General features: G+C 40.3%; 5 protein-coding genes across 15 annotated transcripts; 4 read left to right on the forward strand and 1 right to left on the reverse strand.

The window, feature by feature from the left end:
• Positions 1-13,546: 13,546 nt before the first annotated feature.
• On the reverse strand, positions 13,547-15,605 carry fam43a (family with sequence similarity 43 member A). 2 transcript variants are annotated; one of them, XM_042416983.1, is made up of 2 exons: positions 15,516-15,605; positions 13,547-15,404 (listed from the first exon to the last, which is right to left on the reverse strand). In XM_042416983.1, the coding sequence occupies exon 2, from the start codon at positions 15,376-15,378 to the stop codon at positions 14,338-14,340; it is 1,041 nt and encodes a 346-aa protein (XP_042272917.1). In that variant the 5' UTR covers positions 15,379-15,404; positions 15,516-15,605; the 3' UTR covers positions 13,547-14,337. The 2 variants fall into 2 exon arrangements, with proteins under 2 accessions (XP_042272917.1, XP_042272915.1); XM_042416981.1 differs by having other exon boundaries at positions 13,547-15,407; positions 15,516-15,604.
• A 1,457-nt stretch (positions 15,606-17,062) lies between these two features.
• On the forward strand, positions 17,063-23,249 carry lsg1 (large 60S subunit nuclear export GTPase 1). Of its 2 annotated transcripts, none has more exons than XM_042416750.1 (14): positions 17,063-17,423; positions 17,965-18,091; positions 18,450-18,570; positions 18,656-18,742; positions 18,830-18,916; positions 19,008-19,068; positions 19,222-19,398; positions 19,627-19,989; positions 20,220-20,321; positions 20,430-20,573; positions 21,028-21,151; positions 21,345-21,424; positions 22,299-22,469; positions 22,612-23,249. In XM_042416750.1, exons 1-14 carry the CDS (start codon positions 17,325-17,327, stop codon positions 22,789-22,791), a joined length of 1,923 nt encoding a protein of 640 aa, XP_042272684.1. In that variant the 5' UTR covers positions 17,063-17,324; the 3' UTR covers positions 22,792-23,249. The 2 variants fall into 2 exon arrangements, with proteins under 2 accessions (XP_042272684.1, XP_042272685.1); XM_042416751.1 differs by lacking the exon at positions 17,063-17,423 and adding an exon at positions 17,698-17,796.
• Positions 23,250-24,437: 1,188 nt separating this feature from the next.
• Positions 24,438-32,598, forward strand: tmem44 (transmembrane protein 44). Of its 4 annotated transcripts, none has more exons than XM_042415590.1 (11): positions 24,438-24,657; positions 24,928-24,994; positions 25,078-25,204; positions 25,282-25,372; positions 25,607-25,764; positions 26,062-26,148; positions 26,279-26,449; positions 26,943-27,089; positions 27,447-27,512; positions 27,640-27,780; positions 30,764-31,031. In XM_042415590.1, exons 3-11 carry the CDS (start codon positions 25,127-25,129, stop codon positions 30,980-30,982), a joined length of 1,158 nt encoding a protein of 385 aa, XP_042271524.1. In that variant the 5' UTR covers positions 24,438-24,657; positions 24,928-24,994; positions 25,078-25,126; the 3' UTR covers positions 30,983-31,031. The 4 variants fall into 4 exon arrangements, with proteins under 4 accessions (XP_042271524.1, XP_042271522.1, XP_042271521.1 ...); XM_042415588.1 differs by lacking the exon at positions 24,438-24,657 and adding an exon at positions 32,339-32,598 and having other exon boundaries at positions 24,664-24,994; positions 30,764-30,824; XM_042415587.1 differs by lacking the exon at positions 24,438-24,657 and having other exon boundaries at positions 24,664-24,994; positions 30,764-30,824; positions 30,905-31,031.
• A 3,084-nt stretch (positions 32,599-35,682) lies between these two features.
• Positions 35,683-75,343, forward strand: atp13a3 (ATPase 13A3). 2 transcript variants are annotated; one of them, XM_042416494.1, is made up of 34 exons: positions 35,683-36,412; positions 43,761-43,841; positions 49,387-49,473; positions 49,566-49,739; positions 52,295-52,525; positions 53,017-53,087; positions 53,388-53,471; positions 53,958-54,027; positions 54,919-55,053; positions 56,107-56,179; positions 56,906-57,037; positions 57,188-57,370; positions 57,844-58,001; positions 58,817-59,005; positions 59,409-59,470; positions 60,151-60,301; positions 60,437-60,556; positions 60,793-60,810; positions 61,291-61,444; positions 62,100-62,220; positions 62,551-62,675; positions 63,774-63,934; positions 64,839-64,967; positions 65,109-65,188; positions 65,429-65,471; positions 65,575-65,684; positions 65,902-65,998; positions 66,117-66,189; positions 66,318-66,495; positions 66,679-66,857; positions 66,957-67,045; positions 67,276-67,356; positions 68,157-68,249; positions 70,005-75,343. In XM_042416494.1, exons 3-34 carry the CDS (start codon positions 49,423-49,425, stop codon positions 70,200-70,202), a joined length of 3,813 nt encoding a protein of 1,270 aa, XP_042272428.1. In that variant the 5' UTR covers positions 35,683-36,412; positions 43,761-43,841; positions 49,387-49,422; the 3' UTR covers positions 70,203-75,343. The 2 variants fall into 2 exon arrangements, with proteins under 2 accessions (XP_042272428.1, XP_042272430.1); XM_042416496.1 differs by lacking the exon at positions 35,683-36,412 and adding an exon at positions 36,439-36,580.
• Positions 75,344-77,578: 2,235 nt separating this feature from the next.
• On the forward strand, positions 77,579-115,783 carry opa1 (OPA1 mitochondrial dynamin like GTPase). Of its 5 annotated transcripts, none has more exons than XM_042416731.1 (31): positions 77,579-77,777; positions 79,027-79,351; positions 79,808-79,904; positions 80,052-80,159; positions 81,675-81,728; positions 83,601-83,683; positions 85,668-85,826; positions 87,643-87,696; positions 87,844-87,948; positions 88,265-88,351; positions 88,606-88,719; positions 88,849-88,929; positions 89,034-89,108; positions 89,230-89,301; positions 89,651-89,750; positions 89,984-90,114; positions 90,608-90,680; positions 90,951-91,023; positions 91,109-91,224; positions 93,350-93,414; positions 93,578-93,654; positions 94,690-94,855; positions 95,275-95,427; positions 95,646-95,754; positions 96,192-96,271; positions 96,370-96,510; positions 96,646-96,762; positions 96,875-96,968; positions 97,519-97,629; positions 113,341-113,414; positions 113,559-115,783. In XM_042416731.1, exons 1-30 carry the CDS (start codon positions 77,749-77,751, stop codon positions 113,403-113,405), a joined length of 3,114 nt encoding a protein of 1,037 aa, XP_042272665.1. In that variant the 5' UTR covers positions 77,579-77,748; the 3' UTR covers positions 113,406-113,414; positions 113,559-115,783. The 5 variants fall into 5 exon arrangements, with proteins under 5 accessions (XP_042272665.1, XP_042272666.1, XP_042272668.1 ...); XM_042416732.1 differs by having other exon boundaries at positions 85,671-85,826; XM_042416734.1 differs by lacking the exon at positions 85,668-85,826.
• The last annotated feature ends 25,475 nt before the right edge of the window (positions 115,784-141,258 follow it).

Consider the following 141,258-nt stretch of genomic DNA (forward strand, 5'->3'; position numbering starts at 1 on the left):
AAGGATTTCAGTTTCTCATGCTCTCACTTTCTCATCCCTCCTTGCCATAACTGTCATACCACACTGTAGCCATGCCATGGTGTGCCATGCTATACATGCTTTTGTAGCTCTTGTGTACAGTAGCAAATATTGTCTGTGGCTTGATGTATTGTTCTGCTCATATGTTTATATTCTTACTTTCTTTCATCAAACAGATAGAATCCTCACTGTTTCCTAGTCAATTATTCTTAGTCAGCATAGTTACTGCTAATGCGGATGGAATATGTGACACAACTGCAGTGTCATACTGAAAGCTTTCCAGTGGAAAACCACAGGTCAGAAAGACTTTTATTGTGAAGCAGCTACAGGAAATGCAGCTGCAGTTGTCACAGATGGTGGCGCCAACTGCTATCCTTTGCTAAAAATTGGACTACATAGCAAAACAGGAACATTTTCTGCTTTTATCTGTCAGCAGATAGAGGCGTGTTTGGAACTGCCCCTTTTACATGGTTAAAGGTGCCATGTGGAGTTTTCTTGTAAACAAACAAAAGTTATGTTCACATTCACTACTTCTCACCAAAACTCACTGCGTGTATCCTTGTGATCTAAAAAAATGTTTTGAATCCGTTTCCTCCCTCATAAAACATGAACAAAACTTAACAAAAAGTATTTTAAATCATGCATTATTTACATCTGTGTTCACTAGCTTGCAGTCTTTTTCTCTGCCTTTGGCACATTGCAACCACCTGTAGATCAGTGGAGTAATGTGAAACAATTGATAGGACTTTGTACCCTGTCACCCATGTCTTCGTGCTTGTGCATGAGGAAAACAGAACGGGGACCAACTCATAAAAAAAACTAAAGGTCAGAAACTCCACAGGGAACCTTTAAGTGAAGAGCTGTAGGCAACAGGTGATTAATGAAGTTAAGCCAACCACCACCAAACGTCCAGTGCATCACTGAGGTACGCCTTTTCCCATGCTGTCGTGTTTTCTGTTCACTGTTGTTCACTGCAGGGCTTACAACAGTTATTGCAACTGTAACTTCCCCTTTTACTGTATATCAAGTATGCACACAAATGTGAATACTTAATACTAATACATTTTACACACTGCATGAGTAGTTTATTTTGTGCTTCTGAGTTTGTGTGACTGTAAAAAGTCACACAAAGAGTTTCGTGTTTTTGCTGTATTTTTTTTGTTTTACATGGTTAATGCAGGTTGTTCATAAATTTGGTTTTGCTAGATTATTTCGGGAAAGCAAGCTAAAAAAAAAACATACACGCTCACACTAAGCTATGTCCCTTTCACCCTTGGGTTGTGAACTATGTAGACACATATACTCACACACACACATACAAAGTACAATCCCATTTAATCACATGAATCCTGACTGGGAGCATTCCTGTCGCACAAAGTTAGTACGATTTGCTTATTAGAGCAAACAATGGTATCTGTCAATTTCATTTTCATAAGCTGAAAGATTACAGAGCGATGTGCTGATCCTCTGTATCCAGTCCAGCGCACTGCAATTCTTCTCCTTTCCCACGGCTGACAGGCACCTTGTTGTATGTGAATTTAGCAACCTGATTTGTCAGATAGTTACAAACCCACAGATCTTCCCCATCAAGCAGAGCTGAACATGCTTTATTGACTGCTACATAAACTATTTTGATGCACGTGTACTGCTGAAAGACTATAATAGCATGCGGTTAGTATAAAGCCACAGAGGACGATTGTTGGTATTGTTTACAGGTACTTTGCTCTCAGCTGGCCCCCATGTGGTGTCATTATTCACATTAAAGAACACCCTCTCAGATATTATTGCTATAGTATTACAGAGCAGTCTCTGTTCAGACTTCCATTTTAATAACCTGATACACCTGAAAGACTGCATTGTTGTCATTCAGAATTATATGTTGATTCAGCGTAGTGAACCCAATGACTATACCTGAGAAATGATTAATGACACACATCTGCACAAATGTGCACAAAGTGTAAGCCGTGCTCATATACTGTACAAGTGGTGAGGCACACAAAAACATACACAAGTGCTCATACAATTTATTGACAAAAATCAGACAAAAATCCTTTTATCTGTGGTATAAAGCACGCATACTTGCAAAATATTCCATCCATTTTACTCAGAAACCTTAAAAACCACACAAGTCACACACACATACAGTATGAAAAATCACACATGCACACACAAATAAGCCAGTTACACCGCTCACTTGCATTTAGAAAATATTCATGAATATGAAAAGCCATATTTATGAGTGGACGTTTGCCGCAGGGCCGGATTACTGTTGCATTGTTTTTATGAAAATCCTGTAGATGCACCTGCATTGTATTTACTTGCTTTTGTGTGTCTTCAAAAGTATGTTCATGTGCATGAAAAGGATTTTGTGAGCTTGTTTGTGCAGTGTGTCTAATTTGGTTTGTGTGTGTGTGTGTATGTGTGTGTTTCCAGGTGGAGGAAAGAGGGGGCAGTTTGCAGCAGGGGACCGGAGAATGAAATGAAGGAAACGGGAAGGAAATGACGAAGGCTTGCTATGTGAAACCGCAAAACCACACTCTCCCTTTGTCGTCCTGTATGGAAACTTGGACACACACACACACACACACACAGCCTGTTGTTGTTGTGACTGTGATGAAAACTATGGTACACAGGATCTGAGACACAGGATAAACACTGAACTTGGAGAATAGAAAGAGACAGAGGACGGAGAGAAAGGGGGGAGGAAAAAAAGTTAGATTGTACATTAAAAAGACAACCTGACTACAGAGGAAATTATCCTAAAAATTTAGAAATCCAGAAATCTCATAACAGCTGATAACTTCAATAATTTTTCCTTTTAATTTGCGCCAGCAATCATTTTTGTCAGAGTCAGCGTCCTATTTTTCAAACGGCTCTCATCTCTTTTTGGAATTAAGCTATTGAAAGAGACGTTTTTGAGTGGGAGCAGGAAAATCACGAACAAATAAAACGATTATTGTACATTTGACGGCTTAGCCAAACAAGCCAAACAAAGCATTTATGCACATTTATTTAAGAGTGAGACAGTATAGGACGCCAGTTCTTCCAGGCTGATAACCCACAGGGGCGACACAAACACCACTGTCGCAACCACAACACGACAGAATCAAACAGGACAATATGGAGGATATTTCCTGCTGTTTGTTTTAACCATCCTAGAGTACCATATCAGCATGTCCACCACATCAGAGCAGTTCATACATTACCAGCTAAAATATAAATCACAAAAAAATCCATTGATTTAAGAATATTTCCCCTTGGCCTTAACATTCAGGTGCTCTGGGGCAAACATGATTCATCTGCAAAGACCGACACAAAAACAAGAAAGGAATGTCAAAGGAAGGTCAGAGGCCACTGCAAGAATGCCATTGGCATGTTTGTTATCACATATTTGCACACAAATGCGCATAACTCAGTGTATGTGTAAGCACACATACACACACTTTTAAGGCTCTGAAGAAATCTGGGCTTGTTTTTGAACAATCTCATCTTTCTGCTCAGTAATGTTGTTTTGATTTAGGTTGTCTCTTCTGTGAAAAATTGCCTCCAGAATGAGTTTTCTTCATTCCTGTAACAGAGAAAAACAATGTTTCCACCTTGGCCTTATTAGCATTTCATATTTGATACAGAGGTGACATCTTGTTTTAGTTTTAGTTTGTGTGTGTGTGTGTGTGTGTGTGTGTGTGTGTGTGTGTGTGTGTGTGTGTGTGTGTGTGTGTGTGTGATATCAGAATTGCATTTGTCTCTCATTTTCTGTGGGCTATGTGCTGTGTTGGAATTCACTTGTATCCTGTGCTTGACCAGCATGCATGTTTGCTTTTATGTCTTCTTGAGTCAGTTTTCGTGTGTGTGTGTGTGTGTGTGTGTGTGTGTGTGTATGTTAGGACGAAATTACATGTTTGGGTGTGGCATAATTCAGATGCAATACACTACATTCTGTGGTAAATTGGTAGTACATTTTGTAGCATGTGAGTATTTGATATTTGGCACCAAATAAAAACCCAAGTCTGATAAACTAAAGGCAACTCAGGGAATTTTGAATGTATACATAGATATAAACTAACTCAGTCGGAGAGAGATTCCCAATGATATCTGCTGGGTTTCATTTCGAATTCTGCAACATAAATCTCATAATCTGATCTGTTCATATAAAGACAAATCTGCTCTCTGCCACTGGTTGATATAACACAACCCCACCCATTTCATCAAAATTTGCTGGTCTAAGCATACAGTATAAGGTAGCTCTTTCACAGGAAAAATCCCCTGGCACAGGAAGTGATGTGTTTTATGTTCTTGGCAGGATCAGCAGGGAGATAAAATGAGGAAAAGGTTTGTGGTTGGCATGAGTTGTGATAGCAACCCAGACTAAACTCAAACTTCAGTGAAGAAACATGCAAACTGCAGTAATTAAAATCAATGTTAAGCTGCAAACACAAAATCTCAAATCTCTCTCATGCACTGCCACTTTAACGTCCACTTTCAGGTAAGCCAGGCAACAAAGTGGGCATAGCAACAGCCAAGGGCGCTGAACATTTCCTAGATGGCTCATGAGACCTGGTGACATGCTAATTCCATGGATACAGCAATGTAGGGGTGGGGGGTAGGGGGAGTGAGATTACAGTCTAGCGGTGGAAGTCCAGCAAGGTTGCTCTGTTGTTTCCTGGAGCTCATGGCCTGTGTCTTAAGAGGCTTTAAGAAGCTTGGAAGAGATGAGCTGCCATCTGGCTAAATCCCAAACAGCCAGCCACACATGGTTGGGAAAATGTTGACACCGCTGATGTGGTGTGGTGTGGTGCAGCACAGAGCTGCTGGTGACTTGATTTTCTACCTCTATATGTATATATATACACCACATCAGCAGTGTCAACATGTTATATATATATATAGATAGATAGATAGATAGATAGATAGATAGATATAGATATATAGATAGATAGATAGATAGATAGATAGATAGATAGATAGATAGATAAAGTAATATAGATGTAACACTTTAAGAATTTTGAAAACCCAGTCACCTGAGTTATTAAAATTTGAATAAACTCACTGACACTGTGTGAAGTAATTATTGTTCAGTCAGCTCTAGACTATGATAATTAACTGTTAATTTTGCTGTGCAGCCTTGCCCTCTTCCAACAATAGAAGAACAAACAAAATAATAGTTTGAAGATTAAAATAGTTATTTAGCATCAGAGTTCACTGGTCTTTTGAGGAAGTATTACATGCCTTAGGGCAGGTGCAAGCTGAAACGGCTGAAAACTTGATCACAGTGACACACTCTTTAATAAATTTCTCTCCGTCACTAAACTTTCCTGCTCTGTTATGTTTATAACTAAGACAAAAGTGACTGTTCCCATCACAGGTGTCACCATAAATATTCAGCAGGTGCAGTCCACCATAATGTTTCTATCTTGCATCGTCCATTTTTTGTACCTCAGCAGTGGTTTGGTTTTGCAGCATGACTGCGGTTGTTTACAGTTTCACAAACCACATCTGTGTCAAGTAAGCTACAGTACAATCCCTGCAGGGAGGGAACATGCTGGCACGCAGCCTTCACCCTACCAGTCCGCTCAGGTCTGTTGAAGGCCTTCACTGTTTACAAGGTTTACTCTATCTATCTCTGTTTAAGCCCTTTCATCAGTGTTTAGATATGGAAATGACAGCTCTCCTGTTTTAAATATTTATATATGTAGTTAAGTTGCCACCACACTGTCAGTTGTTGTCCTGTCAGTCAGTCATGCAGCCTGTGAGTCACATATCTTCTTTCTCATTGATTTTATGGCTTGATATTTTGTGATGTGACATGACTGACATGATGATCAGTCTTTAAAATCAACATCACAGACTAGACTACAGTAAAATGTGGTGTAAACACTATCAGCTGAGATTCATGTACCTACAGCAACTTCTGTTGTTTTGATTTTATTGTGAATCTAAGGAGTGGTTCTTAGACAGAGTGGCAACAGATAAACATTGTTGGGATTTCAATGAACAAAAGGTCCTGTTTTGTTTACATTCCCCTTGCAGGGAGACACATGCTTTTGGACTGTCTGCCTAGAGCGGAGATACACAGAGCTGAATGGTGCTTTGCTCTCTTCATGCGGTTTCTTCTGATGTTCAGTTCTCAGACCTCCTGATCAAGGGAACATGGTGGAGAGGTCAATCATGGGTATCAAGAACCTCAACCATGTGAGCTGGTGACGTTAAACAATCAGGGAAAAAGGCGAGGTTAGCATTTTCCTTTCTCAGGAATCATTGGGAAAGTGCCTGTGAGCAAGGCATTCAGCTCCCAGCTGCTCTGAAGACTGTGTGTATGCAGCTCAAATGTGCTTGATAGACTGAAAAAAAGCAAATCTTCTCTCAAACCCTCTTAAGGAAACATGACGTGCAAATGTTTGTCAGATAAATAGGAAATTATACACCTAGAAGATATTTTATCCAGTACCAGAACTATAATGCGTTTTATAAAGTATTGCATTCTGCATAATGTGCAGGTAGAGAAGTTATCCTCACTGACATAAATGAGGTGGACAACATATCATAAATGCAATATAATTCAACAGCAGCACAAACTGCAGCCCCTAAAACTGCCAAAAACCTCTTTACATGTAGGATTTATTGCAGACCTGTTGTGTTAGACTGCATTAGTTTTAGCTAGGTGTACCTAATAAACTGGTAACTGAGTGAAATTTCATATATACTGTATTGACAACTTACCTGACACAATGTATTGTCCTGAAGTGATAAACTATACTAATTTGATGTCAAAAACAGCCTAAAACAGCCTACTTAGTACACTACATATTTTCCTCACAAATTAAGGATAAAACCCCTAATATTTCTGTAAATAATATAATAATAATATATATAATAATAATATTACTTTTGTCATGAGAAAACTTTAAAACTTTGAGTTTTGTGACTTTCATGTTTCCACTGAAAGATTACATGATCTACTGCAGGCTAAGAAATTTGTGGGAATTGTGCTAAAACTAGAAACAAAGACATCTTTATCAGCTCCTAACATTTTGTTTTTTTCACCTAACATTGACTACTTCTGTTTCATGTGTACAGTCTGTAAAAGTATATTGTTTATGAGGCGTAGCAGCAGTAAAATAGCATCATGTCATTTCTTTTATGACACCATTATCTTCTCATCCTGTCCACTCTGAAGATTTCAACAGACAAAAGTGCAACATGTGTAAATGGGGGGAAAAACTACATTTTCCACAAGTTCAGAGGTGACTGCACCCAAACGGCCAGGCCATATATCGATTAGCTTTGAGCTGGGCTGTCAAGAGGACACCTATCCATGCATGTCAACTGATGACATGCTGGCAAAATGCAATGAATCAAATACCCGTTCAGTGAACGCAGAGACCCTGATCCTTTCTCACAGCAACAGTCTGTCGATACCAGGCGGCAGCATGTCTGTACACAATGCCCTCCATAGAATTGATCTAAATACAGTGGTCAGGACGTGTCTATCAGTGACAAGGTCTGTCTGGTACAGGTCATGCGGTCAGTGGAAAATTCAGATTTGATTATGTTAGTCTAATCAATGCCTCTGAGCTCTTGGAGTCTCTGTAAATATGTCACTGTGGTCAAGCCCAGAAGACTTTCACTGATATATGTGTAGCTCAAAACACAAACACACCCAGCACAAAGTGCAGCTTTTAGAGCATGTCATGTGTTGAAACAACAGCCATTCATAAAGTGCAAAGTAGATATGTGTGACTAAGGAATTTTTATAGTGTGATCCTTCACAGTTCTAGGTTACGGTTTTCTCATTGGGGATATATTTGTATTTTGCTCCTCAGATATAGTACTGGTGCTCCAAGCCTTCCTGTCAGCAGATAAAAGCACCTACAAACACTCACAGGTACAAACAGAAACATGTGCATCCCATGGGACGAGCTTGAGAAGTAACATGTTGGACTTGCATCTGTTTCCTCTCTGTATTTGAAAAAGGAAAATTACACATGTGGATTTCATCATAGTTTCCTCACATTTGGACAAGTCTGAAAAGTAGGCCATGCTATCTGGTGAATAAAGTTGCTCAAAACCTACTCTCACTTTGCTCTTGCTGCTGAACAAAAAAAGCAAAGAAAAGCATTATGGGAGCATGAATGCGCCTCAGGACTCCCTCCTACACAGAACTTGCTGATGGATATCTCATTAAAAACACTAAAAAGCCTCATGATGGGATCTCATTTTGGATTCTGCATTCTCCTCAGACAGCCTGTCTGTCTGAGGGTCACCCCATGATTTTCTCTCTCTCCTCTGTTATTATTCCATTTCCTCCCTGTGAACGGAAAGCCCGAAATAACCCTGCTGAAATCTATGGTTCTCCGGGGGCAAAGCTTTTGTGTAGGAGCAAGTGGAAAACAAGAGCAGCGGTGGCTGAATGGGACACTGCGAGATCTAGAGTTTCACAGCCTCATGGGGCTCGCTCCATAGACACAGACACGGCTCATTACACGAGCAGACTGTATGGAGACCATCTGAGAAGTGTCGTGTGAGACACTCAGCATGTATGATTCACGGGGGAAATTGTAGGCTGGACTCTTGTCTGAGGCTAAATGATGGCTGAGTACACAGTGATGAAATATTCTGTAACTACCTGCAATTGTGTATATGGTGAACTGACAGGTTATGATCCTAGCTCAGGGTATCTCCTGATTTTAAGCCACGCCAGAGGTGGTCCAGACTGAAATATTTCACTAACTTAAGTAATGAACATGGCAAACATACTTTCTAAACATGCTGATGTTAGCATTTAGCACAAAGCACCACTGTAATACAGCTTCACAAATACGCTAGCATGCTGTAGACAAGAAGCAACTGTCATGACTTGAGACTGAAGCCAATATATCTTAAAGTGCAATGCCACCGATAGCTGCTAGATGCTGGCTCCAAGCGTCAACTTCTCTCTAGAAATATTAAGTCAACAATTTTTTTCATTATGGTTGCAAACACTCAGTTCAGGCCCTCTCATGTGGGCTGGTGGTCATTTTGGAAATTATTGCTCTGTTAATAAGATTTGAAGACTTATAGTAGCTTTGATGTCTGGGTGTTGATTGACAGCTATGATCACCAGTTCACTCACCTGCTGCCCTCCTGGGCTCCGGGACTCACACTGAGTCGGACTATTATTGCAATATTTCAGTAAGTTTAATGTTACTTGATTATGATACCTGCCCTGTTAGCACAATTCAGCTAAAGTACCTGATGTTAGCCCAAGTGTGCACCACTCAGTGTTCCCAGTAAGCCAGCATTCGCTTCTGTCCAAGGTAGCGGGGCGTGTTTCCAAAGTGTGATAGGAAACAAGCCCGCGCTCCTTATTTGGAAAGTCTTGGCTCTAAACAGAACAGAGGACACCAACCACAAGCAGCAACTCTGGGCTTCAAACCGGATCCAATGCAAACCAATTGGTAATGTCACACCTCGCTATGACCATCTTTGCACACAGTCCATGCTGTAAACTCTTATTCTTGTTTTCACGATGAAGTTATTTTTTCATCCAAGTGGTTCATTTTAGGTTACATAACCCAATTTGTCAGCCACCGGTGCATAAAATCACTAGCGTCTATGTGGATGTGTCACAGACACAGTGCTTTTAATGGATGCACATTCTCAATAATTAATTACAGCAAGTCTGTCTTTGCCTGCTGAGTTATCTTTTCTCCACTTCAGCCAGAGTAGCACTTTAGAGGATGCAGCACACAAAATGTTTTTTGAAACAGGTGTGCATGAAAAGTCGTGCTAAAAGTCAGAGTGCATCTGCGTGCATAGACGTGCACACACAAATCCTGGAGGACAGCTGTCAGATTCAAACTAATGAGAGTTGAGGCTGGCACCATAATGGATTTCTCTCTGTCTCTCACTGTCTATCTGTCTCAGTCTCTGTCTTGCACACTCACAGCGCCCTGGTAATGTCATAGGTGGACCCTGACACTGACACTGTCTGACACTGTCTGCCTGTGAAGCACAGGATCGAAACACATCTTCTCCAAAATAAAAAAAAAGGCCAACAAAGTTCACCCCGAGTTTGCCTGCAGGGTCTGCTCCACCTCTGATTCTAAGCTGTGTGTAAAATGACCCTCAACACTCGTTTTTTTTAATTGAAGAGTGTGTTAATTACACACTTTCACAACACTAATAGTAGCATCAAATTCAGCTCCTCCACACCTGCCCCCACTTGTGAGGTACTGTCTACATAAAGCATATAATTATGATCCGAGGGCATGCTGGGACTTGTTGCTCTCTGCTACTATTCTTAGAAATTGGTTTATGTTTCCACAGTAAAGAGAAGGTCACTGTCCCTCTGTGATCTGATTGAACCCTTATGACATCTCCAGTGCTGCTGGTGTAATCAGATCCAGGCACATTAACAGCTCTGGTGCTTTCCCAGCTCTCCTCATGCATTACAGATGAACAGATTTTGTTGCGTGATTTTAAAATGAAGCTGTGTGCATGTCTGGCACTGGCGATGATCTGGTACAGCAATGGCCCACGGTGCCGTTCCACTTACAGATAATTAGGAACTTCTGCTCTTCTACTTCTGTGTCAAGCCAGGCTCTGACCGCCAGGTTCATTCTTTTTATTCAAAAATGTTTCCTTTTTTATGGCTGAGCATATTAAAGATTCTGATCAGAGCAATTCTCTCAGTGAATTATATTGTGATAGAGTTTTTTATGTGTTGACAAGGTGTCATTGCAGAAAACAATAAGTGGCAGGTATCCAGAATACTTATTGAACCCTGTGGTAGTAATATAAAGCAAATTGTTGCTTTATACTTTATACACACAACAGCAGCAGAGCTAAATAATTGATCAACAACTATTTATTTCAATGATTTGCTGCTTTTCTTTGTAATATATAATGGTAAATGTAATATTTGGGGTGTTTTTGATGGTTGTTTGGACAAGAAATCAGCTTGGGCAATCACCTTAGGAATATTTTCACAGTTTATATGTATTGTATGGGCCAAAAGGCTCAATGAAGGAATAATTGGCAGATTATAAAAAATAATCATTAGTTGCAGCCTTAAACAGCAGGTTTGTCATCATCTCAGTTCACATGTTGGGATGTTCTAAGAGTTGAGGCTCCAACTATGAGCCACAACATCCTTATTTTGAGTCCAGCTGAGGGCCTTTGTTGCCTGGAGCTCACCATCTCTCTCTCGCCTCATTTCCTGTCATTTCACTACTGTTGACTTGATAATAAAGGTATAAAATGCCCATAAAATTGCTCTTTTAAGTTAGTTCAGACAATGTATGTTTTGATACCTTTAAACTTTTGAAACCCTGAAAAGACACTTCTTTTTTTTTTTTTAAATGCATGATTATCTGTCACAGAAAAAAATTGCTTTCTTCTGTCCTGAATAACAATTTAGTTATAAAGATGGGTAGGCATTAAAAACCAACTGCAACATACTCCACTTCTTTGATTGACACTGAATGTGTAGCCTCTTTCCCTGTGACTCATACATGGATTACAGTAGGTTAAGCAAACATTTGTTCAAGGGAAATGCGAACGCGACGTGTGAATGTCAAAACGCCTCTTTTCATTCTCTCTTATCAATCAGGAACTCCACTCTCTTCCTTGGCAGCTTGAAACGTGTTCTACAACCGCTTGTTGTCAACAAACACCATCAAACCTTTAATTGTATGAATAGGCTGGCTGCACATGTGTCTGATATCCAGGAAAGCCTGGGAGATTGTGAGAACACGATTGCTTTTGCAGCGGTGGGACACAAGAGAGGCCACATGAGAATGTAGGTCAGGGAGAAAGATTCGACTAAAAATTGGAACAGCAGACAAATGGCCTGTTCCTCTCTTTATGTTTGTGTGTTAGGAGCACTGGCTATCTGTGTCACTAATTACATTAAGCTGGGCACATGTTGATGATGTCATACTGTCTTCACAGTAAGTAAGAGTGGCTTCTGTGAGGCTGCAGCTGTTGTAGGCAGGCCATCAAACTGCATGAGGAAGAGAAACTAAAAGTGTGATTTTTTTGCGCTCTGTTGCTATTTCAACTCACATGCACAATTTCCACATACCGTAGGAAGACACAAATATAGCAACAATCTCAATTTAGCATGTCTGTACGCCTCTTGAAAGCACATCAATTCATAATGAGCCGCTGTGAAGCCTTTCATAGGACCAACCACCGGCTGAAATACATTAACCTTCTGTCTCTGAATCCATGGTGGGATTTTTTTGTTTTTGTTTTCAGTGAATACCTCAGCATGGCCGATGGGATCGTGTCAGCTGGTGAACACACAGTCTGTCCAGATAAGAATCCCCATATCCACCTCCTCTGGGTAGCCTGTTTTCTCCCTCCTCATGTCTTATTCAGCCCTGTATGTGTGCAGCATTGGTTCTAGTGGTGTTAGTGAGAATACGCCCGGCTCTGGAGGAGCATCTCTGCATGCTGTAGGGCTCCAGGGTACAGCCCTGGCAGACAGGCGCGCAGAGCTAATGGCTTAATGCATCAATATCTGTGTGTTTGAGTTGTTACTGTTATTTCAGTCTGGGGCCAAATGAACGGCAACTGGAACTGTGTGGCGTTTTGTGTAGGCCTGTGTCTGTCTGTGAAAAGGAAGTGACAAAGACAGTGACAGTGACATGTCTTCCGCATTTAGAGCAATGTGAGAAGTGGTGTCACTGTTGCCAAGTCACATCCCTCACTGACCACAGGCCACATGTGCTGGAATGAGAAGTGATTGTGACTGTCTCCTTGCCGATGCAGTATATATCAGATATTAAGCGTAATGTACTGGCATTTAAAAGAAGGAACTAATCTAATCTTTTATCAAGGTCAAATTCATTTATGAACTGATAATTTCCGATAAGTTGAACTGCACAAAGGAAGTATATCCAATTCATTTTGTCAAACTAGACACATAACACTACTAATTAATGGGGCAAACATATACCTGCTGGTTATAATATATGATTTCAGACTCATACTAATACATTGTAGATTTACAGTACTTCTTTTAACTCTTAAGATATTTTCTGTAGCTTACAATCAAAGGAGGACAGACGTAATAGCAAATAAAAAGCCATCAGTATCTTATTAAGGGAGCTCTGGCGCTTCTGCTTCCTTGTCATTAAGAGCCATGTGATGTTCTAACTGCTTGCGCTTGTGGTGACGTCCTCCTGTGTGGCCTTCCTTCCCCTGAGGCCAGCAAGAATGAATGAGCCTTCAGTACCCTAACTAAATAAGTTCAACTACAGCCTGTTCCCTAGAAGCAATTTGGTGAAAGGACATAAGCATCCGTCCAAGACTACTGAATGAAATGCATATTTAAAAGCAGCATAGATACTACAGTGATAACACTGATAATGCTTATAGCCTACAGTTGTAAAATGTAGTCTCTGTCTGTGACTTTTTTCTCAGTAGTGTAAATGACCTCAATTTGAGAAAGGTAAGTCCCTGCTCATACTGAAGGAAGACATGGCCTACTTGTTTTCCAACACAAATATACACATACATAATGAACTATGACACATTCATATGACTTCCTTTTTTTTTATTGATAATGAGGTTCCTGTGAGGTTCACATAACAAACCACATTTTTTATTCTTTAAAAAATAACATATTTATACTTAAAACATCTTACTTTACATCTTAATACATAAAGGTGTTGTTTCTTTTGCACAGCAAAGATATGACATTTATGTTTCAGACAACATACCAACAGACATTATGTACATGGTAATCAACATAATACTTGAATGAATTCCACAACAGTGCAAAAAATAAAATAATTGAACAGGCTGTCACAAAAGCGCCCTGACATGAACATTAAAGGGTGCCTGATTAGGCCCATTGAACCACTTATGAAAAAAAACGAGACGTGCTTTAAAAACAGAGTGTTTTTTTTTTATCATGATGGACATTTTTCAACAGAAAAATGCCATTTTCACGAGAGAAAAAAAGGTAGGTAAACAAGCTTGAGGCTACAACAAATCCTCTTAAATAAAAGAGATGGAATTAGTGCTGTGCGTCCTAAGGCGCACTGGGGTTTTGTCGGTTCAACCAGCCATCTCTCAAATGGGCATGCACTTGTTTTCCAATTTTTTTATGGGTGTATACAATCCTAAAATATAATTCTGTAGCTAACTTGTGCTGGTTATTGTCCCAGAATCTTTGAGGATCTTTTCTGGATCCTTCAAATTAGTCATGGAGGCACAAATCAGAAAAACACTCCAGCACAAGGTTGACGAAAGAGGAAATGTTTTTTTCTGGAGACATCATAGCTCAACAAAACAATGAGTCAGAGGAGCACAGAAATGCCTAATTATTCAGGCAATTTCCTGCACCTTCACCTCTTCAAACCCATTAGTGAGCAGAGGGGGCTCCTGGTTGCTCTCTATGGAGGATTCACTCCCCGTGCTCTCTCCAGAGAGAAGTCTGGTGACTCTGAGGTCAGCTTTCAGTGTCTGCACATCGTTTCCTATGCTCATCTCCCCCAAGTCATTAATAATCTGAGTCAACTCCTGTTTACCATTATTAACACAATCATCGTCCGTGTCCAGAATGTCCTCACATTCGAAGTGCATCGCTTTCTCCTCCTCCTCCTCCCCGACCAAGTCCTCCGTGATGGAGCCCAGCTTGGGCGCGCTCCGGCTGCGCTCCACCGGGGGTTTGTAGTAACACTGTCCGTTCAGGAGCTTCCTGAGGGGAACCAACGGGATGGTTTGTTCCCCTATTAGCTGTTGCTGTTGGTGTCTGGCATCGTCCCTCCGTTTTAGTCTTTTGAACTCAGCCAGGGCTGTTGCTGAGGTCTGGTACAGCAGCAGTGCCATGGCCTTTGCCTTCTCCGGCTTGGACACCAGCACTGCGTGGCAGCGCAGCATCACGGCCTTGTGCTTCATCTCGTGCCTGTAAATCCAAGCGAAAATCTTGGGTAGCCTCGGGTCCGCGACGCAGTAAGTTATCCGGTGCAGCAAGTACAAGTGTCCCGGCCGCCTGGCCTTATCGTCCACATGCACCATCCGGATCCCCTGCGAGCTGACCGTCAGCCTCATCTTGGTGCCGTTCTTGCCCATTTCGCTCTTTCCCCAGATCTTGCTCACCGCCACGTCCGTGCAGCCGTCACCTTTGGACTGGATGGTGGTGGCATTCCCCAGGTAAAGCACCGTGTATGTAGGGTCCTCGCTGGTGATCTTCACCTTTTTCCTCTTTGACTTGAACATGCTGCCCACCCTGTTGAGTGCGCTCTCGGGGCAGGACTTCGCGAAGGAGGTGAGCGCAGAATAGTTGAGACTCACCGCATAGCCCTTCTGCTTGGACTGCTTATCTTCCTCTATCAGGTCAAACTTATTCTTCTTCCAAGGCAGCATTTTATCGCTGTCAACAGGAACAAAGTCTACTGAGAGAGAAAGAAAAAAAACTTTTTATTACTACTAAATTCTACAAGTGTTTACTGTCAGGTCATTTATGAGCTACTCTATGAGAACTGAACGCAAAGACACCGTACTTCATCTGTGCATCCTCTGGAGTGCTCTTGTCCATTGTGGTGTCCCACAGCCTGAATCTTTGTAGTACAGATTACAGTCTACTGTGGGGGGAACGAACCTCGAGGTTTATATACTGGGAAAAACCATTTCAGTGTGACTGTAGGGGGGACTGAACCAAATGAAAATAGTCGTATACATTTGGGTTGACTGCGTTCATTAATACAAAACTCTCACGTTTGCTTGCTTGTTTTCAAATGACTGCAGCATCATTTTGAACATATGTAAGATTAATTATTTGGAAATAAATTAAAGTACAGACACAAACACTGAATTATTAGTTTAATGCAACAATTACACAGTAACATTTAATAACATCATACAGTTTCTTACAAAAGATGACTGGAATGTTATTACATTTTATATTTTACATACAGAAATAATTTTAAAATCTTACTACACAAGCAGTTACTTTCTGTGAGGATATTACAGCCAGGTTATCATATCTTATCAATGACATGAAGATATTAAGTTTTTATTTTCATTATAAAGTCACTGCTGAGCCCAAGTAGACAACATTTCTATATTAAAATATCCATGATTTTTCTTAAGCATCAATAGGCTGCCACATTCCTACCACAAACCAAAATCATGTTGTCTTTGTTAAATGTGTTCACTTTGTTTCTCACAGTTTTTTAAGTTACATTTGACAAAAGTAATCTTCCCTTTAATGTGTTACTAAAGAATTTTTTCGAAATTAGAAGCGTGGCGTGCTGTCATGGAATTAAATCAACATCAGCAGTCACATCTTAAGGCCGCACAGACTTCCAGGAAGATTTTTTCATCTTAACTTTTGCTATTTTCTTGCCATGTTATGTTATATGTTTTAATGTTATAGCACTTTGAGATTCGCGGTGAATGAGAAGTCCAGTACAAAATAAATGCATTTTTGTTGTTGTTGTTGTTGATGATGATGACGATGATGTTATAGTTATTGTTATTGTTATTGTTATTGTTATTGTTATTGTTATTGTTATTGTTATCATCATCATCATCATCATCATCATCATCATCATTATCATCATCATCATTATTATTAGCCTACTTATAGAATGTTCGCGGGACAACGTGTGGTCTGAATTAAATGCGTTTGTCTTTCGAGAAATAGGGAGTACGGACTACAGAATATAGTAGTCAGACTATGTCAATTCATCATATTCATGAATGTGGGGTGAGGATAGCAGGGTAACCCTCATGTTGCTTTATGCTGCCATCTTTTGGTTCACATCAGAAGTGCGTTTTGTGATCGTGGAGAAAGAGTTACTTGTTACTTTGCGCAATATGAAGCTTTAATTTATTATGTATAATCTATTAGCAATAAATTAATGAGAAGTGTATTTATACGTGGCCTATTTTATTAATGACTGTAAAATGCGTTACCCCTGCGGAACTAATGTTGGTATAGTCCCATTTTCTTCAGGGCACATTTGACAGCTGGACAAATAAGTGGACTGTTCCATAGCTGCGTTACTGAATTTGTTTATAACAAACGAGTTATCACCCCAAGACTTTCAAGGATGAAGTATTTTTATATTTAATATACGAAATAACTATTTAAATGAAATGTGTTCAGAGTCGCTGAGGCGTAACTGTCGGAATACGTCACTGACTTGGTTTGTTCCACTTCCGCTTCTTACGACAACAACGTAACGTAGTGCCATGGATACTTAGTGCACATGGGTCACAGTTGTTGCTGACATTTCTCGCATTTGCAGTTTTCAGTTTGATATTTCTACGGTGTTTTGTGTGAAGCGACAACAACAGAAGTTAGTATGGGTAAGAAGAAGGCAGGCGGAGGGGGCGGACTGGGCAGAGCTCTGATAAAGGAGAGACTCCAGGCTGGCCGAGGCAACAAGAGGGGCGACTCCTGGGTATGACATGGCAACAACTAATAATGTCGTAGAAGTGATTATATCTCGCTAAATGATGACATTTTATAAAGTCTAATTTGTTGTGGCAATGTTTGAGATACGAAACGACTCCTTCATTACTTGTAGGATCCGGCAAAGTTCAGTGTTTTACATGTCAGTTACTGTCGCCAAACTTCATTAGAAACATGTTATTTTTTGTTTTTTTGCTTACGTAACGTAAGAAAGTACATTAAGTAATACCTTGGGTAAATTCGCCATGGAGACACATGCTCCAGGAGTTTGTTTTTTTTCATATTGTTGGCTTTTTAGAATCGGATCATTGGACTTCCTACGGTCCTATTATCCACGTGTGTTTTGATGCAAGGCACTTATGGTAATACAATCACTTAAAAGCTATGTGGGTGGAACACACTACAATTACAGTGTGTACTCATGATTGACACTTTGTCTTCTGGAGATGCACACTTTGTAGTAGTCACTGCACACTAATGTGGTATGTGATTAGTTTAGACCTAATTTGACTTTTGTTTTACACTTACAGCTCCACACCAGCGAGCTGAGTGATGGCTATGACTGGGGACGGCTGAACCTGCAGTCAGTGACAGAACAGAGTTCCATGGACGACTTTCTGGCCACTGCTGAATTGGCAGGAACAGAGTTTGTAGCTGGTAGGTGATACTTAATTTAATTCTTGTTTAATACTTGGGTTGTGCTTACTTAACTCAGGAGTTGCAGGCAGTGTGTTGTATGCACGGGTCTATCTACTCTGCTTCCTAGGAATGAAACTCATGCCTGTAATGTAATTATCTGTCTGGGTCACAGTGTGTTGTTCCATTCCTGCTTAAAGGAATATAATCAATTCTTATAAGTAAAGAATTAAGTTGGTAAGTAAGTTATAAATATGTTTGAATTTGGGCATCGGCTTTTGAGAGTCTTTGAATACCTTTTTGTTGTTGTTGTTGTTGTTGTGTTACTGCATCTTTTTCATCTGTAATTACTGCTCTCTGTTTCTTTTTTTTTTCTCAGAGAAACTCAACATCAGGTTTGTGCCAGCAGAAGCTAGAGCAGGCATATTAACAGCTGAGGAGAAAAACAGGCTAAAAAGGCTGCATGAAGACAACAAGCATTTCCTCAAAATTCCTCGACGGTAAATTGAACAGATTTAGTTAATTTACTGACATATAAGTATATTTTGCATTTTTAGATGTTGTTATGTCTCTGCTTGTTTTCAGCCCCCACTGGGATGAAAGCACCAGTCCAGAGGCTCTTCAGCAGGCAGAAAAAGACAACTTCCTGGAGTGGAGACGAGAGCTTGCACAGTGTGTAATATTCTGTGTCCATATAGTTTATTGTACACCCATTTTGGATTATCTGTGTCAGTAATCTATTAAGTGTTACTTTTAAAGGCTTGAAGAAGAACAGAAGTTAATTCTCACACCATTTGAGAGGAATCTTGAGTTCTGGAGACAGCTGTGGAGAGTCATTGAGAGGAGGTAGATACTGCTGCCTGTTCATACATGTGTTTAATGAGGAATGTCTTCTTCTTATGTGATGCTTAAAGTAAAACTGTTTGTTTTCTTGTAGCGACGTCGTTGTTCAAATTGTCGATGCCAGAAATCCTTTGCTGTTCAGATGTCCTGACCTGGTAAGAACATTTATTTTTAATGGTTGCAGAGTTGGTTCAGTGGGGAATGCAGCGTGTGTTACCGCTTATAACTAGCAGAAATACTGAAGTCAAGGTGAGCTTCACTTCTGTTCTGTTTATTAAAGTTCTTTTTTCCCCGTTGTGTGCTGCAAGGAGTTGTATGTAAAGGAGGTGTCGGAGAATAAGGTCAACATCCTGCTGGTGAACAAGGCCGACCTGCTGACCAGGGAGCAGAGGCGAGCCTGGGCCAAACACTTTGAGAAAGAGGGGCTAAGGGCAGTTTTCTGGTCTGCGCTGGCTGAAAGCAATAGACTGGATGCAGAGGAAAAGGTGAGACGGTGGAGCTTTAATGATGAGCTGTATATAAAAACGTCATAATTATGATAATAATATAATAATAATGCATTTGCATTCCGAGGAGCAGATAACTGTGTGGACTCACATTGTAATTTCAAAGGGGTTTCGGGATGCTTATGAATAGTCACGCTCTTCAACATCCTCAGACTTACTGTTGCCTTTAAACACAGTATTTAAAGCGGTAAACTTCTCTTCCCATAGGGCATGGAAGTGGAGGATCCAGAGTGTGGAGAGAGTGACCCAGAAGAGATGGAGCAGCCAGACAATGAGGACTTGAGCCAAAAGGGGGCAGATGGAGAGGAGAAGGAGGAAGAAGAAGAAGAAGAAGAGGGAGAGGATAGTGGTACAGAGGAAGAGGAGCAGGAAGAGATAACCGTAGATGAGGAGGAGTGGTTTACCTGCTCAGAAGATGAGGGGGGAGAAGAGAAAGGGACTGTTGGTTCATCTAATGAATCCTCCTTCCACAACTCCAGTCGGCTGCTGCACAAGGATGAGTTGCTGGCGATGTTTAAGGCGGTTCACAGTGGACCCAGGTGTAAAGAAGACCAACTGACAGTGGGGCTGGTGGGTAAAAATGTATTGCTTACTTGCTGTGTGTGTACAGTAGTCATATATACGAATGCTTTATCCAGGAATGCTGCTGTTCTCACCATAGCTGTGACGAAAAGCTTTCTGAATGGTGCGGAACGTAGCGTCTTAAATGTAAAATATACTCTGTTCTCACATTGTTCTGACAGAAAAAAAGCCTCGACATAAACTAAACTATCCTTTTTCATCATGTGTGGACACAACAGGTCGGGTATCCTAACGTGGGGAAGAGTTCCACCATCAACACTATTCTACGGAACAAGAAAGTGTCTGTTTCAGCCACTCCTGGACACACTAAGCACTTTCAGGTACAGGACGGCTCTCCTAAACTCTCCACGTGAATTCAAGTCATGCTTTCCATCAGCAGAAAGACAAATGTGTGATTGATTTTTGCCTTTTCTTTTCATGTATCTCAGACTCTGTATGTGGAGCCAGGCCTGTGCCTTTGCGACTGCCCCGGGCTGGTCATGCCTTCCTTTGTTTCTACCAAAGCTGAGATGATCTGCTCTGGGATCCTGCCCATTGACCAGATGAGAGACCACGTACCAGCAGCCTCTCTGATATCCTTTATATGTCAATTAAAAATGTTTTGCTTGCATTTTGCAGGTTCTTTACATTATTAATTAAATTGTAACTTTGTAATAGCTTCCTTTTTTTTAAGGAAAAACTGCTAATCACCTTTAAAGGTGCTTTGTGACATTAATAAGTCATTATTGAATACATTTTGAGAAAGTGGATTAAGTGTGTTTATAGGAAATGTGGTCCTAAGTTTAAAAACACAAGATATAAGTCTTTGTCTGGAATATGGGGTGTTTTAATGAACACCTTACCTTATCAATCCTGACAGAGGTCTATTTTATTTTACAGTAATTATACCAAACATCCAAAATTAATTTGAAATGGATATGTTGATGTTTTTACCCAGAATTTAAAATTTTTACACCATAAAGCTCACAGTTACCAGGTTTAAGTTTTGGATGGTGATCGCAGTTAAGCCCTTAACAGATTTTTCAAGTATGTCAAACAATCCCTCGGGACGTATTAGAAGGCACCTACGGCATCAACATCATCCGACCACGAGAGGACGAAGACCCCGACAGGCCCCCCACCTCTGAGGAGCTGCTGATGGCTTACGGATGTGAGACTATCAGACATTGATAGTTTTTCTACAAAAAATAAATAAAATAAAAAGATTTACTTGCAAGTGTGCAACTTTCATTGGCTTTTATTTGGTATTTGGACCATCTCTTGTTTCTCTGTGTTTGTAAAGCTCCGTGCTTTTAGATACAAGCTGTATAGAGTTTATCATCTTGTGTTTTCCTGTTTTTCAGATATGAGAGGCTTTATGACGTCACACGGCCAGCCTGATCAGCCCCGATCTGCCCGATACATCCTTAAGGACTATGTCAATGTAAGTTGCACACATGGGTCAGATTTGAAAAAAGTTGTTCTTGTTTACTTTTGTACAGTAGGTAGGTAATGTTGGAATGAATTTGAGGGACTTTGCACTGAGTACCAAAATGTTTAAGCAAGCCACTAAAAGTCAGTTTACAAATACTGATCTGTGACCCCAAGCAGGATAACCGAATGCAAATTACAATAATCTACTGGTGTTGCATTAAGTTCACCTGCAAGATGGCATGGCATTGCAGCTGGATGTACCACACTAGTCTGCTGTACATTTAAATTTGTGTACTATCCAAAAGTACAGGACCTTAGAGAGTGAATGAAGAGAGGGAGTGACGGTAGTGAGAACAAAGCAGCGAATTAGAGAAATAACGTGTTATTTTCTGATTATTTCATGGTGGTTATGTTCTAAAGAAGAAGTAAATAACCACCAAACACTCAAAAGATACTGTTGAGACAGATGCTCTCAGTTTCCTCTTAATACCTCCTTCTCATTCATTCATTATATCCAACTCATGCAGCAGTAAATACAAAGAACTGGACAAATCTGTGTTGTTTTTTTCTCTTAATACTGCATTTCAAGCACCGTCGTCTTTTTTTATTACCTCATGGGTTTAATATTCATGATCTACCTGGTTCCTCATATGTGGTTGAAATGAAAACAGGATTGCACAGCAGTGACTTTTAGTTCCAAGTTTAGTTCCTGAGATTAGTTCCTCTGGTTCCAAAATACCCGGGACTTTTGGTTGAAACAGGGCTTATTAGAAACGTTTTTGATTTGGGCAGTTGTTCCTATAAAATCAGTTGTAACCCCAAACATTTGCATCCTGAATAGAACATCCTATCCCTAACTGCCTAATAATGTTGACTCCTTACAGGGCAAGCTTCTGTTCTGCCATCCTCCTCCACATATAAATGTTAAAGACTTCCAGCCACAGCACAGCAAGTTCCAGAAAACAGACTCGGACAACTGTGACGTCTCCTCGTCAACAAACAAACAGAAAATCAAGAGAATCGAAAATGTGGTTGACAAGAACTTCTTCCATCAGGTACAACAAACCCACTGTCTTGTTACTAGCAAGGAAAATGCTTGAATAGTATGTCATCACATTAAATCTTGTTTTCCTATTTTCGAGAGGCTTTTTATTGTGATATTGAATGCTTGAGTTTTGATGGGATCTCTGTCTTTAGGAGAATGTGAGAGCACTCTCTAAGGGGGTGCAGTCTGTCATGGGCTACAAACCAGGCAGTGGACCAGTCAGCCTAGAAAAAGCTGGATCAGAGATGGTGGCGGGCAAACCCTGGAAAAAACATGGCAACAGGAACAAGAAGGAGAAAGTACGCCGGCTTAACAAGCATCTGGACGCCTGATGATAATCTGAAATCTAAGCACTTTCAATTACAGATCATTTCAACTGGAGTGGAAAAACCCTGAAGTACAGTTCACATGTGATTCCAAAGGAATAAAGGCTGAGCAGTACCTGTACGTAGACGTAGGCCCCTTAATCCTGTGAGTCCAGAAAGGTCATATTTTGATATTAACCAGTGAAGTGCATAATCTGTAATGGACTGCTCTGGTTCGAAAATCATATTGGTGCAATGCATTCCATCAACTGGATCACCAGTTGTACCTCAGATCTCACAGGACTGTTCGGTAATGAAATCGACATCCAGAGGGTTTGAATTTTATAAGACATTGAAAAGGAGATTTTCAATACAGTTTGCTGAAGTTTTCATTAAACAGGTAGAATACTGTTTGTTGGAAACAGCCTTCACTCAGATATGATTTATGTAACTAAGATTGGTTATCAAATAAAACTGAAAACTTACCATGTGTCACTTGTTTATTACATTTCCACTAGGATATTACTGAGTAATCTTCAGGGTGAAATGTTGGAAATATTGTTTCCTTAAAAGCTATGATTACTATGAGCATGAAACACACAGTAATCAATGTTTTTGATATTAACGTATACGTTTGCAATTTTTGAAGTCTGTCTTAAAACAGGTCAGATGCCCAAATGAACATTGAAACAGTCCCGCTCATCCTTTAAATGAAATGAAAGATGTGAAAGACTTGCTCATAGTGTTGAAATTATTGAAACCAGAGCAGTGCCTGTTTGGAACAGGCTGATTGCTTGGTCTCCAGCTGCTGCTTCAATGCATAGAAAAGTTAATACAGTTGATGTGAGGTGTGAGTGAGTATATATACTTTCAACATGAAAGAAACTAACATTCTGTTATGCACAGATGTTATAAGCAATAAGTGCTCTAATAGTACATAAAAATATTTTCTCATTCCAGGTAGCCTAAAATAAGGGATTGATTTAAAAATAAAATGTGCATGCTATAATAAAGTGGATCGACCATTTTGGGCTCTTAGATCGTTCTTATTTTCTGTGCCTTCAGTTCATATTTGAGTAGGTATGTTTGCGGGTGACCTACGCTCAACCATGTATCTGAACGCCTCCTGTGTAGCCACTTACTGCTGATTTGCTATTAATATTAAACGCATCTCGTGTCTAAATTGCACCAAATTCGACTCTGCACTCCCTTCGTTCCCCTGCAATGCACCCGCCAAGTGTGGAGTCGATGGGATGAATGGTTCAAGAGATACGCGAAGGACACACAGACATACTGACATGCAGAGATTCCATCCTTTAATAGATAGATAAATGTATTTTTAATGTTTCCACTAAATGAAGCAAAAAATAACTAAAACTGGTATATTTACTTAAGAATTCACCAAAACTAAAGCAATTAGATGTGCAACAGTCTAGATAAGATAGAGTGCCTAGATATCTTATATCTTATAGATTTTATGAGTGCTGTCCTATTGCTGACTTTTGTTTCGACCTCTGTTATTGAGAATTGAACACTCAGAAAACGATATTGGAGTTGAGCATGTTATTTTATTCATTCAGAGGTATAAACCTGGTTGCCCAATACTGCAAGGCTGAAGTCAGAGGAAAATTTCCCTCCGTCAGGACCACCTTCATAGGCCTCATCCTGCAGAGGATTCAGCTCTTAAAAGGGACACAGCTCCTCGCAGGTGTTTCAGAACACTGGATGCGTGCAAATGATTATCAAAGCCACTTGTACACAGGTGGATCACCAACTACAGAGTACAAGAGAACTTTAATTTATATTCATCTTTTTAAGATAGGGTGTAATAGTGTCAAACATGGGCTGGATAATTTCCCACAACATATTCCTGTAGTCCAACATTTATCACAGGTGAGCCCCTCCCTAAATGTGCAGCCACCTCTTCCATTGAATTCAAGTACCTTTGACGCGCAAGTTTGCACGTCGGCTGCATGGCTTGATAGGCGCGGTATGGCTTGTTTTGCTTTGTCGCAACTCGGAATGTGAACTTTTTTGCAATTAATATGGGGGTACGTACATTGGCGTTGGAGGGCCAGACAGGAGAAAGTCCCAACCCCTCTTTCTCCAGTTTGTTTGATTTTTGCGTCGATTCAGTCACCACCTGTTTCTCCCACGACGCAGGCAAACTGTGCGTTCCCATCGGTCTCTTCTCTTTATCTGCTCTGCTTTTACTGCTGTCAAGTCTTCTGTAAGTAGTTTTTTTCATACAGCATTTGCTCCAGTAATTTACTGAAGACTTTCTGGCATTAATCCTGTGATAACTGTTTCAAGGCTCGTGTGTCAGAGGTGCAAATGTCGGAGAGAACATCCGGGAGAGATCATGACTTCCCTCTACTGCTTCTTGGGTAACCTGTGTGCTACCACCGGGGCAGTTATGTCCAAACAACTGCATATTCTGGTAATCTAGTTTAGATCATGGTGTGTTTCATCTTTTGCATTCAATATAATAACTTATTTCTGCTCCCTCCTCTGTAGATTTTAATGGGGGCTTTTGCTGCTGCTGTGGATGCTGTTAATTGTATTTCTTGCTGCTTCCCGGTGTTTCTCTGTTGGAACTCAAAGACAGGTAAGTTTAGAGCAATGCCATGAAAAAGAATAATGCAAAAATTATAATCTCCCAGACAATCATAGATATTGTAAAATACAAAATGTAGCTTATGCATTTTAGGTTTTATTGTAGCAGCCAAACCGTTTAGGCAAAACAGTAAAGAGACAAGCTCTACAGATAACCAAGCAAATGAACTGGGGATGTGTCACAACTAAATGTTTCTAACTATAACCATGAGGTGCTCTCCCTCAGAGAGGAGGCTGAGGGTCATAAGGAGGCGGAGGAGACAGCACCTCCTTGCAGTGTGTGTGCTGATGGTGCTAGCAGGAGGCTTCCTGAAATCCAGAGTCAACCACAACCCGGCAGACAATCCCCTCAGAGGGAGAAGATTGCTGCACTTCTCCCTGCAAGTAAGCAAGCACACATCACCACTGTGGCCGGTAAAATGGATTTACGTTAGAGCACTTTGGTTGCACTTTGCATAAATGCTTGTACTTACAGTTATTAAATAGTACATATGGTTCATTTAACTGTGTGTCCATGGACTTCGGCCTTGCTTTTAAATACTCAGTTGTTAAAATATTTCACATCAGTTTCTGCAAATGTGGATGAATATTCATGTGCTTAAATCCAGCATGTTTAGGCTAAATATCCTAACGGCTTGTTGTATCTAACATTATAACACCTGAAATATGTTCTTTTAACAGGACAACACTGAAATCCTGGGTTACATCCTTGGCCTGCTGTCCTTTGTCATCACCTGTACCTCCAGGTTTCCTGCACTCCACAGAGCTGTAAGTGATGGGATACAGTACGGTTGACTTGATGTCACTTAAAATCGTGTTCTTATTGCTTTTACAAAATTTGCTTCCAGTGATAAATCACTTTTAAGGAAATGGCATTTGCTTTTATTTTTCCCTGTAGCACAGAGGACGGATGCTGACAAGGGCCCATGTGTTCTCTGGGGTGCTGTGCTCACTGGCTGGTGCCCTGTACGCTACTGCCATACTCTTCTACGACACTCAGCTTGAGTTTCTTCTGACAGTTATGCCGTGGCTGCTGTCAGCAATATGCTGTGTCACCCTGGACCCTCTTGTATCCTTTTATTGACACATATCAGATTCAGAGGTTTAGTTTTCAAATCCATAGTAGCACTCCTGCCACAGAACTGGAGGTGGCCCCTTGGAGCACTTGTAACTCTATATTGATTCATCTTATGAAAGCTTTTATATGTTCTAGACACAAAGTTGGTTTTTCTTCCTGAGAAAAAAATCCTTCTTTCATAGAAGAAGGAGCAGCAGCAGCAATAGCCACTGTGGCTGAATAGAGAAGGAAAGAGTACCTCTTTCAGAAATCCAAAGACTATCAACAAAAAATACAAAAAAGGCCATCACAAGCCCACACAGTTCGACCTTTTGGAAAAGCAGTGCAGAAAAACACATCGAGCACAGAGCAAATTTCTACTAAAATCAAGGCTAGAGTGCAGCGCAATTAGATTAAAATGATCTCTTGAATTGCCTGAATGTATGTGATTCATCCACCTTTTAAACCAGCTGTAACGTGCTGACCTTTGACCTGGAATTGTCAGATTCTAGTCATCTATTGGTGCAAGAGGGGAACCAGGGAGCAACCTATGAGGTTTTCTCCAGACACAGAGAGCCTCTTAGGTGGCTCCACTGAGGAGAAAGCTGTCGTGAAGAGAAAACAGCAAGTTCATTCACCAGAACAAACAAAGGTAATTCTTCATACTTAATGTTTTAGGTCCTATTTGTTTTCTTAAACCCTAGAAATTGTACCTTGATTGTAACATCTATTGCACAAACAACAGATTACCACTTTAATTTCATGGTGTTAATTAAGAGACCTTGATCTCAGTGAGACTTCCTGAATAAAGAAAGGACTAATTAACTAGCTGATTGCTTTATGTTTAACATTGACAACATAGGGATTAAAAAAGTAGGCAATAGGCAGGCATTGGTCTGCAAAATTTGAGTCATGTTCATAAAATGAAAGCCATGGTCTCTTTCTATTTTCAATCTCATCATTGTGGTTTGAGTTTGAACATTTTACTATTCAGCCTTTTTCTTCAAAGACAAAAAACATCCCGATGACTGAGATGGGCCGTTATATGGATGTCAGTACTCACCCTGCAAGAAAAGTAAGCAAAGTTGTTTCAGACTTCTTTGAATAATGACAATGAAAACTGGATATTTTTTCTTCCTGAGTCAACGGTTTCTCTTGCAGTTTAATATCTAAAGTAGAGACCATCATGTTCTTGTTGACAGATCAGCCCGAAGGAGGTGACAGTGTCCACAGAGGAGGTGAATGACCAGCCTCTGAACAGGACAGTGCGAGCGATCAGAGTCGACAGTTTCTGCTCTTCAGATACATCTTATGACTCTTCGCTAGTCAGTTCTGATCTAGAGGTGAGTGGGACTAATTAAGTATTGTGTTAATAAAATGTAAAGAAGTCTTTTACCTCTGTCGGTGATCACAAGGAGCAGTATGACATTTTCCTACAAAATGGAGATGAGTAAGCTAACCAATCGGGGGAGTTTCTGAACAACTGCAAAGAAAATGTTGAGTCATTTGCTGTTATCACCAACCCATTCAACCCCTCCTAAATTAAATAAAGCTGAAATATCAGAACAGCAGTATTGACCTCAGTTTTTAGTTTCTGTTCTGAAATGTAAAAGGGTGAAAACTTGTTTGGACAGTGTCCTTTCATCTAGTTATCTAAAAATGTGTTGTTCGTTAGACAGATAGCCACTAGGTGGTGATAGCATGTTGACATAATGGGTGGCGCATGACAACTGTAAAAGTATGAATGAATGTAACTGGGATTTTTCACTGCGGTTAACTTGTGTTGTGTCACCTCATGTGAACTTCTGTGATTACTTTTAAATTTATTGAGTTTAATGCCTCTTATATTGGCTTATGTAATGGGTTTTCCCCTTCACAACACAGTACTGAAGTTCATCAAGAGGTGAGAGTTGAGAGCCTCAATTATGCTGTCTGATGAATGTTTGAGTAAATGTTTTTACCATGTGGCTTTGTTTTTCTGAGTGTAATAAACTGCAGTAAAATTGGATGCCTTGCAGTCTGACAGAGTTGGATTCCGTCCCTTCTTGATGAGAGTACAAGTTTGGAAACGGCTGCTTGAAATTGTGGTTGTGTATGGTACTGACAGAAGTATGCCTCCAAACTTTTGTTTCAGTGCCACTGAAGTTTCATGTCTGTATCACCACCCCTACTTTAAGAGTTGAAACAGAAATCTTCCTCTTCCTGTGTTTAATCCAAATCCACCAAGAGTATCTCCAAATCTATATAGTGTAATGTTAATGTTATAATTCTGCAAATGAAAATCCGACACTCTGCGACTCAGAAGAACTTGTAAGAAGAAGTAACAGTGGGCGCAGTGTGCTGTTGCAAACCAAGCTTTGTGCCTTCCACATGTGACTCTGGGGGAAGTAAAGTCAGACAGTCGTCAGAGGTTCTTGTGAGAAGACAACAGTCAGCAAGTTCTTTTAGGATTGATGAGTCGAAATCTACAGAGAGCACTGTGTGTGTGTGTGTGTGTGTGTCTGTGCATGTGATTCTGTGGGTAAAAGTTTATGGAGGGAATGTTTGTGAGAAGCAAGAGTAGCAGGGTTTGTATTTTAACTGCTGATTATAGGCTAAGTAAAGTGTAATGTGGCTTTATTCTGCAGTTGTGCCCAGCATTATATTTTGGCTACATAGCTAAACTAGTCTTGGTTTTCAGAGGATGGTACACATGGACATAATTTCTCCTTGAGTTTCCAACGAGAATTACAATTCAAGCTTTTTTCCTTCTCTGGCTATGATGCTCACAGCCGCAAGAGAAACTCCCTTACTGGGTTGCTGTAGGACGCCAAGTTATGGAGGATGTCATTTAATTAGAAACAAAGGCAAACAGTGTGAGTGCAAACAATTGCAGCTTGATACTGTTTACCAAACAGGAAAAAGCAAAGGACGTGAATGCCCTTACCAAAGTTAACGTTAGAAAAGAAAGAAGGCTTCAAGTGATTCTTCAATATGTACTTTGTGTAATTGATGTTTGTGGTAAAGCTCACAGCTTTATTTGGCTGTGGGACAATTCTTCCTTTTCAGCTACATCTAACTCAAACTCTCAGTGGTCAGTAGTGTTCTGTCAGGCTCTCACACCACAGGATCATCAAAATATTCAATGTTAATTATCTTTTTTGACTATTAGTCCTGAGCAAATCTCTAGTCTGTAGTCTTTTGCTGAAAAGAGAAGGTAAATTGTTAGATTAGTCCCTCCTTCTCTTGCACTCTTTCCACTCGCTAGTTAAAAATAACAGAAGCTGTTTACTTGGTGATATAATGGATAGATATTTACATACCACTTGGCCCAGTGTCTAATGTTTAATCTATAATATGCAGCACTCTAGTAGTCAGGGAAAACTGTCACTGTCACATTTTTCCCTCTACATTAAACCCAGAAGTTAACCAACTGTAAAATGATTCAAAGTAAGCGGAGGACAGAAGAGATCACAGTGCTAGTGAACAATTTTAGATGTACTTGCATAAAACATGAATTTAAATTCTGGCTGCTTCATATGTTATCACCATAATGGCTGATGATGAAAAACCACACAACATTTTGAGTGTGCTGCCTGCTTACACTGAGCAGCCAGCAGCTTGGATTGTCTATTGTACTGTGTTTCTTGCTCATTTCTGCTGAGTGCTAGTTCCTCATTGAGGTGGAGGTAAGGGGTGGGAGAGGACGGAGGGGTGGAATTGTTTGAGATTTGCTTCGTGGCCCAATTGTTCTGCTGTAAAGAATCTTTGATTAAAGACCAAAACTGGGCTGGGCCTGTCTGCTTAGGAAGTAGTGCAAAAAAAATGTCTGCCTTGTCTATAGGGGGCTGCGTGCTACCCTCTGCTATTTTGGGAGATGTTTATGGTCTCCTGTGTGATGCCTGCTGGCCAGGGGTTTAACTCTGAGCTTGAGGCATTTAGCTGATCAAATACAACATGTGTCATCAGAGCAGTAAAATAAACATTAATACCAGGATCTCAAACATTACAAACAAACCTGCATTAAAGAAGAAAAGGGTTTGAGTCACAGAAATTGAAATGAAATATCATTTTGTTCCAAAAGTGATTAAGTATGATTGACAAGTGCTAGATAATGATATCCTCTTCACAGAAGTGATTTTTGAAACTCCCTTTTAAAAAAACAATTATTTGAACAAGTAAACTAACTTCTTGAACAAATGACTTTCAACATTGTGAGAGACAAGCATGTGGCTCCTCCACATTGGTTTCTTCTAGTGAATATGAATAGATCATTAGTTGAATAAGGTGGTTCTGTTTGTCCTTTGATTCTCCATGTGATATCCTGACCTGTCCTTATTTTTCCAGTGGGATTTTGAAGTGGGAAATGCACAGTGGAGCGAACCAAAAGCAAAGCAACAGGAGGGAGGTGAGTTTCCCCTGCAAGAATGGCCAAGAAACCCCAAACCCTTTAACATCTGCACCTGTGCCATGTCTGGACTCCCACAGAACTCTGTAACCAGAAAAGAAGAGAGAGAGAGTGGCTCTGCTGCAAACCCGAATGATAAAGAAACCTCAATTAAATGATGTCATCTGGTGCATTAATTTGAATGGTAATAAAAACTGCAAACACTGACCTGTTATCTGTCATGTTTTACTGCACTGTTTTACAGTTTAGCATGTGTGTGATGTACTTTGACATCACCCTAACTGGCCAGTGTTGGTAAAATTATGGTGAAAATTACAGGGCTTTTGGTTGTTAATACTGAATGTTGTGTTGTAGATGCAGTGTGTAGCTTTGCCTCTGACTTGAAACCTACTGGTTTACAAAACACCTCCCCTAATAAAACAATATTGCTCCCCTGCTGCCTTGCAAGGTTATTGGGTCATATCCTGTATTTTGCCAGTCGACCTGCGTTATCAGGGCTGTACTGGGAAAATGGGCCGGCAGCACAGATAAGCACCAGACTAGACGGCCGGGGCTCCTCCGTCCTCTCAATCATCCCTCAACCCTCTGTCCGTCTGCCCACTCCAGGGCTTTAGACGATCATGCCGGAGCAACAGACCAGCAAATTTTTAACTAAAGGAACTTCCTGAGGTCTGATAGTGGAACAATACACAGATTAGAGCAAAGTTATGAAGCACATTTTACTCCTCCCTGTTACATTTCCTCAAGTCACATCTCTGTCTGAGACAAATGACTGGGAAACAAGTAATGAAGTGTAACAAAGCTATTGCTGATACCAGCAGTTGTAATTAAGGTAACTTAACACCTTGCTCAGCCCGTAAATATGGTCTGATAGGTTGTGTTGGAAGATAATTCAATATCACCATTTATTAATTGTCAGCAAAATCCTATTGTGATGTAATCTTATTTTATTGAGCCACCTACTTCTGCTGTCCAAATTGATGTTTTTGAACAAGCAGTGATTAAAAACTTGATTGGTTATGATAAAACTTTATGTCCTTCTATTTAGCATTTATAAGAATAAATAAATATACAAGCATTTAATAAATGGTTTGTAACAGACTATAATGTAGTTAGAAGCAGATATAAGGAAAATTTTACATGTTTATGAATGTACAGTATTCGCCAGCAATTATATCTTTTATGAAAAAATTTTATGTGATCACAACTGAATTTTACTGCCATTCATTATCTGTCATTGTTCAACACATTTTTGACACAAATTTGGTCTCATGTATTGTATAATACTGGAATACACCTCATTGCTTTGAACATCAGTATGATTATTTCTGTGGTTTCATGATACATATAAGAAAATAAGAAAATATCCATATTTCAATTGTCAGTATCCATATTGTGATATTTCACTGTGTCATATCACCGACCCTACCAATAGGGCACTCAATTTTGAAATCTTTAATGTCAGTGCTTCATATATCTTTATTTATGTAATTGTTTTATCTTTGATTCCTTAGGGATATGATAATATGCGGTGCTTCCTGCTGCTTATTCCTATCTGATGTTGCTGATGGGTAGAGATGAACTGTATCCCATGTGTGCATCATGTTAAAGAGGTTCGAAATCTGAGATGCGATTACATATATAGTGCTATTTAACTGGAGCTCATGTTATTATTATGGCATTATTTTTCTGTTTGGTTGTTGTACACCTGAGAAAAGTCACTGCTTTTCATCTGTATTTCCTATCAGATACAATAAACCAAAGAAAAAAATCACATGTTCGTTCTCAATTGACGTATTCTGGTGTCATGATGAATGCTGAGCTAGCATTGCTCCATCACTGGGCCTCATCCCTGTCCCTTGTGAGACTGGGCCAAAAGAAAACAAACTGTGTGTCCCCCATAAAAAGGTGGAATTCTGTTTGCAGAAGTGAAGAGGAGCACGGATTAGGACATCTGAAGCAGCAGTGGGGAATGGGCCTTTCTGTTTTTCTTGGCCTGTACGTCACTGATCGCTCCACTGCAGATGACATGGAAGATGCTGGATGATTTGAGCCTGCAGGACATTTTGTTCACCTTGCAAACTGGCCAGAAAGGGAGGAGGGAAAGGTGGATTTGTTCAGGAGTAACACAAAATCATGAATACTTGCCAGTGAGTGAGTGAGGAATAAATCAGAAACTGAATGTTGATAAATGAGCACCGAGTAGTTACTAAGTAACTCTGAATAAAGGATTATATAATAGATGAACATATAGTCTTATAATAGAGTTGCCTGAGAACTTTGTTGAGTGGCAGTCAACTGATTTGACACATAAAGATCAGTTTTCTTGTCACATACAGTACTAAAATGTCTACTGTGAACTTTTTAAAGTTCAAAAAAAGAGTTCTGATAATGTCTCTACTTGGAGATGAGACTTTAAATTTCTTACAGAAAGTCTGCATTACAAATTGGGCACATGGATTTGAAACTCTGCAAGTGGCAGGTAAGGGTCTAACAAAATATGCTTTTGATTTCATTATGGGAAATATAGGATACAGGATCTCTGCCTCTGCTGCTTCGATTTTGACTGTTCTCTGTTTGATGTGGTTCTTGCAAGACCCTCAGCTGTATGGAAGGGCAACCAACTCCTGCTCTCTGTGCATTACATATCCAGTCACGTCCAAGATCAGCAGACTGTTACATAACAGCCTCATTATTTGCTCTGCCTGGCCTTGGGTTCTTTTTGTGTGAATTAATTTTTTGTAATTTGTTTAAACACAAATTTATTTAGGAATATGCATGTGAGCACAATATTTACTAAAATAAAACTTAAACTAGATTTTGACACAGGGCTCCTCTACAAGACAGGGCCACACGATAACCAACCAAAGATAACTAAAAATCAACTAAGTGGCAATGAACGTGGGGCTTTTGGGGCCCCTGGGAGTCTGGGGCCACATTTGTTCCCTACTTTCCCTGGCTGGTAATCCAGCTTTGATAATGACCATATTCTTAATCAGTTTTTCTTGTTTGACTCTGGAGTCAAGAGCTAAATCACAACAAACCAACAAAAATTATCCTTATGATGAACTATTTGTTGTAGAGTTGCAACAATCAGTCGATTAATCAATTAGTCAATTGACAGAAAATTAATTGACAACTATTTTGATAATGGATTAATTTAAAAATGTGAATATTTTGTAGTCCTCTGTGATAGTAAACTGAATATCTTTGGGTTGCAGACTGTTGGTCAGGACAAAACAAGACATTTCAGGTTGCATCGTACACTCTGACAATGACAATGATTGAATTATTCCCATATACACCAAAAAAACAATCAATTAATAGAGAAAATAACAGACAGAGTAATCAGTAATGTAAATAATCATTAGTTGCAGCCCTAATTTGTTGTAGCTGCGTCATACTGAGCTACGCTGGTCGTGATTATTATTTTATTTTATTACGTTTTGAATAGTTTTTAACTCACATTATCTACATAGGTTTTGTGGTGGTAGTTCACGCTCTGTGAAGCACATGTGCTATATCGCCTAGATAAAGTTTTACTTGCTTTGCATGGTTGCTATGATGCATCATGACTTTGTCATTACCTTACCATTACTTCCCATTTTTGCGGTAATTATTCTAAGTTGTGACACATGAGAGGGACTGAGCTCCCCTTAAAGGAAAGATAATTCTAATCTTTCCTTTAAGGTGACTGGGTGAGCTTTTTCTTTAAAAGCAGTTTTATTGAAACAAGTATATAACAAGTGTACAGCACCTTGTGTATACAACAGGAGTGTACCATCACAAACAAGCCAGAGGGACTAAAGGTTGAAATTTAAAAAAAAAAGTTAAATAAATATCCTGTAAAGCTTACAATGTTTATATGTTTTAACAGCTTTTTTGTTTGTACATTCAGATACTGAATGTGTTGTTTGATATGGACAGTTGATATGGACTTTTTGCTTAATAATTTGGATTTGTGAATATAAAATGTACTAAATAGTAGGCGAATTAATTAAATAGAACAGCAAACAAGGATTCCTGTTATATTCAGTGAATCCAAACAATATATTTTCCCAAAGTAATAAAAAGTGAAGATAGATATGACCAGCAATAAATCGTGACAACTTACTTCACTGATGTTTTGTATGTTGGCAAGACCAGAGTAAATGTAGCAGTGTTTCTCTGAGCTCCCCACAAAAGATACAACTTAGATCAGTATCTTTCTTAAGTTTCTGCAAATAATGATTGACTGGGCGAGCTTCTGTTTTTCTTTTAAACTATTTACACAGTGGAACAGTCAACAGCTTTACCGACAACAGTAACAAGGTAATGTATGCTCAAGGTAGTGCACAGATCATAAGACATCATTAAAGAAATAAAAAGAAAAAGCAAACATAAACCAAATTAAATTAAATCAATTACAAGTCAAATTCATTACATAAGACTGTAGTTTTCACAGCTTTAGAGTCTGTGCAGTATTTCAGTGTGTCCAGGTAGGATTTTAAGTAGGAGGAGGAGTAGAAGACACTGAGGTGGGGTTTCGGTTTTGCAAATTTGCTGGCATGTCTGGATTTTTTGTAATAAAGAAATAAGATTAATAACATACATTTTCTTGACAGACATTTCATCTGCATAGCTTCAATTTTGAGTTTGAGTTGAGTATCTAATTTTCTATTTAAAAAAAGATTAAATGAAACCAAAAAAGTCTGACTAAAGGTACAGTCCCCCCAAAAAAGATGAGTTGTTGTTTCATCTGTGTGGTGACAGAAGGAACAAAGAGGGTCAATATTCAGTGTATATTTTACAATAACTGACTGGAGACACATGTGCAATATTTTCAGAGACACCTCTCACACCTTATTTGAAACAAACAAATTCCTGTACAGATTATTACCAACAAATACGGAAGCAGGTTTACTAATTATGCCCCTCTGAAATTTTCTCTTATACATTTATTATTAGTTTAAAAACTAATAATAAATGTATAACGAAAAAAATATACTCAGATCAGAATTCCCTTTACATAAATCTGGTGGAGTAGTTAGATGGATGACAGCATCAAATGAGTACAAGAATGTTATATTCTAATAGGAATTCATTATAAGTAAACCTTTAACCCTCCTTGTTAAACAATTGACCGACAAGTAGTATGCCATTATCTACCCATTCCCTTAAAAACAATGACTCGCGTTTAAAACATATATCTTGATTATTCCAAATGTAGTATTTGTGAGGGGAACGATTATTATGTTTAAATACCAAGAGACCAGCATCAGAGTAACTGTTTACGAAAATTGGAGCGTTTTTACAAGAAAACGAGTGCGCGAGCTATTCACCTTGCGTGGCGGTCCGGTAACGTCACAGCGCGTCACTTCCTGCCGTCAGACAGCCAGTTCAGGCCAGTTCACTACGTGTTGTAGTACTCAGTCTGTCCCGCTGAGCTGTCAACACACAGCAGCCCTTACTCTGCGTGTCCGTTGCGACAACATTTTTCTATTCAACTTAGTCCATTTTCTTCTTCAACGACGTTTTCCTTCAGATAACAGCTGCTTTCATCTCACCATGACTCGGAGGTGATCTTCAGAGTGTCCGGGTGGTTCTGGGTGAGTCTGTTATTCAGAAACATGTTGCGGTGTCTTCACTGCTGTCATCGTCACACATGTCAGTTGGTAGGGCTAGCAGGGCTAAAAGCTAAAGCGGTAACGTTAGCTGCTGCTGTTGCCGCTGCTGCTCCTGCTTGTGTGGACGTCAGCTTTCATCATTTCACGCAGGTGAGAGGCAGGGAAACCAGTCAGTGTTACCGGTGAAATGGGAATTCACTTCCACATTGTCTGAAAAAGAAAGTACAGAGGAAGACACATGGATATTGTTAATAAGCTGGTAACTGAGTAGCGGGCTAACAATGAAGCTTGGCTAATGTTAGCCAACTAGCCCGATGAATCCTCTTCCTGGCTGTCTGGGGTTTATAGCTATGATTAATTTGTCAGTAGTTTGGCGTTAAACGTTTCTTAGTTTTATCAAGGATATAGTCACGTTAGCTAGTGACAGGTTAACCTAGATGAAACCAAGGAAACCCGTAAACCAAAACCACATCCTGTTACAATGTACACCTTTTTACTACATGGCAGCTAATAATAACACATATTGTAACATTGATTCTTTGGTCCCTAAATGTCGATTTGAGTTACTTTTCATATAGTGTTGGCAGTCATTTTATTACAATAAAGAATAACTCTGTTTAGGCTGTTTGATCAACACCTGTCACTCTGGTGTGATTAATAACAAGCAAGGATGTACTGTACACATGTCGAGCCAACCAGCTTAATTAAATCATCAATAACCTTGGGATTGCTTAATTTCATCACACACACCCATTAGCTGTCATAACTTTAATGTGTGAGAACGTTCAATTGAAAATATGTAAAACAAATTGTGCCTATAAACATGCTCAACCTCTCTTTACTTCTTTGAGTCATTGTTTTATCCAATTATATCACAGGTCTTTTGATTGTTTTATAATTATTGTGTAGCCTCAGATTAATAAATTGTATGCACGAATTAACAGTAAAGAAACAATCTGTTATCTCATGAAGCAATGTCAAAGATAAAACAGCATCCTGTTTGGCAGCCCGAGGCACATCTACATCTAGTATGAAATGCAAATGGCCCCTTTACACTGTCCACGACTTGACAATGGTTTTTTATGGCTGCATCATACAGAGGATGTGTGCACCTTGCAGCTAAAGATAGCCAGCAAAGGTTAAACAAGAAGTGCTGAAACACAGCGTAGTATCAGAAGTGTATGAAAAAGTCATTGTTGCTACCTTCTGATAGTTTGCAGTAGCTCCTTGTTGTCCTAAGTCTCTTGGTGGACTCCCTCACTAGTGACCGTCTTACATAAAAACTGAATTTTTTGTGGGCAGTCTGCCCAAGGCTGACTTATATTTCCATTTTGCCTTGCTATTATTGTTATGATTGGCCTTACTGTACTGAAATTTAGAGCCTTGAAAAATGTTTTGTATCATTCTGCTAATTGTTACTTTACTATTACTTCACTGTAGATTTGTTTGGACTATTGTTTTGTCTTCATTATGTAGTTTTTGCCTGATTATTGATTTACCAGCAGTGTGACCTTCTAGACACAAGTGTTTTTAATCTAAAACTAAAATAAATCTAGATTTACTTTCACTTAGACAGTTAATAATCTTGATCTAGAGTGGCTACGCTTGCATTGCCTGTGGCTACATGCTGTCAGCGTGGATGTCATTAATTGAGACTGCTGCCGGCTGCTGTTTATTTATTAGTGCTGCTGGCGCTGCATGACTGGCATACCCAGACTACAAAAGGTTTCAGTAAACAAAGGATCAGAAAGAGATTGGGCTTTGTATAGCCAGCACTGATCAATTTAAAAATGCCCTGATCTAGTTCAAGTTTATTTGTGTTGCACAAACACTGATCATGCAGACCAGCTCAGAGCTAATTTATTCTTTGTCTATTCACTTTTCAGTTTATATATTAACAGAGACAGTGGACTGGCTGGTACGTGTCTGTCTCCGCTGCCACAGTAAGACTTAGGAGATAATTAGTTTATGTGGATTTAATGAAAATGCGACCTTTGAGTTGAGAAGAACAATATCCACACACAGAGTGTTGTTGTTCCCACAGGACATAGGAATAAAAACTACCTACTGAACCTATAGACCAGTTCAGCCTTTAACTACACAGTGAATGATTCATTAGTGATATGCAGACTTGTTTTATGCAGACTGGGATGAGCTGGACCCACTGCTTGGAGGAAATATGTCTGATGAATTCTGTATCTCTAAATAGACTTGTTGTTTTAATATCATTTATCAGGGTAAAATAGGAGTCATTTTTGAGCAAGATTGAACAACATTTGTGATATCCTCAGCTCAAGCCGTGCACGCACAGCAGTCAGAGACATGCCCTACTGGTGAGACAACAAGAACTCATGTTTCAGACTATTCTCTTTTCAAAAGCTTCACAGTAAAAACTAAAACTGAAATGAGTATTCAACTGACTTATCTGTTGACAGGAAATGTATCTATAAAAACTCTGGTAGTCCTTTTAGTTGTCTAATTCACTTTCTTTGTTGGTTTGTTTACTCTTTATGTCTTTATGTACCCATGGTGATAGCAGAAAGAACCTGGGGCTGATCGTTGTAGATAAAATTCACACATTCACTACATGTAGAGTGTGAGATTGTGTGATTTGAATGTCTGCTTATTAAGTAAGCACTTCACTAGGCACAAAGGAAATAAATAGACCAGAAAAAAAGGTTAAAAAAAGATGTGGTTGGTTATTGACGTAAGACCCACTACATGTCTTACATTAGTGTGCACTGATGCATTTTCAGAAACTGAACATTGTTCATTTTCTAACTTTGACTATAAGTTTTAGCTTAACAAGATGTGCTTTTTGGTTACCAGTTTTCCTTTAGAGGTGTTACTCTGCCTCAATCATATGGCAGTAGATAAATATGCTACTTAGTTTGAGTGGCTCCTTCTTCACTTGGAATTAAGTCTACTAATAAGAGATTAGCCTGAACGTTTTAAGATTTGTGCCCATATGCTGGCTACTTCGTTCAGTAAGGCCAGGTAGCACAGGCATACAGTCTAAATGTATGTGTTGGTTTTGCTGTATACTTGTCTATGGATTAGGTTTGACAATTTGACTTGGGTAAGCTACTGGATGAGTTCTTTAATTGTTAAAAAAAAAACAACCTTGTTGCAGCTTATTATATATGTGATCATGTGGATTCCCAGAATCGAGGAATTGAGCCTGCTCTTTTCACCTTTGAACTTCTTTGTGAGAGGGTTTGAGGTTCTGTCCAAACTGGAGATTTGGAAGCGGTTTAGTCTCAAGTTAAGAAGTGAGGCGCCAATATTCCACAGGTCTTTGAGCCAACGCCTCAAGACTTTTCACAGGTGAGCTTAAGGACAGCGGCCTGCGATGGAAGGCCTGCCAGTGTTGATTCAGAGTTGAGATGAGAAATATCCTGACATGGTAAAAGTCCTCTCAACAGCCCAGCACTGTTAGATGTGGGAGCTCCAGAGCAGCATGATAGAGAAACCGATCTTTCTATTGCTGGCCTAGTGGTTTGCCTCTAACAAGCCCAGGATAAACCAGCAGCCTTTTTTCAATAGAAGTGAGATGAAACATTAGGAATAAAAATAGAAACAATTGTGAAATTTAACAGACTGATGTAAACCTGAGGACTGAGTTGTTTGTTTACATGAATACATCAGATAACGCAGAGTTTATTATGGACTAGAATTTCCCTGCTTTTTTTAAGTTGTGTAGTCCAGCGACTCTGGTACCTGTTCATTTTAGAATTAATTTTAAAATTTTACTTTTTAAGGTTTTGCATAGGTTGTTCCCTAAAAATGTAACTTAACTCCTTATGAACCTGCATGCAGTCTGAGTCTACAGACTAATGTCTGATGATGTCACCTGTAGTGACCTGTTGTGCCCTTAGTCTCGTAGTGATTCATTTTGAGGTTGCACAACTGGATAAGATGCTGTGTAGAAAAAAAAAACGTCAGCTGAAAATCTGACCCTTATGCTTTGTGGACATATTAAATTCTTATGAATCACAAAAAGCCTCAAAAGTACACTTTGTCTTTGAAATTACTTGGAAGACTTCCATTTGCTCTATTAGCTTGTATCATGATATCGCAGTATCCCACCATTTGTCAGGCACTAGCATCCCAAAGATCGTCCTTGTCTGACTGCATCTCAAGACTGAGTGGGGCAAGATGGGAACATAAACCTCTCAGGGGCCTGTTTGATTGAGACCCAGCAGTGAGGACACAGTTTGAGTTATATTTATTTCCTGTACGCATTTGTCATACCGGGATTTTAAGATTGCAATCAATTTCAGCTGATTTACATCTTTCATCTGAGTGTTCCCTAATACACAGATGAGATTTTCGACTTAATTTTGCTTATGAAAGACACTGTTGTATAATCTGTTACATCCACATAGAAATATTATTTCCCACCCTGGGTCATAATGTGCCATAAAGCTGCTCTATGAGGTAAAAAACGTGTTTTAATCTCTTGCACAGTGGTATCAGAAGTTTTTCATAGACTGTCAAGCAATGCCAATGTTAATCCAAGAGCATGTGGTCTGACTTAAAACTTTTGATCTGTAGGATTATTGTTTTTTCCCAGCCTTTTCCCTCCATTATTTCTAATAGGGTTTTCTCTGGATGGAGCCCACATACTGAGCCCTTGGTGATTTTTGTATCTCTATTCTCTTTCCCACTATATTTTAATAATAGCCTATAATGTCAACAGTTCTTCTCACTTGATTGTGATCGAAAGTGTGTGGCACCATCTCAAAACATACAGTACCGGTATCGATGATGAATTTGCAGCCCAAACTCCGGATTATCTTTACAAGTTGTGGGTGTTTGCTGCATCGATAGGTGAGTTTGAGTGGGTGATTTGTATTACAGTAGGCTTAAATTGTGTTAGAGTTTGATGAATTAATTTTTTATTCCATTTAGTTTCATACTGCCTTTTTGATATATAAAAAAAACCATATCCTCACTAATGACAAAACAAAACTTATTGTTCAGTATGTTATCAGTGGCGGTAGGCTCTTGAAGCTGGCTTGGGAAGAGGTTTTGGTTCGGACAACAGAGGAAGGGCAGGTGGTCATAGATTTTTTAGTAAAGCCAGTGGCCACAGTGATAAACAGCTTGATTGGCCCATGATGTGAAACAAAGCTTGGCTATTATACCCCATGAGTGGGAGGGGAAGTGATAAAGAAAGCACATTGAGTGCAGAGTATGATGGTAACAAAACACTTTCCTCCAAATGCTTCCATGAATTATAGACTTCTGTCATTAGGTCATGGCTCATTGTTCACGCTTTCCTTTTTGTCTGTGTGTCGAAGAACAGGACAGAAAGGGAAAGGACAATATGTCTAGTCTTAGTTATCCTGGAGTTATTCATTTATTTATGGTAGTTTTGCTTTCATGTTCAGGTTATTTTAAAATACAGTACCAGTCAAAAGGGGACTGGTACTGTCTACATTAAGTGTCTGCTGAGCTGTTGCTTAAATGGGATCTTAACTTTGTACAAATTATATTTAGTAAATGATGATATTTTGAGACAACACTATCTTCAAATGATTCGAGCACAGAACTTGAAGCATGACCTTAACATGACATTTTAAGCTACTGTTACCAGACAGTGATGCATGACAACGACCTTTTTATTACTATCACTTAAGACATAAGGTGACATTTAAAATTAAGTCCCATAAAGGGCTGAAAATCTAAGTTCATTAATGATGAGTCAATAAACAGAAAATGAATTGGCAACTATTTAAATAATCAATTGTCATTTTCTCTAGCAAAAATGCAATACATCGTCTGGATTCAGCTTCTTAAATCTGGGCATTTGCTGCCTTTGTTTGTGTTATGTGGTAGTGAATTAATTATCTTTGGGTTTTGGACAAAACAAGCATTTTGAAGACATCACCTTTGGTTTCTGAGATATCGAGACAGGCATTTCTCTGTATTTTCTGTCAATTTAAAGATGATTTATCAAGAACATAATAATGAAAATAATCGTCAGTTGCAGCTACAGTCCCAATGTTGTACAAACATTGCCTCTGCATATGAAATAAATGCTTTTAAAAGATCAATTTGCTAATGTTAATTAATATATTGCTGATAGTAGGTTGCAATCAGTTGATGAATTGGAGTGTCAGAGAGCTCACGACACAGTAAAAGGAATTAATAATTTATTGTGTCCATAGACAATCACCTCATATAGTATGTACCACCGGGCTCTATAAAAGCTGCGCTTGATATTTTAACTAGATTAGTTTTGGTAGCTGTTTGTGTCTCTACGTCTGTTGTGATTTAACAAACATTCTTGTCTGTCATCATCTTACAAATACTTTCTGTTTTCGTAATACTGTTTTTCCCTCCCAACAGAGAATAGCCAGTGTTGCTTATTAATACAATAGCAGACTAATCAAATGAGCGACAACAATGTGGCTGTAGGCTGGGCTGAATGAATCTATAAATATCTCTGAAGTCATGCTGACTCCTAGAGGCCCCAAACAGGGTCCTATGTATTCCAGTAAGAACACTGGTTTCTCCTGTGATCCTCGTCTTCACAACAAGAGACTCAACATTTATTTTGTTGTTAGTTTTTAGTGGGAAAAAAGAGGATGGGAGCTTTATTACATTGTGTGTATGGCATTGGGAACGCCAAGCCTCATGAGTTGATGTGAGTCAGGAGGCATCACCTGCCATTTCATAATGAGGTCATGATTATTTAAGTCATGGCTTATCATGTTGACACCTACCCAGGCTTTTTAGTCACTGTGGGAAATAATTACTGGGGATGGAGAATAAAATGGATGGTCAGCACGGGACAGGATTAGCAGTAGTCCATAACAGCAGTAGTCCATAGGAGCTGGTGGGAACAGGAAGATGTAAATCCGAACTTTAGATGATGGGAAAACACTTCAGTAACCCTTTAGTCTGGTTTAGTCCATGAAATTCCATCCAAAATCTGCGTCAGTGTAGACGTGGTTATCGGTACTCTCTTGTGGTTATTCCATGATGCTGACAGTCTATTGTTGGAGTTGTTTACTTCAAACTTATCAGACAGTTCACTCATTTCCAAATTTGGTTTCCTGGGGCCAGTTGAGTTTTATTTAACTCATTTTAGTCAGTTGATTGTGTCTCTAAAAATGTACACCAGTGTGTTTTTTACATTGACTGATAGGTTTGATAACTTCAATACACATTAACCATTATTGTTTTTCCTTCAGGTGATATGTTACTATTTTGTTAAAGTCTCTCTCCTAGTTAACCTCCATAGTCAATTTAATGGAAAGACCCGACCTTTTAGAAAGATATGTTTGTAATGTGCATTGTTTGTGATCCCTCTCCTCAGGGTTCCAGGTTGGTGTGGTGAGAGAGCAAGCTAACTACGGGGTGGAGCACTGCCTGGGGCATTGTGTCCCTGGCTCTCAAGGTAGGAGCACAGCAACCAGCTGGAAACTTCTGCTTTACTTTTTTATGGTTTTCATGTTATATGTAGCCATTTTCAACCACGTTATCCACAAAAATCCACTTTGAAACAGCCAGACACCCAGGTTGTTAATCCCCTGGAGCTGACTGCACTGCAAATATACTGACTAGTTATGTGAGGAGACTCTAATAGCACCTAGAACGTAACAAAAACAAAAAAAAAGAATTTATGGGACAAGGGCTTACTCTGGATTATTTTGGAATGTTTGACAATATTAATCGGCTGAGCTGTGCTTTTTTTGGATGGATTTGAGGGAGCCTGTGTTATGTGACTTTATGTATTGTAAAGTAACAATGTTTGGACAGTGTTTTTTTTTTACCCTGCTCCAAGCAATATTGTATATATTCTTTCTCTCTACACGTAGATGTTGTTTTATTTTTTTTATGCCATTTTTAGCCAAAAAAACAGCCCACAAGTGATGTTATTGTCACTCAGATGCACACTATGTTCACAATGGGCCACATGCGAGAATATTTTTGTGTTCTTATCCTAAAACTTCCTCAGTTTTCCTGTTTTAAAGTTGCTAGTCGGATTTACCAAACTCTCTTTGACTGCACAAATTTGACGTAAATCACTCGGTTCACTCTTGTGTATGCCCCTTTTTCACGAGTAGGTATGTGTTTGTGAAATTTGATCAGTAGGATAACTTACGCCCCTAAAATTGCCATAAAAGGCTGCCTATTCTGCTCCATTTGTGAACGAGTTTCATTCACAAAAATGTTATCTAAGAGTAAAAAGAAGAATTTCACACCGTGTAGCTTCAAGTCCTGCTTTCGGAAGTCAGCAGACAAAAACATAACGTATTTAGTAGTGTCCGTAATAGGGGGTCCGAAACAATAAGAAAATTTTATTACAGCTGCCAGAAATAAAAAGGGAACAGTCTTTCTAAAGTGAAGCAAAGGTCAAATGAGTGGTTCTTAAGCCCCAAGTTTTCCTCAATAGTTCCATACAGTTACTACAGATTGATTTTGTGACAGCTCCCTGTTCCTGCACTTGCATAAGTCTAACTTCATCTAAACAAAAGTAAAACTTAACTTGCCTCCTTCCCCAGTTAACATGTAACATATTGGTATTTGAGCCACAAACAGGGTTAAAATGTCCAGCCTGTCAGCTGTCAAGCTTTAACTTTAGCCTCTTGTCTGTTTGGACTCTGTAATTATGGAACTCTCTCTGTTTTCTGAGGTTATAACCCTCTGTTATCTGAAAGGATGATTGAAACATAACTGTGACTGTGTCACAATCTCTGATTTCGGTAACCACATAAGCGTGATACTTAGAAATCTGTGAGTCACCATACCAGAACAGCAGTCCCATAAAAGACTGTATCCATGATGCACTGATGTCGGCATTTCCAGTCATAGCAGAGATTGGGGAGGGAGTGTTCTCTTGTTGCTCTGCATCCACTGCCTAGTGCCGGCCAGGGGGCTGCTATTGTAAAATACTAGGAAGGGCTTGGTCCTAAGCAAAATATTGCGCTGTATGCCAGAGAAAAAGTCCACACGGGTGCAGCTGGCAGATAAGGTTGAGTGTGGGGGGTAGTGATACAGAATCAGTGGTTGTTGCCGGGTGGTGGTGGCGGTAGCAGGGTGGCCCTATGGGTACCATGCCTTGACATGCCAGTGCTCCTCAGCAATCTCCCCGTGTTTGTGTTACTTCATGGTTGTTTGTTTTTCTTTTCTGTTTATGTGCTCTTTGGCCACCCTCTTTATTTGATGCAAAACCATGCTCTGCCAAAGGCATCTCTTAATCATGATCTGCCTCTTTGGGCTTTGACACTAAAGACACAGTCATGGTTGCGCAGAGGAAGGCCATTGTTTTCAATAGAGAATGCAACTAAGCTCCCCTGAACAGTTGCATGAGGGAAACTGGTTCTCACTGCCTTGATGACTTTTAACAAAGTCATCTCTACCCACATACCTGTAAAAGGCATAGCATTCTTTTAGCAGACAGAAGGTCAAATTTTATCAGTGGCAAGTTTGGTTGTAATTAGCAGACACAGTCTCAAGGGAATGCAAGGGTATGCGAGAGGATGGGAGTGCCAGATCAGAAAATTTGTCTTTTGTTTTTACATACATATTCCATGTTTGAATTGATGAAGCAGCTTGTAGTTGAATGATTAGCTGTGAATAACTGTATGATATTAACGCCTGAAATCTTTGCACATTATTCATATCACTAGTACATTTATATTGACCATTTACAAACAGATTTCCAGATGTAATACGCTTGGCAGGCACACTACCTGCAAGTTATGCACTTTTATGGGAAAGCCTGTGCTCTGTATGCCTCTTCGTCCTCTTACCCTTCATCCCTCTGCCAGTCTTTTTTCTTTTTCACCCATCTGGGTCACCAGTAAAACTTGCTTGACATATATATCTGATGGTGTTGTTGACAGTATAGGAGATATTGAACAATTCTCCAATACTTTTTAGCTGCGTCTCTGTAGGAATTACAATATGTCACCTGATTGGGTATCTCTTACTGAACCAGAATTTAAAGTTCTTTTTGCAGTAGTAGCTGAGTTGGAGAGTATTCTACTGTAGCTGTATGTGTGTATAGTACAGTGTTTGTATAGTGATGTGCCAGTACTATTATAGAGTACATTGACTGAACAGGACTGACAGTGTGCTGTACAACAGTAATGCTGTGTGTTTGCTAACATGCCAAGTGGTGCTGTTAAAAATCACAGACACGCAGAGGCAAGTTCTGCTCTACCCTTCAGCTAGTTCTGATTTCAAGCACATCCGACATATACACAATGAAGCCAGAAATTGCTTCCTATCTCTAATTTATTACTTCTCACCAGTAATAAATGTGGAATGGTGGGAAGTTATAAATAAGGCAGCTTTTTTCATGGTTATTCCCTGTTTGGCATGCCAAGCCAAGCTCTGATGACATGCTTTTCCATGTCATCATGACAGCCTCATAGCCTATTGTGGTCCTGTAGTGGTGCTGTAGTATTAAGATGTATGGCTGTGTTGGAGACCAAAGAGAAAGCGATGTTTATAAGTCTCTCTGTGTTCAACTCTTAGTGCCTTTGTAGCTTCTGACTGAATCTCCAGTTTAAAGTTTAGTCTCTCTCCTGCCTTCCTGTTTATAGTATTAGATACCATTCTTACTTTACTGTTTCCTGTTCGCTTTCATCCATTTCACAGCAGTGTTAAGTTACTGCTGATGAAAACCCAACCCAACATGATTTTGCTGATTCATATTGAAAGCTTTCCACCGGCAAACCAGCTGGAGGCTTTTAGTGTGAAGAAGTTACAGGAAATTAAATGCATTTATCACCAAGTTAGCAGAGCTTTGTTAGCAGTGCTATTCTCGATACAAGAATACTATACATAACAACATATGGAGATAATTGTCACTATTTGGTCAGCAGATTAGTTTTAAACAGGGAGGAATAGTACAAGCAGAGACAGCCAAAGTGAGATGTTAGATAAAGACTCTTAATGCATTTTCTGGAGAGCAGCACACCTCCAACACGTCATCAAGGTTAACAACTTCTTCTACCACGCTGTGTCGTGCAGTCAATGAAAAACACTCTTCGCGTTGCTCATGACAGCATGGCTTGACGTAACTACCCCCACCACCATAGAAAAACCTATAAAGCTCCTTGACCTATTTTTCTGTCACTGCCCTCATCACCCAAAAGCTGGGTTGGCATCTTAGCATGACATGATGGGATGTCACCAATTACAGCAGAAACCATCTTGGAATCCTGAGTGTATTTTACTGATTGATTACCAACCCCTGACCTTGAAGTCAATAGCCTAATTTTATTTTCTCTGCTCACAGTTTGACTCAGCCTCACAGTTTTTCTGTGTAACTCAAAAATGCATTAACTGTAGCCTAACTGTTATTTCCAAGGGCCTGTTCATCTTTTGACACAGAGGCCCCTCTCTGTATGTGAATGCAGAATTCACATACAGACTCACAGAAAGTGCCTTCCTTGACAGCTGGCTAGTCCTGGGAGACAACTGAGAGGAGGGAAGGGAGACATAGTCGATATTGGGTAACACACATCTGATGACTCAGTTGGTCTATGCGTGGGTATGTTGACACACTTAAGAGATAATCTCAGGTGTTCTGAGGTCAAGCAGTTGTCTGAGAAGGGCTATGCAAGTATGCTTGTAGTTTGAGCATAACCTGCGCACTTCAATGAATTACTGACCTCTGGTTGGCTTTCTTGCACTTTGTATCCACAGACTAATATCTTTCTTTCGTGTAGTTCTTGTCCAACAGACAGTTGAAGAGTTCACTGTGGGTTAATAAGATTTCACCAGAGTTAAGAAAAAGAGTTTGATCCCTCCTCACCCGCCCCTTGTTGTCCATATGCCATTGAACGTTTCTTCCATATCTATATGTAGTAATACACATGATTTAATGTGCAAAGTATCTGAAGTGTCAGAAAACATCAAGTTACTACTAAAAAGCAGCTTTGATGTTTTAAAAATTATTATTCTCAAGGAAAGGTGGTATGGGTGTTTCGATTAGATGCAAATAAAATCTATGACAACCACAGAAATAACAAACTCTTGGCACATGTTGCCATGGCAACACACAAATATTAGACATAGTGGTAAGACAACAGGGGACTCCCACACCTATAAATTGTATGTTTGATTGCGATTTACTCCTACTGCTCATAAATATCTCTTTTCTTTGTCACGTGGAGTAAAATTCGTGGAAGTTTTATGGAGAAATATCTGCCAAGTGATCATGTTTCACTTGTTCACTGTTAAACACTTAACAGAAGTGAAGGTTACTTCCTGCTAACAGTAATTAGACTATTGACTATCACTATATCAAATATCTATCATCATATCAAAGGCAAAGCCCAGGTGAGAGAATGTTCCATATTTGGAGTTGTTTCTCTCTTTGACAAAACGGAGCAAAAAGGACTTAAACTCCCAACATCTCAAACAAGAAATAAAGATAATAACATTTAAAGAAACAGCATAGAGGCTATTGACAGAAATTGGTGACATTTCTGATGGTAAAACAACATGTGTAATTAACACATATTTAGCTACAAATTAATGACTTTCTGTATCTTTAACATTCTGCAGTACATCACCAAGTGTTTATATGTGTCTCATAATCAAAAATTTTATATACATGGTAAAAATTGTCAGCTTGTTATTCACATAAACAGAAAAATTGATATCAAATGCCTAAGGCCTTGAGAGTGATTGGTATATGCACTGCAGTGTTATTCACCTCCAAATTATGACAATGGTCATACCTACTGACTAATGTTCACTGCTCAAAGGTTGTTGTAAGGTAGCATTTCAGGCATTTAGCTAATGCTCTTATCAAGAACACAAGATGGAGGGTTCTGTGCCTTAACAGGACGTGTGTCTCTTTAAGACAGACGGTAGGATTGTTGAGACAATTGATCCTCTCTTACAGGACATTCTCACCTTTCACTTAACACATTGATTTAATATCTTTCTTTATCTCATTTTATCTGTTGTGTTCGCAGTGACTAAGGAAGGGGCTCGGCAAACTGTTCTGCAGCATGGAGAAAGAAGACCTGAAGGTCCTCAACAAGGGGGAGGAGGAAGAGATGGTAAGCCTCTTTTTCATTTTGCATCAGTACCAATGTGGGAATTCGTGTTTTCAGGCTCAGGACTGTGCCACTTCTTTCTTTGCACCCTTCAGGAGCTGCAGGGCTACCGTCTGTGCCGTTGGCGGTTGGCCCTCGTGGGCCTCGGGGTGCTGTGTACAGGGGGCTTCCTCCTCCTGCTGCTCTACTGGATGCCAGAGTGGTGCGTCAAATCCACCTGCACCCGTACCACAGCCCGTGATGCCGAAGTGGTGTTGCTGCGCTCCACGGTGGGTAGTAAGCTAAGCTGTGAGGTTATTATATTTATATTTAAACTAATTCAATTGTTTGTTAAAAGTTAGAAGTTGCCTCAGTCTCAATTTGAGCCATTGAAAGCTCAGACAGTAGTTGGATGGTAAAGTAGTGAACACAGATGACATATTAAGGACATCTACTATCCACTGTGGCTTGTTAAGCCGAAAAGGTTATGTTGCCCTTTTAACAGTTATTTTACATACCTTAATTTGCAGGCCTGTCATCTAAAAAATATAGTATCAAACATCTACCAAGTATAATTACAATTTTCTGTTACTTTTATATTTAATGAATCAAATGAAATGATACAGTTTGATTTTATTTCATGAGGTTGACACAGATCCTCCCAGTTTGTGGTTTAAAACAAAAAACAAACACTTTCATGGTTCTTTTTTTCAAACCAGTAAACCACAGAAGGGTCAAGTCCAGCTGCTGTCAGGCAAAGCTTGGTATATAGATATATATAGAGGATATAAATCTCAAACTCATGTGCTTTTAAAGGTTTGAGTGAATACAACTGATGTATTGTAGTAGCACAGTGAATACATTGAGACTGACTGACTACAGTCACACAGGAAGGAATGCACAGATAATTTGCCATGTGCCCAACAGTATGTTGTCATAACCCAGCCCGTAGGCCATGACAAGTACGGGAAAAGGCAACAAATGCTGATAAATACAAGTTATTTATTGTAATAAAGAAAATAAACTACAACACAACTTCGGATATGAGGTGTGTTAGTCAGTGACATCAGTAGTTCATGTGGATGTGTGTGGATGGTGTAGGGTTAGGTGGAGTAAAAATAAAACAAAGGCAAAACAAAAAGTCGAGTCAATTTATTTATAGGGCACATTTAAAAACAACAGACGTTGACCAAAGTTCTTTAAAGAGAGATTAAATTAAAAAGTAACAGGCGCTGGCAGGGAAGAGAGCGAGCCATGCTGGAAGCTGGGACTTTTATGCCATGTAGAGCGCTGGGCCCAGCTGCTCCAGATTTGGTTGGATACTGCAATCAGCTCCTGTAATCAGCCCCTTTGGCACCTCGAAGACAATGTGGGTAGACACAGGGTACGTCTCAAGTCTCTTATTTTATGGCTCCTCGCTCCTTGCCTGAACTGGAAGTTGTTCCTGATGCGCCATTTTGACGAGCGAGTCTCTTATTTTGCTCGGAGGAGCGAGGAGCGAGGAGTGAGGAGGTTATTGATTGGACACTGCAGCTGATCAGACTGATCTGATACATCACTGTAGTTTCATACCGAAGTGGAGACAGATTGCAGATTAGATTTAAGTGTATCGTTCCAAAGTTTTATGTTTATTTATATATTCATCATATAGTTAAAAATCTGTTAATTTTCAGTCTGATCAACAAAAGAACCATAAACAACTTTCTTCATTTATGAGAAAGATTTTTTTTTTCCTGATGTTGTTTCCTCCATTAAACTGTTTCTTGCTGACAGACAGACTCTTCCTGACTTTAACTTTATCCATAATAACAGTTAAACACATTTATATTTTACATCATTTATCGTCATTTCCATTCAGTCACATGTGAGGCTGAAAATTCCTGAGTGTCGGGTTTGATATGAGTTACATCATTTCCATTTGCTCTGAAACATTTAGCCAAATACATATTTTCCAGTGTTCAGAAGACACCCTGATCATATTCTGGGTTATTGAATGATGAATTCACTATCAGGGTTATCAAAAAATACAGATGGAAATGATCAATAAGTAGTATAAATGCATTCTGCGAGTAGAAATGGTTTCTACAGCTGTTAAAGCCGACTAACAGCTGATCCAGCTGTGATCAGCTGTTGCCATCATCAGAAACGGACATCACTTCACATGACGCCTCAGAGGAGAAGACGTCTCATGTCTCTTAAAACAAATTTCCTCGTTTCCTCTCTCCTCGCTTGGTTTCCTTGCGTCTCTCCTTGCATCCACGGTGGGAGGGATTAAGACACAAGGAAAAGACGCAAGTGAGGGAAACGTGGATGCAATTCAAGAGACTTGGGATACACCCACAGTAACTGACACAGCACACCCACAAGCAGAAAGAGGCCGTTACAATGTCCATAGCGTGTGTGTGGGTGTTTGCATTCCTATCTCATGCGTGTTGGTCTTATGCTTGTGTGCATGTGTTTGCATTCATCCATGACCATCTGTGTATGAATCTATGTGTCTGATTATGGGTGTTGATTCACTTTTAAATGCCCTCATGAGGGTTTGTTCAGCAATAGGAATTAGGTTTAGGGTTAAGGTTAAAGTTAGGATTATGTAGGGTGAGGCAGGGTCTGAAAATAACACACGCAAAGCACCAAATACAGCTCAGTGTTTTAACATGGAAAGGAAAGGCCACATGCTGCTGTAATCACTTACCTTTTTAAGACAGCCTTGCATGACAGAAATGCACTAAAGACAGCAGAATTAGCGTCAAGGTTAGTTAGTAATGGAGGGCGGTTTTGGAGTTAATGATTGAAGGTCCACAAAAGTTCAGTAGTTGAACTTAGTTTATTTGTTTTTGTGCAGGATGAGTTCCGGCGCTGGTTCCTGGCTAAGGTTCGAGTGATGCTGGCCCCGGGGAGCAACCCCTTCCACAGCCTGGAGACCCAGACCACCTCCCCCTCCTCCCCTTCCTCTCCCTCCTGCCCCTTCTCCCCTGACTCCCCCTCTCTGGCCAATGGACACACCCCCCACCCTTCTGACGGCAGCCCCGCTCAGGAGCTCATCAGAAGATTTGCCGACTACCAGCCCACACAGGTAGGCAAAACATCATCTCCACAATATACTGTATTTACACACATGCTAAACACACTTATGACAGTAACCACAAACACACCCTGACAGTAAATCTTAGGACTAGCTGCCAGACTGGCAACCATACATCAATGTCTGTCAAAGTTGACAGAAGGTTTGCCATGTTTTAATGTGTGATTATACTCCATATTTCCATGATGGTAGAGTGATAATACAGATTGTTAAACTTATCTGACCTTGCTGTCCTTGTGGATAGTCTCCATTGACCACATTCATTACATAATGCCTTACCATAACAATAAATTCAACAATCAGAATATATTTTAATTGCCTCCATTGATCCAAACATTCAAATTTCTGTTAAAAATGACAGAAAATAACAAATACTGGAATTTATCATGGTGAACTGTCAAACTGCTTCTCTTACCAGTTTTCCGTTTTAAATTTGCTCTGACTTATTTCCCCACTGCCCCTCACCCTTCTGTTTCCCTCAGATTCGCTATTTTACCTTCCATAGCACAAAGTATTATTGGAACAACGAGGTGCAGAACTTTGAGGTTTTAAAGTAAGCATTCTTTGATTTTCTACACAAATTTATTAAGGCTATTTTTATACCAACATGCAGGCACTTTTCACTGCAGTAACAGTAAGCTAAACAAAGAATTTTATCCGGCAGTGTCTGTGATAGCAATAATGATTACTGTACAGCCCTCAAACGACTGATAAATATTTGTAAAATAAAATGGGCAAAACAAGCCTTTGCATTAACATCTGTAGCAAACGTTAAATTTGCATTGCTGGCACTGTTAAGTCTTATTAAAGGTGTCAACTTTGTCTCTTGCTGTGATCTATGTTCTTCCTACAGCGGCCTGGAGGATCTGCAGGTCAGCTGCTCCACCCTCCATGCGGAGCACAGTGCAGGCCTGACCAGGAACCAGCAGGAGTACAGGTAACATCTGTCTGAAGGATAAGTCACATAGCTTAAGATAATTTGTACAACAGTTCTAAGCCTATTTTAGGTGAAAGGGTAGTCAGGCCCATTTGTCAGATTTCCCTGTTGTTGCAGATTATAACCCCTTTGCCTCAACAAAATTTTTCCAACATCTTTGAGTTTAGGCTGGCCAGATGTCAGCTGCGATTTCCCAGAGGAGTGGTGAGGGGAAGTCAGTACAGATATGTCGAAATGACAATTTATACAGAGCCCACGCTTTTTAAAAGCTGTGCAACCAAAGCGGAGGAACTACAGTAATCAGTGTAACCATCTGACAAATTGTTTAGTTTAGAAAACCTTGGAACCCTGACCCTCTAATATTACATTGTGTATCTTTGCTTTATTCTGTGTGTTTAAAAATGAAGGTCTGATTTACAACACCTTGAACATAGAAACAGTTTGACTTACATGAATGTGGCTCTTGTCTCTTTTACCTCTTGACAGGAAACTGTTCTTCGGAGTGAATGAAATTGCAGTGAAAGTGCCTTCTGTTTTCAAGCTGCTTATCAAAGAGGTAGGGCCACAGTTTGCAATAATTTTTTCACTCAATTTAACTTTTTTTTTTTGAATGAAGGACACTTTGTCAACTTGTGTGCTCATCCCAGTGTTTTTGCAGGCATATTGGCACAATTAACAGACAGTTTCCTATATACCAAATGATAATGGTTACATTATGAAAAGTTGAGCTAACTACTACTGTGTGTGATTTGGTTTGTGGCCCACATAGCATTTCTGGACAACGGACATTTTCCTTCAGTTGTCTGAACTTCATAAATGATAGATCTCTGATTGTGTGCCACCAATTTCTTCTCGCTTTTAAAGGTAACTGATTATTTGTGAAGGATACAATATAACAATTTGTGCCCTTCATTTAACTATTCCACAAAATTAATTGATAACTTCAGGTCATTTTACTAAGTTCAGACTTTGTGAAACATGCAAAAATAGCAACCAGTTTCTCAAAAGTGCTTCCAAGATTGTTTGGAGGATGGCCTTATTTACAGACATTTACATACTTGAGAAGTAATTGTTTCAGTTCAAGGAAGGAAACTTGTCAAACCAATGCTGTGTCCAAATACCCTCAAGAAAGACACAGATACAAGTTTGCATCATTATGTCTGCATGGCATTAGTCACTTGAACTCTACTTCAGATGAGTACATAAACCTGGACCACCAGGATCTCTATTAGAGATACAGTTGAGCAACTTGAATAACATTACCCAGTGGGCATGTGCATCAAACCAAGTTAAATTTCCCCACTGCATCATTGGCTTTTTTTTTCTTTTAGACCACAAGCCCTCAAGTAGACATCTCTGTTTACAAATGCATTGTAGTTTCACCTTCATGCTTTCACCTCTGCATTTGCCATACAGCACTAATCTCTCTCTCTGTCTCCTCCTGCAGGTTCTCAATCCTTTCTACATCTTCCAGCTCTTCAGTGTGATCCTGTGGAGTGCCGATGAGTATTACTACTATGCTGTGGCCATTGTTTTCATGTCGGTCATATCCATAGCTACCTCTCTGTACACCATTAAAAAGGTGAGCCCTTAATTTATTAAGACCCATATTAATATTTATTGTAGGCCTGAGTTGATTGGAATTGGAGAGAAATGGGATCCATTTGTTGTTCACACACAATTAGACCCTCACATTTCACAATTTGTGTTTGCGTTACATTCAATGTCGTTGTAATTAAGATTTTCTGAAACATGTTTTTGCACATTTTATTCACATGTTAAGACACATTTATGGCAGCTTACTGAGCTTTTAACTATACATTTTTTTTGCCCCGATAGCAACGGGGCCAAAGGATGGCATGGTCGGTTCGTCCATCCGTTTGATGGTTTATCCGTATATCGGTTCATCTGTCCATCCATACGCCCCAACACTTTGATCCAGAGCAAGATATCTCGACAACTAGTGGCCAGATTGAAATTTGGTACGAATATTCATGGAGGACAGTTCCAAATGTTTTTGATGACCCCCTAATTTTTTTCTTATAGCAACAATTTTAGGCCAAAATCTTTGTTTACACGATATTTCATAATCTGTTGATTAAGTAGCCTTTAGGACTGAGATAAGTAGCATGTAGGCATGTAAGAGGTATTATTTGACCTTTTATATGTCATTTGTGTCTTATATCACAAAAAACATTATATCAGTTTATCTTTGTTTCATCTCAGAGGCTTCATACAAAAAGTATGACTCTGCTTTATGAAACAGTACAGCAAGTACCAAAGAGAATCACAGGAGCACATATTTACAGACACTTGTGTGTGTGTGTGTGTGTGTGTGTTTTTCCCCCCCTGTTGTTTACTGCACACATCACACAAACTAAATTGCTCTGGTGCAGTAAAATTTCTTATGTACCCGTTCCAGCCCCAGTGCCACGTCAGACACACTCGCTGCCCCGCTCATGTCTAATCCAGGGGTTTCAGGCTAGCATAAAGGCTCATCTGCACACGGTCTGCTGCCCCTGGCTTCATAGTTCACAAACTCAGATCAAAACATGCTTGCAGTCACACAGGTGGTCACTGGAATCAAGAAGCTGTCTGAAGTATTTCATGTGTTTTCTTTGTTCCCTTTCTCCAGCAATACGTCATGCTTCATGATATGGTGGCAGCTCACAGTATTGTCCGTGTGTCTGTATGCCGAGCCAACAACGGTTTGTCAATTTTTTTTTGTTGTTGTTTTGTGTCTCCCTCTGCATTTTTTTGCAGATTACCCCAGTTGACTTAGCACACAGCATGCATTATTCTATTCAGTCTCCTGCTTTTCTGAAGAGTGCTTTCCACACCAAACCTGAGAGTAGATGGGCCAGACTCAATTACACTGTCACCCTGCTTTGGCTGTCCTCCAGATGGCTGCTATGGTGGGACACTGCAGATTTAGAGAGAGAGAGAGAGAGAGAGAGAGAGAGATAGAGAGAGAGAGAGAGAGGGACTATATGTGAGACAGTGGGCGTAGCACATATATACGTTTCAAAGCACTTTGTATGTCGGGATGCATGCTGTGTGCTCATCAGGTGTTTTATCAGCCATAGCTACTTAAAGTTAATTCCATGAGTTTCTTAAAGGACATAATTAAATTGATGTTCAGAATCATAGTGGAAATTTGTACACAGTTTATATTCATGTTCATGCATCCATTTACTGCACTGGCCCCTGCTTGTGATGCCTCAGCTTTTTCTCTGCTGCCTAGAGGGGCGTGAGTAATGAGAGATGTGCTGAAAGAGACTCTGGGACTCTGACTGACACACAAAATATCTCCTGACTCATCCCTCCCCCTCCTCTCCATCTGCCATCTGCTACTCTTGGCTCATATACACACTTTTCACCTTTCTCCACACTCATCATTTTCTACCTTTTTTCATTACCTCGATTCCTGTCAGATATCGAAGAGATTTTGTCTACTGACCTGGTGCCCGGTGATGTGATGGTCATCCCCAGCAATGGGACCATAATGCCATGTGACGCCGTGCTGGTCAGCGGCACCTGCATCGTCAATGAAAGCATGCTCACAGGTTAGAAAAGAAAAAAAGAAAAAGAAAATTTTAAGTTTGATAACTCAGGAACAAGATCGTTATTTGGTATCTTCTGTGGCTAGGATGTGTCATATAACAAAGTGTAAACCTCTCAGAAGCCAGTCCTAATATCAGTCTACCCTCCATCAGGTGAGAGCGTTCCTGTGACAAAGATCAATCTCCCGAACCCGATGCCAGGGGAGAGGGGGGAGGAGGCTGACAGTGCCTACAACACAGAGGAGCATAAGAGACACACACTCTTCTGTGGCACCCATGTCATCCAGACCCGCTTCTACACAGGCGAACTGGTCAAGGCTGTCGTGGTCCGCACAGGTAGGTGTTTGTGTGTCTTGGGATTTAGTGCTAACATTTAAATGTCCTTTATGCTCTCTATCGAAACTGTGGTGCTATAACAACAATGAGATTTCATATATTTAAGTTTCACTGTGAGACACAACTCACTTTATGGGAATAGCAACTGAGTAAGCTGTGACTAATACAGACTAATAATAGAAGACTAACAATAGTTAGAAGACCAATAACTTTCAAGCACTACTGATGCTTAGTACAAGAGCAATGCAGCATTTCAGTGTTCAGTAATATCCCTTTAATTCAGGAAGTCAGCATATGATATGCTCTAGCAAATATGTGTTCAACCCACATTTGAGCCATTCTAAGAAGACTTTTGTCACAGTCTAATTCTTGGTCACCAAAGTTGAGAGACCTGTGCCCCTGTATGAAAGTAAAAGTATAAACTTTTAAAAAACTTTTAACCTAAAACTTCTTATAACAACTTCTTCACCCAGGTTTCAGCACAGCCAAAGGCCAGCTGGTGCGCTCCATACTTTACCCCAAACCCACCGACTTCAAGCTGTACCGTGATGCCTACCTCTTCCTGTTGTGTCTGGTGGCTGTGGCTGGAATTGGCTTCATATACTCCATTGTCCTCAGCATCATGCACAAGGTAATCTAAGTAAACAGAGTGGATTAAACAAATGTTCTGATTTGGAGTAACGTGGGTAAGAGTTTCTGTTGCAAGGTAAAGGAGGTGAAAAACTGTTGTCTCATGGAACATCTGCTGTGCTCTGTCTTTCTGTTGATTTAAAAATACATCAGCTGCACAATATAGTTACAGTTTAATCACAGTTAAATCAGTTGACCTTTAACCATCCTACTGTGGCTGAAGCTTAAAAGGGACCTGTTATGCTTTTCCTTATTTTCAGTCATATATATAATGTTACAATGTCGGATGTTCATATTAAACGTGGCCAAAATGTGAAAAAAATAGGTAAACGTATGTAGGAGTAATCCCTGTAAGCAAAAAGCACTGGCTTCAGACTGCTCTGAATGCTCGGTTTCCAACATTTTTTTTCTACTTTCTGTTGCCACATTGTGCAAAAGTTATTCCAACAACAGACAACATAGTAATATATTTCTGGTTTACTGTACTGCAGAACATGGAAGTGAACTGTTTGAAACAGTAGTTTGCATTCTCTGCAAGGCTTATTGTAGGATTAGCATCAGACTTCAGACATGGAGGATCAGTCAGTTTGGGTCACCTATTTGGATCTGTGGTTAACATAATAATGGGTGGAGAAACGTACCCAGAGAGACTTAGCTGTACCACACTGTTCAGCTCTAAAGTGGGTTTCAACAGCCCAGCAACCCCTCCAACAAATGAGAGATGATGAACACTGAAGCCCTACCAGTTTAAATTAAGTGCTCATTTATAGTGATAATAAATCATGTTTCACAACTTTTACCTTTCTGCCTGCCCAGGTTCCAGCTAAAACCATCATCATTGAGTCCCTGGACATCATCACCATCACTGTGCCACCTGCGCTGCCAGCCGCCATGACGGCTGGTATTGTGTACGCCCAGAGACGCCTCAAACACATTGGCATTTTCTGCATCAGCCCACAGAGGATTAATATCTGCGGGCAGATCAATCTGGTCTGCTTTGACAAGGTGGGTTCTAGCGGTTGTATAATTGTTTTTTATTACCAGTCACATAGTCAACACTACTAACCTTACATATTTGCTGAAGAAGAAAAGTTAAAGTTAAAGACGTCAGTGTATGTAGGCTGACAACAGAATACACACCCAAAAATTAACATAAAAAACAAACAGAATATACAGAAAAGTCAAACACAGTGATATGAACAGTGGTAGGATTAGAACATATTGAGTAACCAAGCAATTGGAGTGGTACTGTTGATGCTAAGGTTTGGTTGGTGCCATTTCATATGAAGAAGCAACTATCGATGTTACCCAAAATTAATTCCACCTGCCTCTGGTTGTGTGACCATAAAGATCTACATGATTTGATTCAGTTGATATCAGTTGTATTCTTACATCTTTCTTCCTTCAGACTGGAACTCTAACAGAAGATGGATTAGATTTATGGGGAGTCCAAAGAGTTGAGAATGGCAGGTAAGATTATTTTTACTCCAATGTAGTAAATATAGAACTACCATTCTACTTTGAAGCACTTTGGCCTCATCCCACAGAAGCCTCGTAAATCTCTGGTCACTACATTATTTAAATAATCTTCATGCTGATGGTCTTATTTGCTTATGTGTGTTACGTTTCACCATTTTAAATTAAGCTGAAAATGCTAAGTGAACACTCAGAGCCCTTAGAGTTGCTAAAGTTTCTCTGAGCATATTGATGATTGTGCTGGGATTGTGCCAAAAAGATAGCAGAGAATATCATCAAAATTCTTAACCAACCAGTCTCAAGTTACTAAATTTGCATTTCTTGCACAGTGAATATTAAAACTAATTTTCACGTATTGTAGCAGTGTTGAACAATTTGATTCATTTTTTTCCCAAAATTGAGAATGATAATTATTGATTGTATGATCATGATTTGTAGGAAAACTGGATGTTTCTTTGGCATGAATCAGTAGAGTAAATTGAACCATAATCATGCAGTGTTGTTGTTTTAGTAGTTTTCATACAGTATGAGGTTGAGATCCATTTCTTCTGGAAGCATTTATTTTAATCGTCATAGAAAAATAGTTTTTCTGACTTGCACCTCTCTATATTTATTTGTCTCAGTAAAATTTGTCCTCTGTCCTTGTTGACCATCTGTTTGTCCTGCCTCTCCAGTTTCCACCTGTCAGAGGAAAACGCCTACAAAGAGAATCTGGTCAAGACCCAGTTTGTGGCTTGCATGGCCACCTGCCACTCTCTCACCAAAATAGAGGGCCAGCTGTCTGGAGACCCGCTGGACCTCAAAATGTTTGAGGCTACAGGCTGGGTGAGTTGCTCTGTATCTATCCAAAAGCATAATGAGGGCAAGACAGGAAACACAACAGTGTCAACAGGGAATCTGTTACATTAATAATGTAACATTTTTCTGATCCCTACTTTCTCTAAACCTTTGGATGCTCAGATCCTGGAGGAAGCCACTGAGGAGGAAACATCTCTCCACAACCGTATCATGCCTACTGTGGTTCGACCTCCCAAACAGCTGTTGCCCCCAGAGCCTGCAGTATCCCCAGAACAGGACATGGTACGTGCACTGACGCACTTGTTCAGCAAGAGAACAAAAGGTCTTCACAGTCTGGGAAATGCAAAAATGAATATAACGAGAACCAGCATATTCTTGTGCTTCAGTGTAACACAGATAGACACTGTAGTCATAGCAAAACAACAGCAACATTATTATCAATCTAAATTATGGGTTTATTTGTTGTTGACCTTTAGTTTTTCCCCAACTCATCCCACTTTACTCTTTTCTCATTCTAGGAACTTTATGAGCTTTCGGTAAGTAGTCTGCTTCCTTTTTAAAAATCCACTCGCCAGATTCTTCTTTTTTTACCTGTTTAACTGTTCAGCCTGTGTCCCAAAAGCATCTTAAAACTAAGATGATCTTTGCCCATAAATTTACAATGGGACTAGGATTGGGGGAAAGATCATTTTAGCCTTAAGAAACTTTTGGGTAACAGGCCTTGATCACTTGTAAAGAACTGTAAATTTAAGCATAAATAATGACTTTCAATTGTTAATGTAAGGTATTTAATTTAGACTTCATTTAAATTCAGGATTTTCAAAAAATATTTTGAGTCTTAAAGAGAGAATCTAATCTGTATAGAGTTCATGATTTTGTCAACTGAGCACTTATTTCAGTTTTGCATTATCTGTATTTTTTATTTCATTGTTTTTGATGAAATCATTCAATCAGCATCCTCTCCTCGACATAGATGATAACGATGCTATCTTATGTCTCTGTGTGTGCATGTGCAGTCAGCATATGAGATAGGTATCGTGCGCCAGTTCCCTTTTTCCTCAGCACTCCAGAGGATGAGTGTGGTGGCCCGTCTGCTGGGGGAGAAACGTATGGATGCCTACATGAAGGGGGCACCAGAGGTGGTGGCTAGTCTCTGCAAGAAAGAGACAGGTGAGGTGTTTGATTACTGTAACTGTTATGGTGCTGCATTTTATTGAAACCCACTCACCTGCTAAAGCTGTGGGATTTAGCAGCACATCAAAGTGTAATGAGAACCAGTGAGTTGCTTTTTTTGAAAGAAAACAATGGGGAAAATTGATTAATTGAAAGTCAATTAGGTTTTGTTTTTGGTCCTTTGGTTTGTTTGTTAGTTACTCTCAATAACTACTTTCCTGTTGGTATTGGGATTTGGACAACAGGTCAAGTACCTTGTGATTAGTTCAGGATGCAGAAGTGGATTAACAGTATTACCAGTGCTTACAAAGCTTTCTATGTTTTGGCTCAAAACACATTAACTGTAAGGCATTGAAGCAAACTATCTATCCAATTAGGCCACTTCCGCCAAAACAGATTCTCCACTATGTTTTTTCTCCACTCCTCCCACTATTTTCATCCAATCCTGGTATATACGATATTTGAATACTGTGAGCCCAAGAGTTATTAGCTTGTTTTTGCCATACAAATGGTTGCCAGATTCTTGTAAACAGCCTTTTACCCCTGACCCGAGTATTAAAAGCCACAGAAGTATAATGAGTCTTCTCTTACTGCTATTACTGCTCCTCTGTGACTTCACATATCTCCTCATCCTCTCCCTGTCTCTTTGCAGTGCCAGAAAATTTTGCAGAGGTTTTGGAGGGCTATACCAAGCAGGGTTTCAGGGTCATAGCTCTGGCTCACCGTCGTCTTGAATCGAAAGTCTCCTGGCACAAAGCCCAGAACATCAGCAGGTAAAGTATATTGTGGATATTGTTGTCTGTGACCTTTGATTTTAAAGCCAAGGATTGTTGCTGCTTTTTTAGAATGCCGCGTCAAACTGCTCAGATCAGACAGTGTCACACCCACATCACTCTAGTCTACTGGATATAAATAAGAAAACTAATTGAAGGGGCTTTTGAGTCAAATAAAGAACCTTTTTGTACTCAAAATGTTAAAATTCCTAATAATTTACAATAAATAATATAATTTAGAGCAATAGTATGTTGGTCCTAAATACTACTTAAAACATTTTTGGACTCCGCACATAAGTACTAATGTGTACGCATCTTCCTCTGAATTAGGGATCACATAGAGAAAAACATGGAGTTCCTGGGTCTGATCATCATGCAGAACAAGCTGAAAGCAGAAACCCCAGGAGTACTGCAAGATCTCTACCGAGCCAACATCCGCACTGTCATGGTTACTGGTGAGAACATGCTCACACGTGTGCACATATACACATAGAGTATATGCTTCATTATTGTAACTAATGAGAAAATGAGCTTGCACAAACATACAGATATGGATATGCAAATAAAAACATACAGCACAGATGTACATAATCTCCTCCTGTCATGTTTCTGTCTGCAGTTGGTTCTTTTATTGCTTTTATGCAGACAGCAAAATTGGTTTCATAATCTTCTGTGTTTTGGCACTCAAAAGATTTAATTCCTCTGGTATTTACTCAGCTGTATCTGTAATCTCAACTAATAACATTTTCTAGGCTGCTCAGTGTAACTGCCACAAACTAACTCCAGTATCCACCAGAGGATCTTTTGTTTTTTCCCTTTACTTTCTTCACTTTCTGTGTTGCTTTCATCTGGTTTTCTGTCTTCTGAGGATTATCACACAGGCTGTAAAAAGGAAAGAATGTCAGAAAACATCTCACACTCAAGCTGAAAATGATTCATGATCGACACACATTAGTTGCTATTTCAGGGCAAGCTTTTCTCTCTGTAACCTGATGATTTTTTTTTCCAAACTCCATTAGCCCTCTATTTGATATTGAGCAGGGGAAAGCAAGAGAACATCCACTCTAAGCTGGTTAAATTTGTACTGGTCTTGAACGGGTCTCTCTCTCTCTCTCGGTTTCAGCCCTCAGTCCAGACTAAAACAGTGTTCTTCTCTCTCCAAAACTGAGCTTTTCTGAAACTGTCTCCAGATTTAACATTTAAACATTGTTTAAATGTTAAATTGCTGGCTTGGTGTTTCATTGTGCACAGAGAAAACAGCTTTTGGAGAACAATGACATTTTGCACAAAATTTCAAGGTCGTAACTTGAGTGTTTTTGTGAGAGAGGTAGAGAACAAGAGGGAGGATTAGAGTGACAAAAAACACATAAAGAATATGAAAAATTAATTTGTGTTCCAACTAGACACTATCATCATCTTAGTCTATCTTTAATTAGTTTTGGGTAGTCTCAGAATAGAGCTTTTAACTGGTAAATGGTTTGAATTGAGATATGATTTTGGAAAAATCTTTGTAAATAAAGCAAATAAGAAATGCTTACTCATTCATTTTACAGGTGACAACATGCTGACGGCCATCTCGGTGGCTAGGGACTGTGGGATGATCCCTCCAAAGGACACAGTTATAATTGCAGATGCCCTCCCTCCCCATGACGGACAGGCCGCCAAAATCACCTGGAGATACGCCGACAAACCGAGCAAGACACCTCGCCTGGAGGTGAGGCGACAGGGCAAATGCTAGAATGAATACTCGCACAAACACACACTCATGCACTCAGTAATGGGATGAAAAAAAAACAATTTCCCCCATTGTGTGCAACAATGCATACCACAAAATGTTATTCCTGGCAGGGTGGAAAGCCTCTGAAACTGAATCCAGGTTGTTGGGGGGGGCCGCTTAAACTGTAATTGCATCACAGCATGTGAAGTAGCTTTAAGAAGGTCGCTGTCAAAGCCAAGGTGTCCCATACCACATATTCAATGGGAAGGAACATAATTTTCCTGCCGTTTCCTTTTATTGTTGGTCAAAGAAAGGGCCAAACAAATGTGCCAATATTGGTAGATGGCTTGATGCTTTACTCTGACAGAAGGGTTTCTTTTCTGCAAAAGAAAAAATGTTGCACTTGTCGTCTTCAAAGCTGTGCTGTCACATCAGTGACATCCATACCAAAGTCCAAACACACTTGGGAAATTGATTTTACTAAGGGATGTCAGTCAGTCCTTCTGCACTTATTATACCAGCAGTTTAGTGACGAGGTGAGCACATGCAGGATTTTAACCCTTGGATACTATTAATTTAAACTGCTTTAGTTACTCAGTGGGTGGTGCAAAGGACTCCCACTGCCAAGGTTGGATAATTTGAGTCTCACGAGAAATGCATGTGCTCATATTTTATTGTATTAGTACTGTGTGACCATAAAAAATTGAAGCCCTTGTATGATATAATGCAATTCAATACAGCAGTTGAATAATAAAATATGACCTTTGCGAAACCTCTTTAATAGTTGTTGACACTGTCTAAGAGGTTGATGCAACTCTATAGTAGTTATTGAGGCTACTTTATATTGGTATCTTAAATTGTCTTGATTCTAATCCATAATTTCATTTCATTACTTTAACAGGAAGTAAACATCAGCCTGGAGGATGTGTGTCACGTAGATGAGCCCAAAACGCAAGAGCTGTACCACTTTGCCATGAACGGAAAATCATTTGCGGTCATTGCAGAGCATTTCCCCGACATGCTTCAAAAGGTATGAGGTCTCTTAAACGAGGATTGACATCTCTTTTTCAGTAACTGGAGTAGAAATCTTCAAGTTGCACCAACTGTTCTTTGAGGACAGCTGTCGCAGTAATACCTGATGTCCGTTGTCATCATGTGTTCTGCCTTGTAGCTGGTGCTGCATGGGACAGTGTTCGCCAGAATGGCCCCAGATCAGAAAACCCAGCTCATCGAGGCGCTTCAGGGTGTAGAGTGAGTATCTCTGTCTGGCATATGATGTGGCTTTGAGAAGTTATTTTGACAAGCTTTCCAAAGTTTATTGTAGTTGTATCACCTGCAGAGGTATCAGCCTAAAGTCAAAAGTTGAATTTAGCAAAAAAATGATAACATATAAGTGGCTAAAAACTTGAGGTTTGAAACTATGTGAAATTTTAAATGTAAAATGTGGGAAGATTGAGCGCAAAGTCACTGATTTTTATCTTTTGCTCACAGTTACTTTGTGGGTATGTGCGGAGATGGAGCGAACGACTGCGGGGTATGTAGTGCAACCATATAGATAAATGTTGCAGACACATTGAAATGAATGTAAATTGATGCCAGTTAGTACATATGCTATCTTCCTCTCTTCCTTTACCCAGGCTTTAAAGAGGGCTCATGGTGGCATCTCTTTGTCAGAGCTCGAGGCCTCTGTAGCCTCTCCCTTCACCTCCAGGACGCCTAACATCTCCTGTGTCCCCAGCCTCATCAGGTTTTCTTTCTTTGCATACTAAACAATATATAAATGATAAAAAAATTATATAAATGGGAAAATTGATTTAAAGTTCCAACATGTTATTTCATCAAATCTAATCCAAGCTTTTTAGATTTCTTGAATGTTAAGTTTTAATAGCTGTGTGGCGTGAATGTTACTTGTGGGGTTTTTATGTTGCACTGAGAGATGACACAGTGTTGGCTTTCTTTTACAGGGAGGGCCGTGCTGCTCTCATCACCTCCTTCTGTGTGTTCAAGTTCATGGCCCTTTACAGCATCATCCAGTACATCAGCGTCACTCTCCTCTACTCTGTACGTAATGCTGCTTCCACAGTTAATTGGTACCTGTAGAAGTAATGAGAAATACAGTAAATAGGCTCATAGACTTTACTCGATAGTCTCTGATCTGTACTCTTTGTTTTCTTCTTAGATTCTTAGTAACCTTGGAGACTTTCAGTTCCTCTTCATTGACATTGCCATCATCCTCCTCATTGTCTTTACCAGTAAGTATAAGAAAAGTAACAAAGATAACGTGATAGGTATTTTATTGGTATGTATCATGCTTTTATTCAGCTGAACATCCCTGAATCCCCTCTCTCTTCCTCCTCCTCCTCCTCCTTCTCCTCCTCAGTGAGTCTGAACCCAGCGTGGAAAGAGTTGGTGTCACGTCGTCCCCCGTCAGGTCTGATCTCAGGGCCTCTGCTGTTCTCTGTGCTGACCCAGATCCTCATCTGCTTGGGCTTCCAGACCATTACATTCCTTTGGGTCCGACAGCAGCCCTGGTACACGGTCTGGAACCCGCATTCCGAGTGAGTACTTACTATCATTACGGAGGAACACCTGCTATAAAAGCATCATCGTTACCATGCTTTTTTAATGTGAAATGACATTTAAACCAATCTTGTACGTCAGGCAAATTGGTTTCCAGTATTTTGACCACAGACTGAAAATGTTCTTCGACTCATCTTGAATTGAACTCTCCTCTCTCCCAGTGTCTGCAACCTGTCATCACACATTAACATGTCTGACCTCAACGACACAGAAGTGGACGACCACAACATCCAAAACTACGAGAACACCAGCCTCTTCTATGTGTCCTGCTTCCAGTATCTCATTGTTGCCATCGTCTTCTCAAAGGGCAAACCTTTCAGGCAGCCTAGCTACAAGAATTGTAAGGAACTTGCCTAACATTAATAAATCTGTCCTATTATGAGTACAAAGTCACTTTTATTTATTATAAATTTATTTGGTTTTTTTGTGCTTTCCACAGGGCCTTTTGTGCTGTGTGCATTGAGTTTGTACTTTTTCCTGCTGTTCATCATGTTCCACCCTATCGAAAGCATTGACGAGTTTCTAGAGGTAAGAGGAACACGAGAAACATATACATTTACTCAGCTCTGGTGTAAAGTGTAGCTTTTTTTTTTATCACTGCTGAGCTCTGTATGCTTCTTTTTTTTAATGCACAGCCCAATCCATGATTTCATTAAAGTGTGCATTAAACAAGACTGTTGCCATTTATAACTTGGTGAGTTTTTTGTGTCGCCTCATTGATGTTTAGTGTTGATATGTGTGTCTCTCTCTCTGTACAGATTGTTTGTGTTCCATTTGAATGGAGGATAAAACTCTCCTTGATCATCTTAGTCAATGCAGCTGTGTCTGTTTTGGTAGAGGTAAGACACACATGTAAACACATGGTAACAATAGATCTTTTTCTCATGTCAAGTTTTTGTTTTCTCATGCAGTGTGCTCATCTTTGTGTCATTTAGCTGGACAGCAGGATCAATGTTGTGTTGAGAAGAAATTATGTTATAAAATGAAAATATTTTTGTGCTTGAAGAGACGCTCTACAGTATCCGTAGGAGTTAAAACTTAGATATGTGATAGCTTTGTTTTGTTTTTTTTTTAGTAAAACTATTTACATGTTAGGCTTTTTGTCTACTTTCTGGATAGATGGATGTTCTTTAAATAATATAACTTATTTCTGCACAACTGCATGATAGATAGTTTATGCTGGCCTCCCACACTCTGCCCTTCCTATCAGCCGGCTGCCCTCGCATACATGCACTGCTTAGCAGACACCCTAGATGGCGCCATTTTCTAAACTGCCAGTGCAAATTCCTGTCACCTTTTCAGTGAATTAAAAATCAACCAAAATCAATTTTGCACAAAATCAAAACATTTAGCTGAGTTTTTAGTATTTTAAGACAATGGTAACCGAGCACTATCTTCTCACTAATTTTGTTGTCAAAATTGTAAGCTCTCATGTGATGATTAACACACAACTTAATGGAAGAAAAACGTTTCCACACATGATTTTTTTTTTTTTTTTTTTTTTTTTAAAGCTTTGATGCAATGTGGCTCTGCAAAAAATAATTGAAGACCTCTGTGCAAAAAAAAAATAGCAGAAGCTATGTGAAATCAAATTAGCCTCTCTGTAATTCTTTCCCCTGCCCACTGCGCTATTCCATAGACCTTCATCATTGACATCGTCTTATGGAAGCTTGTGTTCAGCCGAGACAAACAGGGCAGCTTTGGCGACACTCCTGCCGCCCCGACACCACAGGTTGGGAAAATCTGACACCTTCTTCTTTAGCCTTTTCATTTTCCTCTTGTGTGGTGTTCCCTCTCTCTGTCCCCACTTCTTTCTCTGATGTTACACACCGCACCTTTCTATTGTAACCTCTAACCAAGACATGCATGTGCTAGACTTAAGTCTCATATTATCTGTCTTCTCCCTCTCATGTCCTGCTCATGAGCACTCAGTTCAGGCTTGATAACAGTTACAGTTTTACTTTATTCTCTGGCTTCGTTCTCAAGATAAGTTCTGTTAACTGCTCTTAAATAAATAGTATTTTAGTGAAGACATTCTTGCTGAAGTTGAAAGCTATTTCCAATTTGAGAGCTACTGATTGTCACTGTTAAACACATTTACAGAAGGTAAGAGATCAAATAAGTGGCTTCATGGTTGGATCAAATGAATGAGTAATGCTCTCACATCCTTCAGCAACCGTCATTAAGAAACAACCTCAGTTCTCAGCTGTCAGTGTGTTAACTTTTGTATTTGTGAGGTAGGTTTTGCTGAAAAGAGCACACTTAGCCTGTCAAATTTGTCTTTAAGATTTAAATAAGACATTTCACAACTAATTATACTTAAACTTGCCAGACATCCAAATGATTGATAACTTTTCAAAATGGCTAAACCTGTTGATGGGTTGAAAACCTGGCAGTTAGAACGAGGTGTAGGACGAGATGTGAACTAGTCTGAGATTCGATGGTGGAGCTAAATACACCAGCTGCCAAAAATATAAGAAGCAGAAGAAACCATTAGAAACCAGGCATAATTTAAAACAACTTCAACCTTTTTATCTGTGAAGGTGGTGACATTTAAGTGCAATATAATGAATTTGCTGTTCATTCAATTTAGCAAAAAATGTTGTTTCAATATACTGTAGATGACGATTTGATTTTTTTTTTTATGATGTGATATGCTGCCATGCACATGTATATCATACACTACACTTATTAATGTTGGAGAATGTTAAAAACATACAGTTTTTATGCAGAAATATACAAAAGTGGCCAGTTCTTATTATTCTTCCTTTTTAAAATTTTAATTACTCAAACCAATTCAAGGCTTCGATATCTTACATTGCTTTTTTCTAGCAGTATGATTGCTTGTCACCTCTTCTCCCTTCGTCTACTGCGTCTCAAGTTCCAGCCCACTGGCCCTAATAAGCTCTCCTTGCTGCACTTGTCTCTTAGCCTCCCTATTACTGTAGGTCCTAGCTAATTATCTCAGCCGACACTGTCAGTGGTTTCCATCAAGTACAGTATGTTTGAATTTGAAGCAGGCTAGCCTTAAATGTCTTTTCCCAACATAATGTTAATGACAAATTTGACTTGCATATTTTTTTTAATCCGTGCTGATCTGCTGTGGAATCCTTTGTTTGATCTTTGACTCCATGAGCTTGTTTTTAAGGAGTAGGCTCAGTCTTAAAGCTGTCCACTGCCAACTCCTTCAAACTGTTGTCATGCTGAATTTTGTTTTGAATGACTTGCATGCATGCATAATTGTAACAGTTGAACAGTGTAAAGAAAGTGTGCCTACGTATTAGACAAACGGCTCCTCTATCGTTTTACATTTTTGCATGATATAGTTTATTAGCATGCCATTGTCTGATGTGATTTGCTCTTGTCAGTAGAAATGTTTTTAGAGAAACTGTCTGACACCTGCTCATTGAACCTTTCCTCCCTCCCTTTCCTCCTTTATTCTGGTATTTATTTCATTTGTTTATTTCTGGGGCTGTGGTATTTTCAGGGGGGCATTGACCTGCGGGCGTACAAGTGTCTGTCCTGGGTGTGCTGCCCTCGCAAGATGACACCCAAGGCTCGCTACATGCATCTGGCCCAGGAACTCAGTGTGGACCCCGACTGGCCACCAAAACCAACCACCACTACTGAAGCCAAGCCCAGCCCAGAAAACGGCTCCACCTATCAAATCATGATCAACTCCTAGCATCCCCAACACCTCTCCCTGTATCTAATACCCCTTTTATACGGGAGACATGCATATGACGCATGTTTAGTGAACGCACATTCAACCTATTCATATGAAACAGTCACAGGATATTTGCTTGTTACTGTTTAAAAACTTGCGTCTAATACTGCAGTTCCAGAGATATAACTGCAAAACCCATAGACTTACACATAATTACCAAATAAAGTTAAGTTTCCGTTATCTCTGTACTCTTGCTCTCTCTGGCTCGTCCACTCACGCGCTCTCAGGTCTCTTAAATTAAAGTAAATTCCCATCCCTTACAACAACGCCTGTCCATCTAAGCCGAACAGCATCCAACACACATGGAGGGAGCGTTGAGAAGCCAGGTCAGATTAGTGTGTCAACCAAGGGTTTAATATCCACTTCACTTTGTCTGTCAGGAAGGGGTATAAAGGAGACTCCGCTCCATTTCAGAGCTAACCTCTGACATACATGTGCTGTCAGGAATGTCATGGGAAGTGTAGGCGTTGTGCTTGAAAATAATCGTTAAAAAATTGTTATTGTTAAAAAATTGTTAAAAATACTGAGAGTAAGAGGGTTGTTTGATAAACAAAGACTCTGGAGTTTGAGGAAAATTACTGTAAAAAGAGGTTCCACTTTAAAACTGATCGTTTCGAACAGTTGCTGTTAACACTGGAAGGGTGTGAAGGTGGTCATCTTCTGATCGTACAGTTTTTAAAAGCAGCAGCAAAAACGTCTCCTCGATCTTCATATATCTGTGTAGCCACCACCTCACATCATGAAGGCGTTCATTCTGTGCGTAACTTGTGTTGTGGGCAGTTTAGGCTCTGATTGCTACTATGTAGTGGTCTTATACAGTTAATATACTGTACATACACGTCATTTTAATGAGCTTGCATAACCACCTGGCAAGCACTCATTAGAAAGCATAAAATTATAACCAAAAAGAAACTTACCATAGACCCCCAGTTATGAATAAAATGGCTAATTTGAGACCTGTATTCAAATAGTCTTTCAAGCACACTGTAAGTTGTATGGCTGCCATCAACAGGCCCAAGTTCATATTGACACTTGCAAGTAAACAAAAATACGCATATCCCTTCGACTGTCACTGATGATACAGGTCTGGAAAAAAAGTATAAAGAATTATTTAAATAAAAAATGGGGCATGTCTAGATTTTGTAAGGTTTGGAAACTGTACAATAATTCTAAAAATCTATATTTTTAGTAAGAGCTGACAGGATAGTTTTACTTGCTTTCATTGAACGTATTTATTGTTTTGAAGAGTCACCAGCCATAAGGTGATATGACCTTTAATAAAATCATACTGTTGTTTTCGGCCACTTTTAATTTAATTTAAGGTAGTTGTAGACAGTGACTTGTTGATATTAGAAGTAGGCATGGTAGGTTTAGGGAAGTTTTTTTTATTGCAAGACTTTCTCACAAAATACACTAAATATACAGATTGATGATTAAAACTACAAAATGATTAACCTCAGAAACTAATCTGAGGTAAATTTTTCTCATATTTTGGCCAAAACTTTTATAAACATTCAAGAAATGATGGCCTGTAAAAAGTAAAGATTCAGTGAGAGAGACTGATTCACAAACAGATGTACTCTTCCTCTCTCAACCACAGGCTGGGACCTGTGGCAGGCTCTCCATTGTATCTGTCATCTTGTCAAAGATATTATTATGTAGAAAATATATCAAATTATGGATCAGGGAATGGCAAATACCATTGGTCTGTTGCTCCAGACTGAAACACGTCAACAATTATTAGATGTATTGCCATGAAATTTGGCACAGACATCCATGGTCTACAGAGGATGAATTCTCATGATTTTTTTTATTGCCTGGTTTTTCATGTCACGCCACTAACCGGTCAACAACACTTCAGCTCCTAACAGGATACCTCTAAAAGATTGCATGCACGTTATAACCTAAGTCTAGCAGGGGACAACATGGCCTTTCCTCAGGCACTCCCCTCAAGCCAAACTTTTTTGCCCAACTAGTGGTAAATAGTAGGAATAGCAAACTTTCACACTAGAAAATTTGGTTTTCCGGTGTGAGATGAACATTACAATCTAATGAGCCACTAGCATGGCTAGAAAAGTTTAATCTTGTTTTTGCATCAATGAGCCAATGTCCTGTCAGCATCTTATGACATCAGACAGGACACTGAAAGCATGCAAAGACGTGCATGACGCCAGCTCCCTATGGTCATGTTTTGAAGACGTGATGGTTGCAAAACTAGAAATATTACTGCAAATACACAGCATTACTGTAGAGTAAGGAATATTTTACATGAACATCGCTGTATCAAAAAATCTGCACAAGAAACTGCATGCATCTGGCTGGTTCTCATGTGCAGTTATCCAAATGCATGAGGACGTATGGATCATACATCTACAAACTCATGTCTGATGGGCTCCTGAGAGCCATACTACAACTTTTTTTTTTTTTTTTTTAAACAATGTCCGTGACCGTCTCAGTAAAACATTTCTTCCTATGGAAGACTCATTAAAAGTGGGATGGTAAACCAAGGCAAGGCATTGTGCATCTCATCAGCTTGCTGCTTTTGGCACATTCAGAACATCCTCACAACAGCACACCCTGCACAAGATGGATGCTGATTAACATTAACAGTAGTGTTCATGTATTGCACACAGGCTACCTGCATACAGTTAAGGGCTACATTTTATGTTCACTGCTCTCCCTTTGATGTTTAAAGTGATACTCCCCCAAATATGTTCATTAAACATCTAATACTCACTCTCATCTGTTAGATTTTAAAGGTGACTGTAGACGTTTGTAGTTTCTTCCTTAATAAAAATAAGAATGTGTAATTCAGTCGGTTAAAATAGGTTCCAAAAAAGCCAAAAAAAATGGTACAATTGGAAATCATTGTAACTGACCGAATACAAGTTGACCACCAAAGCCACCAGAGATGGTGTTTGATAATCAAAAGACAGATTTTGGGTCAAGCATCACTTTAAAACAAACACACCGGCACGTATGTAGCTGCCTCCCAATGTCAATATAACTGTATTCTCTACAAAGCAGCCTGCCTTTCACTCATTTTATGGTTTAATATTCTTAATTTTAAAAAAATATGTCCAAATATATTCTCTGAGTGCTTATCAGTGGTTATGCGACACCATGTGAAAAGAATATCAATGTAATGTTACTAAAATTAAGCAAATTATTTCTCAAACATCTGGTAACAGCGCTGTGTATCATTTGCCACTTTATCATGTATTTGATTATGAATTATTTTATTCATATAAAAACAATATCACAACAGATTTCCATAATATCAGCAACATAAGAGTCCAAAGTTGCTCAGTTCTTAAAAGCCATTGTCTATTGAGATACTTGTAGTAATATTACAGATGCATATGAAACTTGTGATCCATACTGTTTTCAAAGCTCAAATGTGATATGTGATAATAGTTTTCATGCATACATGTATTTGATTTGCAAAGTTATAATATTTTGTAACAGCATTTTATGGGTTAATGGTCAGACTATGAGAAGGATGGATACTAGATGAAACTGATGAGAAATGCATAACATGATTCAAATAGACATACTTGTGCCAATTTGCAGAAAGATTATGATATTTTGTCATGAATTTGTCAAAAATATGTTAATTTTGTTGAAGTTAAACAATATGGCTGAACATGGGCCAGATCAGTTTCTATGCTTCTGAATATTCAGCGGTATTTTTTTTTTTTTCTTTTTACCTTTCAGGGTTTCATTTTTTTCTTCTCTAGATACCTACTGAGGCTAAAATTGAATGTTATGAAAAGAACAAAAACAGTAGTTTTGTTTTTTTTGAATGCAATGCAATACTATGGTTATTGATTATATTTCCAAAGACTTAAAAACATTTGATCACATCTGTATTGGTTATTTGAAAAAAAGAAAAGAAAAAAAAACAGTTTAATTTTAGCCTGTGTTCAGTTCTGTCAACTCTGATTTGACTGAGCAGAAGTGGACTTTAAATGGAGATAATAATATTAGAGGTTGGATTCTATCTGTATATATGAGATGTACATTTTTAGTGTGTGCATAAAAGTCAAAAGATTTAGTTATAAAAATGTATGGTTTTTGGATTATCAAAGGGCTGGTGTGTCTTTTTCTACTATTTTGGTACTGTGTTACAATCAGTTGTCTTTCTACTTTTAATTTATACTTTCTATTGGATTTGTTTGTACCTTCACTTTTGTTATGAAGTTGCATTAGCTTGGATTTTCTTTATTTGGGCATGAATCCTGGGCATTTATTTCACAATTTTAATCAGTTATTGTGAAGTATGAATAGGGCACTTGGATCAATATTCATTCTGTCTTGGGTAAACATACTACAGCAAATGTCTACTTTTAGAGTTAAAAGACACCCTGACTGGAGAGACTTCAAGTCACCAAAGTAGGCGTTATTCTCAGCTTTTCTTCTCTTGAGTCTCAGCATTTTGTATTAAACCAAGGATCTGATCTTGACGAAAGAAGGGAATTAAATTGATGTAGTATATTCGGCTCCTTCGCTTAGCGAATTCAGAATTTGAGCAACATCTGACAATCTTGTTACTTTTTTGTCTGCTCATCCAGTGAACCTTTTTTTTTTTTTGTCTAGAAATTTTAAAATATCTTTTGCATCCATGTAAAATTAAAATGTAATTGGCAAAAAGAATGTGCGTTGCTGTTCAGCCGTCTATTGTAGAGGTGATTATATTGCTGCTAGGGGCAAAATGATTCAGTCACAGCTGTGTCATAACTGTGCACCTTGATACAGAAAAGTAATCAATTTAATGACTTGCAAAGTGTAAATACTACTATTGCTTTTCTTCTACGCTACAGTTTTGCCTTTTATTGTGACACAGCTATGTCAAAGCAATGGATTTTATGCTGAAACCTCTATGCTCTTATACAGGTACAACATATACTGACTGTTGACAGTTAGCATTGGCCTCTTATTCACTTCATGTATTTTAAACAAACCATTGAATGGCATTTAGAGCGAGTCAGCCACTGAGTACATGAAGCCTCATGTGGATGTTGTTTCCTCAGGGAAATGTGTGTATTTGTAATGAATAGAGAAAATAATAAAAGTTCATACCCAAAATAAGGAAAATATACAGTTGGTTAAAACTTTTTATTACAATTCATCTGTATGTCAGTGCTTTCAGAACAGTTTATTTGGTGTGCTTTATTTGCAGCTCCCACACCTCAGCAAGAGACTAAACTTGGGTATATGTATTTTTTTTATCGGCAGAGATGTACTTTTTTTTTTTTTTTTTTTTTTGGAATTTTTTGTACTTTATAATTTATTTTTTATTTATTTTCATTTCTTTTTTCCCTGAGGATTGTATTTCAGATTTATCTTGATTTCTTTCTTTTCAATAAATGTTCTTAAAACATTCTGCTGCAGGTCTACAACTTATTTATGTTCATTTGGGATACGTGGGATACTACAGAAACTACAGAAAATTATCAGTTTATATGTCAGAGAATGGTTAGGAAGCCTCAAGTTACACAGTTGTAGCAGTAAGTCAAAGTATTTGGTTCAAAGTGTATCTGAGTGTAATACAAGGTAATTGTAAAGTGGTCACAAGATGTTTACTGACTCTACAAGTTGACAAGGATCTCCTAAATGTAAGTAACTGCACAGCACATAATATATTGTGAGATATTGAGGGCTGTACACAGCGGTGGTGTCCTCCATGTTCAGGTATAATATGTCTCATTCAGAGGTGTCTTTAAATTGAGACGGTGCTTCTTGTATTCAGTTGAGAAAAGTGGACTTTTGAGAATTCAGCCCCCCTAAATTAGGACCAGGCATCAGTCCCTGCTCTCACCCTAAAGGGTAAAATGAAATTGAACCTTAGATTAACTCTAGTATTAGATCTTCTGTCTAAAACCATTCACAAGAAAATTTGATCCACTGGGATTTTTGTTTGACACCCACGACTCTTGAATGTGTTACGTCTTTGGGATCCTCCTGTGTGACGTAACAAATACTGCCCTTTTGGACAGAAAATGGCTCATTTCACACAAGTAAGAACACATGTCTTTATAAATTTTCATCATGTAACTGATGTGTCACCCACAGTCATCCGTTTAATCGCAACAGCAGTTTGTCCTCAACTAGTCTAAGTCGCACCTGTTTATTCAAATAACACCTTTATCAGTCAACGGTATTGCCCATTTAAACTTAGTGGTAGCACTCAGGGTGGTGTCTGTTCTGTTTGTTTGTTTTTTATCTCTTTATGTGCACTGTCTATACCTAAATTCTGTAAGGTTGCATGCTTCCTGAGGACATGATAGGAAAAGTCTAAAATAAACTAAATTTACAAATCAATTTTACATGCACATTGTAGTAACCTCTGTGTCTGGTGTATTTGCCTGTAAAGGCTGTCAGTATTGTTTAATTTGTGTTATCCTGCTGGCCCAATGTTACAGCAGTTAGAGCCCTTAAAGGATAGGTTCACAATTTTTCAAGTCTGTCTTAAAACAGTCAGGTTTCCATATGAATATTGGAACATGTTTTGCTCTCTTAAATCATTCCTCCTGTTCATACTGAACATTAGAAGATCCCCTCCAAGTGTGCTTAAAGTGTAAGTCAGTGGTTCCCAACCTTTTTGGCTCGTGACAGCTGGGACCCCTCTTCACACGTTGCCTTGTCTACCAGTTAAATGAAAGAGGACATATGACTTTTAGAGGCTTGAGGAGATAAAATACAGTAATTCACAATAAATAATGCAAAAAAATAGTGGGAAGCTTGAAAATAAAAACATTTTGTGTGTCTGAAATGGGGTTTTTTTCTGTTCTATCCTGCCCAATCAAGTCACGACCCCTTTGACTAGAAATGTATTTTAAAGTTTATCTGAAGCTTATATGAGGCTTCAGCCTTTTGACTTTGTCAAATAAAGTGGATATCTTCCACAGTCACAGTCTTTTTAGTGAAACATTTCCCTTTTTGTGTCTCAGTTTTTCCTGTTCAGCTGCAGTGGAACTATAGTACTAACAAAAAGAGGGGATTTAGTACTAAAAAAGACAAACTTTGAAAGATATGACCTTGATTTGACTCATTTGGACGGCTGAAGCCTCATATACGTAAAATAATCTTTCAGATACATTTTTGTATGGAAGGAGGTTTGTGGATTTTGGACCCTATCACTTACAATGAAAGTGCATCATGAAGGGATCTTCTGATGGTCAGCATGAACATGAGGAATAATTACAACAAGACTAAGTAACTGAGAGTTAATAGCACCAGACAGTTGGAGGTGCTGTCTGTGAAGGGACGGTGCAGTAATATATCGGAACTGTTTCACATTTTGGGTTTTTTTTTGTCAGTGCTGATTTGGAGGTTGTACCGGTTCACAGGAAGTGGACTGTCATTCTGAGCTGTGTCCTTGTTAGCAAACGAGCTACTCAGCTGCCATAATAGGCGAGCAAATGTGTACCATTTGGAAAGATGAATTGAACTGTGCCTAAAAAGTGTATTTTAAAGAGATTTGTGTGTTAATAACAACACCATGTTGCGTGTCGGGAGCAAAGCTGCCTGGTAAGTTCCCGTTTAAATAAAGTAACGGAACAGTAACAGTAGCTACTTGTTGTAGCTGCGGTGAAAGCTAAGCGCAGATGTAGCTTAGCTGTTCATTTTGACAGCTGAGGACAGAGGGGCTACCTGCTTCATGTGAATATCTGTCGTCCTAATTAAAAAGCCTCATATACCAAAAACCAAACTGGATACACACACAACATAATCCTTCATTCAGTCGCTGACATCTTAATTATAAACAGGGAATCGGCCTTTGTCGCTCTTGTGGATTTTGACGTAGCTTTGGTCAGATAGCTAACCCTAGCTAGATAACACGGGTTGTTACTGGAAAGCAAACTGACTTACAGATTAATTGTCTTTGGACATTAACGCTACCTGCTATATATTATCTATGCACGCTATATTCAGGGTTAAGTCTATACTGAAGGTAACGTTGTTTTAAAGTTTGTACCAAATCTTCTAATTGCCTGCATGTTGCAGCGTCTTGTGCCGTTACCTTGTACCAAAAGGACCATTTAGATAACTTGTCAGAGTATGACTTGCATTAGCTGACTTAGTTATGTACGACATTAAACATATCAGTTGCTAATCCTTGTATCTCAAAGCTATTTTCTAGTCACCACCCCAAATCAAAAATGGGGATGAGGAAAATCAAGGATGAACGTACTTCTACTGATTATACTTTACTCCTGCTACTGCTGCTATAATTGTACAACAGCAACAACAACCGGTGCTGCTAATACAATCTTTATTTTTTCCTGGTTTCACATGTTTATCAGGTATAGTGATTAAATGTCTTTGGGCCACAGTTTTCATGTCACTGTGTGGCTCATATTTGAATTATTGTGTGTCAAATATGGAAGCATTAGTGCTGAAATACTTAGTTGACAAATCGAGGAGTTGATCAACCAAAAGTTACTGACAGCACCTTTTATGATCAAGTACTCATCGAGTAATTTATCGAACAATAAAGCCAAACCATCTCTGCAGAGAGCCATGGTTCCAGCATCTCAAATTTCAGGATTTTTTGTCTTTCATAATTGAATATCTGTTGATTTTTCACTGTTTATAACATTTCACAGAGTAAAACAATCAACAGATGAATCCACAATGAAAATACTTTCAGCTGTAGGACGTTTGACTAGTAGCTTCCTTCGAGATTATTTTCTTAGCGGTGATGGAGTGTATAGGCGCATAAGTTTCAGGAAGGTGAGTTTGTGTAATTTGTTGTCCGATTCCATTGTTATCTCAGCATGGCCTGCAGGAACCTGGTCTCCACCAACATGGGTGTGAGATTTCGGGTACCGCTCCAGAAGCTGCACCCTCTGTCCCGTGCCATCCACCACCGCTACTCGGGAAACACTAACCCACAGCGACCACCTCATCGCACAGCAGCCCGCTATTTCACCTCCATGTCGCGGTTGCCCATGCGGCCTCCTAAGCCTCCCCCAGGGTCAGGGGGCCGTAACTACCAGCAGCAGCGTGGCTTTTGGGTGGCCCGCCTTGCTGCCAGGCTGCTAAAGCTCAGATACATCCTGCTGGGCAGTGCAGTGGGAGGAGGATACACAGCTAAGAAGGTCAGTATGGAGTCAGCGATTATCTCATCTCTTCACCTGTATCTGCTATGAGTACTAGAAACTCTTTGCAAACCATGGTTTATTAAGCTTTTCTGTCCCATGAGCATGTCTTTAGTTGTCAATGATCTTATGACCAGAGAAATTGGATATTTTCACAAGCTTGCAAACAAACAATTTACAAGGGCACTACTAATATTAGTTGGCACAATTTTAGTCTTGCAATTAAGCAACAAAAACGTACCCAGGTTTATACAATTTCCCCATCAGTGGTTGTAATGCATTGGTTGTTTTTTCCAGCTGTGATCATACACCACTGCTTATTCAAAACAGTAGAAAATCCTCTCATTCACAAAGTCTCATTACCAAACATACTTCTTATATAGCATAAAGGAAATGTATATCATTTTTATATATTGTTTGTGCGACAATAACACAGGCTTGTCATTTTACCTTTAGACCTATGAAGAGTGGAAGGACATGCTGCCTGATTTTAGTGAATACAACTGGGTTATTCCTGATTTTGTCTGGGAACTGAGTGAACAAATTGATCTTGGTAAGTGTTTTCATTTTGTTGCCATAAAGTGAGAAACATGCAATTTATTACTTGAAATATGGCCGCACATTTATGCATCATGAAATACTTTCTACCTTCCTGCGTTTCCGTCTTCTCCACTCGACCTATCATCTCTTTTGTCCACAGATAAACTGGCCAAAGCTCTACCAGAGATAGAGGAAATAGCCAAACTTCTACCTGACATGGACAAGATAGGAGAGAACTTCACCTTCCTCAAAAGTCTCCTGTCTTCCGGTGAGTGAACAAATCCTCAACCATGCCTTTTTATAAAGTTACTGCATCTTAACAAAATAAATCATTATTTGTAGACATCAGAGTGTGTAGTCCAGTGTCCAGGCAACTCTAACTTCACCCAAGCAAACTTTTCTTCCACATCTGCGTTGGTCTATGCTTTTATATAATGTACCTAACGGTTCAATTGGGTGCCATATCTCGGGCTAAAAGTGTGATATCTGTGGTTTCTCCTGCCTCAAAGTGACCTCAGCAGGATGAGATAACATAGAATAAGAGTTATGAAAAAACACGAGGGAGTAGCCTGCTTTGTGATCTAATCCGCTGCTTTTCTGCTATACCCTTTCTGTCTATGGTTGTGGTTGCAAACCGATTCTACAAAGAGCCTGTACACCAAAAACACCTCTAATTGGTGTTTTTTGGATCAGTAGTTTTATGGGCAATACAAAAATCCATGGCTTACACCATGGTGTTGCAAACAGCCAATTACTCAAGACCACATTACTGCAGAGGTCCCAGGTAGACTGTTGTCAAATTAAATATTTCCATGTTCATTTCACAATATTTATTGACATTAACTAACAAGACATCAAAACTGCTTTGTATCGCTTTTTTTTGTCACAGTCGCCTCTGAAAAGACAAAAGCCCTCATGACTTGAAATCAACCCCACACACCAACTTCTAAGTGATAATGACTTTGTTACATTTTGTGGATGTGTTGTTTCATATAATGTATAAATTACTGCAGTTAAGGCTAACCACATCCACCATCCTCCAGCTTCAGATCAAGGAAAGTACAGACTTTCATGTTGTTTGGAAAAGCACTTAACGCCATCTGCTTATCAGGGGTTTTCATCACAGTTGCTCGCATTACACCATGGCGCTCACATCCCTGCTGCAAATGAAAATGATCTACTCTACTAAAATTATCTAATATTATCTACTCGTAACCACCATATAATTTGCAACTAAATTTGTAAAGCAATCTCAGGTTTCCTCTATCAGCAACAGAAAACTCCACATGGCACCATTAAGTCACCATGAAATTCCTCTAATAACGCTTGCAGAATTTAGTCCAAGTGTTTTCTTTTCAGCACTTTGAGTCCAAAAGGCATTGATGGAATTACACTCACAGAGAAACCGATAATGTTTTGTGTCATAATGCGACAGTATCAAAGAAAATCTTATTTTGCTTACAAATCTGTAGCCAGTAGAGGAAAAACCTTTTAAAATTGAACGTCTCGATTAGCTGATATTGACAAAATATGACTATGGGCTCCTTGAGGATCAGGCCCAGTTTATGGGCGTGCTACTCTCTTTTAACTGTTTCTCATGAAGTGGCTTTTTTTACTTGAAGCTCTGGCACAGCAGTGAGTTTGTTTAACACACATCATTTAGCTGTGTCCCTGCTTTGATCACCATCCCTCTGCTTCTGCCTTTTTTATGATTTTTTATCTTGTGTTGTTCTTCCTTTCTCCCCTTCCCCTACCCTCCTGTCCTCCTCCACATTCTTCACAGGTGTGAGTTTGGGTAGTGAAGTCAAAGGAGCTTCTGGTCTGCATCTGTTGTTAGGTGTGTAAACCCTGCTCTCAGTAGCGTTGCCCACTCCCCTCCTTTCTTTCTGTTGATGTTTGACCACCATCTTGCCATGATATTGGTATGGTTGTGGTAATATTCCTGTTTGAAGACTCCAAGCTTCCAGGTTGCAGACCAGTGCTGCTGTCAAGAATGGCGTTGTTCATGGTGAACGCAAGTTCTGTATTCAGTGAAATGTATGACCTGTCTCAAGGATGGTGAAACGGTCTCATTTTGGGTTCTGGGTATTCAGAGGAGTAGGCGTATTTATGAAGACATCCAATTTGACCCTGTTGCTAATATCTGTTTACTGTAATCAGTAAAAGCCTCACTCTTACGGTTGCTCTCCCTCTTTGTGAATTCTTTCAAAATCATTAGAGATCGTGAATGATTACTATTTCAAGTGCAGCAAAAGGAAAGTGGTAAATGGAGCAATAACCCGCTGATGATTTTTAATTTTTCCTTCCTGGTCTGAAGAGCTCTTCAATGCAAATCCAGTGTGTTTGCCTTTAGTATGTCCTCCTCTTCCCCTGTGACTTTCTTTAACCTGAATGTCCTTGGCTAGACTTTGTCCTACCTGTGTGTTTTTTTTGCCTCCTTTGACTTCCACCCTCTCTCTGTCCTGGCCTGTATGGGCTGCTTTCTTTAATTACATTCTAATCACAAATATTTTGGGTGATCTCTTTCTGCTTTTAGTTATTGCCACTCAGATGTTTGGAAAATGCACGCAAAATGCAATTTACATAACACATCGATTGAACTTTGACATATGCAAACACCAAAGTCAAAGACTTCCAAAGTCATTTGTACAAAAGCTCGCCAGGCAATAGTGGACCTCACCTCTGCTGTGAGTCATAAAAACACCAAAGGAGTGTTCCTTCTCTTCAATATTAACCTTTCAACTTAATACTTTCTACATGGCTTCATGAAAAATACTTTTTATGGGTTTTGTTGTTTTTATTTTCTTCAATATAAGTTTTCAGTTAACTTATTCCCAAGTTAATACGTTGGATGGATGTTACTGTACATTTGACTATGTAAAGTACATTGCAGCATAGTGCTTTTGTAATAACCTCCCTCATTTATAAGCAGACTTCGCTTTGTGCATGGCAGTAAAAGCTTTTTAGCTCACATCATACAAACCAATCATAATAATAATAAGTTTGTCCTACGGTAGCTGCTTTTGTAACACAGGACCCCCACCAAAGTGCACCAATCTAAATTTCAGCAAACTATGTCCTACTTTATATCCAAACCAAACCATCAAGCAGTTTTTCTGTATTTGCATATTACTATAATTATTCAAAGAACTCTAAATGTGCACTAAATGTTTTGAAAATAATTTTTACTCTTACTAGACTTAATAAATGCACGCTGCACAATGCATGCACGCTGTGAGAGGTTGAATGTTCTAGTTTCCCCTCATGACTTGGCATTCAATGGTTGAATAAGTTAAAACTTTAGAGATTTAACTTCATTAGTACGCAAGAAAGTGAAAAGGAATGTTCTAATCTCTGAACTGGAACACTATCAGAACATTATTATTAATTAAAAAAGTAGATTTACAATAAATAATTATAAAGTTATAATAATTTTTTGCAGTTTGCCGCACTATATGAACATAAGTGCAGTGTATCTAAAAGTAACACTCAGTATGTATGTCTTTACATCAGTGCAAGATTTTCCAAACATCTGAAATCTAATCACACTGGTCTTTCTTTTTCTAATCATAGGCATGCTTTAAATGATGGCATCTGGCATCTTGTGGCTACGGGCATTGTCACCTTAAGCTTGTGTACATTAAACACTGAGTATGTCATGCATGTTCATGTTTAACCTCAGTCTTTGTTGTTATATCTCTTCTGATAGAAACCTCAGGCGACCCTCCTCTAAACGCCACAGATGCTTCTGCTGCAGCCGCACAAGATGCCAGCGACAAGCAATACAAAAAGGCAAGTTTATAAAACCCCCTGACACTGTCAGCTTTGACCTTTTCTACTTCATCATAACTTGGTCTCTCAAGTATCTTTTATGCAGCTTGGCTTCCTTTCACTTCAGTGGCAAAAGCTGTAGTGCACTGAATCAAAATTCACTCAGAATTTACTCAGAAACTCAAGAAAAGATAAAAATTTGAGTTTGTTTTGTTCAAAGGATAAGACCTATCGCCCTAACATTGTCAGATGTCTCTGACATGCATTGAAGGGCCATAATTTTATAAATATATATACTCATAAAGCACTTGGAATTAAAATGTTCCCTAAATCACAGTGGGGTCCAAAAGTCTGAGACCACTTTCCCCAATCAAGGGAATAGGAAAGTGATCTTAGACTTTTTGGACCCCACTGTATATATTGTGTAATATGGGGAAATATCATTTATGGGTGTTTTTGGATTCAGTCAGTTCTACTCAATGTGAAATATGCATTTCACACTAGCAGCTTGTTATCAACAGAAGCATTTCAAGGTCTATGACAATGTTATAGTAAGAAAATGGTTCTTACTGATTAATGTCAACAGTATGATGAGAAAGATGGCAAGTTGTCTAACCTTAGGTGCAAGTCTCACTACAGAGCAGCTTGCTCTTCAGTGTGGTGCATAACAATATAAAAGGTTTTAGCATTGACAGAGGATAACATGTGCTTACTGTATGGCACTTATTCTGACAGAGTATCACCTGAATTTATGCACACTGATTTTAATCATTGCTTCAAAAGTACCCTTTACCGCTTGTCATGCTTTTTTTCCCAGAAGTCCCATTCATGGAGACCATTCCTACTTCTAGCTTTACATTATACATACAGCATTCTCTGTATTCACATTTGTTTAATTTCTGTTGTCCTCTCTCTTTCCTGTTCATTTTGTGTTTTGTTCATTTCCCACAAAGCGACCAATTTCAATGTACCGCTGTTGTATTTTCTGGTTTTTGTGTGTTTTTAACATTACAGAATTTAAGTTAAGCTTAAACAACTAAAAAAATATGTGAAGATTTGACAATGAATATGATTATTCTAAGGAGAGCTGCATTAAAATGAGAGATGATGCCTTTCTTCTCCTATGCCCTGCTTTTAGTCTGCAATCACGGTCTCCAACATGACACATAAAGTATAACATGACACAACTTACAAGTTGATGTTTCTCTTCAAGGTACATTTGATGCAGGCATGTGCACAGAGCCAAGAAGTAAAAAAAAAAAAAAACAAATGGATAATGTCGTCATGTTGGGGACACTTGAACTAAAGAAATTTCACCTGCTATAGCATATGCTTTGTGCTTCACCCCTGATAGAGCAGTATCCCAGTGCTTGCTTTGCTTATTTAATCATCATCATCATCTTCAGCAGCATCAGCATACCGAACATCATTTTGTGCAGCAGAATGTAATATTGTGGTCTTAGTTATAATCTACAACGGTCAGCAGTTGTCACTGAAGATAACTACAAATTTGGTTATTTTACTTTTACAGTAAAACTCAAATTTCTTTTCTCTTCTTGTACTGCTAAGAAGTATGAAAACCTGTTATAGCGTTGTCTGAATTATGAGCGTATTAATCCACAGTGATGATGATTGTGAGGAAAGAGAACAGAATCATTGTTGTTGCCACTTGCTGAGAGGCGCTGGTTGTGGTATTAGTCGCCTCTTCTGCCTTCAGTCTGGCAAAGTTTGGCATCTCCCCTTTGTGTACGAGAGAGACTGACTTTGTTGGGTCACACTGATGATGGTGGCAAGATTACCAAAGCCAAAGATTCTGTTTAACTTGAGCCTTGACTGAATCATGATTCTTCAAATTCGTCAGCAACAAAGTCACAGCCAGTGACTGAGACAGAGGCGGGGATTCCTCTGTCGTAGCCGTGTGTTTAGATGCAGCACTGACCAACCCGATGGCTGGTTGTTGTTTTTGATGCTGCTCCTACATCTCTCTTATTATGACATACCCCAGCAGGGTCTGCTTGGCGAGCTCATTCTTATTCAGCAGCAGATCCAGCGGCACGAGGAGGAGGTCCGGCGGGCCGCTGCAGCCAATAATGCGCGTCCCCCACCGCCAGAGCCTGCTCCCAGTCCGCCTCCGAACCCCAGCCCCCCTCAACAGAAACGCAAGGTGAAGGTCCCACCCCACTTAGATCCGCCCAGAATATATATTGTAGGACTACTTAAGAACCAAATACCTTAAAGAGTAACTTAACACCAGGCTGAAAAAGAAAGTAGTTTCATTGCCCTCTCTAGTAGAAAATTACAAGACTGCATCTCTGACCACACCCAGCATCCCTTATAGGTGTGGTTGGATTTGGTCAGAAGTGTGCTCTGGTGCATCTGTAACCACACCCAGCAGGGATGTCATAGTGTACTGTTGCACCCCAGGGTACACTGCTGCATCACCGCAGCAAGGTCAGAAGATATACCACTGGTGGTCAGCAAAAACAAGATTTTCAGCTAATGTTAAGTTGCTATTTAACAAACTTAATATGTGAAGAATAAAGCAATATAGGCAATTTGAATAATCAAATCAGAATTTTGTAAAATGATTAAAGATTCAGTTTATAGTGGCAGTGTTTTCTTTGACTGCTAGGAGTAAAAAAGTTCATTATAGTATGTTAGCTTAATATATATGGACATGAACAGCTGCAAAATATTTCATTAATATTTTCCAGCGCTGTGGCCATGCAATAAATGCAATCTTTGTTTATACCTACAATGTTCAATTTCTGTTGAAATTGAGTGTTTATTTTGTCCACCACATAGACAAAATAACAGCAAGATCTTAAAGTAAAATGCAACACAGTACACCACCACCACAAATGAATTAACTCCTCTCTGACTGAAAGCATTTATTGCATGACTATTGCATTTTATTTTACAGGTGTTTGTGTCTAGCCCTCTACTTTGAGCTGTGGTGTTAGGGTTTTAAAATAATGTTTGTAACGCCCCTTTATGCTAAATTCACTATATCTGTAGTGCAGACAAATTGACCCATCAATACCGTCAATACAATGCCCAGCAGTAGCCTCCATATATCACCCCATAGTCTGTCAGGCTGTGCTAAGATTTGCTTTGCCAGTTGGTTGTCGGAAGGGCATGCATGGGCCTTCATAGCTCGGTTCCAGGAGCACAGTGACATAGCTCAGCCTCACTGTCTGATTACAACCGGACGGACATTCATCAGAAGCACTATTTATTACGGAAGCACTGCATGAAGTGGAGTAGCAAGCCGCTGCATGGTGTGAGCTGCACTTATTGAAACTAACATGAAGGTGACAAGGTTATCGACAGCAAGGGAGAAGCCTGAAGCCTTTTAGCTGCAGTTATAAATAAGTCTCTTAAATAACAAAAGTCATAACATTTTAAAACACAGCTGGTGCCTATCACTAGAACATAATTTACAGAACACTTCATGTCCCAGCTGTTGTTGTGTAGAAAGTTTTTGACAACATAGTTTGGTGTGACTGTCTGTTAAATTCCCTTTCCTCTGCTGCCAATCCCACCCGTTAATGTATGCTGTGTCTCCTGTTTTCTGTCCTGTCTCTCATCCCTACAAACATGTTGCAAATGTACAAAATATACAAACAAATAAGGTATGATTTTTGTGATCTAAATTCAGACGGATTTTTCGGGGGTTAACTATGTGATTTTTGTCAGTTTGTGAATCATAGCTTGTTGATCAAAACTGAATAATGCCACAATAAGTACTGTCTGCCTGAAATCTGATCTCTGTTCCTCTCTTTATGCATTAACTTGACTTTCAACTCTGGTTCTTTCTGTAATACAGTGTGCACGTAACGTACCTTTGTGGTGCTGGTGGGAGTTCATGCTTGTGAAGTGCGGGTAACGGGAAGCCCTTATTTTCAAAATCTTCCGGAGAGGAAGCGTTAACTCAGTTTGTCGCTGTTCTTTTTCTATTTTTCTACTTTGACCTCTAGTCTTCAGACAAAGAAAAAGTTGACCAGCTTCAAGAAGAACTGCTTCGTACCCAGGTACAGTAGATTTTGTGTTACTTTGGCTAAAATCAAATTCATCATATTGTTCACAGTTCAACTGAATACTGCCACCAAGTCCATTGCTCTTTTAGGTGTGAAATGTTGCTGATGCTGTTTGTTGATATTTTCCTACTTAATCCATAGCTAAAATATCAGCGCATGCTGGAGAGACTGGAGAAAGAGAATAAAGAGTTGAGGAAAGTGGTTCTACAAAAAGATGATAAAGGGATTCACCAAAGGAAAGTGAAGGTGGGTTACACATGTAAATGCACATACACAATAAACACACCAATACACACTAACTTTTAAAGATGACAAATTAAATTTGGATTTAACCCCTGCTTAAAACTACATTATCATGCATGATCATTCAATGGATAAGGAAATATTTTCTTAAATTCTTTGAGTACTGTACCTTTAATGCTTCTCTAGTGTCTTGCCTATAATTTTAGTTGAGTTATTCTATTCCTTTAGTTATTCCTTACAGTGAAAGTCCCAACTAATTGTTTTAAAGTTAATATAAAGTTAAACATAATTAAGCTTACTATTGTTTCCCCTCTTGTAGAAATCCCTTATTGACTTGTATTCTGAAGTCCTGGACATCTTGTCTGACTATGATGCCAACTACAACACCCAGGACCACTTACCCAGGGTAAGGAGCGGGTTTAAATTCTCGTTGACTGGAAATGGATTAGAGCTGATTCACTTTTTTCACAGTATTGGTATTTAATTTCTGAATGAGTACTCATACCACATTCCTAATTCTGTGCTTTGTATTACTTGGACCCTGATTACTTAACACCTTGTGTTCTCTCCCACTTTTTTCCCTTACCTTTTATTTTTGGTTTACCTGTCCTCCTTTTCTACTATTCTGTCCTCCACCATCCACTTCCTCTACTATTCCAGGTGGTTGTGGTTGGGGATCAGAGTGCTGGGAAGACTAGCGTGCTGGAGATGATAGCCCAGGCCAGGATCTTTCCCAGGGGCTCTGGAGAGATGATGACACGCTCCCCTGTCAAGGTATGTGGGACCAGACTGGCAAGTGTTTGTGTAATTTTGTTTGTAAAAGAACAGAAAAAAAACATGTACACATACATACAATTTTTGTAATACATTCTTTCTTCTTACATATAATGCTATTTTCTGCAGGTTACACTAAGTGAAGGCCCCCACCATGTGGCTTTGTTCAAGGACAGTGGCAGAGAGTTTGACCTTACCAAGGAAGAGGATGTAAGTCACAAAGCCATTCAATCATCCACCTAGTATGAATTTCAGCACTGACTTGGCTACCTGTTCATACCATTATATCTGGTCCCTCTTTCTGTGTCCCGCAGCTGGCTGCTCTGAGGCATGAGATTGAGCTGAGGATGAGGAAGAGTGTGAAGGAGGGACAGACAGTCAGCTCTGAGGTGGGACATGGTGTTTACATTCAGATTGTTAATAAAGCTGCTGTTTGCTGTTTTAAAGCTGTAATGTGTTGTAGAGTAATAATATATAATAAGACGGGTTTTTTTGGGTTTTTCTTGTCAGACAATATCCTTGAGTGTCAAAGGACCCGGCATTCAGAGGATGGTGCTTGTTGACTTACCAGGTGTCATCAGTGTGAGTAAAGACAACTGCAGTCTTGTATTATTAAGATTTAAGACCTTTGCATTAGATTAATTTGCGCAAGGGAAGTATCTCATGCTTAAGACCAGTATATTTTCTTGTATTATTTTGACCTAATGACCCTAAGTAGATTTATTAACATGTACAAGAAACTGGATTTTGTGATTTATTACCTTGATATTTAAAATTTTCCCTTACATAACAATAGATTTATAGAATTGTATCATAAACCAAACTATAAAATTGTTCTTTTTAGAATGAGGAATACTGTAAACCATGCTGGTCTCCATAAATAAGTAATACAAATACATCCTTAAAAGGTTTTTTTGTGTGTCTTCCTCAGACTGTGACTGCAGGCATGGCGTCAGACACGAAGGAAACCATCTTCAGCATCAGCAAGGCCTATATGCAGAACCCCAATGCAATTATCCTCTGTATTCAGGGTGAGCCATGAGCATGCCATTCCCAGTTACAACAATTGTGTATGAAGGTAGTAGGTATAATTGTGAGCAGGGGGAGGACTGGCATTCAGTCACATGCTGCACTATCCCATTGATGTGTTCTTAAGCAGAACATGAAAACCAAGTCTTTCATCACTTTCATACTCCTTAATATCTTCATTGTTATCATCTATACACCATTATCACTTCTCTGACCCTCATCTCTCTCCATCCAGATGGCAGTGTGGATGCAGAGCGGAGCATCGTAACAGACTTGGTTAGCCAGATGGACCCCCATGGGAAGAGGACTATCTTTGTCCTGACCAAGGTTGACTTGGCTGAAAAGAACCTGGCCAGCCCCAGCAGGGTAAGATAGCTTAACTGGTCATTTGGGCACAAAAGGGCAATTCAATGTTAAAGATTACGCTGACTATTATAAAGTAATTTCCCTGTGTTTTTTTGTTTTGTTTTGTTTTTTCTTAATGACCAGGACAACAGTGCCACTGATGGAACTTTGCAATATTAGTTAACTTATTCTTGGTTGATAATTTCTTCAAAACAATAATTAATCAATCATTCATCTGTTATTACCATCCTTAACTGAGTAGCTGCAGGAGAACAGAAATACTGACAAAAAGTTACCTACAGCTGAACTTAAATAACTAAACAGCTGCATTTGCAGATTTCTCCTGACCAGTGCATAAAGTATGAGAGAAGCTATATGCAGCTGTACCACAAGAGGGAGCTCAGAACTTTGATTTTAACCCGATGTTCCCTCAATGAGCCAGTGTTGGGAAGCTTGAACCACAGATTGAGGGAGCCTGAAAATGTAATTCTTTTTTCACATTTTTTTCTTTCAGATCCAGCAAATAGTGGAAGGCAAGCTGTTTCCCATGAAGGCCCTTGGCTACTTTGCTGTGGTGACAGGAAAAGGTAACATGTACTACAGAGTAATCCAGCAACCTGCATTGATTCCACATTAGTTAATGGGTAGCTTCAGAATATTATGTCTCAGCCTCCTCCGGTAACCAGGGACCTTCTTGTAGGTACATTGTTGTTTCTCCATTCTAATATTTTTGTTTACATAAACTCCTCTCTGAATTATTAAAGTCATAATCACATACATTTATTATTCTGTGTGAAATAATTAACTGAACTCCCATTTACTGACGTCTTATCCTTACTCTGTCCACTCATCTGTAGGGAGCAGTGGTGAAAGCATAGACTCCATTAAAGACTACGAAGAGGACTTCTTCCAGAACTCAAGATTACTAAGGCAAGTTACACATCATTAACCAAAATGTAATGCTTCATAGATTTAATTAATTTAAAGTTGACAATGAATGTTCTTATGCAACTAGGGACGGCATGTTGAAGGCCCACCAGGTGACCACAAAGAACTTGAGTCTTGCCGTCTCTGACTGCTTCTGGAAGATGGTCAGGGAGTCTGTTGAGCAGCAGGCTGATGTCTTCAAAGGTATGATCACTCTCATATGTCTATTTAGCAATTTCTATATTTCTGTACTTTTGTGAGTGTTAATATCCAAAGCCATGGTTATGTTATCCATTAACTGTGCAGGGAACAGGTGCTACTCCTCTACTCCTGACTCTCCCACCTCACTGTAATGGTCTTACTCGGCCTGCCTTGCCACAGTTTTCCACCTCCCCAGCGCTGCCTTCCAACTGCAATTAGTCTAGACAATCAAGGGCCCATTGCTAACAGCACAAGAGATTTATGGCCGTGAGACTGCAGTTCCCATAGGCCCATTGTGTGGTGTATCGATCCATAGCCCATCATATCACACACAGCCGGCCTCCATCCTCCATGCTTGGCACCACCGTGGCCCCACAAACCAGCAATTAGCCTAATCTCCACTGTGGATAGGGAGCTGTGGAAAGGGACAGCAGGCTTGGTGTGTGTGTGTGTGTGTGTGTGTCTTTCTTTCTTTCTCTGTCTCTGTGTGTTTAAGTGAGAACTAAAACTCTGACTTTTAATAAAGAGTGTGTGATTGGCCCTATCCCCTCTTCTCCTAGGGGGCCAGTTAAGAGAGTGTGTATGCGCAAAGTCCTCACACACATTTATTAAAGGATAGGCACCATTAGCAGTCTGAAAGCTGCCTTTATATCATACCAAGTTAAAACAAAGCAGGTCCTTCCTTCTTACTTCCCCAGTCGATTTGGTACATTACATTTTAGATCTTAACCTGTATGAGAAGGGCCTAATCTCCAGGGTATATAACGTGATCCAGCACATTAAGCCCCTTACTTGGGCTGACGACAAAGCAGCTTAGGAAGACGACATTGGGGGAGAACTATCGGAGCAGATATGGGAAGACAGTATAGTGTGCATCCATACCTCATCCCTCTGTATAAGACATAGACTAATACAGTTCAAGTTCATTAGCATAAATATACACTACAGTAAAGTCCAAATGTCCCAGATGCCACCAAAGCCCTGCCATTTTGGGCCACATGTTTTGGCATGTCAGGCATTAAGTAGACACACTGGTCAGTCTCTAAATGCTTTGCTCATAGAGACTGAGGACAATCTCCCAGGTTTTTTCTTAAAACTGTTCTCACCACCATTAAAGCAACTACCATGCATTTAAAAATCCCCAGACTTCGGTAGGCGGAGATCTCCAATGTCTGGTATCCCGAGACCAGACAGAGAGGAATCAAGCAATTTCTGGAACAACATTTTTGAATCCCTCTCACAGGTGTGTGGTAGAACACATGACCCAACCTGTATCACTGCCATTTTTGGTGTGGCAAAATCAGACGAGAATTTATCTGCTCATCAGGAAAATGCTTTTGCATTTGCATCTCTCTTGGCCCGCCGTCTCATTCTTCTCAACTGGAAATCAACAAAGCCCCCATTCATTTATACAATGGATCAGAGAGATGATGACTCTGAAATTAGAAAAAGTCAGGTATTCGGTACATGGGTCTCGGAAAAAAGTTTTAGACAACTTGGTCCTCTTTTATAAGATACATAGGAAACTTTGTCTTCTGCTTGAATTACGCCTTTTCTTTCAATAGTAAACTAACCCACTGCCCTTTTTTTCCCTACCAAAATTAAATTATAGCAGTAAGACACTAAAGAAGAGAACTTTCATAATCTGACTCAGTCCACGTGTACACATTTTATACACAGTTTTTTTTTCTTTCATGTCTTTTTAAGCATGTACAGTCTATTTATATATCACTGTTCTGGTCTATTGTTTGCTAAATTTATTTGTTTGTATGTATGTTGACCTTTGGAAGGGATGGGGGATGGGAATAGGGATGGGGGATGGGAATGGGGAAGGGGGCTTAGAATGGGAGATGTCACCTGTAACTTTATACCTATTCCTCTGAATGGAAAAATCAAAACAGAGTTTATAGAAATAGTAAAAAAAAAAAAAAAAAAAAAAAGGACTCATGAAATGGTAAATTTATTTAGAATTTGTAAAGGACTGAGGAGATGAGTTTGTAAAAATCCTTTTATTATGGAACCACTAGTATTCAATCATAATTTCACTTATGTTAAACGTAAAGTTGAAGGTTATTCATATTGATGTTCAAAATCAAATATTCATTGTAACCATCCCTCCGTACCTCAGCATCCCGCTTCAACCTGGAGACAGAATGGAAGAACAACTACCCTCGTCTGAGAGAGCTGGACAGGGTGAGAAAAACAAACTTAACACTTAAAACTACACTCTTGTATCAAATTCCCCTAGAATAGACAAAGGATTCATTTTAGAGAGTTTATACAACAGATAAAACACAGTGTGAAAGTTGTCTAAAGGCGTGTAATATTGATACAGATGTTTCTTGTCTCTTTGCAGAATGAACTGTTTGAAAAGGCAAAAAATGAAATCTTGGATGAAGTCATTAGCTTGAGTCAAGTGACCCCACAACACTGGTAAGTTTAGTGAGGTCAGAGGTCAGTTGCAGCCTCATTTTGATATTGTAGGTAATAGTGTTATATGCACTTTTTATATAATATTGATCTTAACAAGATACTGTACCACATTTTAGGACCTAATGCGTAAGTGTCTGTTCATGAAGAACACATTCTCACACTAAACCAGCCATGAGTGGGAAGATATTTTTAGAGTAAACTGCAGGCCTTTCTCTTCATATACTTATCTGCACATGAATTTATAGTTATACCTCACCCCCAATGAGGGAAAACCTTGGTAAATTAGATGTATGCATGCTGCTGTGGCCGTCCCCAGTGTGCGTGCCATCAGTTCTCCCAGATCAATACTCTGATGAATGGCCCATGGACGGGAGCAGGGGTGGCCCTGTTAGCCAGCCAGCAGCCAGCCAGCACTATTGGAGATTGCGCTTATTGACAGTGAAGAGTGCTAGCCTGAACAAAAGGGGAGCTTAATGAAATATGAGCGTGTGTTTATGATAAATGAGAGGCGCAACACTGCTCTGCTCTCATGGGGACTTGGGGAAAGGTTTTGTTCCATTGTCACACTGCCGTGGAGAAATAGAGGAGGAGTGGGGAGACCGTTAACTGCTAACAGGGTCATAGCGGAGCTGTATTGGAATCTACTGGAATTGGAATCAAGTGCAATCACAGAAGCATTGACTACACAAGTGAAAGCCACTCAGCCAAGAGCGATCCCTCTTCACTCATTGTTTTCTGTCTCACCGGATCACTTAACTGAACTGAGCTGGACATCTGAAAGCAATTTGGTTATAAACACTCTTGCTTGTTAGTTCTATTATAAATCTGAATCAGAAAATAATAATCTGAATCTAAAGGGGGGAAAAAAGTTAACGTGTATGTAAAATATGGACAAAGCACCTTCGGCATGTCACTAGAACTCAAAACAGAGAGCACCAAAATACAACAACCTGCTCCAGAATAAGGCGCCAATTAAAATATATTCTATCAATCCAGTTATTGGAAGTTGGCATGACTTATCTTTTAACCTTCCAGGGAGTCCATCCTGCAGAGGAAGCTGTGGGAACGTGTTTCCACCCATGTGATTGAGAACATCTACCTGCCTGCTGCCCAAACAATGGACTCGGGTACCTTTAACACCACCATAGATATCAAGCTCAAGCAGTGGACCGACAAGCAGCTTCCACACAAAGCACTGGAGGTAACGGAGACTGTCTGTCTTTATAAACCTGGTTATGTTATGATTTAGATTTTTAAAATGTTATTTTGTAGCATGAACTCTAATCAAATTTTTGTTAAATCAGATCTTCTGAGTTGATCATCTGGTCATAAGAGGAAATCTCCAAATATTAATGCATGAGTTTGTGACTGTTTTTGTATTTTATTTAGATACACATTATGCTGTTGTCAAAATTTAGTTATTTCTGAAATGATTTGGCACTTAACTGATATTCAGATTCTATGTTTTAGCATTGCTCCTTACTCATTGCAACTTCCTACTTATATTCAGTTCAACTACTGTGACACAAACTGCTGAACTTCCAATAAATATTCAATCAGGCAATGGTCTTATGTTAATATGAGCCTTTTCCTCTCTCCAATATACTTGCCCCCCATTAGGTTGCCTGGGAGACACTGCAGGAGGAGTTTGCCCGCTTCATGGCTGAATACAAAGGCAAAGACCAGGACGACATTTTTGACAAGCTGAAGGAGGCTGTGAAGGACGAGAGCATCAAGAGGCACAAGTGGAATGAGAGGGCCATGGACAGCCTGGTAAACACACAGTAAATCCATTCACCCCGTGTGCAAGGATACAGAGAGCACATGCACATGTTGATTCACTTTAGTTTGCAATGTAGTCATCATGTACTATGAATATAAAGAAACTGGTCTTGCTGGCGCTAGTTCAGACTTAATATGCATTGCCTTTACATGGCATCTTAACTGATAATGTGATTTTCTTGCCTTACATATGTGTGTGTGTTTGTCAGAGGGTGATCCAGCACAATGCCCTAGAAGACCGTTCCATCACAGACAAGCCGCAATGGGATGCAGCAATCCAGTTCATGGAGGAAACCTTGCAGTCACGCCTCAAAGACAGTACGTCAGCCATGATGCCTTCACGCAACATGAACATGGTTCAAGATAATTAATGATCAATCTCAGCATTCAAACATGGTGGGGTCAGATCTTTTAAAACTCAGAATGAAATTCTACATTTACTCCAGACATCACAGTCAGACACATCTTCCCTAATCAGCATGGTTTCATATGATATTATGGCTACCAAATTTTGGGGTAAATGTGGTTAAACAAGTCACAAAGACACATCTCCTTTGCTGTTGTGTCAAGTATGTGTTTATCAGCTACACTGCCAGGGTTAGAGGCTCTGTTTCTATGGTGCCATGGATGCTCAGGAGTTATGAATTTATGGTTGTGTGAAATACTTTGGATAGAAGTGGCTAGTACTAAATAACATGCTATATGTATTGTCTTTATCCCTTGTCTTTTTCTTTTGCGCTCCTCCCATGTTGCAGCTGAGTCAGTAATCAGAGATATGGTGGGTCCAGACTGGAAGCAGAGGTGGCTGAACTGGAAGAATCGTACACCAGAACAGGTAAGAGTTTTTTATAGGCACTATTTGCATTTATACATTACAAATCCAGTAGTACCACCATGAAGACAGCGCTCACTCACTTTTCTTTGACCTTGTAGCACATCCGTAATGAAACAAAAAATGAACTGGAGCGCTTGCTGAAGTTGCATGAAGACCACACAGCCTACTTGGCCAATGACGAGGTCACCACCGTCCGGAAGAACCTGGAGGGACGAGGGGTTGAAGTTGACCCTGTACTGGTGAGATCAAAATACTTTTTTAAATGTAATTCTTCATCTCTGCAACATGTACAAAATTTGTGCTTCAGTGGCCCTTTTTTTATTATGTCGTCCACCCATTAACTGCTGGATTACTGACTTCCTTACCTGGTCTAGATCAAGGACACATGGCATCAGCTGTATCGACGACACTTCTTGCAGAAGGCGTTGTCCCACTGTAACCTCTGCAGGAGAGGCTTCTACTACTACCAGAGACACTTTGTTGACTCTGAGGTAAAAAGATAGGATCAGTTATCCTGAGTTGTCTTTCTTTTCCACCTTCTTCTAAGTTGCATTTAAGGTCACTATGTGAAAAGCTAAACTGTGCGCCTGCATGTTTCACCAGTTGGAGTGCAATGATGTAGTACTGTTCTGGAGGATCCAGAGGATGCTGGTCATCACAGCTAACACTCTCCGACAGCAGCTCACCAACACCGAGGGTAAGGATTGGGGACTTAATTATAGTTAATGGAAGACTTAATTCAAAAGGGGACTTAGTCTCTCCTGTCAGCCCTGCCTGCCTTTGGGTTTTGATGACATTTCTACTTCTCATTCAGTTGGGACAAGCAGACAACATTGTATTCTGTGATGAACAATTTATTGCAGGAATTCCTACTCTACACTTTAGGTTAGCAAGACCAAAACAAGTGGTTGAAAGTTGCCCAAATCTGTTTGCACAGGGCAACTGAGCAAAAGTTATTGTTGAGCTTTGTTCTTTGTTGCCGAAAGTCCATGACCAGTTTTCTAGGTCATTGATAACCCCTCAATTATGAAATCGAGTCCTACAACCAATATACACAAAAAGGTATATTGGGAAAATAGACAATTTCTCTTTCAACCATTTTAATGATGGTCAAAGGTGTTGATCATATAATTCACTGCATTGAGAAACTATTCCAATGTATTGTTGTTGACTTGGATATTGATTTCTTTGTTTTGTGTGTGTGTGTGTGTGTGTGTGTGTGTGTTTTCATGCATCCATCTTCTCAGTGCGCCGGTTGGAGAAAAATGTGAAAGAGGTGCTGGATGACTTCGGAGAAGATATGGAGAAGAAGACCCAGCTCATCACTGGCCGTCGAGTCCAGCTGGCAGAGGATCTCAGTAAGACACAAACATTCAAATATGCTTGCTTGGCTCAACTTTCAGTATGTTGTATTGGTAAATGTTTCCAGTATAGGAGATCTCAAAGTTGTCAGTAGGTGGCACTGGTGCTTAAGGAAACAGTACTAACTAAACTGGAAGAAGCAGAATTTATTCAGTTACTGAACCAGACTGATACAGCCAGCTGCTTTTTAAGCTTCATTTTAAGGGGGATTCACTGTTGCTGTTCTCTCAGACACTCACTCAGTTCTTCATATAATAAGCATCATTGCTGCCAGACTGTCAGCAACATTGTGTACATTGATATGCACCAGTTCCACAAGGTGTTGGATTGGTGTAAAAATGTCAAACATTGTTTATCACTTTTAATGGTCCCCAACCACATTTAAACCATAACCCACCATGCTTGCCCCCATATGTGTATACTATGCACATATGGCTGGCCCCACGAGACTACTACACATTTACTTGACATACATGTTTGTGACGACATCCTTCATATACTCAAATTTGTGTTTTTACAATATGTTCTGAAGCTTTAATTGGCACATAGTATAGGAAGAAGTGTGTGTGTGTGTGTGTGTGTGTGTGTGTGTGTGTGTGTGTCGGTAGCAGCAGTGTGCTGGCTGTCTGCCTGTCAGGTCTATCTACCAGCTCTGTTAACACAACCCTGCTGATTAAACGCAGCACAATTTGCAGTGCCCACATGCCTAAAAGACAAGCCCAGACTTGGATTCAAAGACACCCTCTTTGGTTTTACCAAATGGCATCTCTCTGAACTTGGTAAAATGTTGTAAGACACTTCAAAATGGAAAACACTATCTAAAATGTTTCAGAGCCTCAGGTCTTCCTTCATACTTCTTAGTATCAATCAGATCTCCACCACTTCAAATGACTGACACCCCCCCCCCCCCTTCAAAAAGGGACTGCTACCAACCTTCATTGGTTGTGTGTGATGTTAAAGTTGCATCGGTGTTACGGTTTTAGGAACTAAATAGGTGGAATCATATGTTTTTAGTTTTATTTTCTAGAATTTCTAAGAAAATATTGTAGTACAGTTGTGCAAAGCAGATGAATCATAATTTGGAAAATCTTTGTGTTTTCAAAGGTCATGAACCAGATCCAAGCACACGATATTGCACATGCTTGGCATGCTCATTTGATGTGTATATGGGTGGGATGAGGCTTCGATGAGTCAGACCACCAGTATGGCTCTGGTCTCAGTTTGAGCCTGGTGTTAATGGTAACCAGAGACGGATGAGGACTTCTATGTTTTTGGCACAAACACACTACCAACAACCCCCTAGTTGTTGACTATTAGTCATGTCTTGGACTGAGCCACCACTGACATGACCAGACCTGTGTATATTGTCTGAAGTTTCCATGGATATCTAAATCTTGATTTAACCACAGGAGGTTGATTGAAGCACACAGACTGCTGGTCAGCACCCATGGATTTAGATTCACACAACTAAGCTGGAATCTACCTAGTGTAATCATAGCCTTGTTTTGTTGGCTTCTAGAGTTATGCAACAATTTGTTGACAGTTGTTGGGACTGTGTACCACAATCTTTGTTGCCTAAAGTTTCCCAGCTTGTACAGAATTAAAGCCAGCAAATTTCTGTGGTGAATAAAAACAGGTGACCCATCTCCCCCTTTCCCACCTACCGTCATCTGTGTGAAATGTGTGTGTGCACATCGGCTGTTGCTTATGTGCAAATGTGTATTTGCACATCATATTCAGAATAATTAAATGTACAGGAGTTCAGAATTTAAAAAAATGCTTTTCTTGGGTTGCCCAACATATCTGCTAATATTTACCTATCTTCTTGCTGAAAGCTCCTAATATTGTCTAGTACAATGAGGGTTGACTTGTCTCCAGCGGTTGTCTTATTCAGCAAAACTTTGCTTGCTAAGCAAAGTCTGTATACACAAAGCAGCAGGAGAGGCGTGCTGCCATTCCTCTCTGCATGACACATACACAAACACACTCATAATCATAGTTCCTTTAACCACAGAGGCACATCCGCAGGGAAGCATCATGTAAATACTCCGACCTCAAATATAGACGTTGCACATACACCACTAAAACTGATTGAAAACGCTCGCATTATCTAAATTGTAGCCATTAAAGAAACATTAAAATTGAAGAACATTGAAATTAAATACACCAATTAAAGGTAATAAATGAAAATGCAATTCATTGATGTGTCATTTTCTTAAATAGCCTTTGATTTGTTAAGGCTGATGTTTTTTGTAACCTATCAGTTTTAATTGCATCTACAAGATTTTTTTCAAGTGGGGTTTGACAATCCCATTTGTCTCCAGTGCTGTTTGTTTTAAAGAATTTTAAGTGGGTGTCTTGGAAAAAAGACAGAACTAAGCAGATCTGTGTCTTTATCAAAAATGACATTTCATCAGCTATTCTTAGCCATAGTCGTTGTATTTTTAAACTGACCTTAAATCCAATTTAAAAGATCAGTTTAAGTAGGAGTTTTTGCAACTTACAGATACCCCAGCCATACAGCCACATTTGTGACTATGGCTATGTAGTGACAGTGACAGGATTCAGTTGTCGTTGCTTTGCCCTCTGGCCCGTGGAGATCTCATCCTGCTGTCTACCGCCTGCTGCCAGATATTCTTGGCTTTTATGTACTAACTGTAATTGATGGGTGTTGCTATGGCCTCACACACTCAGACATGAACCCTCTAAGACTCTTCCACATTTATTTAAACCCTTACACAAGCACACAATCCCTATTGTTTCCCTTCTTAATCTGGGCTTCCTGACATCCTGATAGGGGACTCATGTTATAAAAGCCCACAGGTGAATGAGGCCAGACTTTGTGTGGTTGGGTTATCTCTATGTCTGTTTGGTTTGGTTGACTTGACCAAGAATTGGTTATCGCCTTAAGAAAACACACACACCCTTTCATTGACTTTTTCCCTCCATTACTACCAGTGTAAACACACACACATACACACATCCATTCGTATCATATAAGAACAGGATACATATTTTAGAGGGCATTTAAGTACACAAACATTCAGAGTAGCTTGTGTAACAGTGCATCCACTGTTACACAAGCTCACACCAAGTACACCAGTACATGTAGGCACAGTCAAACTACATGGAAAGATGCATAGAAAACTGATCAAACACACACACACACAGCCTGCCTTTTTTGCCAGGTAGAGTTAACAGTTGACTGGCTTCACTTCCTCTTCAGTGGATTTAGGCTTTCTGACACCAGCCTAGGGGAGAGGAGAGGGAACACACACACACACACACACAGTCCTCTCTCCACTCCACACACAGTTAGGAATGCCCAGACCTGCCTGGCCTTGCAAATCCCATAAGGCAAGTCGATCCCAAACTTTCCCAAACAGGCATGACGTTCCCACTTCCCACCACCCAACACCTATGCAGCGGTAGATGTGGGAATGTGGTTGGAATCTGTCATGTGATCTATAGGATAGAAACACACCTGCGCACACACACATACTCTTTCACAGAAAACGGGAAACTTTTAGACCTTTACAGGCTGTTAAATCTCAGTTTTCAGTCACTTTCATTATCATATAATTAAAGATATATATTTTTCCTCATTACAAGAACTTCTTGAAGCTATTAGCAAGACGGTACAAGCGACAGAGCCACATGGCTCAGGTTCAGGATGTCAAAAAAGCACACTATCACTTAGCTCTAATTTTACGGTGATGTCAGAATTTTCTTTTTCCCCTACAGAGAAAATTTGTGTTCCAGAGTTTTGGCTTTATCAATCTGTCAGGTTGAGTAAGTGGGTGAGTGGAGGATCTGGGTCATTAGCTGTCTGACACTTTACGCAGGGCTTTCTGTGTAATGCAGCCTGTGCGGGTATGTGGGTCCATCAGTCTAGACTGAACTGCATGGCTGATGGGCTGACTCGGTGACACGCTTCAAAGCAGAGTGAGTGAGCTTACTTAGAGCAAAACCAAAAAGTCTGCAAAAACATTTCACTAGTGGTTCTTTAAAAGTCCGGTTGCAAGTTTGTAGCCTCATCCAGTTATGCATTGGCATGTCCAGTTACTGCATGATGACGCTGCAGTTCCCAGAGGCTAGCTTTAATGACTTTGACTTGGAATCTGACTTGGTCAAGACACACAGTTTATTGGACAAATACATCAGCCAGTTATTTTGTTTTACTAAAAGACATTTCAGCTGTTGGCAGGCATTGAACGTGTGGCATTGCAGTTAAAGTGAGTGTCTTTGCAACATCAACGCCAACCTGTTATTACTGTTATTATTATTATCCTCTTATTCATTTTTATGTGTCAGTATGGTTATTCAAATTAGCAGTAGAAACACTTGATAGGAGCCACACACACTTCTTTCCAGTCATGCAATTCTCCTGTCTATCTGTCTAGCAACCTCACTGAATGCATTATAAAATCATCTTCCCTCAGAGCTGTTGTTCCCTCCCCTCATTTTCCACACTGTTTAAAGACAGCAGGTCAGATCGCCTGAGGCCCAAACTACGACCTGACCCACAGGTCAGCCAGCTAATAGCACAGGCTACTTGATCCAGCAAGCTTTCTTTCTCCCTCTCCATCGGTTTAAGTCTCTCTGTCACTGTTTTCACTGTCAAAATCCTGTCCAGTTGACCCTATCCCTCTCTTCCTTTACTGTCCCATGACAGAGGGGGAGAGAACAAGAGGGAAAGTAGAGAACAGACCTCACCTTAACCTGGCAGCCTCTCCTATGAGCACATGAGGTAAAATAGGAAGAGATAGGAGACGGGAGAAAGGATAAACACACTTAACAAAGGCAGAAATGTGCTCCCAGGGGCAGTCTGCTGTTAAGCTCTATTTGCCCCTACTCGCAGACAGGCCCAGCATTGCTCAGGTTACAAATACAGGTCAGGTGTGTGCGTCAACGAATGAGAGTGTGAAAGCAGCGCTAATCAGTGGCACAATGTACATTGCAAAGAGGTGTGTGTGTGTGTGTGTGTGTGCATGTGCGTGCATGTGTGTGTGTGTGTGTGTCTGTGTCAGCGTGTGCGAGACCAGCTGTATGGCACAGTGCCGTCTCTGGAGCAAAGCCCAGGCCTAATGTGCAAGCACAGGCCTCTTAAGAGACCACTGGGATGTTGCTTGGCTGCTTCATTGCCCCTCATAGAAATTGTGTTTTGTGTGTGTGTGTTGTACTGGAAAAAGTACTGTGGTGCCGGATTTTGGAAAGTGCACTATACCGGAGGGTTTCCAGAATTACTACTCCATTATGAAGTGTTAGATATCATGTTTAATATTGTGAGCTTCTAGAGATGTAACACTTGTGGATATAAATCATGACTGCACCATTTTCCAGCAACTTTTGTGTCGGCAAGATATTTCATATGGGACATCTGTCATTTGTGGTGCATAGACCCCGTTTTTTTGAAGAAGCTGTTGGTGGGATTTATTGGTTATGTTAACTTTAAATTATGGCACTTATGACATGCCTAACCATTTTTGTATTCCCACAGTATTAGTTTTGAGTTAAAACTGCATTACCCTGATGGTGTGTGCATACAATATTCTTATTTCTCTGTCAGCAGTGACTAACAGTCATCCACCTTTACTCTTCTGTCACATGAATTGGCCGCTCCTGAAGGGGGAAGAAATGGTTCTTGGCTGTCACTCCCCTCTTGGTAGCTGTTGATCTGACTTGTCAAATTGATGAAGAGTATGTGTTCAGTGCACTGGCAACACACTATGTTTCTTACTTCAGCTCTTCTCTTCTGTGTTAACTTGAGATTAAAACCTTGTCAACTTGGTCATGAGACAGATGTTGTGAGAGACAGAGTGTGTGTTTATGTGTGTGTGTGGCAAGTAGCCATTTCTCGGTTCTGCAAAGGCCTAGTTTAGCGTTTTGGATCAAATAAACCAGGGTAGATTATTTTGATTTTTTTAGATTATTACATTAACTGCCACAGTAACCATAAAACCCCATTCGTGAAATCATTTCTCATCGAGTTTCTCAATGAGCTCGATGCCAAAGTATTTATGTTCTACAATCATATTAAACCTGATCACAACCTGATCACAAAAGGGATTATGATAATTATTGTAAACTATATCTCAGGATCTCAAACATGTTTTTCCCCCCAATACACTAAGTGATAATTAAAGGCTAATAAGAGCATCTTTCAGCGTAGGACAGCTGAAATTTCTCAATAGCTAATTGAACACGATCAACAACATGAATAGTATTGTCCACTCAAAGATGTGTTTTAGTCATTTTATTTAGGGTGAAGGTTGAGAAAGGTGTAAGTTTCCCTGTAGCGCACTAGAAGTAAATCATTATACATTGTTTTCATTTTCAGACACCAAAATTGCGCTTAATTAGCATCACACCTTACTTGCTGGCACATTTTCCATGTTTTGGGACGGCTGGTATGAACAGCTGGCTACCAAACACCCTCGTACAACAAGTTTGCCGTCTTAACTGTAGGCTTTTTGCCACTGATGATGATGTGGAAAATTATGGATTTCAACTTTTATATGAAGGGTGTTTGAGGGTTAAAGTATTTAAGTTGTCAACAGTTGGTGCGCTTAAGAACAGTGATAATGTGTTAAGTGTTCGCATGTTTGCGCACGCAGTCACTTTCTCCTCTTCCTTTTGTGGAAGCAGAATACAATAAGGCTCTGGTTGTCTGGGCTTGCTCACCGGAATGCCCTCTCAGCCTCACGCTCACTTCGTTTCCTTTCATCTCCTCCCCCGCCCCCCCCCTCCTCCTCCTTTTGAGCAGCTACCTCCAGTGTGATTAGTGGGCGCTCAATGAGAAGTGCTCCTCTGTTCTCTTCTGCTGTAAGGGATGACGTATCGTCTTAAGGTGTTGTGTGCACATGTGCCTGCGTTCAGGGAGGAGAGCAGCAGAAGCTATCAGCAAGTTGTGTCTGCTCTTGCACATAGCTTATAGTTGGCTCATATTTTCTGTGCCACTCGAGTTTTGTGCCTCGATAATCATGTTTTTTTTTTTTTGTTTTAATAGCCGCAAGATTTGAAACAATAGTTATTCTGTTTGAGTTATTTCAGTTTCATTGTACTGTACAGCTTGTTTACAAATCAGAAATGCAGTCTGTCCTCCCAGGCATCCTGAGCATAATTTTCTCAGCTCAATATCAGGTTAATCATCTGCTCTGACTCTCTGTGATCACTTATTTTGTGTTTGAGTATAGCCAAACATGTTTTTTTATGACAGAATAGGTTTCAGACAGCTAATTGTCTGTGTTGACATACAATTTGAGTGAATACAGAAAGCTGGCTTCTTAACATTGCTACTAGATGTTAGTCCCTGAGACATGGTTCCTGCCTTTTGGAACGTTGGGGAAGTTTTGTGCTTAGTGCCACGGTTTGATAGTAGGCAGGCTGTCTGCTCTTTGTTTTGTTGGGGGCTGTTGCCCTTACATACACTGTTTCTTCATTTCATCCTCTGTTGTTTTGTTTCTCCATCTACACTTGTCTTATTCTACTTGTCTCGCCTCTCTTGCATTGTCTTGCTTCTTAGCCCCTCATTCCTCGGCTCCTGTTTTTTTCTTTTGCTGCTTTAAGCCATGCTGGTGGCATGGCTCTAGGGATGGCAATGGTCTGTCGGTCAGTCGGTCCACCACTTCCAGACTGAAACATCTCAACAAGTGGATAGATTTCTATGAAATTCAGTACAGACATTCCCAGACAGTGTATCATTATTGGTGATCCCCTGACCTTTGAGGTCGACATTTATGTTTTTTAATAAAATATCTCAACATCTGTTGGATGGAGTGCCTTGAAATTTGGTACAGACACTCATGCCCCCCTCAGGATAACATATAAAAACTTTGGCGATACCATGTCTTTTCAGATAGCGTCACCATCAGGTCAAACTGTTGTTCATTACTTTGATCAAATATCTGCAAAACTAATGACATTCCCATCAGCCTCAGTAATTGTTTGTGTTTTGTGCTAATTAGCCAAAGTTAGCATGCTAACATGATAAACTAAGATGGTGAACAAGGTGGACAGTGTACCTCCTTAACATCAGCATGTTAGCATGCTGAAAGCACCACTGTGTCTAAGAGCAACCTCACAGAGTCTTTAGCATGGCTGTCCACTCTTAGTCTTATATCCACCTTTCTTGCTCTTTCTATAATATTCACTCTCACTCTTCCTGACCACAATCTTCATTGCCTCTGAATTAAATAGACATTAGTTTAGCAGTATGGTGTGTGAGTGTGGCTCTGTGAGGCTTAGTAGTATTACAGTCCAAGTTTGTTTTTTCCCACGGAGGAGTAAACCTCAGGCGGCAGAGTTGCTGCCAAATGATCCATTTTCTTCATGGGAGCATCAAGTATACAAACAGTAAATCCACAGTTGTCATAATGCTGGCAAAGATAAAGCTGCTCCTCCTGTGTTTTATCCAATCTTGTCGGGTTAATGTTGTGTGAAAGCGACTTCTAAAAAACTAACACCGCTTCTCTATTCCACACTTAAACAGCTTAATTATCCTCAATTATCATCTGTAAGGATTTAGAAAAGTAAACATTTTTGTGACAGTTTTCTTTGTGTTGAGTGTCCCCTATTAGATTAGTGAAGAACGAGGTTAATAGAGTATGAAAGACAATTTTCTCATCATATCTCGTCTACTACAGCAGGCTTCCTGCCCCTAACTGATCAGGTCAGGTTCGTTAGCTCTCTGCAAGCTGGTATTCGGCCAAAGATCATTTGTGAGGGAAGAAACTCCACCCTGTAACACCAGTACAATTGTGAGTGATACGTCTTCTCTAATAAAACAATCTAGTTGATCAGGTAACATCCGTTTCTCCCAATTGTGTCGGATACAGATTTAATCTACATTTAGGAAAATAAAAGCATCCAATCAGACTCAGTATTGGCAGATACTCAATACTGAAGTACTCTGTTCAGGATCTGGGCCAAAAAGTCTTGATTTGGACATGGCTAGTTAACACTGAAAGGATACTTTAAAATTAAGATGACATTTCTCATGACCAGTTGTGATGCACTGATGCTGTAACACAATCTACAATCAGATAAAGTAAACCGAAAGACAGCATGTAGGCGCAAACACGGGAAAGAAACTCGTAGTAGACTATGAAAACCAGAAAAATGAGCTGTGTATTCTAGATGACAACCAATCAAGAGGCGTTGAGGGAAGCGGTGATGAGGAAATAAAAATATGAAGGAGGATGTAGAGTCATCTTTTAATCTCCTTAGAGAGCGAGAGAGACAGCAAGTGTGGGAAAAAAGGAAAGAGAAGGTGGTGTGTGATGGGAAGGGAACTGTAGCAAGGCTTTCCAGCGCAGTTTGGCCACCAGAGACCCATTCCCACTGATCCTCTTGTCATTCTCTCACACACACACACACACAAAGATCTGATATCAGGTGCTGCTTGGGATGAAGTAATAGGAAAACCATACACTCCTTCCCCTGCAAGATTGTTGAAAAAATGCACCCTTTTTAAATTAATTTTGTCTCATTAGGAAAAATATTCAAAATATGTGGGAATGACATATGAAGCAGTTCAAAGTCTGATGTTTAGATGGATTCAATTTGTTGCCTTTTGTTGTCATTTTTAAGAAGGGCAAAGATATAAAATGTTTTTCCCTCGTACCATTGTATGGCTGATGCACAGACTTGCTCTGGACTTGTTGCAGCAAAATGACCCAGTCATACTAATAAATATAACAAAAACAAGTCCTTAGGTGCTGGAAATCTCAAAATGTAATGCAGGCTCTCTTGTACTGTTTGTGTAAGTATGCATCTGTTTTTAAGGATTTCGTTCTTAGGTATGAATTTAATTTAGATCAGCAAATTTTTAAGAATCAAAATACCTGTGTCACTTTTTGTGTGTTCAACCGACTGTAACAGCATGAATGCCTTTGAGGAGAGACAGTCTTAAAGAGTGTGCCATTATCCCAGCTGGTATAATTTATTGCATCTCGCCCGTCTCTATGACGATGAAATTCTCTCTCATCTTCTCAGCCTTGTATTTGCAAGTAAAACACCTGTAGTCCAGCCTTTGGGCCCGAACAGGCTTTTTTCTCGAGGCTCAAAGGAATTCCAGGTGCGTTTGCTGTCTTCTCAGAGTTATGTAAATGTGAAGGTGTGTGGGGTCCAGAGCAGCTGGAGACATGTATTCCCCCGAGGGGGCGAAAAGGAGAGCTGGACAGTTTTATCTCTGTTGTCTCATTTGATCGGATGGTTTGGGGCTCAGCGCTGTGGTAAGAAGGGACTGAGACAAATTGATTAAAAACTGATTCTTTACATTTAGGTCTTGATATCAGCGAGGTTGGGTTTGTATCTCCATTTTCATGGCTGCAAGATTCCTGCGCGTGGCACCTGTTGATATGCAGCTGTGTGTGAATCTAGTATTTGTAAACTTGGGGGTGAGCATGTTTCCTTGCTTTTGCTCACACCTGTGGCTGATTCAGCAGAGGGGAGTTTCTCTTAGGGATTATAACAGGATCTCTGTTAAAACCAGGCTTGTCATCCTCACATCCCCAGGCCCATGTGGCTACTGATGATTGATTGCCACTTAGCCTCAGCACAGAGCTCCATTTGAGTGCAAAAGGTGAGTCTTGAAAAACTTAAGACCTCTGACCAGCTCTGATTTACACCATGAGTCATAAGCAGACTTACTGTCTAAGACCTGTTCGTTTTAAAGAAAGGAAGTAATGGTGACAGTTTACTGCTGTGTTTGGATGAAAAATTCCAGTTAGACTTTCTCCTTCTGTTGTATTAGTATCTGTTCTATCAGTTAAACCCATGAAGCCCAGAGCTAAATCCACAATCTCCCAAATTTTGTCACCCGCTAACTCCATCTTTACAACCCCCTGCACTAAAAATCTTTTATGTCTGGCCCTTCAAAGGCACAAGCAATGCTTGTCAATAAAACCTGCACCATAGAGACTAAAAACAGTCATCACCTGGCGCTTTCAAAGGATTTTTCCCTGCATTTTGCTGTTTTTGTTTAGTCTGCCCTCTGGCTCACCCCAAGCTTTGACCTGTTCAGACCTACGTATGTCTCTCTCCAGGTTGGGCTGTCTCTCCCAGGCATCTGTTTTCTAAATAAGAGCTGCGAGCGCACGGGGCTGATTCATTGCTCTGTCACTGACACGGCGTTTGGGCCGCTGACATCCCCGCTCTCCCTGTGTCCATGTCTCTCATGGCCCACTTTTTATAGTGTGACAATCCAGGTTTAGTGACAAATCAAGCAGCATGCCGAGGAAAAAAAGGGCTTTTCTGTTTGTTACATTAAGAGATCGGCTTTCAAAGAAGGAAACAGCAGAGCATTCAACTGTTCAGAGTCCCCACCTACACTGTGACCTTGGCAGTCACAAGATATAAAAAGTTTCTTCATAAACGATGACAGGTTGGGACAGGAACCAAATACTTTTTCTCTAGTGACCACGCTGTGAACTGCTGCTCTGTTGTCGGTAGAAAAACTTCAGAGCCGTACGCTAAAGTAGCCTCAACCTTGGCGCCACACTTCATCTGTTGAAATCTCTCTGTTGCCACTTTTTCATAACAACCACCTTTTCTTAACGCTTCCCTTTCACATCCAGCGAAGAAGAGTGGCCATCTCCCATAGGAAGAGGATTAGTTTATTTTCTCTGGCTCGCAGTAAGTTGCGGGCCTCCCTGTCCTCTCCCTCTCATCTTTTTCTCTCCTCTGTGTTGGCTACTTGTCCAGCAGGGCCGTGCAGTTTCACAGTCTAATTACAGGTCAATTAAAGGCTTTCTGGCTCAGCTCTCCTTCTGCCAGCGTTTCGGCCGCAGCAGGCTTAGGGGACTCTACAGAGTGAGAGTGAATGAGATATCATTTCATGTGGAGATCAGCCGAGAGAAGGCCTTGAAAGAGGGGATTGGGGGGAAAGGCTTTCCTCTCTTTCTCTCAACGGGCGAGAGTCCCTCCACCCTCTGCAACTCACACAACACCCAGCATTTTAAAGAAGGGGCCTCTGGGATAGAGGCCAGAGGATTATGGGAATATTCATGACCAGATAAAGGGGTGAGCGGTTGAATGACTGTGTTTTGCAGCTCATCTCTTAGGTAAACAGGAGTCTAAATGGAGTTTTAGATCGCTACTCCCACTGCTCATAAGGAACAGGCAGTGGTGACTCTGTCCACTGTTTTTTTGTTGCATTTCCACAGGACGGTGAAAAGAAAGCCTTGTTGTGGTCTTTTCTTCCTCTCGCTGGTGGCAAACAGATGGTGCCGGGGAAATAAATATCAGTTTCTCACAGTTTTTATCCACAGAATATTGGCTTTTCTAAAAGACGCCATTCACCATCACCCGTGGCCTCCTGGGCTCCTGAAAGCTGCTGAGGGCTCATTTTAAAGTCATTAAGCATCCCGCTGTAAGGGAGCGGGTAATGGATTTAGCTGTTCTGATCTATGCCATCTTATCCCGAAAAACGTCATGGTGGAACTCTGGTTGTGCAGCTAGCCAGGATAAAGCAATCAGGATAGATGGCTGGGCATTTTATCAACATTGTGACACACAAAGAGCACCGAGGAGGTTTTGTGGGCCAGCTCCTACCAGCGTTTGTGGTCATCTGAAAGCTGCTCGACGTCTTCTCAGATTCACACTCAAAATTCTTCCACACTGTGCTTGAAACTCTTCAGCAGTTTAACAGTCAGATATACCTTCCTCAGGAGTCGGTGGAGGAGAAATGAATGTTGCTCAGAATATGCTGGATGTGTAAACAAGCAAGTTTGTGGCAACTTTTCTATATCAGTCTTACTGTCAACAACTCTCACGTGTAGAGCTAATCCAGCAATGAACTCATCCTCCTTTTAAGTATTGTGCATGTATCCAAAGCCTGATATATCATATCCCTCTGTGCCGTAGACCTCTGTTGTCCAAAAACTATTAAAAACACATCCTCGAGTCACACCGCTGCACTGGCTGACATGTTCGTTATCCATGAAAAGGTGGTTACCGTAACTTGTTTAGAAACAGCTCTAAAGAGTAAAAACTGTTCTTGGACAACAACGGAGGTCTAAGGCACAGAGGAATACAATATATCAGGCTTTGGATACATGCACAATACTTTTAAGTAGATTAATTCATTGTTAGTTTGACTCTGTACATGACATTTGTTGACAGTAAGAAAAATATAGAAAATCACCAGCCAAATCCTTTAAAAGGTGATAAGTCAGTGTTGTTTTTACAGCTTGTTGAATGTATTTTTACTTGATTTACATAATATTGTCAATCTGTTTATCCAAATTGTAATTTCACTACCTCCTGTGTGTACGACATCTGTTTAGTTTGTTACAAGCTCTTCTTAACCAAATTGAGGGTATAAGGTCATCTGAAGCCTTTGTTTGTTTGTTTGTTTTTAACTATATAAATAAAATTGACTTGATTTGACCATACATGAGGTGTCCTGTACAAAGAGAGTTTTGCGCTTCGCTCCTCTGAAGCACAGGATCAATGATGGGTTTTCCGTTTCCTCAACAGCAGGTGTTGAGCAGAAGAATGATTTTCAACCTCCTCAGAAGCCGATCCGAGGATTCAAACCTGCATCTCTTCTAGTCACAAGCCCTCCTAATCTAACTTTTAGACCGCTGCCACCCTCAGTAATCTAGCAGAGCCTGCCGTCTCTGCCCGACTGTTGGCAGGATCCTCAATGTTTGACCCTAGTTAAGCAGTCTGCGTTTGAAACACCGAGGCTCCACAGAGCACCTTATCGTCAGCCACATCTAAACCCAGTTAAGCTTTGAAGCTTGAGCCAGGGGATTTCCCATGTTTTGATGATCTGACAGTCAGTGCCCTCCTTCCCTTACACCAACCAAAACGCCACCTCCACTCTCCTTTTTCATCAGGTCGGACAGATGTTGGTAATCCTGCTCTGATTGGCTTGGATTGAGTCATGTTGTCCTGTGGTCAGGGCACACAGCCCACGCGGCTTACTTTGTCAGTTGCCTTTGAGCTGTGCCCTGCGGTGGGCTGCGTGCTGGAATGGCGTAACTCAGGGTTATGTTTCATTCAACCCCACACCTGCTGCAGTGACTTGTCAGCGTGCCCCACTACAGGCCCCTTTAATGCCTCCATTAGGTGTTGTAATCTCCTCCTAACGCCCTGCCATTTTGCCTGAGTGTGTTAAGAGTATCAAAGGCCGGGGAATTTTCTTTTTTTCCTTTTTTTGCCACCTGCCAGCGGTGAGTGTGTGTAGGAAGGTGAAAAGAAGCGGAGGTGGCATGACTGTACAGCTCTTGCTGTGTGTTCAGGACTTTGGGGTGGTTGTGTCTGTGTGTCTTTCAGGGTCGAACGTTTCTCTCTGTCAATCAGCTTTTCTCAGTTCTGCCAACCAGTGTGTGTATGTGTGTGTGTCGGCTCTTCTCATGTTATCCAGCACTTCTCAGCTCTGCTAGTGTTTCAGGACATGTGTGGGGGTGTGCCTGCATCTCTCCTAAGAACCGTGTGCTTTTCATCCATCAGGAAAAGGATACCTCAGCGGCCGTGCTCCCATCAAAGGGGCTGCACACAAGCCCCCCCGAGTACGATATTTAGTTTCACTCTAAAGCACGCACGTAGTTATCACCTTTGTGCCGACCTGAAATGGACACTTGGAATGGACAGTGTCGCTCTGAGGTCCAAACCGTAATAATTTATCTCCCCTGACAGTCTTTTTTTTTTTTTAAAGCTGTGTTTTCATAGGGCCTTCTCATAGGAAAACAATCGACAATAGGTTGCCTATGGATCTCGTGTGGCTGATTGATCAAGATAGAGCATTGCTAGTTTGTTCTTCAGAGCTGGTGTTTGAGTTTGTGCTTGGGGGAGATCCAGACAGATTAGCAAAGGGTGACAGGGAAGCTGAGAGCCAGCCAGGCCTGGAGGTGCAGCTGGCATTGCGAGCCGTGGCTTCCTTTTCTCCGAGTTGGCCCACAGACTTCCTTCAGCCACTGTTTAATCAGCGATTAAGACTGCTTTAGATGGCTCGCTCATCTCGTGTGACAGTACATGTCGGGTGGAAGGATTGCTCGTCTTATGCGGTCTCCGGACAATAGAAGTGTAATCATGAAAAGAAGTGACTGACTGTTTTTCCAGTAGATTTCCCTCTTTCATGTGAAATGTTGTTGTTATGGTATCTCCTTCTGTCCATTAGCAATGTGCCCGGGAGGTACATACCATGAAAAAGGGGAGGGTGGGAGCTTTGATGCGGTCTATGCTAACTGGGAAAGGGTACACAAGCCTTCATCATCACATGTGTGTGAAGGAGGTCTGCCTTGAGGTTTGGTTGTCACTGTCAGAGGGGACCATCTGGTGTTTTGGAGAAAATTGTGAGAGAATTTCTACCTGCAGAAATACACTGCAGGGATGACAATTTTGTTGAATATTTACTCTGTATACAGACAACAGATTTATAACCAGGTACACATCCTGTCACTTGATTTAGTTTGTTTCCTGACATTTCATTTCCCTCGCTCACTTTTCCCAGAGCCCAAGTTTTTTTTTTTTCTTTTTCCCGTTTGTCCAACAGTCCAGAAATTTGAAGTTTACACAAACAAAGAAAGGCAGCAAATCTTGTTGAGTTCTTGGCATGTTCTTTTCTTGAAAACGACTTAATCAATTGGAAATCTTGCAGATGAATTATCTGTTGACATGATTTCAGCTCTAGGATTGTTTTTTTCGTATCAATATTTGTGTATTTATTGTTTCTTTCTTTGTGTGCTTCCTTGCAGAGAAAGTTCGTGAGATCCAGGAGAAACTTGAAGCCTTCATAGAAGCTCTTCACAAGGAGAAATAAGAGAAGCAGGTATTTGTCTCTGTATCGTAAATCTTACCAGTTACCTGCACCGTAGCGATAGTCAGTGGTGCAGCAAACATCTACAAACTAACGTGACTCAATGCGTGCAGTGTTTTATCTGATCTGTTGTTCCTCCTCCCTTTTTTTTAACAGAACCACTGAAAGTAAATTTATGGATCACAGCAGAGAAATGCACTGAACAAAGATAACTAAATCTGTATATGACCATCATCACCCCCTGGCCCTGCCCCACCACCCGCCTGATTTTAATACCCACGGCTTGGCTCCTTGTCCCCCTTGAACAGTGAAAGATGGACCAGAAGGAAAAGATGGAGGAACAGTTTTCAGGCTTTCTCTTGGATTTTCTATTTTTATTTTTTTATGTTTATTTTTTGTTTGTTTTTTTCTTCTTGCAAACTGTCCCGATGTCAAGAGGGAGACTTCTGCACAGGAGCCCAAACACAGTCAGATCCGGAGGAAAATGAGAAGCTCGCACAGCATTGTCAGACATCTGACCACTCATTTTAAATAAATGAGTACTGTGTACATGTTATCTCCTCAGTTGTTTTCTTTTTGTTTGTTTTTTTGGTTGGTGTCTGTGTATACATGATCATACAAGTGTGTGTGTGTGTGTACAGAGAGACACCATCGGCACTGTTCCCGATGGGTGTAAAAAGCCTTGAATTTCATACCTTTGTCTCGCTTGGTGCTCCTAAAATATGCCATGTTACCCTAACTCTGTTAAAATTTGCCTCTATTTAACATCAGGTCTTTTTAGTTGCACTTAGGATCCAGAGCACTTATGTTATCCCTCCGAGCTGTAGCTGCATTCTACATTTAATGTACATGAACTGTACCTTTAATGAGACTGTGTGCAGTTTCAGCAGATGTTCTCACCTTAATTCTCTAATCTTAATTCAATATTCAGCTTCAACACTCTCCCTTGGATCACCAACAGGATCAGCTCTGAAACAGCTGTTGGAAAGAATATTATACATAGATTTATTTCTTATTATTTTTGCTCTATTGGGGTTTATCAGACAAATACTGTGTTCCATTTAGATGCGCCTGCCAAATTCACATAATGCCCCTGGTCATACCTCTAACTCACCCTTTGTTTCTGTCTTCATTTGTGTTTAATGTGTGCTTTTCCATTATCACATAGGTCTTTATGTACATTTAAATTTCGTCTCCACTTTCTATGTTTCAACTGACAGATAATTTTACAAATTGCTCAAAATATATTAAAATGTCCCTCTTAATAAGTTGAAAATGTAATAAGGCATAAGTATGCTTCTGGATAATTTAGACACATTATTACATTAGGTGCTGCAGTTCTTTTAACTTAATGCATTCCAACATGCAATGTATTACATTATCTGTAGTTATTAGCATTTAATGCATTATTAGTTAACATTAGGTACAAAGTCATTGCCATTTATTATAATAACGGTTCTACATATATGATCAACCAAATTAGTCTTACATTTTATTCAAATTTGAAAGTTTATTACAGTATCTGTCAGTTGATGCACTTCACTTCTCTACCTTGCGCCTGAGCGTGTGTCTTGATCTAGTCCCAGTTTGGTCCGGTCACACAGTATCAGGCAGGTCATCGTCATGTGTTTTCACCAGGTTTTTATGTCATTTTTGGCACGACAGGTTCTTATTTATTTATGCACCTGTGGTGACACAGCACAGACCCACTTGTACTCATCCACTTCTCCTCTTTTCATCTTGTATTTAAATCAACATTAAGATGTTAGGCTTCTGTCAGGGGTGAGATGAAAAAAAACACAAATACAAGGAAAGTAGTTATCTCACTTTGTAAATTAATAGCAATTCAAAGAAGGAAAATGTACGCTTCTCTGAACTCACTTATTCTTCTACTAGTCACTTTCCAGGGCCAGATGTTTCTCTATCTTGTGCTTTCCTCCTCGTTATCTTAAATTCGCTCTCAGAACTACACTTTCATCTCCATCATTTGGACCATTCTGACTCTTCCCATCACCCGTGTAGACATCCACTCACTCTTCCTAGTGTGAAAACTGTCTGATATTTGACTGAAAGAGCGCGAGAGACTGTGTTTACTCCATTCATTCATTCATATGTGTATATGGGTATATATAAATAATATGCCGTGCATTCTTGTACAGGTAAAGTTAATGGGAAGTCATGGAGCTACTATCATGTACAGCACGTGTAAGCAGAGTGAGCCACTTGTGTAACAGAAAATCAGTGAGTTGGTTCAAAAAAATGTTTTATGTTGTAGAAGTAATGTTTGCATGGTGTACCCCATCAGATGTGCTTTATTTATTAAATTTGTGTTTAAAAGAAAGTGAAAATAAAATTGACATAAATAAAAATGATCTTTTTCATGACGTGTCAACCTGTCCAGTCAGTGTTATCCTAAAATGCTGCCCACCTAAAAAAAAACAAACAAACAAAAAAAAACATCTAACTAAATGGTAGCAGTTTCTGCTTTTCAGCCAAGAGTAGCTGTTGTTCCACCACTTTGGTCCTGACTGAAATATAACAATTATTGGATGGATTGAAGTTTTGTATAGACATTCCTTGTTCCCAGAGGATGAATCCTACCGACTTTGGTGATCCCCCAACTTTTTATGTAGTATCTGTACAGTTATTGGATGGATTGGCACAAAGTTTGGCACAGATATCCATGTTCTACAGAGGAGATTATGATCTTGACTTTTCATGTCACACCACCAGCAGGTCAAAATTTTAACTTGTCCAATACTTTGGTGTATGACCAAATACCTGCAAAGCTAATGAGGTGCCCGTCAGGCTCATCTGTACTGTGTTAAGTGCTAACAGCAAATGTTAGAATGCTAACACACTAAACTAAGATGGTGAAAATGGAAAATATATCTGCTACTCATCAGCATGTAGCACTGTCTCTGTGAGCATGTTGACATGCAGGGATTAGCATTTAGCAACAGCACTGCTGTCAGCGTCAGAGTTGCAACCTTATACAGACCAGATGTCCATTTACCTGAACCTTTAAAGTCTGCGAGAGACTCAAAAAGAAAAAGTATTTCACACACATTTGAATCATTGTTTCACTCATCCTCGGAGAGTTGTGTTGCATGTATGTGTGTTTTCCATTACATAGTCTGCTGTTATCCCACAGCTGGTTGCTGCTGCTGGATGCAGTGACCTGTGTGCTGATGTGCTGAGGCCTCTGCTCCAGGTCTGGGCAAACCCTCAGAGTATTTAACTCTGCAATTATCTCATCCCAAATCAGGCTGAAGACACGCTGCAGCCTGAGGCAGGCAGGCAGCCGAGGGCCTGACTGATTAATAAGTCAGAGTCCAGAGGTCCTTCACTCCTGGGCATCCTCTCCTCTTTCACAAGAGGCTTGTTGTTAGTGCATCTCCACATTGCTCAGAGGGCAGCACAGTGGAGAGGGATGGATGTGTGTGTGTGTGGGGGGGGGGGGGGGAGGCAGGGCTCCTCCTCGCTACAATCACCTGAGGCTTTACACATGGACTTAACTGCCTCACATCAACTTGCTATTTTCTGTGCAGCTATTATATTCCCCTGTTTTCTTAAAAACAAGGGGAAAGGAGTGAAAAACGCCTAATGACTTTGTAGCAGCCGTGAAAAGAAAGGGGGAAAAGTCAACCTCCAGCAGAATGCCTTTGTGTTATCAGATAGCCACGTTCTGGAAGGAGGGAGGCTGGCCGGGACACACTATACGCCATTAGCATCTGCAAAGGCCGTCACGTTGACTAATAGCCAGTGCCACAACGGCACAGTGGTTCAGTTTGTGTTTTCCCTCAATCCCCTTTATGCTGGTGACACAAAAGCAGCCGGGCCAGACCTGTCAAATGTGCCACAGCAGCGGACGTGCACAAAGCTTCATTTCTAGTCTTTCTTAAGGAAAAGAAAGGGCCGATCTTGTTGCTTCATTTTTTTAATCCCCCACCTCATCACACAGACACATTCTGGGTCTTTTGGCAGGGGGTGTGGACGATCGGTGTATGAAGAAAACCTTGAATAAGTCTTGGAAAAAGGCAATGAATTGTGGGGATGGGCGTTTTTTGGCAGTAGCAGCAGTGTCAGCATTTGTTTGCCTTCTTGTTGGCGACGTTGGCTTTGTTCTCGTCTTTCTGACTCCTCTGTTATGGAGCTGTTGGTTGAGGTTGTGGGAGAGGCAGAAATTCTGGCAGCCAGATTAACGCACATGGCTGTCAACTCATGGGATCCTGGCGCGCACCACACGGCAGCTTTGAACCATCCTCAGGTGGACATTTACCAGAACTATAGTGGCTTAAGAAGTCCACTTAAAAGATGTTTAATAAATTCACTGGTCTCCTAAGTGTCAAATTATGAAATTAACAAGTGCATGATGGTAGATTTTTAAAGATCCTATACAGACAGTGGAGTGAGGTGTCACCTTTTGGAAATTCAGAATCTATTTAGATTAAAAGGTAAATCTTCCAATGAAGCCTTTTCCTGGTTTACTTACTAATTGTCTGTAAATTTAGATTTTTAAAGAAATAACTTTAAAGGCTCTGAACATATTTTTTTCTCAATCAGTTTTCTTATTCTGAGCAATGCATGAACAGAGGTTTGAACAGTTTTGGCTATATCACACGAGATTTTATATATTTTTTTGTTTTCTTTGAGGTCTTTACACTCGTTTGAAGAGGGCAGAACATGAAATCATGCATCAGCTCAGTTGTTGGGTGTTTTTGAGCACTTTAAAAGTAACTACCAAGGATGATTTATTTCCTAATTTTGACTTTGATTGTTACTTAATTAGTCATGAATGTATAATGTTAAAGAGAAATATTTTAAAACCGTGTTTTAAGGGGCTTTAAAGTACATAACAAAATGAACATTGTACCAGATTTGAATAATGCCAATGACTTTTTCCTGCTTTCCTTTTTAATTAATATTTAGCATGCATGCACAGTAAACCTATTACCTATGTTGTTTTATTCTTATTTTTTACATAGAACATCCATTGAGCCTAGATAATGTACCTTTATGTTTTTATATTTGACTGATCGCTGGATGGCTCAGTTTGGTGCACCGACCATAATAAATATTTGACAGTACATGAGACTCTTTCTGGCTCTTAATACATTTAAAGAGACAGTATAATATTTGAAGAGACACTATACCACATAAAAGACAGCGATTTGGCCTATGAGAGTCACTTATCAGCACTTCAGTCAACAAGTGCAGATAAATACACTGGATGTAAATCTAACACTTTGCGCCCCGGGTGACAAACTGATGAATCTTATCAGAGGCTTGTTGAAGCAACAGGCTTCCTTCTCCGTTTCAACCAACAAAACCTTCTACTGTCCCCGGGGCCTGCCGCTTTCTGCCCTGCAGAGAATAGCGTCACAATTGGCCTTTGTGTTCATTATGTTGGAGGCATCTTCCCATTGCACTGTGGGGTCCATTCCAATGCTGAATTAGGCCCATGGGGATTTTAGCCAAGTCACAGAGGTCAGTGACCTTACTTGTCACACCCCCAACACACACATACGCACACACACACACACATACAGGGAGCCCTGTTCTTATTCTGTGTGAGCTATAAATTATGGCTTAAATTTTAGGAACTGAAGGAGGCTCGACCGTGTGAATCCTGTGGTGGTCCTGTATGCATAAATATATATATGTGTGCGTGAGACTCACCACTGTTACCACAAGGGTCAGGGTAGCAGGGCAGAGGATCACTGCATGTTCTCACCATTCAAGTCTTTGGTCCAGCCTGAAAGAATCCATAAAATGACCTCACCATCTCACGACATGGGACGTCATACATGAATCAGGCCATTGTGGAGGGAAACAGCCTCCATTAATAAATCCCTGACGGTCGAACTATATTTTTCCTACTAAATCCCCCCAAGATGCAGTGTGTCTGCTCACACAGGGGTCACCCACTGGACAGGAAAAAACACACAGAGATAGTTGACTGTTATCCCAGTGCTGCTGAATATATCAGATTTAAGATTTTCCCTCACATGTGAATTATTGTTGTGCTGGCAGCCAAAAGCCTACAAATATGTGCTATTAAACTGGATTCAAATATATGTATCCTACAAATACGGGTATTGGTTGAGGTGAAAAAAACAATCCTGCACACTTTCCAAAGCTTCATCTATCACATTTTATTGACAAGTTTTGATCCAACAAGTATCTTATTTATGTTTCTCCAGTATCTTCTAGTTTCAAGCTTGAGGCGGTATGTGAGACCTTTCATTTTAAGTTTGTCCAAATGCTGGATGTTCTGACACCCCTGTTGCTTGATACCTTCAAATTCAAGTGGAAGATATTTGAAATCCACAACAATCAATAAATCTCACATCTTTTACCTATGGCAGCTGTTAGCTTCCTGCTGATCACATCATCTTAGCTGAGCGAGTGTTAGCTTAACCCCCATCCTACATATTTAACATACAAGGACTACCGAAGAATAAACTACTGTACGCAACAACCATCATAGCAAAATGTTAACTTATGTCTTCTCTAAACATTATTAGTTATGTAATTAATGTTACCTGAAAAAAAAAACAGATTATTGTTATTTTAAGAAAGTTACAGTTAATTTGCATATTGTGTAAAACAAAAATATATACTTTTCTTTAATACAAATTGCAGCTTTTATCCCAAGTACAATCTTTCCACAAAGCCTTCAAAATGACTGACATTCTTGTCAGTTCATAATGATAATCTGGGTTATGTCTCATATTAAGATATATTCAGCCATCCACAAACATCTTATTTTTATGGGCAAGAATTGAGCCTGCAGTGTGAACACCATCATAAGGACTGTGACACTTAAATTTAAGCCATACCCGCCTCCCCAAGATGGCAGTTTAACTGTGACTGAGTGAGGAAATGCCGAAACAGTGGGTAGCGAAATGAAAGGGACGTGTGTGTGTGTGTGTGTCTGTGTGTGTGTGTGTGTGTGTAAAAAACAGAGGGGTGGGAACTTTCCTTTGCAGAATGCTGATATGCAAAGTTGCCATGGAAAAACTGATCGTCGCACAAACTGTTTCTTAATCGAGTGGAGGTCTTAGTGAGAGGGAGGGACTTGGAGCTTTTAGCACAAGAAGCGGCTATGGGTTTGCATGGACTTAGTGGGATTATGTGAGCATTCATGGCAACCAGTGGGGCCAGCAGGTGAGGTCTGGGCTCAGCTGCCTTAGCCTTTAGGTAAACAGAGAGAAGGGTTGCCAGATCCTGGCTGTGTTGCCAGGCTGAAATTGTATCTGTCCACACTACTTACGTCAGTCAGGCTGATCTGCCTCCTCCTGCAGAGCTGCAGAGACAGGGGGCTGCACTTGTTGCCGGATGGGGGACGCTGAGGACCATCTTTTATCGTCTAAGTGCCACAGTGAGACCAGACCAAAAACGGTCTGGTGACATTACTTGACTGGCCATCAATAGTATCTTAGCAGGCACTAAAACCAAAAGCAAACAGGCAGTGAGCCCGAATGTGAACGTTTGAGGCGAGGCAGCGTTAGCAGTATCGTGTGTTAAAGGAGAGCAGAAATGACAACAGGCCTGGTAAAGTGATCAAGTTTGTGAGCTTTTGTCTCTTTTCAGGAAATGCTGATCTGATTTTCACTAAGCTTATACCTTTAATTAGATTTGCATTTTGAAACAGGCCTGTTTAACATGTGTTTTGGCAGTTTAAACAGTAAAACAGGCTTATGTTTGAATGAATGGTGCTGTGTTTTCCCAGAATACTTCAGTTTCAACATGCCTGACACCACATCAGATTAAGACAAGGGAATTGCCACGTTACATATTCGGTGTTGTCAGGAATTCTTCCACATATTCTTCACACACACAAAAAATGTTTTTTTTCACATGACCTTAGCACAAATAAGAGTTGAAAATAAGATTATAGAAAGAAGAAAATGTTGAACAAAAAAGCAGCTCTGAGAGGGCGATGTTTTCTAAAAGAATGTGGACCAAAAAACATCTTGTCCTAATGTGCTGATGTAGATATTTTAACACATATGAAGCCTTAAAAGTGAATGAACAACCGACTGAATACTGAAAGAAAAAAGCTGCAGTCTCAGTGTGTACAGCTTTACTGATCAACTTCTTTTTGTCTCTTTCTCTGTCATTCGTGACACTGTTCTACAAGCACTGGTAACACACTTTTGTCAGTTGTGAGTCAGCTGTATTTTTTAAAATGTAAACTTGTACATTTTTCTGGGGCTCTTTGTTCACTAATCTACACTAAACTTTTAAAATGAAAATGTTTCTCTGTAGCATCCTATCATGTCATCGTTTTGCTCCTCCTCCGCTGCAGCCCCTCTGTTTGTTCACCTGCTGGTCAATCAGGTCCAGGCTGAAAGGCCACTGCTTTGCCCCGCCGACCTCCTGACCTCCTGCAGCCTCCACACGCCTCCTCTCTGGACCAGCAAATATTGAACTAGTCAGTCAGTCAGTGTTTTGGCCTGTTACTCTGCTGCCCACTGAGTGTTTGAGTGTTGCCAGAGAACAGCTTTACCACTACTGGACAACAGCAGGCCAGGGCATGCCCCTGTGTGTGTGTGTGTGTGTGTGTGTTTGGATGTCTGGAAATATATGGTCGGTGTGTGTATGTATGAGCGTCTATACACAGCTTGCAGTGTGTGTTTGGGAGTTTAAGCATGCTGCACCAACTGGAATCATCTTTAAAACTGGACTTAAGATGAAATCATTGTGTATTTTATCGTTCTATTACATCAAAACTAAACTTTAAACCTACTTTAAAAGTAAACAGTATTCATTTTAAACCTTTCTCTAAATGTAGTCCTCAAGGATACCATCAGCCCTATTGTGCCAAATGTCTAAATTATAATTTATACTGTGATCATTGTTTCACAGCTTCAAAACATTTCAGATCGGTTTGAAAGTCTCAAATTATTCCACACAGTTGAGTTCAACATCAAAAGTGAGTTTATCATTTTAAGATCAGTTTAACTAAACTTGTCTAGACTGATTTAAGTTGATATGGCAAATATGTCAGCAAACAATTCCCTACTTACACAACCAGGAGTTGTGTCTGTGTCAACTCAGCAAATGTAAGTCAAATATTCATTCTTCTTCTTCTTCTCTTTAAATGCTAAATGCTCCACTACGATTGCCAGCTAGTAGCTAACTTTGTCTGTCTGCTATTTGTTTGTTTGTTTATTTTATTTGCAGGTAGTGTGCATTGTTGTTGTTGTTTTTTTTTTTCTAGCTGTTTGATAAAAAAAGCTGATGAGAGCAGTGAGTGAAACAAAACTGTATGTGTGCCTAAGTATTATGTGTTTATGAACGTAAAGGTAACACTCTACTTTAAGTCCCGCTATTAAGCATTTAGAAACAGTATATAAACATTAATAGATACTTTATAACACATTATAATGTAGTTGTAAGCAGATATGAGTGTTTATTGATGTATTTTCCAGCAACTATAACTCCTACTGTGGGCACCCATAACTGGAGGCTGATGTATAAAAGACAATATAGTAAAATACAGTTGTAATAATAGAAAATACATCTTCATAGGCAAAGTTATAATTGTTGACAAATAATTTACATTCATAAACAATTAATGCCCTCAGAAATCCTAAATAGGGAGACTTTAAGTCGAGTGTTGCCAATGTAATTGTTTCTCAGAGCTGTTGCTCAATTGTGTGCGCGTGTGTTTTTTCTGCATTGTGTGTGTGTGTGTGAGTGTGTGTTTGTGTGTGTGTGTGTGTGTGAGAGAGTGATCCTGGGTGCTCAGGAATGTTTGCTCTGCCAACACTCAGTGACTGTAGTCGTCATCGTCTCTCCAGCTTCGAGTGAAACAGACACTTTGCAGCCTTTTATCAGCCGGACACGGCCCGTCCCTTTAAGAGGAGGAAAGTAAATAATGGCGGGACTTTAATAGGTGGATAATGTGCTTGCAGGGTGCAAGACTGACTGTCCCTAAGCAAACAGGATGACAGCAGCCTACACAAACATGCACACACACACACACACACATACATAAGCTTTCATTGCTTTTTAAGGATTTAAGGTTCTTAAACGTGTTCAGTCTTTCATCAACCACAAAAACACACACACATACACACTAATACAGGGCATTTGGGAGCAGTTATCAGTTTTTGCTTAATACGCAGGCTTGATGAACCAATGATACACAGATTGTATTCATCACTTTGCACTGCAATTTCATGTTATTTTGTTCTTTTTCTTCTTGGTTTCCATCTCCAAATGGCCAAAGTTTAACAAGGAAATAAATCACTGTAGCGTTTCCTCAGATCAAATAAAGATAAAACCAAAAAATTGTTTTAAATTGTGGCTTTATTTACTTACAGTATTTTTAAAATATTTTTCTCCCTTATTTCTGGTTTAAGTTCTTCTGCACTTTTCCAGTTTTTTCTGGTTCATCTGTTTCACCTTGTTGCTTATTATCTTGATGTTTCTTTCTTTCTTTCTTTCTTCTTTTCCTTTTTTTTATGACTGCATCAGATGTTCACCTGTAGGGCTCCTCTCCTGGCTGCACTACACATTCCTGCTCACACACACACACATACACACACACACACACATCATCATCATCATCATCATCATCATCATCATCATCCTCTCATATCACATCCATTAAGATACATCAGATTTATCTCCACATACAGACACACACTCACATATGTTTAAACACCCAAGGCACACACACGCTCCCTAAAGTCTCCAGATGCCAATTAGGATAGGCTACCTACCTTGGGGCATTTACACCCCCTCTTACCTCCCTCCTCCTCCTGAGTCACCACCACCAACCACCTCCCTCCTCCCCCCATAGACCCTTTGACCCCTGACACACGACCTCTGTGCTGAATGAGTACACACAGGGGCGTCAGAGCGAGACCCCCGGCCATTCCTGACACACACACACACACACATACCCTCTGGCTGTGCACACTGAAGTGAACAGTAAAAAAAAAAGGTATGGACCACTGGTCATACACAAGGCGTCCCACTACACTACCTCTCCACTACACACACACACACACACACACACACATGCACAGCTGGGAGGTGAGGGGTTAGTTGTGGGTCGCAGGTTAATACAGTCCAAACGAATGGTACAGCTGCAAGATGCAGGAGGCGCTACAGAGACGAGGAGGAGCTCAGTCGGTTTGGAATGATGACATGAAAAAGTCTCATAAAGGCGTAAGAACACAAAATGTTTATGTGACCCAATATATTCACATACAGTACAATTTTGTTGACAAAATGTAAGCCTGTCTACTTGTATTAAAACTCACTAATTTGCATTGTAAATGGAAACTGACACTTAACAGGTTACTTTAGTCCTCTGGAAAATGTCTCAAAATAAAATGCTATCCCTCTTAGATTTAATCCTTATCTATGTCCTTGTTTGTGTCATATATGTTGAAAAATTGCCAAAAAAAAACCCCTAACATATTTTCTTATTTACCTCTTGTGGTATTCAGCAATGCAGCTGGTTTTGTCTTTATTTGCCTGGCTTTTGAGATATCACATATATCAGATATCGTGTGTGATATTTAGGTAAATGTAATTTTGTTTGTGGTGCCTAAAGCATTTAAAAATGAAGCATAAAATTTCACCTGCAAGTTGTCTTTCCATAATTAGTGTCCCAGTTAATCCAGTCCTTGCTGTGAAGAGTTTTCACTTGGAGAACTTTCTACCTAAAGAAATAGTCTTTATGAAAACTGCAGGCTCTGTGGATCATTATTATAAAAGAACCCTTCATATATTGTAATAAGTTCAACTTTTTTTTTGGAAAGATGGCTTTCCTGTGTGGGAAGTGCCATAGGATTTCTTTTACATGCCTTGTTCTATACATGTGGACTCACACAGATATCACAGCCCTACATGAAAAAATAAAAAGCACAAATGAATCTCCTTAGACGTCTGTATTTTTCAAGAGAGGGTTCTTTAGTCGTGAGTCTCTTCAACCATCAGTATTTTTTTAATCAATGTTACAGCTGCAGTTGTTTCTTCCTCTGTGTTGCATATTACCTTTGCACCAAATCCAACACAATACCTCTCATTTTTAGAAAGGACAAAATGTGAATTGTTGCGTTGTGGTGGTCAGTGTATGAGGACATCAGTATTTTTTTAATCAATGTTACAGCTGCAGTTGTTTCTTCTTCTGTGTTGCATATTACCTTTGCACCAAATCCAGCACAATACCTCTCATTTTTAGAAAGGACAAAATGTGAATTGTTGCGTTGTGGTGGTCAGTGTATGAGGACATCAAAGGGATCAGCACAGTGGTGGCAACACTGGGAGGAGGATAAGACCAGAGCCAGCCAACAAAACTAAGCCCAACCTGAAAGGCAGCCTGGGCCAGTAATACGGGATCATCCCTGGTGTAATTCCTCCCTCCTGGCCCCCAACAAAGAGACCTGGGACAAGAGCTGCACATCTGGGGGAGGGTAGAGGCGGGCTCAGAGAAGGTCCGGTGGTCCGACAGTCACTGACCGTGTCGCCATGCCAACAACATACATGCGCACACACACATACACACAAACAACCGCCTGCAACAGTCCGGAGCCTTCTTGCCCTCTTTCATCCCCTCCATATTCTAATCAGCTGCTACGGGCCTCGCATTGTGTGGACGTGTCCAAACATGGCGGGAGATCAGAGGTCAGCCTGGCCGCTGACCTTGGCCCCTAGTGGCCCCTTCAGAGGCCCAGTGAGAGGGGTGTGTTGTTGGATGTGGGTGGTGTCGGGCTATGGCTCCGTCCCTCTGTGGCAGGTCCGGTTCCTAATCGGCTCACAGGCCAGTCGGAGGCCGGAGACCAGTCGGTATTGTCCAGCTGCGTCTGAAAGGCCTGGCGCTGAAAGGCCGGGGCAGGACAGGGTCAGACTGGCTGCAGCGCTCTGTTGCCTTTCAAATGCCATCGATACCCTCCTTCACTCTGGCCAGCTCTGCATGGCGAGCACCCAGCCATGGACACTGGTGGTAGTCACCAGAGGATAACACGTCTCTGGAGAAGGGCATCGGCTAATTATTAAGAAAATGTCAAAAAGAATAAGACCCCGATCTATAAACTTATCACCAATCTTGTTATCAATCATATCCTGTAGACTCAAAGCTGCTTTCCCTTTCCTTGTGAGTACTTCCTTCTTTTCTCCCCTTCTTCCTCTCATTTGTGACACAGAAATTGATTCGGTGCTGCCACTTTGCTCGCTGTCCCAATGGTGACTTCAAAAATGTCCTTAGAAAGCTTAATTGGAGGGAAAACATGAATATCCTGATAGAAAGTATTTTAATTTATTGTCTACTTCAAATTCAGATAGTGGTTAACTAAGCCATGTGATTGGCTACCGGACTGAAGTTTGTCATAAGGCCATTTAATTTGTAATTATGTGGATGTTTATTATGATGTAAGTAAAGAGCTGTTTACTCTGGTCTCCTTGTCACAATCACTTCCTTCCTTTGCTTCCTCTGAGTTCTATTATTTCCTGATAAAAGACAAGTAGTGGTGATGGAGAGAAAACAGGCAGTACAAACGACAAAGGTATTAGTGAGTGACTATTTCCTGTAAGTTATGGGTTTAAATCAATTAAGATATTTTGATTAGAAAGCATCTTAGAAAGCGTCTGAGACAGCAGTGGAAAGTTTTTCTGTCATGCATCCAGCAATAGAAGGAGCAACAAACTGACTTTAAAAAAAGGCCTCATCTTCATCTAAAGACTGCTACTATTGTAGTTTTTCATAGCAGAAAAAGAGTTAAAAAATTAAGTTTGATGGTACAAATTGAGTATTCATTTGCTAATATGCGACATAATTAGTCTTTCATGGCTCAAATTATTTACAAAAAAAGATAAATTCAACCAGGGCAAAAATGTTCTCAGGAAAACAAGTACATGTCCCACAAATCTGTGACTGGAGTAAAAAAAAGGATTTCTGCTATCCAGGTTAGCTGCATTCCCCATCTCACCCACACCCACACACACACAAACACACAGACACACACACGCACACTCTCCATACAGCCTCCATACAGCCTCAATTACAGGACTCAATTAGCGGCTGATAAAAAGATGTTGCCAGACTCCTAATTCACTTCCACTCACACAGCTGCTGGTGTCTTCGGGCTGCCCTTAGAGACTGACCCACACACGTTAATTCTATTACAACCGTCTGCCAAACTAATTTCATCAAGCATTTCTTGGTAACTTGCACGCACTAATCACATTTTCAGAAAAACTAATACTGATCAATGAGGTGGCCAAGGTGATGAAGTGCTGTGGGAGCACACGCGGCCACTGAAGTAACTCAAGCTTTTCTCAAAGACACATTCCTCACAACCAGAGAAAGAATAAGGACAGAGTACTTTTTTCTGAGGAATGTTAAATTCTGTGTTGACAAGCTCAGGGTATTTACATTTTGTGATGAATGTTAAGTCTCCGTATGGGACAAAAGGGAGCTTGTTAGGGGGGTTTGTTCACAAGAGGTGTGGAAATTTTCAGTGATGAGCTATATAGACATACAGCTATATGTGTTTTAAATTGCAGAAAAAGCACATTATTTACAATCATCACCAAATGTGTTCAAAGCAATGAAGACAGTCATTTGAAGCCATCTCGGTATATGTTTAAATAGTGAGACATTTTCATATCTTCATTTCATAAAGGGAAAATGTGGGTCTTGAACCCGAGTTTTGAGTGTGACAGCTCTTTCCAGAACTCTCAACCAAATCTCACAGTCTTCATCAGTGGATGGAGTTTGCTCAGTTATCATTACGTGATGCTGACACCAAAGACCATCCTTGAATTTGAGACATTGGTTATATTCTCCACTCCCATATATGTATGACCATCTGTTCTCTTGTGACCAAAGTTTCACAGGTCATGTGATGACAACTGAGCAAACTTCCTTTGCTTATGAAGACCGTGGGATGTGGTTGAAAGCTCCAAAAAGCTAGATTATTTCGTCAAACCTGTATCTTATTTTTGTAGTTTTGGGCACAATTTCTGTTCAATATGAGAACTTTAAACTCACCAAAGTAACTGCTGAGATTGTTAAATGTGCCATACAAGAAAGAAACTTGAATAGTCAAGACAATCTGACAGGTTGTGTACAAGCCAACAGTTGATCCAGATTATCTAAATCCCTTTGTTAAGGATTAAAACCGAAAGTGACCACACCTGAAATGCTGAATATCACATTGCACAGGAAAACTATGTGCAACAATGGTAGTACAGGTCAAAGTTGCCCCGTTGGACTATTTAGCATTGTTGGTGTGTCCCCCGATCTCATTGTAACTACAACGTTATCATCAACAATAAAAATAATGCCCAAATCTACAAAAAAAGACCCAGGTCCCCCTCTAATAAGTGGCCTCTTTGTCACCAACCGTCTCTACTACTGCACCAACTCATCACAACATGTTAAGTCTTTGATACAAGATGGGTGACAGTGCAGTGAGTCCAAGGAAAGTCCTCTTGCACCTAAGTGGGTATGTTTTAATGAAGTGGACTCTTCAAATACACACTCACAAGACGCGTGACATCCTAGACCCCTCAGCTCTGGTTGCTTTGCAGGCTAATAGGACCTGCCAATGGGATCGTCTCTTTTTCCTCTCACAGTCAAGAGAGAGGCGAGCAATTAAATCCAGTTGGAGCCTACAGCAATGCTGGGACCTGGGCCCCAGGAGGCCCCGGCGGTCCGGACGTTTAATCATCATCTGACCTAGTTGCTGGTTCTGATAAATGGGCCTGGGGAGGGAAAGCGTTGGCTGGTCATTAATCTACAGTCAGATGGGGACAAGCACACACGGTTGCCGCCAAGTTAATTGGCCACTTATTTTAGCACGAGCAGGAAGCTAAAGTGAGATGGAGATGGATGTTCCTCTGTTGATCCATAATTCGGCCCTCAGGGGTACTAATACAAGCAAAACAAACAGAACAGGAGGAGGTGAGGAGGATAAGAGGAATGAAGTGAGGGAGGAGGAGGGTACATCTCCGAGGAGCTCTGAGGGCTTTCCACAACTCCACAGGGCATGAAAATACAGTCCAAGGTGTTTTGTGGAGGAGAGACCATTTTGACTGGAACTCTAGAGGAGAATTGGCTTCCTAGTTAAATTGGACAGTTGTGACCCATTGGTTCTTTTTAACTGTCATTTATGGTGAAATATGACAAAAAAAAAGGCTATGTTAGATTTAAAAAAGTCTGATGGACTTCCAAATGCTTGCTATGTTCTGAAGAAAAATTGCTGAATTACAAGAATGTGCACAGGCTCCTTATCTATCTTATCTCCTTCACTTTTGTGTGTCCTCTCTGCCTGGCTGTCCAATCAGGTTGTAGCGAGGGTCAGCAGTCGTCCAGGTGGCTGCCCGCCTGATGGATGATGGGAACAGGAGGGGCTGACCAAGTCGTGATAAGGACCCTATCTTGACAGCGGCTTCCTCTCAAAGCCTGAGCTCAGTCACACAGTGTCGACAGAGAGAGATGGATGTGCAGTTGGGTGGATGGATAGATGGATGGATGAGGGGGAAATAGACATGGGGGAGTCTTATGGAACAAGACACAACCTGTCTTTATGTGTTATCAGTTCACCTCCTGACCCTTGTGCTTTTTTTTCTCTTCACTCTCAGCATGAAAGCCAGAGGTGTATGAGGAGAGTATGGCTGGTTGGGGCTATTTGTTGTCTGGTTGTGGATTTTTGGTTATTTGCTGGAAAAATGTTGACAAAGTTTGCAACTCAGCCAAAGAGGAGACTGATAAGAGAAAGTCATTCATTATCCAAAAACATCAAACATAACTCTCAGATTTAGCAATATTTGACAATCACACAGGGAGAAATCATAGAAGAGACAATAATAAAACTCCCACTTGGATGCATAAAAATACACTGAAAGTATGGTATTTCCTCCTCAGAGAGACTATACACACACAAACACACACTGTGCAGGGAGTGTCCAAGGTGTGAGCCATGATCTGAGACAGCAAACAGGAAGAAGGGCTGGCCCGTCTCATCCATCACACTGAGAGATCACATCAGATCAGAGACCTGACCGTACATGCTGCCTCACTGGAGGTCCTCGGGGGAATCTGTGTTAGTGTGTGAATGTGGGTCTGTTTTTTCTGCATGTAAATGTTTGCACCATCCTCTTCCTATCATGCAGTATGATTGAGTATGTGTGTGTCATTGTGTTTTTACATATGTAATCTTAAGGAGGAATCACCATCTGGATTTTTTTCCAGTGTTAGTGCTGCATGGCTTATGCTGCTTCACACCATCACGCCTTGGTGAATATGAGGAATTGGACTGAACACCAGGAGTCTGATCAATATGATCAATTGGGGCGTCACTGCACCGTGAAACCTAATTCTAACTAATTGGGACTTTTCACACATATATCCAGAGCAGAATGCCGTCCCTAATGAGCGCGGCTGCTTTCACTCTCTGATCTGCGGCTAGCAGCAGGAGCCTGGCCCAGCTGACCTGCTTGGTCCCCGGTGGTCAGCGCTGAGCCGGACACAGCTCCTGGCTCAGCCCCAGTGAATAGCTGCTCATCCCCTCTTCTCAGCGGGAGATCAAGGTCCTCTGAGCTCCAGGCCTGACCCCACGGGAGGGGAGCAGGCCAGGGTCAGGTCTCAGAGTCAACAACCTTAAACCGGCCTCCACACCAGCGCTGTGCCCTCCGACCACCAGCCTCTAGTCCCCTGACCCTGCTCGGGCCTGGCTGGGCTCCCTGGGGTGAGTCAGTGGGTCAGTCTCCTGGAGGGTCATTGTAGCAGCCGATGGCCAGTGATGAAAGGGCTTGTGGTCAAGCCAAGGGGGCTGTAGGAGCCGTGAAAGCAAGGGGAGTGCGGCACCCCTGCCGCTGCAGTCTAATTTGGCAGGATGCTGGTACGTCAGCGACAGACGCCGGACCAACAATGGCTCGGCACTGGTAAACAATAATGTTTGTGCAAGGTCTCTTTCTTGGGGCCAATCTAGTGCTCACAAAGCCCATCTGGCATCAATAAGATGTCCTGAGATGCTATTCAGCACATCAGTCTTCATTTTGCCAGGCTTTTCAGCTGAGGTCCTCTCTGTATGCTCAATACCAAGTGTTGGCCAACACTTAGAAAGTGACAGATGCTATAGATCTAAAGTTTTTGAGGTGAAGTGAGCATCTGTGAATTTATCTCATATTAGATTTAAGATTTCATGTTGACCTGCATGGAAGTGTGAAAACATTTGTATGATGTTGATTAGACCTCATTAGTAATGAAGTTGGTCAGACCAGATTCTTGATTCAGTGGTGACATTTATTGTCTGTAAAGGAAAAGAGTGAAACATGATTACTATGGCAACAAATTGTTTTACACTACTCAAAGAAATGAAAAATAAGCTCAATGTCTGTGTTTTGCTGTGATAGTGTGCTTGTCTTGACTTCATGCCAGGATTATCTGCATTGGCTGATGATTTGGCCTTCCTTACTCATTATAGGAGGATCAGGTAATTTAAAAGCCATTACAACACATAGTTTACTTTCAGATATTATGATTGATATTAGCCTCATAAATCCGGTATTGGTCTGGTTATAATAAACATACACAAAATTATTTCTTCTCCTGCCTTCCCATGTATTCTTCTACAGAACTTTCGGTTCCCATTTGGTGGTGGTGATAGGAAATTGTTAATGGCACATGTTGCTACTTAGGCCTGACAATGTAGAACACAAAAGCTTTTTTGCAGTCCTCAGTTCACAAATGTCCTCCAATATGCTGAGAAAGTCCCACATGTAAAAAACCTCCTCAATCAAGCTTGATTCAGGCCCATATGAGTCATGTCTTTATACGGAGGAGTGTGGGAGGAAGTTTGGAACAAGATGGCCAGTGAGTATTTTGTTCCCAGCACTGGGGCTGGGCCGACTGGGCCGGGGTGAATAGTCAGGAGGCTAATGAATAAGAGCGAGAGACAGAGAGAGAGAGCGTGAGAGTGGAGGAAGTGAGCACAGCAAGTGGCAGATAGAAGCCAGAACTCTCCCTCTCTTACTCTCTGTCTTGCACTCGATCCGGGACAGGAAGTAGGATTGTTTGTGACCAGCACGTGTGATCCACAGCCCAGCATGCTCTGCTCTCCTGAGGGAGGTCAGGCAGGAAGTGGCCAGGCGTGGGCTGTGACCTCTGGGTAATGAGCGAGGACCATCAGGGGGGAATTGCTGCCTGCCGCCACGTTCTGTGCAGACACACAGACACACACACACTCACATTCAAAAACACAGACTCTCAGTGCAGGCATGTGGAGACAGTAGACTCACAGCAGAGACTCTGGCAAATAACTACAGTATCACATTCAAATGGAATGACTAATCCATCCATACATGATGCTCAAGCCAAATGAAAACTCAAACTGGAGATAATGGCACGCAGTAAAAGAACAACAGAAGCTCAAGCATAGTGTAAAGGCACAGTTTGAATGAGTTTTTGACGGACAGTAGTGTGTTGATGGTTTCAGCTTTGACTGGTTGCTGTGTGCAGCTCCCAGTTGCATCTTTGCACAGTTGTGGTGCAGCAGCAACATTTTGATCATTCAAAACAGGCCATATTTTCTGTGCGTGTGCATAATTTAATATATAAATGACTAAACTAGGTCACAAGACACAGATTTTGTGGTGTTACAGTAATTGGAAATATGAATACAACTGACCAAAGTTGGTTTGTCATTCAGTTGAAAACCAGTTGGAGACACATTTTCCTGACAAAGTTTTAATGGCATTTTTTCCTTATGTATCCTCATTTTTTTCCCAATTCCTGATTGGGGATGTATTGTTTAATTCCTTGTTTAATTTATTGTGAAGTAAGATGTAAGATACATATAACTCTGATTACAGGGCAAAATTGGCTAGACCAGTTCATGAAACAGCCTATGGGTCTTGTATTTAACTTTTTAAGTGTTCGTGAAGGTCATCATAATAGTTACAGTTACTGTTTACATTCTTGTTACAATGGAAAAAGAGTAACACCCACACACAATTTTTATTTTACATTTCAAATGGACAACATTTCAATCCAAGTGAGATCTTCAACAGGTCAAAATGTTTTTAAAATCGAAATGTTGTCAACATTTGAAATTTAATTTGATTTAGTAAAGCACTTTGTAACATTGTTAAGAAAAATACTATATAAATTAAGTTTATTATTATTATTGTCATTATTATTATTATTGTTATTATTATTATTATTGGTGCTGTCTTTCAACGGCCCTGCACCTATGTACTATATGTGCCTGCCTATGTGCATATAATTGCCCGCTTCTATACATTCTTGTTACAGACAGTAACTGTACACACAGCAAGTTTTACACATAGTATAGAATCCAACATTCATAATAACTCTGCATCAGTCTTTACAGTGTTTTCTACTTTTTGAACAAGAGCCATAGATGTCAGAAGTCAGAAGTTATACAATGTGACATTGCAAACTGAATTAACTACTTCTATTTTAAACTTGAAGAAAACATATGGATAACACTTTGCCCTGTATGTGTGTGTGCGTGTGTGTGCGTGTGTGTGTGTGTGTGTGTGTGTGTCTGTCTGTGTGTGTGTCTGTATGCGTGTATATGTGTTTCTCTCTGTTTGTGCAGTTGATAATTCACTTTGGCAAATTGCTCTCTTCCCATGCCTCTTGCCCTCTCTTTGGCAAAATGCTTGTTAAGCTCTGCCATTGTCAGGACTCTGTGTGTGTGTGTGTGTGTGTGTGTGTCTCCATTCTGGTGTGTATTTGCATGTGTGTATTCATGTGTCTGTTTTATATGTAATTGTGTAAATGTAAAGTGTGTGCATGTCAGTGAGTGGCCAGTCTGGGTGTCAGACAGTGGGCTAATAAGTGCTAATTCAGGGGGTCTGTCCTGAAGGGATGGGTGTGTGGTGGTGGTGATGGAGGTGGTGATGGGGGGGGGGGGGGTTGTCAGCGGGGCAGCCAGCCAGGTTCCCAGGACACCCTCTGCAGACCACTTGAGACGAACAGAAAGAGAAGAGAGAGAGCGAGGGAGGAGGAGAGAGGGAAGAGGGAAGAGGGAAGAGACGTTCCCTAAACAAAACACAAAAACCTGAGGCCACAAGTCAGTCAGGGAGGCATTCAGATCCCACGCAGGTAGCTGGGCCAAATTGTTCTTTGTGACACAAGAGCCATTCAGCGGGAACAGGATGCTGTCTGCGGGATGTCCCAGACCCCTCGGCGCTGTATTGTAGTGTGTGTGTTTCTGTGCGTGTGCGTGCATGTCTGGCCCAGTGTTGACTTTCAGGAAAGATTGACGAGGGAGGACTTGGCTTTTCTTGAACGCAGCTCTCATCTGTGTCAAACGTCTGACAGAGAATGAACGCTTCATAGACAAACTCAATTAGCCAGCATGGAGATTTGAAAGAGATGTCTCGTGCTACAATAGAACCCCACTTTTTGACATATGGCTGTGGTGAACGTATGGCAAACATATCTCTTTGTTGATTTTGAGACAGTGGCAGACAGGTTAGAGGAAGTCTGAGACAGTGAGACCGACTGAGAAAGAAGACCATGAGGAGTGAACAGTGACAGCCAAAGAGACAGATGGATAATGTATACAACAGTTCCAACTCTCAGAGTCATGAACTGAGACAAGGTTCTCTGTATATTATGTCAACTAACATTAAAGGGTTATTTCATCCAAATAACTCATGCAGATATTTTTAGTTTTACTTGACAGTGTTTTGAGACTTGTTTCTGCAGTGGAGGTGAACGCCTAGTGGTGTTCAAAATCATAAATCACAATAATCCACAGACCTCAGTGTACACAATTACTCTTTTCTAGCTTTTGTAGAAAATGAAGAATACTGTATTTTGTTCTGAAGGTAGAAAATGGTTAAAAAAAAAATGGGATTGAGACTAATGATATGACAGCAATAGTGGAAGTGCAACTGAGTACAAGTACTGTACTAAAGTACTTATTCAAATCAAGGGTTTGAGGATAGAGTATGTTGTATGCTGTACAGATTGTAAAGTCCCTTGAGGTAAATTTGTGATTTGTGATATTGGGCCATATAAATAAAAATTGACCTGACTTAAGTACTTTGTTGATGTACTTGTACTTGACTTGATTATTTCTGCTACTTCAAGATATATTGGCCAAAACCATTTATTAGAACATAAACTTCATTTTTAAGGGTTGGTGTTGCATAATTCCAATTCATTACACTTCAGAGGGAATAATTACACTTTTCACGTCATTATTTTTATCTGACAGGTGTAGTTACTTGTTACCTTGCAGATGAGAATTGTACATATGATCAGCCTGCATATTATGGTGCATCGTTTTAGATCATTCTACCCATCAGTACAGTTAAAATATGCTCCATCTCAACATGTTACAACATAAGAATGATGCTCACTCATAAAAACATCAGTACTAAAAATTCAATGATTTATTACATCAAAAACTCAAATAAGGGACCATTCAGCATAATGAGTGCTATTATTTTCTTAAGTACATTTTACTAATATTACTTCAGCACATTTACTTTTAACTTGAATGCATGACTTAAGTTAGTTGTAACAGATAATTTTACAAAAAGTTGAGTGAAACTCTTAGCTTACCTTCAGCACATTAGCGAAGGAAACAACTGACTGGATTTATGTACAAAATGTCAGCTTCATACTGTAAATGGCAAACCTCATTTGCCAAATTTACTTAATACCACATGAAGAGGAAATTACAGTATGAAGGAAATCTTTCCCAGTAATCTCAAGGTTATAAGTGCAATCAAGTGAGTGTGTAACTATATATATATATACACTCACAGAACATGTTTACAGATGCAAATGCTTCTATCTTTTAGTTTCCTATGCTCATATGCACACATGTATGTGTGGGTGTTCACTGAATGCTTGAACATGTTGTACCACGTACACATGTTCCCATGTACAGTTCATAGATAATATAGTGTACATAATAAGTGCGGTTACAGCCGGTGATTTCCCGAGGTCATGTTTAACCCTACGCTGCAGTCAGCTCCGTTTCTCATCTGTTCTCTGCGACTCCCTTGAAAGCCCTGATGAATAGCGCTGGCAGTTTGCGGTGGCACAGGCTGAGTTATACATAAGACCTTCCTCTCATCCCCAGGCCATAGTGTACCTTTATAAAGCATATTTCACCCTGCACCACCCTTACATTACAGAAACACACAGTTTCCTGGTTCATATTTTAAAGTTCAGGTGCTGAAAGCTGCTACATGGTGGGAGACGAGCCAGCATGTCCCGCACAAAAGAATGAATTTATGTCAGCTAAAATCAGTACAAGGGGAGGCTGATGAAGGGGGAGGCGCCTGTGTGCCCGCCTGTGTGTGTGTGTGTGTGTGTGTGTGTGTGTTCATCCCCATGACAACAAGGATGAAAACACGCACTTCCTTGCACAGTGAGCCCATATAAGGGGGCCGCTGGGCTGAGGCCTGCTCAACAATACCTTTAATGTCATAGCTCAGTGACTGCTCTTTGTATGCGGGGCGGCACGCTGCGACTCACACAAAAACTCAAAGGCAAAATGGATTAGAATATGAGAGAAAAGATGACTGAATCAAACCCAGTGGATTGGAGGAGATTAGCTGAAGGGATTATGGGAGAAATGACACACTAATTACTTTCTGTTGGGGTAGGGGATGAGTTTGAGTTTTAAAGTTTTTTTATTTGAGAGAGGTGGGCACATGTTGGACTTTTTTTTAACTTTTTATATAGTTTCTTCTTTCTTCATTTGAATTTCAATAAAATGTACAAAGGCAATGCGGTGCAGACTGTACAGAAATAACTATTCAAATTTCAATTTCAATTCAAAGTTGAGTGTAGAATTTCAAATCAGAAACCTAATTAAAAAGCTATTATAGAATAATAAAGAAAATCAACAGCATATTAAGCTAAAAGCTCAGCTCAAAAGTGACTCACACTCTTACAAAATGATTAATAGCAGACAGGCAAATGTCATTTGAAATAAAATTCAAACTGAATTTATTCATGGAGCATTGCTTATGAAACAAAACCATTTTATAAATGGTATTTGCTGCATTTTGAGCCACCAAACGATTCTTTTGTACAGTATTTGGGAATGAATGTTTGGCTTCCACATCTTTATTCAGCCATTTAAAATCCTGAAGCCCTTCAACTGTTTGCCTGTTACAACTAAGTCAAACATTGCAAAGCTTTGAATGTCAAGCTGATACTAATTCCTTATCTGTATCTTCTGAAGCACTCCAGTCCTTCCTGTTGTGTTTGTGAGGAATCCAAACTTAAGTCAAACACTTTGCTAGAAACAACAGAAAGCCACTCAGACCTGCAATCTGACTTTGTGACTTCCACTCCTGTTGACCGAATGCTTCTCTCTCACTGTTAATTATTTGACCAAACTGGAGTCGAAGAGCTTAGAGAATGTCTTGTCTGGAGTTTGCTCTGCTCTCCAGGTCTCCAATTAGCCTAAAAAGACCCCAGGAAGGATAGCAGAGACAAAGGAGGAGAAAAGGGAGCAGGAGGCCAAAAGAAAAACAAAACACAACAATCAACAAGACCTCCTGGCGTCCTTGTGGGGGGAGGACACACACACACACACACACACACACACACACACACACACACAAACGCACACATACACACACACACCTCCTCCCATCCCTCACAATTGCTGTGGTGTTTTCGGAGCTCAGGCCATCACTGTGGAAACCTGGAGCTTCTTTCGTTCATTTCATTCGTCCACCTCCCTTCCTCCCTCCTTGTGTTTTTTTCTCATTGCACACTGACATCCCCCCCCCCCCCAATCCCCACCTCCTCCCGCCTCTCCATTCACGCCCTCCCTTCTTCCTGGGCTAAAACAAAGCACGGGTCTGAAAGGGCTCTGAGGTAGGTAAATGTATTCAGTGACACCGGCCGGATGATTCCATTCTGCGCCAGCCCTGTAACATTTGTTTCAGGCCTTGTCTGAGGGCAGGGACAGCGTGTTGGGCCCTTTGTCCCACGTGCCCTCTGCACAGCCCTGCAGTTAATGGTGGCCTTGTCCCAGGCTGCTGGACCAGAAACCTGCAGCCCCACGGGACAGGCAGACATGGCGACACGGGAAGTGGGAGAAACAGGGGAAGCTGAGGAGGGTGAGGGGGCTGTTGGGGTGTAGGAGCTCCTCAGCTGGTGAGCCCACCTCGGAGGTTTCCACAAGTCAGGCTCTGGTCTCCAAAACACTCTAAAAAGTAAAGAGGAAGGCTTTGCTAGGAGTGAAAGGATGAAATGCACATGCACGTGAATGTTACATTTACAAATGCATGCATTCAGTCCATCCTGGAACCAGTCCACTCTGTCCACTTAAAAGCTGAGACCATCCTTTTATTTCCTTTCGTTTTCTTTCCATTCCAACTGCCCTTTCCTTTCTTGTCTTTCTTCTCCTGAATGTTGCATTTACAAAAGTACACATTTATCCCATCCTGCACCTAGAAAAGGGAAAGATGGAGTCATCCTCTCCTCTCCTCTCCTCTCCTCTCCTCTCCTCTCCTCTCCTCTCCTCTCCTCTCTTCTCCTCTGACACAATACCCTGCGTTTTCCCTCTTTTTTCATCCTACTGTGAGTGACAGGCCGTCCAGCCGAGCGGCCAGGTGCTGGTGGAGAGGGTGAACTTGCTCACTGGGGGGGGAGGCAGCATTTAGCAGTGAGGGTCCCCACTCTTTCACTGCCGGCCGCTTGAGAGAGCATCTTCACTCCTGTTTTGTGCATCTGTCTTGCTGGGAGAGGAGTGGGCATTGGGGCTGAGAACTATACCACACTTGACTCTGGTAATCTCCTGAAAAGCAAAAGAGCTGAAGCCTCAGTTGATCTATGAGGAGACCATAACTGTGCTGCTTTTCACTGAACGGCCGTCGCTTTTTTACGTAGTCCCATTTGCCTGAAACATTTAATTACTGTCAGGAGAGAGTAAAGGAAATCATTGTTGAGTTAACCAAATAATAACTGATGAAGTTTTTGCTGAGGCACATCTTTGAAAGTGTGTAGCACCTGTTACAGCCCTCATTTCTGAATCTATCAAATAGTACTGTAAGTAATTACATGAAAACAAGCAAAAGATGATCAGATGTCAATATGAACTAGTGTGTTAAAAGCTTCAGATGATGACAGTGAAATTACTTTGTAATATCATTTATAATAACCTGGTTCTTTCACTTTGTACCATTGAATGAATGTGTATCAACTTTCTGAGGCTGTTGCTGAAAAGCATTGGAGCTTTTGTACTTTAACTGGTTATTGAATTATGTGACTACTGGTTTTGTATCACTTGCCTGTATTGGAAAACTCAGTGGGTGACTATTGTTTTCATACAAAATGAGGAATAAATAAATTGCACATTAGTACAGTACAAAGTTACTTGTTTGAAAATGTTTCCTTGTTATCCTTGCTAGGTTTTCGTTGCTATGAATTCATTCCTGCATTAAAATGTCTGTCCTCTATAATCGGGAGTCCTGGGAAGTTGATTCCCACCAGAGTATTTATGTATGTGTGTATAAGTCTCTCTCTGTGTTTGTGTGTGTTTGTGTGTGTGTGTGTGTGTGTATTTATAAGACCTAAAACTCAAATCCATCCCACTCTCTCACAGTGTTTCGGCAACAAAATCAGCTCTTGTATTGGGGGCCACCACTACAAACTGTGTATGAGGGGATTAGGGGCTCCTTGACCGCTCCTTCAAACACACACCCAGCATGGCCGCCTCGATTATGACTATTAGATACCCTGAAAATGAGAGTGAGATGAAAGGAAGGAATACTGAGGGCTTTTCCCAGGGACGAATTTGACCACACGTCCAGCAAAAATGAATCTATAATCCAAAACCCTACAAAGAGCAGAGTGGAAGCTGTCTTAAAGTGTTGTGCTAGCTTGCTGAGAGAGGCTTTATGTTTCTATTGCCTTCATTGAGCCTGGGAGTGCTATAATAATGATTAGGGACTTTAAAGGCTAGATTAAAGTGAGGACAAGGGCAGCTTAGTCTGTGAAGTAATTTTAGGGCAGTTGAGCAGGTTTCTTAATGGAAAAATTCCTCTGAACAACAGTGAAAAGGACACAGCACTCCATCCAACTGTGGAAAGGGTTGTCCTCAGATCAAGCTGGCAATCAGAATGAGAAAATAAAGGTTCATATGAAATTTACTCATACACATGCACACACATGCCCCACCACACAATACCTTCACACACAGACACAAACACATACAGAGCAGCTCATCTCTGGGCTGTGTGTTCAGTGGAGCTTCAGGCGGTGCAAGGTGATCCCGTATTATCCAGGCTGCCTTTACTCGGCAGGTAAAAGTGCTGTGGGGCAGAGGGGCTTAATGTAACTGCTGTCTATTCACCAGCCGAGGAGGTGCAGGGTGCAGGGAGCAGCTGAGAGGTAGAGAGGCCCGCTGCATCTCAAATGACCGACGCTGTAGAGGCAGCTCACACAGGTCATGGGGTCTCAACGCTGCAGACATACAGCTCCCTGAAGGGTACAACGACTGGGACGCGAAGGCTTTAGAGAAGAATAAGTGTCATTGAAAGTTTTGTTTCAGCCCATTGGTTGTTTATATTGTAGAGTATGTCAAGTTTAAATTTACACCAATGATTTTGCCACGAGTGGCTGAGATGAGGTTTCTCAGAATCACTCCAGTATCAATCTTCTGCTCAGTCACACACTCACATGAGGGGCCAGATGAGGTAATCTGGGCACCTAGTCAGGCTGCCTCTTTGCCGCTATGACACATTGGAAGGACTACATCTGAAGATATTTCATGCATCTCTCATTTGGCTACAAAACAATTTTAAATGGAAGTTTAAAACTTAAATAGGAAAACCCCTGATTATCATTATCGATATAGAATAT

The sequence above is a fragment of the Thunnus maccoyii genome, chromosome 7 (assembly GCF_910596095.1).
Source record: "Thunnus maccoyii chromosome 7, fThuMac1.1, whole genome shotgun sequence".
Taxonomy (NCBI): domain Eukaryota; kingdom Metazoa; phylum Chordata; class Actinopteri; order Scombriformes; family Scombridae; genus Thunnus; species Thunnus maccoyii.

What these genes read in the sequence shown, in the direction of transcription:
- fam43a (XM_042416983.1), bottom strand. Translation starts at nt 15,378, where the DNA reads ATGCTGCCTTGGAAGAAGAATAAGTTTGACCTGATAGAGGAAGATAAG.
- lsg1 (XM_042416750.1), top strand. Translation starts at nt 17,325, where the DNA reads ATGGGTAAGAAGAAGGCAGGCGGAGGGGGCGGACTGGGCAGAGCTCTG. An exon ending in GACTGGATGCAGAGGAAAAG is followed by an intron (nt 19,399 to 19,626) that starts GTGAGACGGTGG and finishes CTCTTCCCATAG; the next exon opens with GGCATGGAAGTGGAGGATCC. An exon ending in GCTGCTGATGGCTTACGGAT is followed by an intron (nt 21,152 to 21,344) that starts GTGAGACTATCA and finishes CCTGTTTTTCAG; the next exon opens with ATATGAGAGGCTTTATGACG.
- tmem44 (XM_042415586.1), top strand. Translation starts at nt 24,810, where the DNA reads ATGGGGGTACGTACATTGGCGTTGGAGGGCCAGACAGGAGAAAGTCCC. An exon ending in GTGTCACCCTGGACCCTCTT is followed by an intron (nt 26,450 to 26,942) that starts GTATCCTTTTAT and finishes TGGAATTGTCAG; the next exon opens with ATTCTAGTCATCTATTGGTG. An exon ending in TAGTCAGTTCTGATCTAGAG is followed by an intron (nt 27,781 to 30,763) that starts GTGAGTGGGACT and finishes TTATTTTTCCAG; the next exon opens with TGGGATTTTGAAGTGGGAAA.
- atp13a3 (XM_042416494.1), top strand. Translation starts at nt 49,423, where the DNA reads ATGGAGAAAGAAGACCTGAAGGTCCTCAACAAGGGGGAGGAGGAAGAG. An exon ending in CTCTGTACACCATTAAAAAG is followed by an intron (nt 55,054 to 56,106) that starts GTGAGCCCTTAA and finishes CCCTTTCTCCAG; the next exon opens with CAATACGTCATGCTTCATGA. An exon ending in CTGTGTCTGTTTTGGTAGAG is followed by an intron (nt 67,357 to 68,156) that starts GTAAGACACACA and finishes GCTATTCCATAG; the next exon opens with ACCTTCATCATTGACATCGT.
- opa1 (XM_042416731.1), top strand. Translation starts at nt 77,749, where the DNA reads ATGTTGCGTGTCGGGAGCAAAGCTGCCTG. An exon ending in GAGGATACACAGCTAAGAAG is followed by an intron (nt 79,352 to 79,807) that starts GTCAGTATGGAG and finishes TTTTACCTTTAG; the next exon opens with ACCTATGAAGAGTGGAAGGA. An exon ending in TTCACCAAAGGAAAGTGAAG is followed by an intron (nt 87,949 to 88,264) that starts GTGGGTTACACA and finishes CCCCTCTTGTAG; the next exon opens with AAATCCCTTATTGACTTGTA.